The 121,896-nt window shown below is 44.3% G+C and overlaps 2 protein-coding genes and 1 long non-coding RNA gene across 20 annotated transcripts; 1 reads left to right on the top strand and 2 right to left on the bottom strand.

Moving 5' to 3' along the window:
- Nucleotides 1–3,604: 3,604 nt before the first annotated feature.
- Nucleotides 3,605–11,279, bottom strand: LOC118152113 (uncharacterized). 2 transcript variants are annotated; one of them, XR_004740465.3, is made up of 3 exons: nucleotides 10,840–11,279; nucleotides 9,542–10,382; nucleotides 3,605–4,250 (listed from the first exon to the last, which is right to left on the bottom strand). It is a non-coding gene; the product is annotated as an uncharacterized LOC118152113 (long non-coding RNA). The 2 variants fall into 2 exon arrangements; XR_013533211.1 differs by lacking the exon at nucleotides 3,605–4,250 and having other exon boundaries at nucleotides 8,849–10,382.
- A 12,279-nt stretch (nucleotides 11,280–23,558) lies between these two features.
- On the bottom strand, nucleotides 23,559–29,600 carry LOC103792132 (uncharacterized). Of its 2 annotated transcripts, none has more exons than XM_054252669.2 (2): nucleotides 27,362–29,600; nucleotides 23,559–24,113 (listed from the first exon to the last, which is right to left on the bottom strand). In XM_054252669.2, exon 1 carries the CDS (start codon nucleotides 29,597–29,599, stop codon nucleotides 28,583–28,585), a length of 1,017 nt encoding a protein of 338 aa, XP_054108644.2. In that variant the 5' UTR covers nucleotide 29,600; the 3' UTR covers nucleotides 23,559–24,113; nucleotides 27,362–28,582. The 2 variants fall into 2 exon arrangements, with proteins under 2 accessions (XP_054108644.2, XP_078223697.1); XM_078367571.1 differs by lacking the exon at nucleotides 23,559–24,113 and having other exon boundaries at nucleotides 27,362–27,518; nucleotides 27,615–29,600.
- Nucleotides 28,807–119,710, top strand: KIAA0232 (KIAA0232 ortholog). 16 transcript variants are annotated; one of them, XM_035294128.3, is made up of 11 exons: nucleotides 28,807–28,921; nucleotides 41,477–41,583; nucleotides 64,166–64,664; nucleotides 80,279–80,416; nucleotides 95,947–96,013; nucleotides 97,144–97,225; nucleotides 99,592–102,874; nucleotides 104,546–104,617; nucleotides 110,070–110,178; nucleotides 115,093–115,190; nucleotides 118,609–119,710. In XM_035294128.3, the coding sequence occupies exons 3-11, from the start codon at nucleotides 64,434–64,436 to the stop codon at nucleotides 118,786–118,788; spliced, it is 4,260 nt and encodes a 1,419-aa protein (XP_035150019.1). In that variant the 5' UTR covers nucleotides 28,807–28,921; nucleotides 41,477–41,583; nucleotides 64,166–64,433; the 3' UTR covers nucleotides 118,789–119,710. The 16 variants fall into 16 exon arrangements, with proteins under 16 accessions (XP_035150019.1, XP_078223695.1, XP_078223690.1 ...); XM_078367569.1 differs by lacking the exon at nucleotides 41,477–41,583 and adding an exon at nucleotides 87,087–87,381; XM_078367564.1 differs by lacking the exon at nucleotides 115,093–115,190.
- Nucleotides 119,711–121,896: the final 2,186 nt, after the last annotated feature.

Consider the following 121,896-nt stretch of genomic DNA (forward strand, 5'->3'; position numbering starts at 1 on the left):
AATAAATAAAATTGGGAGGAGGAGTCCCACTATGTACTCCCTTGTATATTTTTGACTCTCCAAAATTTTTCCCTGTATTTACACAGCTGCAGATAATGCAATTTCTTTTCTTTTTTTAAAGACAGGGACTTGCTGTGTCACCCAGGCTGGATTGCAATGTCACCATCATAGCTTGCTACAACCTCAAACTCCTGGGCTCAAGCAATTCTCCCACTTCAGTCTCCTGAGTAGCTGGGACTATTGGTGCACACCACTATACATGGCTAATTTTAAAAATATATTTTTTTCTATAGATGGGGTCTCACTTTGTTGCCCAGACTGGTCTTGAACTCCTAGCCTCTAGCAATCCCTCCTCCTCAGTCTTCCAAAGTGCTGGGATTGCAAGCATGAGCAATCACGCCGAGCTCTAATGTATTCTAAATGTTGACATTTTAAAACAAAGCTGTGGCCAACCGTGGTGGCTCGTGCCTGTAATCCCAGCACTTTGGGAGGCTGAGGCTGGTGGATCACCTGAGCTCAGGAGTGCGACACCACCTTGGCAACATGGTAAAACCCCATCTCTACTCAAATACAAAAAATTAGTCGGGCATGGTGGTGCGCGCCTGTAGTCCCAGCTACTTGGGAGGCTGAGGCACGAGAATCTCCTGAGCACATGAAGCAGAGGTTGCAGTGAGCTGAGATCTCACCTCTGCACCCCAGCTTGGACAACATAGTGAGACTCCATCTCAAAAAAAAAGTGTCACATTATTCTTTTAATCAGTGGAATCTATATTCTGTAGCTATTTGATACCCACTTTCTTCCACTTAAAAATTCTACAATGGGCCAGGCACAGTGGCTCATGCCTGGAATCCCAGCACTTCGGGAGACCAAGGCCAGCGGATCAGAAGGTCAGGAGATCGAGACCATCCTGGCCAACATGGTGAAACTCCCTCTCTACTAAATACAAAACATTAGCCAGGTGTGGTGGTGCGAGCCTGTAGTCCCAGCTACCCAGGAGGCTGAGACAGGGGAATTGCTTGAACCCAGGAGGTAGAGATTGCAGTGAGCCGAGATCATGCCACTCTACTCCAGCCTGGCGAAAGAGCAAGACTCTGACAAAAAATAAAAACCCCTAGAATGAGCTCTTTAACAATTGACAGGTTTGCTTTGCTTTGTCCTCTGTGCTTTTTTCTCTGTGTATATTTCCATTCCACCCTTCCCCCAGAACTTTATCCTAATCTAATAGTGTATATATTTTTATGTTTAAAAGTATTTGCTTCCCTGGGCAGCATGGCAAAACCTGGTCTCTAGAAAGAAACACAAAAATTAGCCAGGCATGGTGGTTCGGGCCTGTGGTCCCAGTACTTGGGAGGCTGAGGTGGGAGGATTGATTACGTCTGGGAGGTTGAGGCTGCAGTGAGTGATGACTGTGCCACTGAACTCCAGCCTGGGTGACAGAGTGAGACTGTCTCAAAAAAAAAAAAAAAAAAAGTATTTCACTGCTATCTAATTGCTACTTTCTCTAACAAAGATACTTATGTAAGTTGAAATTAATTTCCTGTAACTTCAAGGTTCAATGGGCTTTAAACACGTACTTTTGGATTGAGTTTTCATTACCAAAGCACTCATCAAAAATATATTACGTTGGGCCAGGCGCGGTGGCTCACACCTATAATCCCAGCACTTTGGGAGGCTGAGGGCGGGTGGATCATTTGAGGTCAAGAGTTCGAGACCAGCCTGGGCAATACAGTGAAACCCCATCTCCACTAAAAATACAAAAATTAGCTGGGCCTTATGGTGCACACCTGTAATCCCAGCTACTCGGGTGGCTGAGGCAGGAGAATTGTTTGAACCCTGGAGGTGAAGTTTGCAGTGAGCTGAGATCCTGCCACTGCACTTTAGCCTGGGTGACAGAGGAAGACAAAAGAAGGAAGGAAGGGAGGGAGGGAGGGAGGGAAAGAAGGGAGGGAGGGAAGGGAGGAAGGAAGGGAGGGAGGGAGGGGAGGGAGGGAGGGAGGAAGGAGGGAAGGAAACAAGGGAGGGAGGGAAGGGAGGGAGGGAAGGAGGGAGGGAGGGAGGAAGGAAGGAGGGACGGAAAGAAGGGAGGGAGGGAGGGAGGAAAGGGAGGGAGGGAAGGAAGGAAGAAAGGAAGGAAGGAAGGAAGGGAGGGAGGGAAGGAGGGAGGAAGGAAGGAGAGAAGGAAAGAAGGGAGGGAGGGAGGGAAGGAAGGAAGGGAGGGAGGAAGGAAGGAAGGAAAGAAGGAAGGAGGGAAGGAAAGAAGGGAGGGAGGGAAGGAAGGAAGGAAGGAAAGAAGGAAGGAGGGAAGGAAGGAAGGAAGGGAGGGCACTTAATTCTCTGAATGTCTTAGAAGACATGGCCCAAAAAGTCACATAATGATGCCCCCTCATCTAAACCAGGGAGTCCAATCTTTTGACTTTCCTGGGCCACATTGAAAGAAGAATTGTCTTGGGTTCGTCATAAAATATACTAACATTAACATTAGCTGGTGAGCTAAAAAAAAAAAAAAATCGCAAAAAAAATCGTATTTAAAGAAAGTTTGCAAATTTGTGTTGGGCTGCATTGAAAGCCATCCTGGGCTGTGTGGCCCATGAGTTGTGGCACTGGACAAGTTCGATCTCAATTATTTTTTTGATCAGTCAGTGGATAACTTGGTTAGGATTTTCTTCAATGTGTTGGAAACGCCTGGCTTATGCATGGACCTGTCGCTCAGTCTCCAGAGTCCTTCACGTTCTCAGTTTCTGGGGAAATACACATATTGCAGACACACCTGACAGCAATAGTGTAACCAAAGCACACCCTGAGAGCGACCCCAGGATGGAGAAGAATGCGTGTTCAGAGTTCCAAGCTAAAGAATCTGGGAGTGGGCCGGGCGCGGTGGCTCAAGCCTGTAATCCCAGCACTTTGAGGGCCGAGGCGGGTGGATCATGAGGTCAAGAGATCGAGACCATCCTGGTCAACATGGTGAAACCCCGTCTCTACTAAAAATACAAAAAAAATTAGCTGGGCGTGGTGGCGCATGACTGTAGTTCCAGCTACTCAGGAGGCTGAGGCAGGAGAATTGCCTGAACCCAGGAGGCGGAGGCTGCGGTGAGCCGAGATCGTGCCATTGCACTCCAGCCTGGGTAACAAGAGCGAAACTCTGTCTCAAAAAAAAAAAAAAAAGAATCTGGGAGTGGCCAGCCCAGAGACTCAGTCCTTACCTGAGGAACATCTGAGCCCCAAGCTCATCCCATGGAACTCAGGCTGTGCAGGAGATGGAGGCCCTTCGTTTTGGGTCAGATGAAGGTTGCCACGGGAGGCTGCTGGGGGGAGGTAGGGTGCCAAGGGAAAAGGCTACATAAGCTGCATCCTTTTTACAGCAGCTGTGGCTCTCCTGCCCAGCCAAGTACCACTGGACCACCCTGTCTGTAAGTCCCCTCAATCAACTCCATGCCTCATTCTCCAGCCGCTGGAACATGGTGCCGTCCCTGCTCTAGTCAACAGGGGTCCAGCATAACAGTGCACAAAAAAGAGTTTTCCAAAAGTCACCCAGGAGCTGGTGATTATACCGGTCGCTCTTGCACTTAAATAAAGGCACCTTGTTTAACCAGACATTTGCAGAAAGAATTGGAAAAATTTAATGCTGTTAATTTCAATACACCTTTCCCCCAAACTATTGTTAAAAGCTCTTGTCATATGATTCATACACACACACACACACACACACACACACACACACACACACAGAGAGAGAGAGAGAGAGAGAGAGTCTTGCTTTGTCACCCAGGCTGGAGTGCAGTGGCGCAATCTTGGCTCGCTGTAACCTCTTCCTCCTGGGTTCAGGCGATTCTCCTGCCTCAGCCTCCTGAGTAGCTGGGATTATAGGCATGTGCCATCATGCCAGGCTGGTCTTGAACTCTTGACTTCAGTTGATCCGTCCACCTCAGCCTCCCAAAGTGTTGAGATTACAGGCATGAGGCACCATGCCCGGCCATATTTTTGACAAAACTTTGGAGCTATAGACTCAATTCATCTGATTTATGGGAAATATCCACCATATAAGCAGTTGGCAAAGCCAGCCAGCCCTCATTGTTGCTCCAATAAGCCGATCAGACACCTTTTCCCCAAAAGGAAAGGGTGTCTTCATCTTTCAGTTCAAATTAAGGGCACAATATCCATCTCCTTGACCATCACCCCCACTTTTGAACTCCAGGTGAATGGCGGATGTGTGGGCAGTCGAAGAAGCCTTTGGTCTTACAAGACTCTTGCTCTGAAAACAGAAGGCAAAAGAGTTGTGTTCATTCAAAGCAAACAAAAAACAAAACAAAACAACACGTCCTCACTCCTGCCCTATTCTACAATAGATCTGAATTCAGAACATTCCAACAGGAGGCCAGATCCCTTCTCCAACACCAGGGCTGCTTCTAGTAGGAATAAAAAAGACGGGAAGACCCATCTCCGTGCCCGGATGAAATGAGCTCTGCAGTCCCTGTGGCTTGGGTTCCAATCCAGGGCGTTTCTCCTGCATAGTAGGAGAAGCAGGGCATGGATGTGGAGCCGAGGAGAAAACACTGACCTCTCACGCAACAGGGAGAGCTGAAAATCAAGTTCCCTAAACTCCCCATGCCCACGTGCCACTTGGAAAGTCTGTGCAGATGCCCGGAATACATACTGCCCCATGAAGACTGCTGCCTTGGGGCACTCTCAGAACTGGAGGGACCACCATGCCACTTGCCCAAGGAAAGCAGAGCCTACCTGAAAACATCCTCAGCTGGGGAGGAGCGGGGATGGCTGAGGCCTCCCAGGCGTCTCCCGCTGGCCCAGACCTTTCTGCTATGCCCAGAGCCTCGGTGGCTTCTCCTGGACATCTCCGTGCACCTTACACACAGCCTGGCTGGTCCCATCCTGCTCCACCTCCCGGGCTCCCCTCTCAGTGAGGGCACTGCCTTCTGCTAGAAACCTAGAAGCTGTCCCTTTTTTTTCTTTTTTTTTTGAGACGGAGTTTCGCTCTTGTTACCCAGGCTGGAGTGCAATGGCGTGATCTCGGCTCACCGCAACCTCCGCCTCCTGGGTTCAGGCAATTCTCCTGCCTCAGCCTCCTGAGTAGCTGGGATTACAGGCACGCGCCACCATGCCCAGCTAATTTTTTTTTATATTTTTAGTAGAGACGGGGTTTCACCATGTTGACCAAGATAGTCTCGATCTCTTGACCTCGTGATCCACCCGCCTCGGCCTCCCAAAGTGCTGGGATTACAGGCTTGAGCCACCGCGCCCGGCCGAAGCTGTCCCTTAATCAAGGCACCAAGGTCCCTTAACCCAAGGCACGGGGACTGGCAGAGCTCATTTCATCCGGGCACGGAGATGGGTCTTCCCGTGTTTTTCACTCCTATTGGGAGCAGCCCTGGTGTTGGAGAAGGGGTCTGGCCTCCTGTTGGAACGTTCTGAATTCAGATCTATTGTAGTGAGGACTTTGTTTTGACAAGCAATCACCAAGTGCTGACATGTCCACCTTCTGGTCATCCAGGGGTCAGTCCCCTATCACTATTGCCATACATACAGGCCTGGCTAAGACCTCATCGCAGCCCTCCTGGGCCTTGACACCTGCCTCCTAGCAGGTCCTCAGCTTATTCCTGCCGCCTCATCCCCCAGATGCCGAGGAGCCTTTCCCAAGCCTGACCTTGAGCCTCCTCTGCTCAAAGCCGTCCATGGTTCCACCCAGGCTGGGCATTCCAAGCGCGGTGCTCTCCGGTCTCCCCTGGCCCTCCAGCCCCACCTTCTGCTGGCCCCAACCCCCACCTGACATCGCACACCAGCCACACCCACACTGCATGTGAGTGGCCTCAGCTACCCTCTCTCTGCCTCTGTAGAACCGGGCGAGAGCGCATCTGTCCATCGCATGCTGGTGGTTAGAATTCGTTAAGTACCCAGGGGGCTAGTCCAGAAAAGCTACTCCATGCTCTGCATTTTCAGCCACATTCCCCTGACCCTATCACTTTCTGCTTTGGGCCTCAAACTGGTGGGCCTGCAACATGGAAGACAGTTCAAAACAGTGCAGGGTCCTGGGTGCAGGCCAGACCAACGCGTGCCAGCCTGGGCTTGTGTGTGTGACCTCGGAAGAGTTCTTTTGTCTCCTGACTTCGGCTTTCCCATCTGGAGAAGGAGAGGGCTGGACTGAAGGACGCCCAGTATCCCTACGTGCGCTTCTCCATCCACAACCCTTCCTGTCCCAGATGCCAATGGCTCTATCTTGTCTCTCAACTGTCTGTGGATGGGGATCTTATAAAGTAACCTCCACATGGCCCTTAACATCCCACCCTCCCATTCTTTCACCCCCCCACCCGCAACAGAGCAGGGAAACTGTTCCCCTCTGGCCTGCTGGCCGCTGAAGGAACTCCGAGTCACCAGTGCCAGCAGGTGGAGGACAAAGGAGCCTCTGTTCCCCAGGGCGATGGTGGTTATCTGCTGTCACTGTGCAGCCGGGACGATCACCACGTCCCTCTTCTCCCCCACCTTAGGGCGCCGAGGGTGTGCTGAGGCTGCACATTTCTGCACTGGCCGCATTTCCTGCTGCAGAAACGCACTGACTGCCTTCGCAGGCTTCCTGAGGCTGAGCTGGGGGCCTCGGCCTGGCAGCCACTGGGGAGGCAGGCAGAGGAGCCTCACAGCCCTCAGGGGCCATCTGGAACAGAGCAGCCCTGAGGCCTGATGCAGGTGGAAGTGGCCAGCAACCGGCCAGCTTCGAGGGGTGGGCCGAGCACAGGGAGGGTGGGTGCAGGGATGAAGCGGGCTCCCAAACCATGATGGCTCTGTGACCAGCCTGTCTAGTAGAGCAGGCACAGCCTCTGAGACATTTACGTGCACAGTCTCGCTTTTACGTCCATTTATGTAAATGTTAACTATAAATGTATCTTTTACATCAAGTTACCCACAGCGCCTGGCTCTGAGTAAGCACTCAATGCATGTCAGGTATTTTTTCACTGCTCTGATGTGCTCCAGTGGTTTTAAAGCATGGCCCTGAATCCTCCATACTTGTTGCCGTGAGATGTGGGTTCTGGGTCCCTGCCTCTGGACCAGGCGGGCTTGTGACTGCTTCAACTGAAAAATGCCGGGGCAGCTTGCCTCGTGTGGGCTGGGGGAAGCTGCATAGCCTCTTGCTATGGTGTGGATGTGTGTGTTCCCCAAAATTCTTTTGTTGGAATCTTAACTCCCAAGATGATGGTGTTAGGAGGTGGGGTCTTTGGGAGGTCATTTGGTCATAAGAGGCGAAGCCTCATGAATGGGATTGGTGCCGTCATAAAACAGATACCAAAACATTCCCTTGCGCCTTCTCCCGGATGAGGAGGACCCAACAGGAAGGCCCCTCTGTGAACCAGGACTTGGGGCCTCAGTAGACACCAAAATTGCCAGCACCTTGATTTTGGACTTCCAGGGTCCAGAATTCTGAGGCATAAACTTCTGCTGTCTGAGTCTGTGGTCTTCTGTTAACAGCCTGAATGGACTGAAACACCTCTCTAGTTTCTCTAAGAGGAGATGATGGAGGTCCCTTCCTCCCAAGGTACCCATACAAGATAGTGAGGGCACGTGCAGGCAGAGCAAGTGACTAGGGCCAGGCGCCATCTCCCCAACCTGGGTCTCAGCCCCTGACCATCCCAGGCCAGCTGCACGTGGCTGCCCTTGTTCCTTTGTGTCCCTTGGCCTACACCCTTCACCACAGTCCCTTTTCCTCTCTCCCACAAGCACAACGCTTGCTCAGATATCCATACGCACTTCTCCCCAAATCCTGTGCTTAACAGATCTCTCCTGAGCACACAGGAGCACTGGGGCAAGTGACGCCTGGGTATGTGAAGCGAACGTCACACCAGGCCTGGCCCTGGGAGCCGGCCTGCGGTGGGGACGCAGGTGTTGAAGACATAACCACATGAACAGTGATTTCATCACAGTCGCGCTGAAGGCTGTGAAGGAAAGTTCCAGGGAAGGAAGCGCACAGCCTGTGGGCCCGGGAAGGCTTTGCAGAGAGAAAGTGTGTCAGTGACCTGCACAGAGGTAGGAGGCAGGGCTGGTGAGCCAGAGTGCCACGAGGACAGGGGACACGGCACAGAAATGCTGTCCTATAGCCAGGAGACCTGCCTAGCCCACTGCCTCTATGCGCCTCTGTTCTCCACCCATTTTGTAGTTAAACAAACAAAAAAAAGAGCCAGCCTGAATCCACATATATGTTCAGAACCAGGCCTGGTGCGGTGGCTCACGCCTGTAATCTCAGCACTTTGGAGGCTGAGGTGCACGAGTCACTTGAGTTCAGGGGTTTGAGACTACCCTGGCCAACATGACGAAACCCCATCTCTACTAAAAATACAAAGATTAGTCAGGCCTGGCAGCAGGCACCTGTAATCCCAGCTACACAGGAGGCTGAGGCAGGAGAATCTCTTGAACCCTGGAGGCAAAAGTTGCAGTGAGCCGAGATCAAGCCATTGCATTCCAGTCTGGGCAACAGAGTGAGACTCTGTCTCAAAACAAACAAACAAACAGCAAAAACCCAGAAACGGCCAAAAACAAATCCGTGAGGTTAGGAATCCAAACAGGACCTCCGCTTTCGGAGGGTCGGCTGCGACGCGGTGTGAGGGAGCGCTCTGGGCGTGGGAATGCTCTATGTCTAGATTGGAGTGGTGGTCACAAGAGTGAACACATTTGATTCAACTGCATTTTACACCATGTAATTAGAGAGAGAGAGAGAGAGAGAGAGAGAGAGAGAGGGAGAGGAGAGAGGAGAGAGGTGGTGGGGGTGGGAAGAGGAAGGAAGGACACGTGGACAAAAATAAGAGGCAATGAGACAATAGGAAATGAAGTGTTGGAAAAAAGAGGAGTCAGCCCTGTGGTCTCACACAGGTTTAATTTTTTTTCTGAGCCTCAGTTTCTCCATTCATAAAATGGAATAATCACCTAACCTCCTAGAGCTCCATGGGCCTAGAAGCCTCTGCTCACAGTGTCCGGTAGACAGGGGCACTTGGTCATCAGTCCCCTCCCTCTGATTCTCTCTGGACTGCATCATCCCCACCCATGAAATGGGGATGAGGGCCTGAGGACAGCTAAGCAAGCCCCAGCTGGCTCCCCAGGGCTCTCTGCCTGTGCCCGACCTCCCTGTTCCTATGGCCTGCCTTGGTTATATCAACCTTCACAACATTCCTTTTCGGCCAGGTGTGGTGGCTAACATCTGCAATCCCAGCACTTTAGGAGGCTGAGGCTGGAGGATCGCTTGAGCCCAGGAGTTCAAGATGAGCCCGGGCAACAAAGTGAGACCCCATTTCTTAAATAAAGAAACACATCAACAAATAAGTTAGACATGGTGGCATGCACCTGTGGTCCCAGTTACTTGGGAGGCTGAGGTGGGAGAATTGCCTGAGCCCAGGAAGTGGAGGCTGCAGTGAGCCAACACCCTACCCAGCCTGAGCAAAACAGTGAGACCCTGTCTCAAAATAAATAAAAACAAAACAAACAAACAAAAAAACCTCAACACATTCCTTTTCATTTGCTTCCTAGGACTATCTGCCACCAACATGTACTCACTCCGTTCTCTGACCCGGGACCGTGCAGCCAGCAGCTCCTCCCTGCCAGGGATCGTGGCTTAGCGAGGCCTGCCACAACCACTCGGCGCTGCCTGGCTCTGCAGGAGGAGGCCCTTGGTGGCAACTGCACTGCAATGAACAAAACTGGTTTCTAAGTGTTGCTAGTAACTCCCAGGATCACGCACGGCTCTGGAAAGCACCACAGCAACTATTCCTTCCGAACGTCTTGGCAGAGGAGACGCGGAGTGACTCTATGCGGCTTTCACCCAGGGGGAATCATGTCTGGGCTGAATACAAGCATAAAGGAGAGGGAAGCCTGGGGGATGTTGGCTCGGGCAGTGGAGGTCAGAGCCAAGGGCCTGAAGGTCATATCAAGGACTCTGAATTTCGTTGTATACAACACAGAGGGGTGTGGGAGATTGGGAAGTGGAGAAGAGAACAGTAAGAGACGCTGTACCAGAGACTGCGGCCGCCATGCTGTTTCTCCCTCCTTCCCTTCCAGTGAAACCTTGCTTTTATTCTGGGCAAAAGTGTGTCTGGCCGAAGACTCTATTTCCCAGTCTCCCCTGCAGCCAGATGTGGCATGTGACTGTGTTCTAATCAATGAGACATGGGAGACATTGATGAGGGTGCCTTGTGAAAAGCTCAATGAGGACACGACTGATGAAAGCTCTTTTTACCCATTTCTTCTTTCTCCTGCATTCCACCTGGGATGAAGATATGATGGTTGGTGCTCCAGCAGTTATCTTGGGCTATGAGGTGATCTCCATGTTAGAGGCCAGAGGAAAGAGGTAGGTTAGTTGTTCCTGATCCTAATCCAGTGATCAGTAGCTCAAGGATGTCTGGTAGAGACAAGCAGAAGTGCATTTAGACTTTCATATCCCATTCAGAGCTATCCTCTGACACCTATCCCCCAGCTTCCTCCCCATCTGTCAATATGCTTCAATTTCTTATACCAGAAACATGGGTGTCATCCTCCACTGCCCTCTTCCTCATCTGCAAACCCCACGAGTTTTACCTCTAATTCACCCACTTCTGTTCACTCCTGTCACCGGCAGTCTGGCCCAGGACACCCTCTCCTCCCACCTGGGACACTGTACCCACGTCTTAGCTGCCATCGTGCTGCCACTCCCCTCACAGCAGCCTGATGTTATAGAATAGTAATCCACTCCTGTCTTTGCCTTCCAGCTTCCTCCTGAACTTAGAAAAGAATCTGCACTCCCTACCTTGACCTTCCAGGACTCCCTTCCCTTCCTTCCCTTCTCCTACTCTCTCCACTTTCCAGATAAGAAAACTCACCTGTGATGAGCCCGAGGTCACAGAGCTCACAGAGTGACTGTGCTGGGCACAGCAGACACAGAGATCCCCTCCACGAGCCCCCAGCCAGATGCTGCACTCAGCAGACAGAAAGATACTGTCCCCCTCCATGAGGCCCCAGTTGGGTGCTGGGCACAGCAGACAGAGATGAACAAGACACATGTTCCCCTTCAAGAGCCCCTGATTGGATGAGAAACCCAGACAAGTGAGATGGTGGCAAAACAACAGGGCCCCTTTTCTCCTTTGGGCCTCCCCACACGCTGTTCTCTCTGCCTGGCTGCCTTTCCCTTTTCTCCCCATCTACCTAAGGCCTGGTTATTCTGTGCTTTTTCTTGAGGCAGGGTCTCACTCTGTCACCTAGGCTGGAGTACAGTGGCCCAATCACGGCCCACTGCAGCCTGGCACTCCTGGGCTCAAGCAATCCTCCCACCTCAGCCTCCCGAGTAGCTGGGACTACAAATACAATTCACCACACCCAGCTAACGTTTATTTTTGTTTTTTAAATAGAGACCTCTCGCTGTTTCCCAAGCTGGTCTTGAACTCCTGGCCTTATGCAATTCCCTCACCTTGTCTTCCCAAAATGCTGGGATTACAGGCATGAGCCACTGTGCCTGGTCCCGGTTAGCCTTTGGGCCTCACTCAGAAGCCCTTCTCTGGCTCCCCCAGTCTGAGTAGATTCCTTGCTATATTCTCATAGCCAATGGTGTGCTGCCATTGTGGGGCGAAGCACTGATTTGCTGTTTGCCAATTTCCATGGTGTAACTACTCCCACCACAGCTGATTTCAAGCTGCCGATAGGACATCATTGAACGTGGAGTCAGGAAGAACAGTTCATGATCGGCTCCCATGAATCAGTGTACTATAATCCAAGTTATAGTACACCACGAATGCATGAATCCCCATTTACAGGCAGATTTTCAACACCAGTGTTTCCCACAGCTCTGCAAGGTGTCTGTGACAGTCCTAGGGTCGAGCACAGAGTCTGGGACAACACAGGCTCCAGGTCAGCACCCAGAGAAGGAATGCATGCGAGAGGTATGGACGTCTGCTTCTTCCTGGTGTCAGCAGGGTCCTATCAGAAGAACAGATTAATTTCAAGGAATTGGCTCACACAATTGTGGGGTCTGGCTGGGTAGGTATGAAATCTGCAGGGGCGAGGGGTGGCCTGCAAGCTGGAAACGCTAGGGCAGGAGCTGTTGCTTCACCGTCGGCAGAATTTCTTTTCTTTTTCAAAGAAACCTCAGTTTTGCTCTGAAGGCCTTCAGCTGCCTGGCTCAGGCTCACCCACATCAAGGGTAATTCCTTCCCTTAAAGTCAGCTGATGGTAGATGTTAACCACAGCTACAAAACACCGTCACAGCAAGACACCTGGGTTAGAGTTTGATTGCCTAAATGGGGCTGGAGCCTGGCCAAGTCGATAGACAAAATCATCAGGCACATTACTCTCAGGTGAGATTCTTTCCCTGTCTCTTTGAGGTCCCTGCTGGATAATTCTCCCCAGAGCTAAGCACACTGTCTTTGGAATGACAGTTAGAGGGTGGCCAGCCCTTCTGCCGCCTGCCCAGGCCAGGAAGCTTGCCAACGGGTGATGGGTGCATCCCTATTCCCTTCCCCCTCATGAGCCTGGGTGGTACCCAGAGCTGGGGGGGGCGGGCAACTCATCCGGTCAGTCATGGCACTGGAATCCCCTGAGAGGTCCAGATGGGCTCAGCTTCATGGCACCAGAGCAGGGGGCTCGTGAGAGGCCCCAGGGGACTGCAGGTCACTGGCAAGTGTTTGGCTGTGGAGCACTTCTCAGGGCCCAACTGGCATTCTGACCTCCTGTGCCTGCCGGGGACCTGGACGGGGGCCCCCTCCTTTCCTCCTTAGCCAGCCAGCTGCCCTGTCCTCCCGGGAGTCCCTGCCCCCATTACCGCACCAGCTCCCCTTCCCCCTCCCATAAGGACAACCACCCTGTTTATTCTAAAGGGACACAGGCACAGCTAACAAGGAACAAATATGAGCAGAGTCCTCAGTTCAGGGTTTTAAGGGACTGTTCCTGCCCCTGGCCTCCTCTCTGAGATGACCCTGGGCCCATCAGAGGCTTCCAGCTTCTCCTTTTAAGACCCTGAGCTTGTCAGTCTCCCCATCCTCATGCCCCCGCCCTTGGAGAGACCCAGCCTGCCTTCTACAAGACCCTCTGTTGAGGGAGAAGGAGCTAGCTGGGGCAGGGATGCAGGCTCAGGCTATGGTGCCCAAGTTCACCCTCAGCTCACACACTCAAGACATTGTCCTGGTGCTCAGCCTGCCACCCAGGGGGCCCCTCCAGAGCTCTGCCACTACCCAGGTGCTCAGCCTGCCACCCAGGGGGCCTCTCCAGAGCCTCCCATTCATGAGGGACCTTAAGGTGTCAAGGGCTTCCATCCTCAGTGGTCCAGTGGCCCTGGTACCCAGAGCTGGGTGGGAAAGGGCCCCCTGTCCTCTGGGATGGGAGGAAAATGCTGGGTCCTCTGTCAAGCTGGTCGCAGACTCCGATGAACTTTTCCAGGGCCATGAGTCACACTGTTTTCCAAAAGAGGAAGCAGGCTCAGGGAGAATAAGTCTTGCCCAACGTCACATAGTGGAGTCAGCACTTGAATTTAGCTCTGACTCCCAGGGCACCTGTTGAGTGCCTGACCTGCTCCCTCCATCCTCCATGGCCTGCCTGCTCCACGGTGCAAAGATCACTTCAGCTGTCACAGCTTTAGTGACAGGGAGGGTCACACAGAACCCGGTACCTGCTGGATGCTGAAGCCATGCCAAAACAGGACAGACCTACTCATCTGGCAAAGCTCCAGTGACGCTTTAGCTTCCCAGGAAATCGCTCTCGTCTTGCTGCTGAGCACCAGTAGCAAGTGACGGCCAGCGGGCCCCCACTTCAAGCCTGACACTAGAAGAAGTGCTCCCAGCCCACACACAGATGCCTGAAGAATTACTGATCTGCTGCCCATTCTTTCAGGGAAGAGAATTTTCTGGGAGGAAGGGCTTTGCATGCTCTATCTCACTTAGCACAGATATGAGGAGGAACTGTTATTATGCCCATTTGACAGATGAGGAGACTGAGGTGGTTATTGGTCCAAGGGCACACAAACAGTAAGTGATAGAGGCAGGTGCATCTGGATCAAAATCCTCATTCTTTGAACCGTATGACAGAAACCCCTTGCAGAAGTTTGCTCCAAGCCTTCAAAAGTGATCGTAATTTCAGAGGGGCTCAGAAACCCGTTCCCAAACTCTTAACCAGAATTGGATTCTGTCCTGGGGAAGGCTGACTGTGGACGTCACTATTCTTCTCTGCTGAACGGATTCATGGCTTGGTGTAAACCAACAACCCCTGGCATCTAGAACTGGTCATGAGGTTCTAGATGATTTTAGGCAAGGGACTTGGCCATCCAGAGCAGGGTATTGGGGGGGGCCCTCTTGGAGGCTGAACCTCTAACAGGATGGGGCCCATACCTGGGTGCAGCTGCGGTCGTGGGGATGCCCTCCTGAGCAGCCGCTGCCTCGCTGTGTGCTCCCCTTCCTCTCCCCACCCCCACTCTCTTCCCAGGCCTCCCTCTGCTTGCTACCCAGCATGGGCAAAAGCAGCTGCAGCCAGTACGGACCAGTAGGAGCACACCCCTTTTGAGGCACTGACTGTGGTGCTGATAACAGATCCCCAGGCCTGGCCTGGCTCAGGGATGGGAACCCCAACATGCCAGCTGTCTTGGGAGCCCATGCTCGGCCTGGCTCAGGAATGGGAACCCCAACATGCCAGCTGTCTCGGGAGCCCATGCTCAGCCTGGCTCACTCTCCGCAGATGGCTGGTCTCAAACCACAGCTGGTGGGTTTATGTGTGACGGTGGACGAAGTGTGGAGTTCAGCAGCGTCACTGTGGCTGAGCCGCTTCTCTCTGGATCTGTCTCTTCTTAGCGTTATGATGTCGCTGACAGCTGACAGGTCCTGCACTTCACTAATCACTTTACATGGAGAGGCTCATTTCATTCTCGTCACAACCCCATGACGTAGCTCATATCATCACCTCCGTTTTACAGGTAAGGAAACTGAGGACCAGAGCGTTCAACGGATGTGCCTTAGGTCACACAGCTAGCGAGTGACTGAGCCAGGCCTTGAACCCAGGTGGTCTGGCTTCAGAACAAGCCTGCACAATATCTGTACAGAAAAGGTCCTGGTGTGTTTTAGGGTTGCTGTGATTTCATCCTTACCTGCAGCTGCTTTTACCTCTGAGTTCATGCATCCTACGACCTGTACGGGAGGTTTTATTCCTTCAGTTGTATCACCTTCGCCCTCCTCCAGGAAAGAATCAGCTTACAGATGAGGTAACAGGCTCAGAGAGCTTAAGCAACTTGTCTGGTGTCCCACAGCTGGTACGTGTGACAACCCGAATTCAAAGAAGCCTGATTCTCACTGCGGAGCCTCCCATTCATGAGGGACCTCAAGGTGTCACAGAACTTAGACACACTGAACATCCTTATTTTATGAGTCCAGATTCAATGCTCTGATAACCCACTGTCAGAGGAGCTGAAGAATTCCTTCACATATTTGTCCAACCTTGTTCCAGACCTCGCCCTAGGATCCTGGGGTTGCAGTGGTGGGGATGGAATCATAGAGATGAACAAGCTGTAGATGTGGGAGCTGGAATCGCTGCAATGCTTTGGGGTTCTCTGACAACATACAGACAGGCCACCTTTCTTGTATGGCAGGGCAGGGCAGGGCAGGGCAGGGCAGGGCAGGGCAGGGAAGGGCTGACATGCGTTCTGGTTCTGGCTGTGTCACTCCCATGCTGTGTGACTTAGGACCAGGCTCCACCCTCTGTGTACATTGGGTCACCAGGCAGGGATGAGCTGCCTGGTATGATGACTCCAGGTGGCTCCAGGAGGAAGGTGGGGTCCCTTGCAGGTGAGTAGTCACATTCCTCCCTATGGCTTGTCCAAAAAATAAGGGGCCCTCATGAGACAGCTCTGTACGACCGTCATGCTGCAGGCTGGGGAGGGTGCCTGGGCGGGGCTATGGGGCAAGGCTGCAGCTTCCTCAGGGTTGGGTCATCACAGGGGCCACGGTCACGAAGCTGACTGGCTCTGAGCACGGGCTGTGGTGTCCAAAGACCCAGGGTTACTCCTGGCTCTGCCACCAGCCAGCTATGTGACCTTGGCCAAGTTACTTAGCCTCTCTGAGCCTCAACTGCCTCATTCATAAAATGGCGAACGTAGCACAGTGCCTGGAAGCTGCTCATTTACTGCAGGCACAGTCACTGAAGCTTAGAATTATGAAGCTGATGACGACAGAGTCCAGCATAGAAAAGGCCACCTATAAGCACCTATTATGTGCCAAGATAAGGAGACAAGAAGGTGATGTGATTTACTTCCAGGCATACAGCAAGAACATGGCAAAGCTGGGACCTGAGCATTGGGATGCGTTGGCACCTGCAGTGCCTGGTGGCTCTGAGCCTGTCGCTGGCTCCCTGGCTGAGTCTGGGGCTGTGCCCTAGAGGTTGAGCCCTTACGGGCACTCCTGCTGGCCTCTGGCTGGGGCAGCACCAGCAAATGTCTTCAGTCCATCTGGCAGGTCTCACTTGCTTGGTCTGAGAACCTGCCCCACAGGCCTGAGCTCCGCAGGGAAAGGAAATAAAAATAGCTGGGTCTGAGAGGGCAGTGGCTGGGCCGCGGGCAGCAGTGCATGCCTTTCCCATGACTCCGGCTCTGCAGACGAGTCCTTCCCTGAGCCACCCTGTGTGCCAGGCCCTGGGCTGGGCGCCTGGGAAGCAGAGTCATGGCAGGCACAGCTGCTCCCCAGAGGAGCCCGTAGCTTGCAGGGTAGCACAGATTTGTCCAGCACAGCACCTTGGGGTGGGGGCCCAAGAGGGCTAGCTGTGGAGCATGAAAAGAGGACTCTCACTCACCTGGGGGACCCCAAGGTACACTACCAGAAAGAGGACAGACACCCTGGAGCAAACAGTCATGAAGCAGAGTGGCAGGGGCATTCTGGGCAGTGGGACCAGCATTTCCAAAAGCAGAGAGGTGTGACAAGCATGGTCCTTTGAGAGAAGTGTAAGTGGTACATCCAGGGGCTCGGCTGCCTATAGGGTCAGGATGCAAGGGCAGGCTGGGAAAGCAGTGAGCCTGGGACTGCAGGGACAATGGGGAGCCAAGGGAGGTTATAAAGCAGGGGTGACATGCTCTCTCCATCTCACGATCCATAGCCTTAATCCCATCAGCAGAGTCCCTTTTCCAGGTAAGGTAACATCGTCACTGGTCCCAGGGATTAGGAGGTACACACCTTTGGGGGTCATATTCTGCAGACCCCACCTCTGTAATAAACTGTTTGCACTGAATCCTCATCCAAAGGCGTCTAGGGACCCCAAACTAGGACATCCCCAACCTTCATTCTGTCCCTGGGCTCCGCGTCATGGACGCCAGCTCCAGATCCTTGGCTCAGCCCCTCCAAAATTCTTGGCAGGTCATTCTCTAAACAGACAGAGCTGGGTTCAAATCCTGCCTCTGCTGCTTACTTGCTCTGTGACCTTGGGCAACTCACGGGTCTCTTTCAAAGCCTCGGTTTCCTCATCTGACCAAAGGGATGAGGGGCCCAAGAGATTACTAAGCAGGTTAGAGAGTCAGTAAGTGCCTGGCACATAGTAGGTGCTCCAGAAACAAGAGTTGCCGTCGGTTACCAGGTAGTTGTAGCCCTTTGTTCCCTTCCCCCGTGCAGAAAATAATCACCATAATTACCCGCTCTTGTCACCCTGACCTGCCAACCCTCTTAGGGGCAAAGAAGTTTGTTTTGTTTATTTGTTTCCTGGATGCAAAGAATCTGTTGATTTCTCCAAGCTTGGCGCTGGCTGAAATGATCCCAGCCAGCACTGACGCTGCCTGTAAGGTGGCTGCAGTTTTGGGGTGGCACAGGAAAGGACTTTGTTTTGTTTTGAGATGGAGTTTCGCTCTTGATGCCCAGGCTAGAGTGCAATGGTGAGATCTCAGCTCACTGCAACCTCGGCTTCCTGGGTTCAAGCGATTCTTCTGCCTCAGCCTCCCAAGTAGCTGGGATTGCAGGTGTGCGCCACCACGCCCAGCTAATTCTGTATTTTTAGTAGAGACAGGGTTTCTCCATGTTGGTCAGGCTGGTCTCCAACTCCTGACCTCAGGCTATCGCCCGCCTCGGCCTCCCAAAGTGCTGGAATTATAGGTGTGAGCTGCCGCGCCCAGCCAAGGAAAGGGCTCTTTTAAGGAGCCACCAGCACCTTTGCCTCAAAACCAAGAACAATACCAGGCCCTGTGCCAGCCACAGGAGTAATTAGGCCAGATGGTTTCAAGGCAGAAATTCCAATAGTCCCTGAAATGCTATAAATCGAACCACAGACAGGAGGTGTGGTGACCTGACAGCAATTTCTCCCTTCAGGCAAGGCCTCCGCGGCCTTCCCTCCGTTTGACTACGGAAAGAAATGAATGATGGATGGCACTGTTTCTTGGTGTTGAATCAAATGGATTCCCTGTGGATACCGTTGGATATTCTTCCTGATCACGTCAACTAGACAAGACGTGTTTTTCGCAGAGGACGTGTGAAATAGGCGTTCTCGCATCATTCCCGACCAGGTTTTGGTGGTGTTGGTTTGTTTCCAGGAACTACTGCTCTCCCTCATCTTCTCCCCAGGGCAGCCGGAACTCGCCCCGGGGGTGGCCCACTCTCCCGCACTGGGAGCGGTGGAGACAGCCAGCAGCACAGGTGCGGGGTGTGGGCTGGGAGAACGCTCCCCTGTGAACTCACAAGGACACACTAGGTCCTTCGGATACGAGAGGCCCTGTCATATGGAGAGTATGTGGTTCGGTGGCCAGGCCTTGGAGCCAGTGGCCTGACTTGCTGTCCCAGCTCTACCACTTCCTGGCTTTGTGACCTGAGGCAAGGCTGGTATTTCTCTCTGCTTCCATAAGATGGGATAATAATGGCACCCGCGTCACAGGGTAGTGAGGGTTTGATGCACAAATAGGTGCAGTCTGCAGAAGCTCACCTGGCACGCAGTGGGCACCCAGCAAACACTAGTCATTTTACTCTGTGGACAAAGCCCCTTGTTAAGTAGATAACAGAAAAAGTGAATCACGTATATACCTGAGGACAGAAACACCATTTTGCAAGTGAGGAATAAGGCTTAAGAAGAAAAGAACCAGGCTGGGCATGGTGGCTCACGCCTGCAATCCCAGCAGTGTGGGAGGCTGAGGTGGGAGGATTGCTTGAGCCCAGGAATTGGAGACGGGCCTGGGCAACACAGTGAGACCCCATAAAAAATAGAAAAAATAGAAAAAAAGTCGATAAAAAATAGAAAAAAAGTAGCTGGGCAAGGTGGTGTGTGCCTGTTGTCTCAGCCACTCCCAAGGCTGAGTGAAGAGGATTGCCTAAGCTCAGATTGTCCAGGCTGCAGTGAGCTGGGATTGCACCACTGCATGCCAGCCTGGGCGATGAACAAGACTCTGTGCCCCCACCCCTCAAAAAAGAAAAAAGAAAAGAGGAGAGGAGAGGAGGGGAGAGGACGGGAGAGGGGAGAGAGAAGGGGAGTGAAGAGGGGAGGGGAGAGGAGGGGAGGGGAGGGGAGGGGAGGGGAGGGGAGGGGAGGGGATGGGAGGGGAAGAGAGGGAAGGGGAGGGGAGGGGAGAGGAGGGAAGGAGAGGGAAGGAGAGAGGTGGGGAGAGGAGGGAAGGAGAGGGAAGGGGAGGGGAGAGGAGGAGAGAGGATGGGAGAGGGGAGAGAGAAGGGCAGTGAAGAGGGGAGAGGAGAGGAGGGGAGAGGAGGGAAAGAGAGGGAAGAGGAGGGAAGGGGAGGGGAAGGGAGGGGAGAGGAGGGGAGGGGAGGGGAGGGGAGGGGAAGGGAAGGAAGGGGAGAGGAGGGGAGGGGAGGGGAGACGAACCATAGCAACAATATGCCTAATAGTCAAAAGGCAGAAGCAATTGGTGTCCATTGACGGGTGAATGTATAAACAAAACTCGGTCTGTCCTGAAATGGAATATTATTCAGCTTTGAAAAGGAAGGAAAGTCTGGCACATGCTGCAACATGGATGATCTCTGAGGACATTGTGCTAAGTGACACAAGTCCGTCACAATAGGACAAAGACTGCGTGATTCCGCTTATACAAGGTCCTTAGAGGAGTCAAATTCATAGAAACAGAAAGTAGAACAGTGGTTGCCAGGGACTGGGGGGAGGGCACAGGGAGTTAATGTTTGACAGGGACAGAGTTTCAGTTTTGCAAGATGAAAGCCCTGGAGATGGACGGCGGTGATGGCCCCACAACGACGTGACTGTCCTTGACACCGGACTGTACACTTAGAAATGGCTGAGATGGTAAATGTTATGTTATGTGTATTTCACCACAATTAACAATTTAAAAGAAATGAACCAACTTGGCCGGGCACAGTGGCACATGCCTGTAATCCCAGTACTTTGGGAGGCCGAGGTGGCTGGATCATTTCCGGTCATGAGTTTAAGAACAGCCTGTCAAACGTGGTGAATCCCCGTGTCTACAAAAAATACAAAAATTAGCCAGGTGTGGTGGGACGTGCTTGTGATTCCAGCTACTTGGGAGGCTGAGGCAGGAGAATTGCTTGAACCTGGGTAGCAGAGGTTGCAGTGAGCCAAGATCTGACTCTATTTCAAAAACAAAAAGAAAAGCAATGAACCAACGTGCCCAGGTCCCCCTCTGGGAGGTATGAGAAGCAGAATTTAGACCCAAGTTTGAGTGACTACCTGACATGAAACCGCTTGCCTTCTATCTATTGGATAGGTAAAGTTTAGCAGAAGAGAATGGCTTCAGAAAAGAAAATACTTTACCAAGGGAAGACAAAAGGAGACAGAAAAAGATGAGAGATCTGTAGGCATGAAGCCAGGAGAATGGGTGTCAGGCTGCTTCTGCTGTGTGACTTTGGCACGCCACTCACCCTCTCTGGGCTTTGGGTCTCCACTCTTCTATGAAGGTCAGGTTGGGAGGGCATCCAGGGCATTTCAGCTCTAAGGTCTAGGGTGGGGTGAGATGGGATGCCCAAGCATGTTGTGAGAGCTCCAGTAGGCATGAGTACTCACCCCACCCCAGGATCTCTGGAGAGCCCACAGTCGAACGGTAGGGATAAGTCACAGACAAACAGCAATTGGCGAATCTACCACGTACCAAGCTCTGTCCCAGCTAGGCTCCTGCTCTGGGGCTGCCATCCTGTTGCGGAGGAAAGGCGATAGACAAGCAAGCAAACAAATAGATCGCAAATAGAAAAACAAAGATGGGTAATGGGGTGCAGGTGCTCAGGGGTGGGACAACGAGAGCTCCTAGTGGAGGAGAAGGCTGCACCCTGGTTAGGGGCCCCCAGAAAGCACCCTGGAAGAGGTGGCATCTGGTTCCCCAAGGCTTTACTGAGCACAGGTGCTGGAGATAGAGAATTCATCATTGTGGGAAGACAGACAGGGCAGCAAACACCATCACCACCCAGGACTCGCCACCACAGGAGTCTGCGTAAGCTATGGGGCAGGAGAGATGGAGACAGCGCAGCATCTCATGGGAGATTTTCCTGTTGAAAAGAACATGAGTGGGGTTTTGGAGGATGAGTAGGTTTCTCAGAGCTGGGAAGTGTGCTCCAGGCTTGGGGAACAGCGAGTGTGAAGGCACGAGCCGTAGAGCTTGGTGCGCCAGGGCTCTGGAGCTGGCTGACAGGTGTCTATGCTAGCTGACTCGGGATGAAGTGGTTAGCCTCTCTGAAGGTCAGTTTCCCATTTTCTCAATGAAGGAGAGTAATAATGCCACCTGGTGAAAGGAGTTATTTTTTGTGAGTACTTTTGAGTGTTAAGTGGTGTAAGGACTCTTTCTTTTTCTGAGACGGAGTCTTGCTCTGTCGCCCAGGCTGGAGTTCAGTGGCATGATCTTGGCTTACTGCAACCTCCGCCTCCCAGGTTCAAGTGATTCTCCTGCCTCAGCCTCCTGAGTAGCTGGGATTACAGGCGCCCACCACCACAACCAGCTAATTTTTTTGTATTTTAGTAGAGACAGGTTTTCAGCGTGTTAGCCAGGATGGTCTCGACCTTCTGACCTCGTGATCTGCCCACCTGGGCCTCACAAAGTGCTGGGATTATAGGCATGAACCACCATGCCCAGACTGGTATAGGGACCCTTGTTCCTCCCCAGTTCTGCATTGCTGGAAACAGGGGTGGGACGTGAAGGGGAACGGGCTCCATCATGTTCTGGGGATGGCCCTCCGCTGTACATCGGCCACCCACCGCTCTTAGTAGAGAATCCCCCTCTGGGACCTCAGTACTCCACAGGCAGCCCACCAGTCCCAAACCTCCAACCATCTCAACCCAATCCATCAAAAGCGCCCCATCCTGAATGTCATATTTTAGGGGACTTTCCATTTGTGAATTTGGTGGCCAAGGATGAGTGAAATTCCTACCCAGGGCTAGGGACCTTGAAGGGCTGCTGTGTTACAGAGATCCCAAACCCTGTTGGTGGTGAAGCTGCCTCTCTCCAGGAGAGGTGAGGCAGGTACACATTCCTGACACCAGGGTCTCCCAGTGTGAGCTAAAGGGGCCTCAGTGATCTGCCAGCCCGTCCAACTTTTCCATGCGAGAAATGGAGGCTCTGAGAAGCAAACTGCCTGCCTTTCACCTGGTGTTTGCTCTAGGCAGGTTCCATGCCAGGAGCCTTCCCTGAGGGGTCTTCTCATAGTCACTTCTTTCTGGAAGACGCCACCTTCCTGCCATTGTCATCAGACCATGAAATAATTATGGCATGACAACATAAACATATATCCATTTTAATAGCTCTCATTTATATCCATTTCCCCTAGAAACACTGCAGCATCATCAGCTTTTCTAGCAATCCTGTATTTTAGGGATGACCCAAATGGGGCTGTAAATCTTCAGCTCTGTCTGATCTTTACTTATTCATTCAGTATACATGAATTTTGGGTGCCTGTGTGGGAGGCCCTTTTCTAGGGACTGAGGCAGCAGTGAACAAGCAGACACAGCCCTGCCTGTCCTCCTCGAACTTACAGTTAGAAGGGGGAGAAACGCCAGAGGAAAATAAATATACAACCAAGCGCGCGATGATCAGTGCTAAGAAGAAAAAAATCAGGCGGGCATGGGGTGCATACCAGCAATTCCAGCGCTTTGGGAGGCCAAAGTGGAAGGACTGCTTGAACCAGGAGTTCAAGAGCACCCTGGGCAACAGAGTCTCCAAGACCACACTCCCGGCACCTCCAACCCCCCACCCTCTTCTCTAAAAGGATTTTTAAAAATTAGCTGGGTGTGGTGGCACACTTCGAGTCCCAGCTATTCTGGAGGCTGAGGCAAGAAGATTACTTGAACCCAGGAATATAAGGCTATGATTGTGAGCTATGATTGTACCACTGCACTCCAACCTGGGCAACAGAGTGAGACCCTGCCAAAGAAAAAGAGAGAGAGAGAGAGAGAGACACTAAGGAAAAAAAGCATGAAGGAAGGAAAAAAGGAAAAGAGGGGGGAGGGGGAGGAAGGGGAAGGGAGGGAAGGGGGAGGGGGAGGAAGGGGAATAGAGGGGGAAGGGAGGGGGGAGGGAGGGAGGGAGGAAGGAGGGAGGGAGGGAAAGGGAGGGAAGAAAAGGGACAGAGAGAGGGAGGGAGGAGGAGGGAGAAATGGGAAGGGAGGGAGGGAAAAAGGAAGGAAAAAAAAGGTGACACAGAGAGGGTGGGTGTTGTGCTATTTTACTACCACAGAAGAGTTTTAAGTATTGTCAGTTGAATGTTGGCCGCCAAAACATACGTCCATATATTAATTTTAAAAATCACTCCCAGCTGGGTACAGTGGCTCACACCTATAAATAAATCATCATTCCCAACTCCTTCACATGCTAATTGTCCAGATGCAGGGTCCTTCTGGGCAATGCAGAGGAAGCCTCGTGAATGGGTTGTGTGGTTATAGTGATGACAGTAAGTCAGAGGCCGGGAGCGAGGTCCGGTCCGGGTCTGGCCTTCAGGCTCAGTGGAGGGAAGCGTTCCTTGCTTGGGTGAATCCCACAAGGGATGGGGATTCACCAAACACAGGAAGGGGCTTCATCCATGGGCAGATGGATCGACAAATGAGCGTTCACTGCTGGAGGGTGCTCCCGTTGTGTGTGTTTTAGAGACACTGGAGCCAGCTCGGAGACAGGAAGTAACTTGTTCAAGGCTTCGCCGTGCCACGTGGCTCTGCTGGACTCACACTTCAGTCTGTCTGAGCTTAGAGTCTGACTGCAAGGCCGTTTCTGAAACCAATTCACCAGGTCAGTGCAGGACTCTACCTCAGGCAGCCAGGGAGAGGGTGGTGTTGGGAAACAGGGCAATGAGGGAAAGGGCACCTGTGCTGGAAGGCAGTGAGTCAGCCATGAACATGTTGGGGGAGGTGGGGGTGCTGGGGCGGGTCCCATCAGCAAGGTAGACAAGCCCAGGAGGCAGTTCTGGCCTTGGAGAAAGGGCTGGGGAGAAAGATTAGGTGTCCTTCCATTTTCATACTACTTAATGGCTGCTGGAGTGGGAGAAACTGCCCTAGTAATATGCAGAGTGATAAGGAGAGATAGGAAGAAATGGGAAGGACAGAGGAAGAGGAGATCTGAGATGAGGCAGTCAGAGCTAAGTGGGGGGCTTCAAGGAGGGATGGTCACAGGTGCTGGTGTTTATTGAGTGTTAACTGTGTGCCAGGTACCCTCAGCGTGAGGCAGACACTGTTATTACTATGCCCACTTTACAGATGAGGAAACTGAGAGGCTAAGGAATTTACCCACGTCAGTGAGCCAAGACGTGGTAGATCCTGGGTTCCAGCCAGTGGCCCAGCCAGTGTGCTTAATCTCCATGCTACCCTACTTCTGGGATGGAAGGTTGCTGGTGACACTGTCGACTTCACCCATGGCTTGGGTGGAGGGAAAGAAGCGAGGAACAAGTTTGGTACAAGAACAACGACGAGGCTTGACATCTAATGGCATCGTAGTCTGCAGGAGACAACCACACCTGTGACCCGGTCTGCCCTGCAACGGGTGGGCGAGCAGTCATCTCTCTGTCCTCTAATGTACTAGGAAGCCGAAGCCCTCGGAAGGTCAGGGAATTGCTTGAGGTCACACCACGAGGCTGTGCCGGAGGCTTGAACTCAACTCTTTAGGCCTGGAATGGTGTTTACTACCCCTAAGAGGAATGGAGAGCCCATCTAGATGCGGGTGCTGGCCTGGGGTGATTCAGAGAGGCGGCCATGACGTGGGCCACCCTGACTGATAGCATCTGAGCTGTGATGCCCAGTTAGCATCCCAAGTGAGGGTCTTGGTCCCATGGGGAGGCAATGGGGAGCTTATCTGGTCATGGTTTTATCTTGGCCTCACTCATTTAAAAGTCATCTCATGATGGACGTTCATGATACTGTGGGGCCCAGGAGCAAGCACAGGGATGGAATGAAATCCTGGCACTGCCTCTTGGTAGCAGGTGGCCTGGGCGAGCCACCTAATGTCTCCAGAGAAGATTTGGCTTCTCTGACTGCAAACTGGGGATCGTCTCTCCCCTGCCTGGTACTGTGGGAGCTGAGAACAATGTGAGTAAAGCACTTGGTACGCACCTGGGGGTCAGAAAACAGGAGCTGGCATTGTTCGTGTCAGGTGACAGGTGAGGGTTTGTACATCTTCTATCAAAGTGTAGCTTCGTTGAAATTTTGTTTCTAAATCTCTCTCTCACACACACATGCACGCACGCACGCATGCACTCACAGAACAGAGGAGACTTCTGGAATCTTCCTGCCCAAGTACCTTGTGCGGATGGCAAAACTGAGGCCCAGAGACGGAAATTATATACCCAAGATCACAGAGTCAAAGGGGCCTGGTCCCTGCCTGCCGTCAGTCCGAGTATTGCATGACATCACAAAGCGTCATGCTGTTCACTAAGCATGCACTTTACACAATCACTGCCCCACATGGCAGCCACCCAGCCTCATCCCTGCTGTTCACTAAGCATGCACTTTACACAATCACTGCCCCACACGGCAGCCACCAGAATCCTTGCTGGCATCAAACATCCAAGTCAGAGGCACTCGGAGTCGTCAGCTTCCTCTGGCATTGTCTCACCTGGGTGTAGGGGTTAAAAAGCCATGGCAGGTGCTCCAGAGACTGGAGAAATAAACGATCTCAGACTTACACAGGAGACCACAATGGGTCCCTCCTGGAAAATGCTGAAGGGGGAGCCCACTACCTCCACGTCAACCCTCCTTAACACAGGGGTCCTCTGGCCTCATTTGCATTCCCTAGGGATCTTAGCCCACAAGAGGGAGAAAGCTACTGTTCTCCTGAGTTTAAGTTGGCTGATCTCTGCCCGAGAGATTTAAGGAAGGTCGTGGGGAGCATGGCACACTGCAGGGGGTGAGGGGCTCATGCAGAAGAGCCCTGTTCCTGATTGCTTTAGGGAAGGTGGGATTGTTTTCTCCCCGACGTCACTCTGACTACATCACAGATGATCGTTCAGTCCTTCCCTACAACCTGGCAGGCCTCGTGCTGGGCTCTGGGCATATGAAAATAAACACCACAGGCAAGATGCCTACTCTTGTGAGACACAGGTCTGAGTGAGGAGGCTGAGATGAAAGAGGACACAAACATACAAACAAGATCATCTCAGCTACTGACCAGAGCTGTGAATAAAGAAACGAAACAGAGCAGTGGCATCACGACTGGGAAGGCTGGCTACTCCACACTGGCATCCAGAAGATGTCTCTGGGCAGGTGACATTGCAGCTGGGCCTTTAACAAGAAGGCACCAGCCACGTGGAGGTCTGGGGAGGGAGTTCCTCAAAGAAATCAGCAGATGCAAAGGCCCTAAGGCTGGAATCAGCTGAGACTTCTAGGACTTTTATTAAAAGAATTTGGAGGACAGGGGGCTATTTTGTTAAGTAAACAAGACCCTTTCTTTCCCTAACTTGTCACCTTTCCCCACCCGCCTCCAAATCCTATTAATCCTAGATAATTCCCACTTAATTTAAACACCTCTTCTAAGAAGCCTTCGGATTCTACTAGTTCATGGTAGAACTAGTATAGAAACTGGTCTGCGGTAAAATAATAAAAATAAAAAAGGTCAATAAACTCTGTGTGTGTGTGTGTGTGTGTGTGTGTGTGTGTGTGTCAGTCACTATGCAGGTGCCAACTGTGTTTCCTTTCTTCCAAGACAGATATATTGTTACCACTTTTCAAAAAAATTTTACTGTTAATACTTTTGTAAAGTATGATGTAGATGACAGATATGTCACAAATGTAGCAGAAATCAAAAGCTGACCCTGCTCTGCAAATCCCGAATACTTTGGTCTGTGAAGTCCCAGACGCTGCGGGCACCTGTGAACTAGGCTCTGAAGCTCTATTACCCTCCCCTCCTTTACTCTCAGATGGCCCTAGATTTCCCATACCCTTTCCATTCTGGTACTGAGCCAGGCCCACAGCAAGCACTCAGAAGATGCTGACTGAACCAACGCATTGTGATTTATGATGAGATACACTCACCTGAGAGAATGCTGAAAATAAAATAAAAAAAAAAAGAATGCTTGTGCTTCTCCCACAAGCCTGTGAGCTGGTGCAGCAAACCGGTAAAGGCGGGCAGCAGTGGAAAGGAAACGAGCCTGTATGTCAGAGCCAGGAGCCGGGGTTCACATCGTGTCTCCTGCAAGAGGTGGGGTAGCCGGGTCAGAAGGCCCTGCCCACTCTCTAGCCGCCAGACTTGGGTGAAACCACTTTCTCTGAGCCTCGGCTTCCTTACCAGTTAAATGGGGATGGCAAAGCTTTGTCCCACGCTTCTTATAAAGAACAAAAGAAATGTTTGCAGAAAAACACTGTGCAGGTAGTATGTAAGTGGCACGTCTTCAGTCTGATCTTCCAGCCCCTCCTGCATGGAGCATCCAGCCGATTCAGCAGATGACCTCTTTCCAGTTTCAGCGTCTGCTTCTCCCACAAGCCTGTGAGCTGGTGCAGGAAATTCTCCTACAGGTTCCGAACAGAAACGCATAGTGCCTGGCACCTAACGGGTGCTCCATAAATGAACAAATGACCCCAGGTAAGGCACTCCTCCTACCGGACCTATTTCCTCTAAGTACTCTCCCTTCCTTTTCCAGATCCATGATACTTATTTGCTTTTTTAGAACAGGTCTAGGAGTCACATTTAAGGAAGGCGGGTGGGTGTGAAGAGACTTTGATTAAAAGGTTAAGCACATTTTTGGTTTCCACTTTCGAATCTTCCAGAATTTAGTTTTGCCTACTTAATAAAAAAAAAAGAGCCATGTCACATTTCTTTAGCGTGTCTTCTGGGTTCCTTAACAACAACAACAAAACATTAAAATCTTTATTTTAAACCGCCTACTCCAGCCATCCCAGGACGCGGCGAGGAGGGGGCGCGGACAGGTGGCGCGCGTGCCCGGGAAGGCGGGGGCTGCACCGCGCCGCGGGCGGGGCCGTGCACGCCGAGCCCCACTTCCCCAGCCCCACTTCCCCATCGCGCGCCGGGGGCGGGGCGCGGCGGCGGAGGTCGGGGGCTTCTGCCGAGGGCAGTCCCACGTGCCCCTCCGAGGGAGGCGTCTCTTCTCCGATGCTCACCACACTGGTGGGCTCCCGCTTCCTCTCTGCCCTCTCACCTCGCAGCGGCTTCCGCCGCCCCCGCCTGGCTGCACTGCGCGCCCAGGGCCCTAGACCCCCGCCCCCCAGGCCCCAGCGCCGGCCTGTCCCCCGGCGCCCTCAGCCTGTGGCCCACAGCCCGCGCGCGCCCGCGGCTCCGCCGGAGGGAGGGGCAGGGGCGGGGCCCGGCCGGCGCTGATGTAATCCCGGCACCCGGGCGGAAGGATATGGAGCGCGCCCCTGGTTGGCGGGGCGCTGAGGCCAGTTGCCGGGTAACGGAGCGGAGCGGCTCCCGGCGCGCCGCCTCCCGCCCTCCGCCGAGTGGCGCTGGGGCCGCCGCCGCCGCTTTACGTAAGGCGCAGGCCAGGGCCGCCCGGCGCTCGGCAGCCGCCCGCAGCCCCTCGGAGCCAGAGGAGAGGCGCCCCCGCCGGCCGCCGCGCCGCCCGGCAGCCTCGGCAGGTACCGCGGGCAGGCGGCGGGGAGGGAGGGCGCGGGGCGGCCCCTCGGCTGGGTGGGCGCGGGTCTGGGCAGGCCGGCCTCTGGCCGCCGTGGAGCTCCCGGGCCAGCCTGCGGGAGGCCGGGCCGCCGCCGATGGCTTCGGGGCCAGCCTGAGGGAGACCGGACCGGCGCCGTGGGGCTCCGGGGCCAGACCGAGGGAGGCCGGGCGGCCGCCGGGGGCTCCGGGGCCAGCTTAAGGGAGGCCGGGCCGCCGCCGATGGCTCCGGGTCCAGCCTGAGGGAGACCGGGCCGCCGCCGGGGGCTCTGGAGCCAGACCGAGGGAGGCCCGGCCGCCTCAGACCCTGGTGGTGCCCGGGCGTGCGGGTGAGCTGCGGGCCCTGGGACCCCCGCCCAGACCCCGGGACGCCGGGACCCCGGCTTGCGGCTCGTGCGCCCGGGTGGGCAGCGGACGATGAGTCCGCACAATGGGTTGCCGTCAGCAGCCTCCTGCCTGGGGCAGGTGTCGCCGCGCCGGGGAGGCTCTTTTGGGGGACGTGGGGCGGGGGCGCGGAGCCCCGAAAGCGGGCGCGGGAGGAAGGCTTCTACCGGCGGGAGGCGCCGGACGTCCCCGGCAGCGGGGTCAGGCCGGCAGGCTGGGCCGCTCTCTCGCGTCCCCTCCGTTCCCCTCCCCTCCAGCATTGTCCTTTTGGGGCCCGGGGAAGGGAAAACCGCGGGGCGGGGGAGGAGAGCGGCCGGCGGGCGGGGCCGGGAGGCCGGCTGAGTGACGGACGCGCCGGCCTATGGCGCGGAGCGCGGCGCGAGGGGCGGGCCTGGAGGGCGGGGCCGGTGTGGCGCAAGGTTTGGCGAAGGTTACAGCTGGAGCTGGAAGTGACAGGCCCACAGTCACCCTCGCGCCGCCGGGCAGACCCCGGTGCATGGGGCGCCCCGAGATGCTGCAGAGCCTCTTCCTGCTCCTTTCCAAGAATACGCGTCTCCAGCAGGCATTTCTAGAACTCCCTGCTTCTTCCCGCTGGAGAAACCATGTGTGTCTTGTTGGAAATGCTTCGTGTTGCCCTAGAATTCCATTTGCCTCTTGTGCGCAGATGACAGGAACTGCTGAGCTCTTGGTATAGACCCCTAAATCATGCAGAACTGTTTTGATTTCTTTTTTGCCACCTTTCTGTTTTTGTCCTCTATAGGAAAGCTATAAAGACTTAACCCAGTTGAAAACAAAGGTTTTGGAGAGGAGGCATGCGATTCTTGGAAAAATTTATATTAATGGAGTTCTTGCTCATTATTACCTGAGTTGGATACTTTGACTTATTGCCCAAGTTTCTAAGAAGGGGTTTTACATTTCTGGGTCTTGTTTTTAAAACTGTTAGAAAGCTCGTGAGGGGGTAGGGACAAGCAGTTTTGATAATAGGCGATGCTGTGGGTAAAACTGTATGGGAATCCCCAAGATAGATGCCTCCTGTGCAAAATAAGACCCATTCCAGAACACTTTGACCATTTCGTGGACTTCGAATTTAAAGGGGGGGGCGGGGGAGTGGAATATATCATCCTGCGTTCTCAAGGTCATGTATTCTTCCATCAGTTATTTTGGATTGAACCATTTTTAAATAGGTCTCAGAGTCTCTCTGTCGTTTCCTTATGACAGAACCTGTTTCCAAGACTGTGCCTTTGCATACCTGTAGAAGCTCCTTTCAATTAATCCATCTTACAACTCAGATCCAATTGCTGTGCTTGCTAAATAATGAATTTTTAATCATTCAAAAGGTAGTTTACTGCTTCCATTTTGGGTATAATGGTTTTTATGTAAGCCCGTTACATGAGTGAAATGCCAGTTTTAAACACTGAAGGGAGGGGAGAATATTCTTACTTAATTCCATAGGAAGTAGAATTCAGAGTGCAGATGCTTTTTTGTTTGCTGTGGAGAAAAAATATAGGTCTTTGACATGACGTTAACATAAGTCAAATTTAACTGTTTTAAAGATAATTAGCTTGTTACACAAGTTGCAAACATTTAAGAAGATAGATCAATTTTTAACACTGCCAGTGGTAATACAGGGTAATGTAGCTAGCTCACCCTGTGCTTTATTGTATAGTAGCACTCTTCAAAAGAAATTTAATTTTTCTTTATTTTTCATTGTGTGGAAAAGTACTGAGCCTGGGCTTTGTCCCTGTTTTCATAGCCTTTGACTTGGCAGTTAATGGCTTGTTAGCTAGTTTCCTCATCTGTAAAATGGGAAGAATGATGACACCTGTTTCACAGAGTGTTTGGGATGATCATGTGAGGGACGATGTGCAATAATTTCATCAACACTCAAACCCTTTTAAAATACTCCACTAGTGTAATTGTTAAAACCTCATATTGCTTGCTTGGCTTAAAGCTTTTAGCTTTGTCTTCAGGCTCTTTCTTCCCCACCCCTTTTTATCCATACTTTGCCTGGCTGCCAGAGTCCTCTTTCCTGAACACAGATCTTACCAGCCTCTGGCTCAGCAAGCTTCTAAGACTGCCTGTGGTTTGGAGTTTAGAATTCAGAGATACCAGCATCACAATGCAGGCCCCTTGCAGTCTGGGCCCCAGTAATCTCTGTACTTTATCTTGTCTTCTTTGTCCCCTCTCCACACTGTCCATCTAAACAAGACTGCTCTTGGTTCTCTGAACATCCCAAGCTATTTCAGACCGTTTTTGCTTATATTCTTTGATTGGATTGTCCTGTCTCAGTCCCATTCCCTCCAGTTCTTAAAAGTTCATATGAAATATTCTGTTCCCTTTGGAGTACTTTGGAAGTCTTTTTAAGGTGAATTATTCCTTTCTGCAATCATAGTTCTCTACTTTTCCTTCATCATTATATCATATTGTATTATAAATTGTTCATAGTAAACTCTGACTGTGGTGTCTGTGTCATCATTTTGTCCCAATACCTTGCTCAGGCGTTTAAACATAAAGTGCTTCAATGTTGGTTAGATAAAGTCAAAGTCTGTAATCCACCTTCTAGAATATGTTAATGTTATAAAGTATATTTGTTTATTTTTTTCTGACCCTGGCTTTAAGTCTCCAAATAATTTTTTTTTTTTTTTTTTAAGACAGGGTCTTGCTCTGTCACCCAGGCTAGAGTGCAGTGGTGCTATCACAGCTACCTCCCAGGCTCAAGTGATCCTCCCACCTCAGCCTCCTCAGTAGCTGGGGCCACAGGCATGCACCACCATGCCCAGCTACTTAAAACAATTTGTTTTTTTTTTTTTTGGTAGAAACAGGGGTCTCCCCATGTTGCCCGGGCTGATCTTGAACTCCTGGGCTCAGGCAGTCCTTCCACCTCAGCTTCCCAAAGTGCTGGGTTTACAAGTGTGAGCCACCACACAAGACCCAGATGAAGTATTTTTAATAAACATCATTGCCAACCACAACATTAGAAATGCAATTTTACTATGTTGAATATAGTTACTATTTAGAATATTTCTTTACAGTTACTTTTGCCCTTTTACATGATCACATAGTAAGTGGTATTTTATACAAAGTAAAAACTGTCCTCTTTCCCATCTGTAGCTAAACTTTTAGGGTCTAATGAAATAGCTCCCGCACCTGCATTGCTTACTGTAAATCGTTGACCTGTTTTTTTGCGTAGAGGGAACCAGAGCACAAGTTTAAAAATATTCCTTATATTTGAAGTATAATTTAATTCCCGAGAGATTACATGATTTTTCTTTAAGAGTTTTCTTTTTTGGAGATTTATTATATGCATCAAAAGCAATTGTTTTTGAGGGGGCTTCTTAAAAGAATGATAGAACTGAATTTTGAAAGACTCAGGTTTGCTTCTTGTCCGTGGACAAGTTTGTTAAATCTCTCTTGGAAGTCAGTATTTGTCGACGGAGAACAATTACTCTTTTTGCTTTGTACTACATTTAAATTGGCTATACTTTGTATACTGCACATCCGGGCCCACATATAAGGTAATAAGATGTTTTGCTTTATAGCATTTTTGCCCTGCTCACTACCCAGCCTGGAAACCCTTAGAGACCTCCTTTGTTGACCAGATTTTTACCAGGTTTGCCTCCATGAGTCTTTTCCATCAGTCTTTTCCTCTTTTCTTTCATGTTTCCTTTGCCCCTCCTCTCCCTGAAGCTGTTACGCCTTATGAAGATAGTTGCTGTAGTCCTCCAACTGGCCTCTCTTTTCTGGTCTCTCGTCCTTCTCTGTTCTGTTGCTAGGATTATTTAATATGCAGATCAAATGCTATCATGACCCCTCTCCCAAGTATGCATCAGAGGTTCTCCACTGTCATATCCCTGTTCCATCACACCTGAGGGATATGACAGTTCTGTTGGTAAGATCATGGGCTTTCTCCTCTGAAGATTTTTACCTTGGAAGTGCTACCACCCTCCTCCCCTGGTTGAGAATTTGTGTTAAAGAGTTAGGAAATCACTCTAAGATCTTTGCTGTCTGGCCTAGTTCTTACTTTTAGCTTGATCTTTTACTGGATCTCTTCTTTTTTGTTTTTGTTTCTGTATTTTTGAGACAGGGCCTTGCTCTGTCACTCGGGCGGGAGTGCAGTGGTGTGGCCTCGGCTCACTGGAACTTCCACCTCCCCTCCTCCTCCTGCCTTGGCCTCCTAAGTCGCTAGGGCTACAGACATGTACCACCATGCCTGGGTAATGTTTGTATTTTTTGTAGAGATGGAGTTTTGCTATGTTGCCTAGACTGGCCTCAAACTCCTGGGCTCAAGCAATCTGTCCTGCTTGGCCTCCCAAAGTGTGGAGATTACAGGCATGAGCCACCTTGCCCAGCCTGCATCTCTTCTTGTCACCTTATATTTCAACACAAGACCTCTGGCCACTTCCATTATTGGCAGACGGCTTTGAAATATCCTTTCCACCTTTTTCTCCCTTTCAGAATCTTGGAGACTTATCTTAAGTGCTGCTACCTCTACTTCTGTAACCTGATTTTCAGAATTAAGTCTGCATTATTTTTCTCCCGCACAGTGCTAGCCTGATGTCTCCACTCATCTGTTTTTTCCTTATGACCTTTTAGTTTATATCCATGGAGAGCTTTCCTGGATTATAAGCTCCTTGAGAGAGATAGAGGAAAATCTTAATCATTGCTAATTTCCTCTAGTGTTTGATATAGTCTTTTACAAATAGTACTTGTTTGTTAAATGTTTGACTGAATTAGCTCAGAATATATAGTTTCTGATTTCAGGAGAAGGGAGATAGAGTTGGAATGACTTTGTATGAGAACATTGTATATCCACGTGACTCAAAACAGGGCCCAGCATATCGTAAGTGGTCAGTAAGTGGTAGCTTTTTAGCTGTTAAGTTGAACAGGTGGAGAGAACACTAGTGGTTAGGTAACTTGGTTGATTGTGTATGCTAGTTTATTTTGACAGTGTCCACATATTTATTTCTGGTGTGTGTGTAAAGGAAAAAAATCATCTCATTTTCTTTCTTTCTTTCTTTCTTTCTTTCTTTCTTTCTTTCTTTCTTTCTTTCTCTTTCTTTCTTTCTCTTTCTTTCTTTCTTTTTTTTTTTTTTTTTAACAGAGTCTTACTCTGTTGCCCAGCCTGGAGTGCAGTGGCATGATCTCAGTTCACTGCAGCCTCTGTGAGTTCAAGCAATTCTCCTTCCTCAGCCACCCCAGTAGCTGGGATTGCAGACATGTACCACCATACTTGGCTAATTTTTTTTTTTTTTTTTTTTTGAGACGGAGTTTCGCTCTTGTTACCCAGGCTGGAGTGCAATGGTGCGATCTCAGCTCACCGCGACCTCCGCCTCCTGGGTTCAGGCGATTCTCCTGCCTCAGCCTCCTGAGTAGCTAGGACTACAGGCACGTGCCACCATGCCCAGCTAATTTTTTTTGTATTTTTAGTAGAGACGGGGTTTCACCATGTTGACCAAGGATGGTCTCGATCTCTTGACCTCGTGATACACCGCCTCGGCCTCCCAAAGTGCTGGGATTACAGGTGTGAGCCACCGCGCCTGGCAATTTTTGTATTTTTTAGTAGACGGGGTTTCAACATGTTGGCCAGGCTGGTCTTGAACTCCTCACCTCATGATCTGCCTGCCTTGGCTTCCCAAAGTGCTGGGATTATAGGTGTGAGCCACTGCGCCCAGCCACTCATCTCATTTTCACTTGTACCTACGTGCTTTCATTATTTTTGCAAGTAATTTGGAGAGGGCTTTTGCATAAACAGATTGATGGCGGTGGTCCTAAATTGTTCTGAAGAGAGGCAAAGCTGTCTGTAGATGAGCAGGTTTTTTGCATATGGTTTAAGAAAGTCTGGAAAATTGGCCGGGCACACTGGCTTACGCCTGTAATTCCAGCACTTTGGGAAGCTGAGGTGGGAGTATTGCTTGAGCCCAGGAGTTCGAGGAGTGCCTGGGCAAATGGTGAATCCTGTTTCTACAAAAAATTTTTGAACATTAGCCAGGTGTGGTGACACATGTCTGTAGTCCCAGCTACTTAGGAGGCTGAGGCTCAGGATCTCTTGAGCCTAGGAGATCGAGGCTGCAATGAGTCATGCTTGTACCACTGTATTCTAGCCTGGGTGACTGAGTGAGACCCTGTCTCCCAAAAAAAAAAAAAAAAAAAAAGTGTGTGTGTGTGTGTATATTATATATTTTATATATTTCTCATATATATTATATATAAATAATATATATGAGGAATAGAAATGGTCAAATTTTACACTATGCAGTATGTTATTTTCAGGAAAATGAATCTTTTCACTTTAATCTTACATCTTGCCACTAGTATACATTAAGCAGGAGAAACCACATGCTTGGTATTTGGAATGACTGCTGAAATTCTGTTTCTGTCTTCCCCAAGTGCTTCCCTGTTGCTAGGCTTTCTCCATATCTCTCTGTCTCTTCCGCAGTGTTGCCCCTGGTTGAATGGGGAGAAGATAAGGAAAACCAGTTATAATTATTTCAAAATTGTTTGCCCAGTTTGGAGATTTTTTTTTCAAGCCTTTTCTTTTTTTTAACTTAAATTTTTTTTGTAATTAAAAATGATTTTTTTTTTAAATTTTTGAGACAGGATCTCACTCTGTCACCCAGGCTGGAGTGCAGTGGCATGATTATAGCTTACTGCAGCCAGGACTTCCTGTGCTCAAGTGATCCTCCTGCCTCAGCCTTCTGAGCAGCTGGGATTGCAGACTCATGCCACCACTGCTGGCTAATTTTTGTGGTTTTTTTTTGTAGAGACAGGGTTTTTCCATGTTGTCCAGGCTGATCTCAAACTCCTGGCCTCAAGCAATATTCCCACCTTGGCCACTCAAGGTGCTGGGACTATGGGTATAAGCAAACATGCCCAGCCAAGCTCTTTATTTTATTAGATGTCTGATCAGTATGTTGCTTTTTGCTAGCATTTTCCCTGAATATTTTAATGGAGAGAAAGTTGAAACAGAGTAGACACATTTTAAATTATTTCTTTGGTGGTTTTCCTTGGCACTGCTTTTTTTCTCAGTAGATAATGGAGTCCTGATTGTATTTTTGTTAATCTTTTGCCAGTATCTGTCTGAAGGAGTTTCTTGTTTTTATATACCTTTTTTTTTTTTTTTTTAAGGCAGTCTTGCTCTGTCGCCCAGGCTGGAGTCTAGTGGCATAATCTTGGCTCACTGCAACCTCTGCCTCCTGGGTTCAAGCAATTCTCATGCCTCAGCCTCCTGAATACCTAGGACTGTAGACGTGCATCACCATGCCCGAATATTTACTCTCTTGATTTTTAATAGAGAAGGGGTTTCGTCATGTCACCCAGGCTGGTCTAGAACTCCTGAGCTCAGGCAGTCCCACCTTTGCCTTACAAAGTGTTAGGATTACAGGTGTGAGCCACTGTGCCTGGCCTGTTTTTTATATACTTTAAAGTTTAAATTAAATTTGTTAAAGTATATTTTGTATGATTTGCCAAAACGTTGTTTGGAATATAAACAATAGCTGTTATAAAGCCTTTTTTTTTGAGACAGGGTCTCATTCTGTTGCCCAGGCTGGAGTGTAGTGGCACAGTTACTGCTCACTGTAGCCTTGACCTTCCAGGCTCAATTGATCCTCCCACCTCGGCCTCCTGAGTAACTGGGACTAGAGTTTTGTGCCACCACGCCCAGCTAATTTTTAAAGTTTTTGTCGAGATGCGATTTTACCACATTACCCAGGCTGTTCTGGAACTCCTAAGCTCAAGTGATGCTCCTGCCTCTGCCTCCCCAAAATGCTGGGATTACAGGCATAAACAAGTGTAATCAAACCTGGAGTCAAGCTGATTTTTTTATTATACTTTAGGTTTTGGGGTACATGTGCAGAACTTGCAGGTTTGTTACATAGGTATACATGTGCCGTGGTGGTTTGCTGCATCCATCACCACCCTGTCATCTACATGAGGTATTTCTCCTAATGCTATCCCTCCCCTAGCCCCCCACCCCACCTGTCTGGCCCTGGTGTGTGATATTCCCCTTTCTATGTCCATGTGTTCTCATTGTTCAACAGTGAGAACATGTGGTGTTGCCATTTTCTTTTTTCTTTTTTTTTTTTTTTTTTTGAGACGGAGTTTTGCTCTTGTTACCCAGGCTGGAGTGCAATGGCACGATCTCGGCTCACTGCAACCTCCGCTTCCTGGGTTCAGGCAATTCTCCTGCCTCAGCCTCCCGAGTAGCTGGAATTACAGGCACGCACCACCATGCCTAGCTAATTTTTTGTGTTTTTAGTAGAGACGGGGTTTCACCATGTTGACCAGGATGGTCTCGATCTCTTGACCTCGTGATCCACCCACCTTGGCCTCCCGAAGTGCTGGGATTACAGGCATGAGCCACCACACCCAGCCCGTGTTGCCATTTTCTGTTCTTGTGTCAGTTTGCTGAAAATGATGGTCTCCAGCTTCATCCATGTCCCTGCAAAGGACACTAACTCATCCTTTTTTATGGCTGCATAGTATTCCATGGTGTATATGTGCCAATTTCTTGAAGTCTCTTTCTTCATCTCCCTTCCCACCCTGTACTCATCTTCCCTTAAAAACCAGAGATAAATTCTTAGATATCATAGGAAAAAATGATACCTATACATTAAAAAAAAATGGAATCATGGTAAAGAGTGTTTCTATATTATTATTTAAACAAACACTGAACTTGGTATCTTGGAATGCTTTCTGTATCAGACATGCAGATTGATATGGTATGGCTCTATCCCCACCGAGTTCTCATTTTGAATTCTCACATGTTGTGGGAGGCACCCGGTGGGAGGTAATTGAATCACGGGGGCAGGTCTGTCCTGTGCCGTTCTTGTGGTAGTGAGTAAGCCTCACAAGATTTGATGGTTTTGTGAAGGGGAGTTTCCTTGCATAAGCTCTCCTCTTTTGACTGCACCATCCTTGTAAGCTGTGACTTTGCTCCTCCTTGCCTTCTGCCATGATTGTGAGGCCTCCCCAGCCTTGTGGAACTGTGTCAATTAAACCTCTTTCTTTTCTAAATTACCCAGTCTTGGATATGTCTTTATCAGCAGTGTGAAAATGAACTAGTACACAGTTCTACTTTAGGTACACATTTGCTTTACCATGTTCTTTTTTAAATGTGCCTCTTGTGAAGGTGCCAGATTTGATTTAACTAGTTGATAGGAAGAGTTTCCAGGTTTTTGTTATGTATAACACAGTGCTACAGTAAACATTTTTGTACATATGTCTTAGTGAACTTTTATGAGGAACCGCCTTATTCTCTGCAGCCTTAAAAAAAATGAATGACTTTCGAACCACTCTGAATAATGATTTATCATGTTAAAAATTGTCTTGGTTGCTATATTAGTTTTAATACTTTCATTAAGGCTGGATGTTTTCTATTCTGATGTAGTCCTGTGATGTAATTTCATACAATTAAGTACAGATTTTTGATATTGCACATAGAATATTAGGCTCATAAAGTTTATAAAGGCAAAGGTTTGGCTTTATAAGCCTGTAATGTATAGTCCCATTGGGGCCCTTGCTTGGTTCAATCATCTGCTGTTGTAGTCTTGATATCTTAATTATTTTGGGACTCAGAACCCACATTATCATTCTGCACTGGGTGTCACAAATTATGTAGCCAGTCCTATAAAGACTTTGTAAAAATTCATAGTAAGAACCCCTCATCCTCTCACCTCCTAACCCCATTCCCTGTGACTACCATCGATAGTTTATCCACTTGGGGACTTTTTAGAATGTGTATATAAACAACATTGCATATTATGGTTGAGCTGTTAAAAAAAAAAAACCACTGTTTATTTGAAATCCACACAGAGTCAATGTGTATTTTCTTGAAAAAGTTTGTAATGGATCAGGAATGCTACAGACGTTAAGAAAATAGACGGTCTAAAAAACTTAGCCTTAAGAAGCTGGTACTGAACTGTAGTTTTAGATTTTGTATTTTTTTTTGTTTTTGTTTTTGAAAAAGTATGCTTAACTCGAAGCTTTAGTGAAACAGCCTAAGTTTCGTTGTTAAGATAGCTATCTCTGTGATTTCACCTTCTAAAATGAAAGCTCATCATAGGTGGTCAGAAATGAAAAAGTTTATTCAGCTATCAGGTTCAATTGAATAAGGGATTCACTAGGATTATTTGGTACTTTCTTTACTTAAAAAGTGGTCAGAATTCTTGGTGAAGTAGAAGGGCTAAGGATTCTTAGAAGTAGCTACAGAAAATGGGTAAGGGGAGAGTGAGCTGACACTGGTTAACAGTTCTAATCTGTTTGGGCACTGTGTTCGGAACCTTAGGTAAACCAGTTCGTTTAAGCCTCATAACTCTGAGAGAGATGGGTCGATTGTCCTTTACAAATGAGGAAGCTACAACTCAGAGACCCCAAAAAACTTGCCTGTGGTCACAGGTGATACATGGCAAAGCAGGAGCCCAGACTTCCATCCTTACAACCTAAAGGTCATGTTCTTTCCACTGCCCTACTCTACCTAGAGATTTATTCATTCTCAAAACATTTGTTGACTGCCTCCAGTGGGCTAGGTACAGATGCCAGGAAGGATTAGACATGCAGGAAGTTCATTGAGGGAATAAGCATAAAGAGAGAGGAGGCAGGAGTAGTGTATAGGAAAAGCCTTTTTACCTCCACTCGGTCTGATTCCTGTGAAAGGGGAGAAGAGAAGAAGGGTGGGTAGGAACAGCCTTAGATCACTGTGCAGTTCTGAGAAAGTCTTGACCAAGCTGGTAGGGAATTCCCATGCTGAAGCTGTGCATCCTGTATTGGCAGAAAGACCTGAGTCTGTTACCCCTTTCCAGTTAAACCATTAGTTGGGGGCAGCCTGATGAAAGCATGGCTTGGTGTCAGTGCTGTTGCGGCTCTGAACATGCAGCAACTTGAGGCTCTCAGCTTGACTTCCCATAGCAGCTTCTCTTGAAGGGTGATCTGAGCAGGGCACCCTCACAGTGGCTGCACACTGTCCTGTCCTGGTGGGGGTGGGTAGAAAGACCAATAATACAAATAAGCAAGTAGATGCATATGTGAAGTGAAAATTAGTGCTAACGGGAAAACACAGCGGAAGATGGGGCATTGCACTGCATGTGGTGGACAGGGAAAGGTTCTGTTGACACTTGAGCCAGAGACCTGAAGAGTAAGAGAGAAAGATGGGGAGATAGCTGAGGAGCAAGGCATTTTGAGGGGTAGGGGAGAGCAAGTGAAAGACTCTGGTTCTGCATCCATGATGAAGGTAGACCGAGGAGGGTTTGCTGATGGACTGGATGTGGGATGTGAGAGGAGGAGCCATAATGGTGTGGCGTTGCCCTTGACTGACACAGGGAAGGTCATGGCAAGGGTAATGGTGGTGAGAATTCAGGGTTGTGTTGTTTTGCTTTAGACATGTTTTAAATTTGAGTTGCCAGTTAGAAGCTTCATTGTCTAGTAGCTTGGTAGCATTAGAATTATGGGATTAAGGAGGAAGAAGCAGGGCAGAGGGAAGAAAGTGTGGAGCAGTCTCTGCGTAGGTAGTACTTATAGTCATGGGACTAGAAGAGGGAAGCCGCAGTTCTGCTGTAATAAGGCAGCCGCAAGCCACATGTGGCTTTTGAACTTTGCATGTGGCTAATCTGAATTGAGATGTGCTGTGTGAAATACATGCCGGATGTCAAAGACTTAATGTGAAAAATTTAAATGTAAAATATTATCATTAATAATCTTTTACCTTCATTATATTTGGAGTGATATTGTTTTGGGTATATTGGGTTAAATCAAACATATTACTAAGTTAATTTCACCTCTTTCTTTTTTAATATGGCTGCTAGAAAAGTTATTTATTTTTGAGCTAGGGTATCACTCTGTCACCTAAGCTGGAGTGCAGTGGTGCATTCACAGTTTATTGCAGCCTTGATCTCTGGGCTTAAGTAGTCCTCCCACTTCAGCCTCCTGAGTAGCTAGGACTATAGGTGCACTGCTGCATCCGGCTGATTTACCTTTTTTGTAAAGACTGGTTCTGACTGTGTTGCCCTGGCTGAGCTCAAACTCCTGGTCTCATGCAGTCCGCCTGCCTCGGCCTCCCCGAGTGCTGGGATTACAGGAATGAGCCACTGCACTTGGCCTAGAAAATTTTGATGACATATGTGACTGGTGTTATTTTGCTCTTGGAGGCACTGATGGAGGAAGTGAATGGAAATAGAGAAGTCCAAGAACTGAGCCTGGAAAGCTGGGAAGAGGAGGAAGAGCCAGCAGAGGAGCCAGAGAGGGTGCGGACTAGGTGAGGAGAGGGTGGTGAGAGCTGTGGTTTTTGTTCAAGTGAGCTTCACTAAAATTTCTTTAGAACTTGAGTAAAAGGATAGTATCAGAAACTAGATTGAATAAATAATATGTAACATGTGGAATTGGTTATTTGTAGAAGGGAGCTAGTCCTGAGATGGTCTGTAGGATCGGAATCTTTCTCTATATTGTTCTTGTTCTTTTTTTTTTTGAGACAGAGTCTTGCTCTGTCACCCAGGCTGGAGTGCAGTGGCATGGTTTTAGCTCAATGTAGCTTCTGCTCCTGGGTTCAAGAGATTCTTATTTCTCAGTCCCCTGAGTCACTGGGACTATAGGTGTTTACTACCACCCCTGGCTAGTTTTTGTGTTTTTAGTAGAGACAGGATTTTGCCATGTTGTCCAGCTTGGTCTCAAACTCCTAACCTCAGGTGATCTGCCTGCCTCGGCCTCCCAAAGTGCTGGGATTACAGATGTGAGCCACCACACCATACCCAGACATAGTGTTCTTTTTTTTTTTTTTTTTTTTTGAGACGGAGTTTCGCTCTTGTTACCCAGGCTGGAGTGCAATGGCGCGATCTTGGCTCACCGCAACCTCCGCCCCCTGGGTTCAGGCAATTCTCCTGTCTCAGCCTCCTGAGTAGCTGGGATTATAGGCAGGCACCACCACGCCCAGCTAATTTTTTGTATTTTTAGTAGAGACAGAGTTTCACCACATTGGTCAGGCTGGTCTTGCACTCCTGACCTCATGATCCACCCACTTCTGCCTCCCAGAGTGCTGGGATTACAGGCATGAGCCACTGTACATGGCCTGTTCATTTTTTTTAAACAGAGTCTTGTTCTGTCATCCAGGCTGGAGTGCAGTGGTGTGATCTCCGCTCACTGCAACCTCTGCCTCCCGGGTTTAAGCAATTCTCCTGCCTCAGCCTCCTGAGTAGCTGGGATTATAGGCCCACACCACCATGCACAGCTAATTTTTGTATTTTTAGTAGAAACGGGGTTTCACCATCTTTGTCAGGCCGGTCTCAAACTTTTGACCTTGTGATTCGCCTGCCTTGGCCTCCTAAATCTCGTGCCTGAGATACAGGCATGATCCACTGCACCTGGCCCATATTGTTCATTTTAAGTGAGTTTCATGCGACCTGTTTAAAGAAAGCTCTAATATGACCTATCTGAGGAATTAATTATGATAGTAGAAAAGAAACCACACATTTATAAGATTTGACACAGTTAATGCAAGAAGGTAATTCTTACGGCCCTTAAAACTTTCTTTCATCTTGTAATGTTCGCTTAGTAAAACTACCGTAAGAATATCTTACCTTCCTTTTGCTATTTCTAAGCTCTTTAGGGTACCTTTGAGCGTGTTCAGGTAGGCTCCTTGAGTGGACTTAGCTACCATGACTGGAGGGCTTTGTTTCTATTCTTGGTTTTCTGGTTTACATGTTGGTCAACTTGTTATGTTAGTCGTCATCCTTTGGCACTGCCTTCTGTCCTAATGGTCTCATAGGGTTGAGAAACAGACTGTGGGACATGAACTATCAGCAGTCAGTTGGAGAGCCATCCTCATGCAGCGTCTAGGCTTCTTTTTAATATGTTGGTAGCTATATCAGTGTAGTATCCGCAGATAGTTTTTCTCTTTAGACATTGTACTTTTTTCCTCCGTATTTTATTATTCCATTTCCCAAAGAACACACTTGTACATTTAAGAGCAGTGTTTTTAACAGTTTTTTCCCAAGCCATGTAACTGTAATGGAAACTGAAACTCCTCTGGGAGTGGAACTTGCTTGGGCCTTGTCAGGGTGGGCAGAAGATGATGTCAAAAAGGATCAGGTGGCATCTGGCATTTTGCCATTGACTAAAGTGGGGTCAGAGCTGGTTGCCATTTTCTGTCTTGAGCTTCACGCCTGTCATCTTCCCAAAATACCTCCAGGCCTGTATGGACAGTGAACAGTAATGACCAAACTAAAAACTTTAAGAAGGATATGATAAACTGGGGAATGCAGGGAAAAAAGGTGGCTCACATCTGTAATTCCAGCACTTTGGGAGGCCAAGGCAGGAGGATCACTTGCAACCAGGAGTTTGAGACCAGCTTGGGCAACAAAGCAAGATCTCATCTCTTAAAAAAAAAAAAAACAAACTTAGCTGGGCATAGTGGTGTATGCCTGTAGTCCCAGCTTACCTGGGAGGCTGAGGTGGGAGGATTGCTTGAGCCCAGAAATTCTAGGCTACAGTGAGCCGTGATTGTGCCACTGTGCTCCAGCTAGCCTGGGTGACAAGAGCCAGACTGTGTCTCTACAAAAAAAAATAGAAAGAAAAAGAAAAATGCATGAAGGAAAGGCTACAATGTTAGATGAGGAGTGAATAGTATGATAGAAAGGGCACCAGCTTTGTAGGTAGGGCACATACATGGTGGCCATGGTTTTGACTCTTTGTGGGAGCCTAAATACGTGTCTAAATTTCTTAATCCATGAAATGGGAGGTTTGGCTTAGCTCATGCTTTTTCATGTTGTGAAAGCACTGTTTGATGCTGAGTAGGTACGCAGATGTTGATTAAATGAGCAAGGAATAAAATAATTATAGAGAGCCTAGGTAATTAAGGCATGAGCCAGGGGTCAAGGTGAAGGGAAGATGGGAATTGGCCATCCCCTACTTCTCACCTGTCCCACCTTCATCTGTGTAGCATAGTATTGGCTTCTACTACTTTGAGAAGTATTTGAACAACACTAGGTTAGATGATCCTTCTCTGAGCTTAAATATGTCACGCGTCTGATGCTGACACCAACCCATTTCTTTCTTCTCACGTGCTTTGTTTTTGAGACAGGGTCTTGATGTTGCCCAGACTGGAGTGTGGGGACATGATCACAGCTCACTGCACCCTTGACCATCAGGGCTCAAATGAGCCTCCCACCTTAACCTCCTGAGTCTCTAGGACTACAAGCATGTGACATTATGCCCGGTTAATTTTTTATTTTTTGTAGAGATGGAGTCCCTGTATATTGTCCAGGCTGGTCTCGGACTCCTGGGCTCAAGCCGTCCTCCTGCCCCAGCCTCCCAAAGTGCTGGGATTACAGGTGTGAGCCACCATTCCTAGCTGCTGTATACTTTTTACTAAAATGAAAGTTGCACAGGAATAAATGCAGTTTCGTCAGATGTAGGGGAGGAAGTCAGAGGTGCTGTGTTTGTTTCCTAGGGATGCTATAACAAAGTACCACAAACTTTGATGGATGGTTTATAACAACAGAAAGTTCTAGAGGTCAGAAGTACAAAATCCAAGTGTTAGCAGGGCTAGTTCCTTCTGGAGGTTCTGACGGAGAACTTGGTCTATGCCCCTCTCTCAGCTTCTGGTGGTTATTGGCAATACTTGGTATTTTGGCTTGCAGGTCCATTACTGCAGTCTCTGCATCTGTCTTCACATGGCATTCTCTCCTGCATTTTTCTGTCCAAATTTCTCTCTTATAAGGACATCAGATCATTGAATTACAGTCTCTAATCCATTTTAGATGGCTCCTAATCTAATACGACCTCATTTTAACTTGATTACATTTTCACAGACCCTATTTTCAAATAAGGTAATGTTCACAGGTAATGGAGTAAGGAACATATCCTTTTTGGGGGACAGTTCAGTCCACAGCAGGTATTAAAGTTGGGGGTAAGCAGTTTCTTTAAAATTGTGATTCATTTCCCAGAGTTCATCTCTTTTCATTAGAGTTAGGTCTGTGAGAGGAATTGGGATATAACAAACAAAAAATTCATATCTGCTAGAATGTATCCACTTGGCCTCAAGTCAAAATGGCATAGCCTTAGACTATATAACTATTTTAGGAAGACTCTTATAGAGACTAAGAATTCTGTTTTTTACACATATGGTTTTTGCTTTGAGATTAGTTTTTTGGCCTTTTTTAAAATTTTTTATTCTGATGGAGCTTTTAGTTCCTTTATGAATGTCACGAGCTGGGTTCTCTGAGAAAGTGGATGCTTTGGGAAGCAGATACAGACACTTCAGCATGCAGAATGTTGATTAGGGCTTGCCCAAAGGGTCCAGACTCAAGGGATGGAGAAGTTGAGCTACCTTGCAGGCCCAGTTGTAGCATAGTCTTGGCCAACCCCATTGGAGTAGCCCTTTGGAGTCATCCTGGGTTGGGCTGGATAACCAGGCCTGTACGTCCTCAGTTGGTCAGGATGACTTGCCGGGAAAAGGGCAGGATGTTGGTGAGGCAGTTTTCTGTGGCCACAGCAGGACTCGAAGGGCAGGCAGATCATTCCCAGCAGCTGGGGCTGCATGCCCTTCAGTTGAGGCTCTGGGTTGTACATCACAGTGTGCCACAGCTGGACAATATTTTTCTTAGAAAATTTTTTTACTTCATTTGACTCATCGGTTGGCCTTCTGGAGAAATATGGGGTAAGTCTCATCTTTCTCTGTGACTCTTGTCACCCCACTCCTCACCCACTCCCCTTACTGAATAATCATGTGTGTGATATGTGTGTATGTCTATGTACAAAGAGAGTTACAGTGCACAATTAACCTTTTCTTCTTGTGGAAGCTGACGCCAACCAGAATGCTTCATCTTCACCTCTTCCCAAAGGACATAAAGACAGAAAGGGGATTTTGCTATAACAGAATACAGAGTAGTGATTCAGGTATAGAGCACGTTGTGGTAGGTTGGTGGTGTAAGGAGCACAGAATAATGAAATTAATTAGTATGAGGTTCTCTTCAGGAAGGAAAGAATGACAGACGGTTGAAAGAAGGGTAATAATAAAAAATGAGTGCCTAGATCTGGGAGCAGTGGCTCATGCTTATAATCCCAACACTTTAGATGGCTGAGATGGGAGGATCACTTGAGGCCAAGAGTTCAAGGCCAGCCTGGGCAACATGCTGAGACTCCCATCTCTACCAAAAAAAAAAAAAAAAATTAGCCAGGTGTGGTGGGTGCATTCCTGTAGTCCCAGCTACTGTGGAGAATGAGGTAGGAGGATCATTTGAGCCTAGGAGTTCTAGGCTGTAGTTTCCTATGATTGTACCACTGCACCTCCAGCCTGGATGACAGAAGAAGATCTTATCTCTTGAAAAAAAATAAAAATGACTTTCTTACATAAATTGAAGCCCAGCTCCCTTAAGTTCAAATGGAAATATTCCATGAGCAGTTGGAAATATAGACTGAGAAGACAAGGAAGGAGAACAATTTATAGGGGATGACTTTTGTATCGGTTACACAAATCTTTGAGATTGTCCAACATGAATGCCAGACACGGAAACATGAATGTTCAAGGGTTTGTAACACAGCTGTCAAGTTATATAGTTACTGGTAGTAAGGTAATAGTTGGGAGATTCTAGTAGTTATATAGTTACTGGTAGTTAGAAAATGCTTGATTCATTTGGATAAGATTACCCTGATTAAAATTTCAAGTATAATAACTTCTTTCTTTCTAGAGTTGTCTAATTTCATATTCACTTAAAGAGAATACTTCTTACTAACCTCAAAATCAAGAATTTCACGCTAGAGAACTTGACCAGAATTTATAAAAAAGGAATAACCAATTTTATATTTAACATGAGTCATTTGGAAGTTGATTTTTATGTTTAATGTTTGGATTGTTAGCTATTTTTCTGCCATGTTTGTTTTTGCTTTTTAGAGCCATACAGTGTATATTTTTACTGCCTATTTTCTTCCTTTACATTTACCTTGTAACGTAATATTTGTGACGTGAACATATCTGAAATTTTAAGGAGATATCCTTATCGGGCTCTACAGATAGTCGTTTTTGAGGGGAAAGGTTTTAATTAACATAAAATTCGAGTCCAAGATGTTTCCCCATTGTTAACTATGATACTTTGCTGAGTATTTAAAATGTATTTTTGAGAATGTTACTGTCTTTAAAGCATTTGTATTTGAGGTTTTGAGAAATATATCTAGTGCTTGCTTCGGCAGCCCATATACTAAAATTGAAATGAGAAATGTATCTATTTTATTAATTTAGGGAGAGTTCCATAAGATAGATAAACATCAATGCTAGCTTTGGCGTAAAAGCTAGTAGGAATTCTCAGTGTGTTTCCCAGATTCAAGGATGCCTCAAAGTACAATTAAGTTTGGTAGCATTTCTAACATTTTTAGCAACTGTGCCCAAAATTTAGCAGATGTTTGTTAAATACAGGTATTCCTGCTCTAGCTGGCCTTCCTCCACCAGCTCCGGGAGTGCTCCCTCTTGTTCTGGTCCATGAATCCTAGTGTGCTATACACTGCCGTCCGCAGTTTTAGAGCCACTGACCAGTTGAGTTCATTGCCTAGCAGAAGCTCTGCCATTAACATCCCATTCTCAGATGACTGTCTTTTGGTCCACTAAAAACTGATTGCTTTGTGAAGTGTAAAGAAACCTAAGATCATCTTAATGATGGTAAGTACATCTTTGATATTAAATTGGCTGTGTAGGTAGTGTACACTGGTGTAGGCAGGGCACGGTGGACTCTGCCTTTGTAATCGTTCCAGAGAATGCACTGAGAATGAAGACAACCAGTAAGTCCCTAAGTATAGTGGGAAATGGGAGAATGTGGAAGTTTCTGATACCATATCAAAGGGAATACTAATTGATTTACTGTATAGAATAGTACAATTTATACAAGTTATTTAAAGGAAAGAAAAGTAGAGGGATATAATTAATTATCTTATTCCTAAATTACATCTTCAGTTTAATTTTTTAATCCTGGGAATTCAGGATATAAAGACCTTAGGTCAAGTGATCTATGCCTTTATTTTAATAACTTGGACCTTGGGGAAAATTCTTCCTGATTAGAACGTCTCCTATATCCCAAGCTGTGTTCCAGGGAAGCAAAAGGGGTCAATGAATGAATGAATGAATGAATGCTGTCTACTACTTTGTTTCCTTCTTGGAGGTTCCAGATGCATATTAGCATATTAAAAGTTTCAAGATGTCCTGAAATAAACAAACCTGCCCTTGTTTCAGCTTTGGTATTTCCCTAATTTATGCAGAATGAAGAACTGTATAGCAAAGGAATATATTTTTATATCACCTAGAATATACTTTGGAGAAACTGTTTAGCAGGTTATCCTTTAAATGATGATACTGTTTATTTAAATACCTTCCTCAGGTCAGAAGAATTACTATAGTTATCTTAAGAACCATATCTAGGGCTAGGCCTGTACAGTGGTTCACAACCTGTAATCCCAGCACTTTAGGAGAGGCGGGTGGATCATGAGGTCAAGAGATTGAGACCATCCTGGCTAACATGCTGAAATGCTGTCTTTACTAAAAATACAAAAATCAGCTGGGCCTGGTGGTGTGCGCCTGTAGTCTCTGCTATTTGGGAGGCTGAGGCAGAAGAATTGCTTGAACCCACGAGGTGGAGGTTGTAGTGAGCCGAGATCACACCACTGCACTCCAGCCTGGTGGGAGAGTGAGACTGTCTCAAAAACAAAACAAAACAAACAAAAAGAATCATATCTAAAGGCTTGATTTAATGTTGGAGGCATATAATTAATGGATGAGAAATGAACACATATACTACTTTGATCCTATTCTGAGTTCTCCAGTATATACCTTTTTGCATAATCAAACAGAAAATTTTATTTGGACTCTTTAAAATTTTTAAGCATTGGGATATGAATCAGATAATCCATATAAAATTTTCATATAGAATTAGATATATAGAATTGCATATAGAATTGAAAGATGTAAACCCATTATTGAAGTATTGCTTGTTACCTAAGTCCATTTTGGAGAAATGTGATTTGTATTACTTGGCTATGGCTTTTGTAGTAATTTTAAAAAGTAACTCACTGTCTTACCAGTGAGTTACAGAATTTCATGTTACCTTTCCCCCACTCATTGAAACTCAGACTATAGATCACTTTGTGGTTTTGAGTTGAGTAGTTGAAAGCTGTAGAATTTATATGCCCAGACATTTTTAAGAAGCAACAGTATCACTTTAAAAAATTGTTTTGGTATACTATGATCTAGTATTTTATATGATAAAATGTTTCAGTGTTGACTTCAGTGGGTTTCATCATGTTGGAGCTTTTTTACATTTTCAGAAAGCATAAAAATTATTTTAATTTTTTTTCTAAGTAAACTTAGGGTTTTGAAATTTGCATTTCTTAATGTGTAGATGTTTCAGTTTCTCTAATTGAAATTTTTAAATTTAAAAAATTTAGTTGTTTCATCCCTTTTCCAATAATTTTTCTAAAGCATTCAGAATTTCATAATAATTATTTTGTTTTATCTTGTTTTTGTATTTTGTTTGGTAGCTATTTTGTTATCTTTTGCAAGGAAGGAGGAGTATTTGTTTCAGTTGTAAATGTATACATTTCCCCCTTCTCTTTGGGCCCAAATGTTTTATGCTTTCTGTCTTGTAAACTATCTGAGGTGAGCTTTATCCCTGCTAGGTAAAAAAGGCATTTTGAAGTCAAATTATATCCCTGTTTGCCAATGATATGCTCTTATAGTTAGAAAAACCTAAAGATGCCACCAAAAGATCTTCTAGATTTAATAAATAAATTTAATAAAGTTGCAGGATACAAAATCAGTGTTCAAAATCAGTAATGTTTCTGTATAGCAGTAAAGATCTAGCTGAGAAAGAAGTCAAGAAGTCAGTCCCATTTATAATAGCTATAAAAAAAAAAATAAGGTACCTAGGAATACATTTAACCAAGGAAGTGAAAATCTCTACAAGGAAGACTATAAAACACTGAAGAAAGAAACTGTAGATGGCAAATAAATGGAAAAACATCTTATGGTCATGGATTGGAAGAATTAATATTAAAGTGACCATACTACCCAAAGCAATCTGCAGATTCAATGTAACCCCTATCAAAATACCAATGTCATGTTTTACAGAATTTTAAAAAATCCTAAAATTCTTATGAAATCAAACAAGAGCCCTAATAGCCAAAGCAATCCTGAGCAAAAAGAACAAAGCTGGGGGTATCACATTACCTGACTTCGAATTATATTACAAGGATACAGTAACCAAAACAGCATGGTACTTGTGTAAAAATGGATGTATAGACCAATGGAACAGGATAGAGAACCCAGAAATTAAGCTACATATTTACAGCAAACTGATTTTTGACAAAGCCAATAGCAGTGTACACCAGAGAGAGGACACTCTTAAATAAATGGTGCTGGAAAAATTTGATTGCCCTATGCATGGGAATGAAATTGGACCCCAGTCTTTCACCATATAGAAAAAAATCAGCTCAAGATGGATTAAAGACTAAACGTTAGACCCAAAACTATAAATATACTAGAAGAAAACCTAGGGAAAACTCTTCTGGACATTGATATAGGCAAAGAATCTGTGACTAAGACCTCAAAAACACGGACCACTAAAACAGAAATAGACAAATGGGACTTAATGAAACTGAAAAGCTTCTGCAGAGCAAAAGAAATAATCAGCAGATTGAAGAGACATCCTGTAGAATGAGAGAAAATATTTGCAAGCTATTTATCCAATAGGGAACTAATATCCAGAATATACAAGAAATTCAAGCACTTTAACAACAAAAACAACAAGTTCCCATTAAAAAGTGGTCAAAGGACATGTCTCCTTTTTTAAAAGGAAGATATACACATGGCCTACACATATGTGAAGAAAAGCTCAGTATGAGAAATGCAAACCAAAACCAGAATGAGATATCATCTTATCCCAGTCAGAATGGCTGTATTAAAAAAACAAAACAAAACAAAAAAACCCAAAAATAGATATTTGCACAGATGTGAAGAAAAGGGAACTCTTAAACATTTTTGGTGGGAATATAAATTAGTATAACTTCTATGGAAGAGTATGGAGATTTCTCAAAGAACTAACAGTAGAATGACCATTTAATTCATCAGTCCCACTGTTGGGTAACTATCCAAAGTAGATACGCAAATGAAAAGGACATGTCAGAAAGATACCTGTACTCATATGTTTGTTGCAACACTGTTCACAGTAGCAAAGATATAGAATCATCCTGAGTGTCCATCAGTGAATAACTGGGTAAAGAAAATGCAGTATATACACTCAATAGAATGCTATTCAGACATTTAAAAAAAAAGAGTGAAGTCATGTCTTTTGCAGCAATGTTGATGGAACTAGAAATCATTATCTGAAGTTATAAGGCACAAGCCAGACATAGAGAGCCAGATATTGCATAAACCCTGACTTGCTCTGCAGTCTGTGCAGGTAACAAGATTGCACATGTACCCTGTAAATTTTTCTTTTTCTTTCTGAGACAGGGTCTTGCTCTGTCACCCAGGCTGGAGTGCTTTGGCATGATCTCAGCTCACTGCAACCTCTGCCTCTCGGGCTTCATTGATTCTCCCGCCTCAGCCTCCCAAGTAGTTGGGACTAATTTTTTATTTTTTGGTAGAGATGGGATTTCACCATGTTCCCAGGCTGGTCTTGAACACCTGAGTTCAAGCAGTCTGCCTGCCTCAGCCACCCACAGTGCTGTGATTATACGAGTGAGGCACCACACCTGGCCTATTTCTTTTTTTTTTTTTTAAGATATAAACCTTTGTGTTAGGCTACTGCAATTTGGGAGTTGTTTCTGCAGCATGCCCTATTTTAACTAACCTTTTCTTTCACTTTGTTCTTGACCCTTTGTCCTAATTCTCAGTTCTCTCTTTGTTTTGTCAATAAGCTTTAGATTTCTCGTTATTCCACACAGTCTGACTTTGTCATTGAACCTTCCACGATTATATTGAAATAAATCTGAGACCTATCAAACATAAAGTAGGTGTTTTCCAGTTCTCTCAAACAGTTCCTTCTGGGTAGATTGTATTACTTCAATGTAGCTATGATTAGTAGCCTGTCTTTTGGATAGTGTCTTGGACAATCTACTAGAACATTGGGAGGGGCCTATGAACTCTATTGAAAGAGTTAATGAGTTTGTTAAGCTCAACATAGTCATTTGTTAGAGAGGAGAAATTCAAAACCAGTGGTGTCTAGTAGAACTGTGACTATGGAAATGTCCTGTACTTGCACACTAGCTACTAGTGGTTATTGAGCATTTGAACTGTAGCTAGTGTGACTGAGGAACTGACTTTTAGTTTAAAATAGCCACATGTGACTAGTGGCTACCATATTGGACAGTGCAGTAAAGGTCTTAGAACACCATGGGGATGACATACTGCTAGGTGATAAAAAAATACAAAATTATATTTATGGTATTATTTAATATGTAGAAATAATAAATTTGCCAGGCACGGTGGCTCACACCTGTAATCTCAGCACTTTGGGAGGCTGGGGTGGGTGATAACCTGAGGTCAGGAGTTCAAGACCAACCTGACCAACATGAAGAAACCCTGTCTCTACTAAAAATACAAAATTAGCTGGGCATGATGGCACATGCCTCTAATCCCAGCTACTCGGGAGGTTGAGGCAGGAGAATTGCTTGAACCTGGGAGGTGAAGGTTGCGGTGAGCCGAGATCGCGACATTGCACTCCAGCCTGGGAAACAAGCGAAGCTTCATCTCAAATAATAATCATAATAGAGAGAGATCCAAGATGGCTGTCTAGCAGCAGCTCAGGGTTGCAGCTCCCAGTGAAGGCGCAGGGAGTGAGTGGACGCCAGACTTCCAGACGAATTTTTGTCGCCTACGGACCAGGAGATTCTCAATGGAGGAGCCCCCCGGGTTGCCAGCGTGACTCTCTTGGCCGGCGCGGTGCTTCTCAGTGCAGAGTATGCGGGACTGGGTGTCCTTTTAGTTGGCGTTTGGAGCTCCAAGAAGGCAGAGTCACCCATTCGCTGATTGAGAGGGGTACTGAAGCCGGGAGCCAGACCAGGAGATTCCTGGGCAGAAAAGCGCCATGAATCTCAGCACCGCTGTTTACCGGCAGTCACTGCATGGGAAATTGCATAGATCCCAGCGCCTTTTCAGCTGGTGATTGGGGCACCTGGGAGAGAATCGACCGTTCAATTAGGAAAAGAAAAAAAGGGGACTCGAGGCAGGGAGCCAGGTGATCGAGCTCGGCTGGTCCCTTACCCCACAAAAAAACAATTGGAAATGCTGACGGTTGAGAGTTTCACAGCAAGCACAGCTGAACCCGGGAAGGTCCAGCTCTGTGGAGGAGGGGCATCTGTCGAAGGAAAACAAAGAAACAGAAGTAATATCACCACCAACAAGCCGATGTCTGCTCAGAGACCCAGTCTGAAAGTCAGCAATTACAAAGATGACAGGTGGATAAATCCACAAGGATGGGAAGAAACCAGCGCAAAAAGGCTGAAAACATCCAAAATCAGAATGTCTCTCCTCCTCCAGGGGATCGCAGCTCCTCATCAGCAAGGGAACAAGGCCTGATGGAGAATGAGTGTGCTGAATTGTCAGAATCAGGCTTCAGAAGGTGGATAATAAGAAACTTCTGTGAGCTAAAAGAACATGTTCTAACCCAATGCAAAAAGCCTAAGAACCTTGAAAAAAGGTTGGACCAAATGCTAACAAGAATAGACAGGGATGAATATAAGTGAATTAATGGAGTTGAAAGACACAACACAAGAACTTTGCGAAGTATGCACAAGTTTTAACAGTCGAATTAAGCAGAAGAAAGGATATCAGAGGTCAAAGACCAACTCAATGAAATAAAACAAGAAGATAAGATTAGAGAAAAAAGGATAAAAAGGAATGAACAGAGTCTCCAAGAAATATGGGACTATGTGAAAAGACCTAATCTATGTTTCATTACCTGAATGTGACAAAGAGAATGAATCCAAGCTGGAAAATATTCTTCAGGAAAACTTTACCACCTAGCAAGGCAGGACAATATTCAACCCCAGGTAATACAGAGAACACCACAAAGATATTCCTCAAGAAGAGCAACTCCAAGGCACATAATCGTCAGATTCACCAGGGTTGAAATGAAGGAGAAAATGCTAAGGGCAGCCAGAGAGAAAGGTCAGGTTACCTATAAAGGGAAGCCTATCAGACTCACAGCAGATCTCTCAGCAGAAACCCTACAAGCCAGAAGAGAGTGGGGGCCAATTTTCAACATCCTTAAAGAAAAGAACTTTCAACCCAGAATTTCATGCCCAGCCAAACTAAGCTTCATAAGCGAAGGAAAGATAAAATCTTTTGTGAACAAGCAAGTACTCAGAGATTTCATCACCACCAGGCCTGCTTTACAAGAGCTCCTGAAAGAAGCACTACACATAGAAAGGAACAACCAATATCAGCCTTTCCAAAAATATACCAAAAGGTAAAGAGCATCAACATAATGAAGAATTTATATCAACTAATGGGCAAAACAGCTAGCTAGCATCAAATGGCAGTATAAACTCACATATATTATTATTAATCCTAAATTTAAATTGACTAAATCCCCCAATCAGAAGACACAGACAGGCAAATTGGATAAAAAGTCAAAACCCACTGGTATGCTGCATCCAGACCCATCTCACATGCAAGGATACACAAAGACTCAAAGGGATGGAGGAAGATTTACCAACCAAATGGAGAGCAAAAATAAATAAATAAATAAATAAATAAAAAGCAGGAGTTGCAATTCTCGCCTCTGATAAAATAGACTTTAAAGCAACAAAGATCAAAAGAGGCAAAGAAGGACATTACATAGTGGTAAAAGGATTGACGCAACAAAAAGAGCTAACGATCCTAAATATACACACACCCAATACAGGGGCACCCAGATATATAAGACAAGTTCTTCATGACTTATAAAGAGATTTAGACTCCCATTAATAGTGGGAGACTTTAACATCACATTGTCAATATTAGACAGATCAATGAGACAGAAAATTAACAAGGCTATCCAGGACTTGAACTCAGACCCAGAACAAGTAAACTTAATAAACATTTATAGAACTCTCCACCCCAAATACACAAACATACATTCTTATCAGTACCACATCGCACCTACTTTGAGAGTGACTACGTAACTGGAAGTAAATCACTCCTCAGCTATTGTATAGCATTTCACAGGTTTAAATGAAATATTGGTTGGCTGCTTGTTATTTTCCTCCCTTATTCCTTCCTGTCTCCATTGCTAAGCACAATTATTGGCATAAAATAGGTTTTCAATACCCATTTTTAGACTGCATTCTAGCCTGGGCAATAAAGCAAGACTCCGGTTCTCTCTCCCTCTTCCTCTTCCTCTTTCTTTCTCTCTTTCTTTCTTTCTTTTTCTTTTTTTCTCTCTCAAAAAATAATAATCATAATAAAGTCCTATGCAAAGGAAAAAGCACTAGTAATAAGCACGCCAAAATACAGCAATATTAGATGCTGAAATTATGTGTGAGTGTGTACTTCTATTTTTATATTTTAAAAATACTTTAAAACTTTGATAGTGAAGGTATACACGATAAACAAGAGAAGAAAGAAGTAAGTGCTATGGTGCTGATAACGACCCATTTCAGCAAGGGAATATGTCAGTTGAATAGAGCTGCCTAGATTTTTCTCCACAAAGGCCACATTTTACATTTTGCCCAGAGAAGCCCAATTTGTGACTGTTTACTATCTGGTGTTCTTTTTGATGAGTTGTGCTGTAACAAAAGTAATTTGAGAGAACAGTCCACAAATAGTGTTTATGCAGCCATGTCAGAAAGAATATACTTTTTGAAAAAATTTTCACGTTATAATCACACCTAAAATTATTTACAGCGTATTACAGAAAAGGGAAATAACAATATTTAAATTAACTTGGCCACATGTCTGCTGTACCGGAACACTAAAGAAACTGAACTATAGATAGTATGTCTCTTAGTTTATGAGAAATGCTGTTAATATACTCTAAATAACTAGGAACACTAATGGGAGTTATAATTTGAATTATTTTTAGTAATATGTGTCATAAAGAGTATAAAGAGATGGTACCATGTTTCTCACAACACTGTTACATATGGATGAGATTTTGGGAAGATTTGTGAACTTCAAAACAACTCCTCACTGCTCCTAAAAACCCTTCATTATTAAATCACTTGTGTGAAGTGTGGCATTATGTTTTGTCTACTTGTTGGAAAGGTATTATATAATAATTTAAGTGCTTAGATCTGTTGGTATTTTTCCCCTTTAATGGACAAACCATTTGGGGTTTACTATATCACCCTGAAAATGATAGACTAGATAAAGAATTAAATGCTTTCATTTCAAAAATTTGGTTTAGTTTCTGGGCTGGTTATAAACTCCCATGCCTGGAGCTCTGACTCCTGGAGACCCAGAGTGGCGTGTATATAAACTTAGTACAGGGTTTCTGGAGGCTGCCGAAGGAGTGAGCCTGGCTTAACAGCTGTTCTTGCATCACTCCACCATGTTGTCACTGTCGTGCAGAACAAAGCAATGTTAATATTGACCCCAAAGCGTGCATAGACTTTTTCTAGCCTTTGGGGGATAATTTTCATTGGACCAGGGCTATTTTTAATCCTAAGGTCCTTAAAATGGCTTACAGTTGTATACTAGGCATACAACTGCAGGAATATGTATGTACTGAGTCTATCTCTGGACTGCTTGGGGATAATGTAGTTTAAATGTATGGAGACTGCTCTACAGATGTCTGTGTTCTAAAACAAGCAGAAAACTGGACAGCAAAGAGAGGTCTTTGTATTTCCATATTCCTCCTCCTCTGCACCTTAACCACCTTGGGTTCTTTGCACGGTTGCCAGGCTGGAGTGCAGTGGCACAATTTTGTATCACTGCAACCTCAGCCTCCTGAGTAGCTGGGACTACAGGTGTGTGCCGCCATGCCCAGCTAATTTTTGTATTTTTAGTAGAGAGTGGGCTTTACCATGTTGGCCAGGTTGGTCTCAATCTCTTGACCTGGTGATCTGTCCGCCTCAGCCTCCCAAATTGCTGGGATTACAGGCATGAGCCACTGTGCTCAGCCCTATCCTTTTACTTTTAACCTATTTGTGTCTTTATATTGAAAGTGGAAGTGGATTTTATACACACATAGTGTTCAGACCAAGAACCAAATCAAGAATACACTCCCTGGACTGACACTAGCTCAGTGGTTTCTTCAGAGAATACTCCCATTTGTAACACACACACACACACACCCCCCCTAGGAATGCATCTAACCAAGGAGGTGAAAGATCTCTGCAAGAAGAACTATAAAATCATAGATAACGAGGCTGGGTACTGTGGCTTATGCCTGTAATCCCAGCACTTTGGGAGGCCGAGGTGGGCAGATCATCTGAGATCAGGAGTTCGAGACCAGCCTGACCAACATGGAGAAACCCCGTCTCTACTAAAAATAGAAAATTATCCAGGCGTGGTGGCACATGTCTGTAATCCCAGCTACTTGGGAGGCTGAGGCAGGAGAATTGCTTGAACCTGGGAGGCAGAGGTTGCAGTGAGCCAAGATTGCACCACTGCACTCCAGCCTGGGCAGCAGGGGCAAAACTCTGTCTCAAAAAAAAAAAAAAAAAAAAAAATTGTAGATAGCACAAACAAATGATAAAATATTTCATGCTCATGGATTGGAAGAATTGATATTTTTACAATGGCCATATAGCCCAAAGCAGTCTACAGATTCAAGACTATTCCTATCAAACTACTAATGTCATTTTTCACAGAATTGGGAAAAAAAAAAACCTATTCTAAAATTCATATGGAACCAAAAAACAGCCTGAAAACCAAAGCAATGCTAAGCAAAAAAAAAAAAAAAAAAAAAAAAAAAACACCACCAAAACCAGAGGTTTCACGTGACCTGAATTCAAACTATATATAAGGCTACAATAACAGAAACAGCATGGTACTGGTACAAAAATAGATACATAGACCAATGGAACAGAATAGAGAACCCAGAAATAAAGGCCTTCCTACACCCGTGGCCACTGAATCTTCAACAAAGTTGACAAAAATAAGCAATGCTGAAAGGACTCCCTATTCCATAAATGGTGCTGGAATAGCTGACTAGCCATATACAAAAGAATGAAAATAGACCTCTGCCTTTCAGCATATATAAAAATTGACCCAAGATGGATTATAGATGTTTAAATGTAAGACCTAAAAACCCTAGGAAAAAACCTTGGGAACACCATTCTGGACATGGGCCTTGGGAAAGAATTTGTGATTAAGTCCTCAAGGCAATTGCAACAAAAACAAACATTGACAGATGATATCTAATTAAACTGAAGCAGTTACGTACAGCAAAGAAATGATCCACAGAGTCAACAGTGTACGGTATTAATAGATATGCCATTTCATATACAGACCACCTACAGAATAGGAGAAAATCCTTGCAAACTATGCATCTGACACAGGTCTAATATCCAGAATCTATAGGAAACGTAAATAATACAACAAGAAAAAAACAACCCCACTAAAAAGTGGGCAAAAGACATGAACAGACACTTATCAAAAGATAATATACAGCGGCCAAAAACGTATGAAAAAAATGTTCTGTATCACTGATTTTCAGAGAAATGCGAATCAAAACCATAATGAGTTACCATCTCACATCAGTCAGAATGGCTGCTATTAGATGTTAAATAACAGATGCTGGTGAGGAAGCAGAGAAAAGGGAACCCTATGTACTGTTGGTAGGAATGTAAATTAGTTCAGCCACTGTGGAAAGCAGTTTGGAGATTTCTCAAAGAACTTCAAACAGAACTACCATTTGACTCAGCAATCCCATTATTGGGTGCATCTCAAAAAGAAAAGAAATTGTTTTACCAAAAAGACACATGTACTCATATGTTCATCACGGCGCTATTCACACTAACAAAAATATGGAATCAATCTAGGTGCCCATCAACAGTGGATTGCATAAATAAAACATAGTACATATATGCCATGGAATACTATGCAGCCATAAAAAATGAATGAAATCATGTCCTTTGCAGCAACATGGATGCAGCTGGAAGATAATATCCTAAGTGAATTAATGTAGGAACAGAAAATCAAATACTGAATGTTCTCACAAGTGGGAATTAGGAATTAAACATCAGGTATGCATGGATGTAAAGATGACAACAGTAGACACTGAAGACTGCTATACTGATGAGGGAGGGAGGCGGTAGGTGTTGAAAAACTAACTGTTGGGTATTGTACTTAGTACCTGGGCAGTGGAGTAATTCATACTTCAAACCTCAGCATCATGCAACCATACCCAGGAAACAAACTTGCACATGTACTCCCTGAATCTTAAATAAAAGTTAAAAAGAAAAAAAAAAAAAAGCCATGTCTTACTTGGTAGAGCAGATAGAGAAATTTGGGGAAAAGCTTGCACATTTAGGCTACAGCTACCAGATTGACATTTAGGAAAATAAATTTGAATTCTGTGGAAAAAATTAGGTGGAAGGTTTTTTAATAGGCAGAATATAATTATGTCTTGCTGTTTTAAAATTCAGTCTATCTTTGCCTTTTAATTGATGTGTTTAGGTCATTTACATTCATTATTATTAACAGCTATGTTATCAGAGTTTGTCTTCAAGTGATAGTAGATAAACCATTTCATACAAGAACCTTATAATAGTATTCTTAACATTTCTCCACTCCTGGCCTTTATGCTGTTGTTAGGTTTACGTTTTACTTATGTTATTAAATACAAGTTCCATAATGTTTTATATTATTTCTGTTTAAACAGTCAATTATCTTTTAAAGATATTTAAATAATAAGACAGATGTTGTTATTTTTGGTGCTCTTTGTTCCCTTGAATCCATATTTTGTTCTTAGTCTGTTTTCTGTTGCTATATGAGAAATGACACAGATTATGTGTTTATAAAGAATAGAAATTTATTGGGCTCACAGTTCTGGAGGCTGGGAAGTCCGAAAGCGTGGCACTGGCATCTAGTTAGGGTCATGCCATGGCAGGAAGCATCACATGATGAGCAGGGTAAGAGTAGGTGAGAGCGGTTGAGACAGAGAAATGGGGCTGAACTTAGGCTTTTAGCGGGAACCCAGCACTGTGATATGAGGTTGGATCCCTTGTAACCCAGTCACCTCTTAAAGGTCTTACCTGTTAATACCACCACTATTGCAGTTAAATTCCAACATGAGACTTGGAGGGATATTTAAATGATAGCATTTGCTGGTGATACATACCTTCAGGTTTTGCATATCAGAAAAAGTATTTGTTTCACTTTTATTTTTGAAAGTTTTAAAAAAATTTTTTGCTTTTTATTTTTATTTTTTATTTCCATAGGTTTTGTGGGGGAACAGGTTGTGTTTGGTTAAATGAATATGTTCCTTAGTGGTGATTTCTGAGATTTTGGTGCACCCATCACCTCATCAGTATATACTCTACCCAGATCGTAGTGTTTTATCCCTTACCCCTCTCCCACCCTTTCCTCCGAGTCCCTAAAGTCCACTGGTATCACTCTTATGCCTTTGGATCCTCATAGCTTAGCTCCCACTTGGGAGTGAAAACATACGATATAAACATAATATAAACACACTTGGTTATATTACTTCACTTACAATAATGGTCTCTGGTTCTATCCCAGTCACTGCAAATGCCATTATTTTGTTCCTTTTGTGGATGAGTAGTAGTCCATGGTGTATATATACATATCCCACAATTTCTTTATCCCCTTATTGATTGATGGGCATTGGGGCTGGTTCCATATTTTTGCAGTAGCAAATTGTGCTGCTATAAATATGCATGTGCAAGTATCTTTTTGAAAGACATTTTTAATGAGTGTAGAATTCTAAGTTAACAGTTTTTTTCTTTTAGTAAAGTTTTTGCTCGATTATCTGCTCACTTGCATTGTTTACAAGAAATCTGATGTCATACTTACCTTTCGTTTGTTATATTTAATGTTTCTTTTTTCTCTGAGTGCTTTAAAATGTTTCTGTTGATCACAAGTTTGAGTACTTTTATTACAGTGTTCTAGGAGTCATTTTCTTCATATTTCTTACACTTGGAGTTCATTAAGCTTCTTGGTTCTGTAGGTTTTAGTTTGATCAATTTTGGAATTTTTTTCAGCTGTCATTGCTTCACATTTTTTTTTTTCTTTCTCCTCTCAGGCATTGATTACATGTATATTAAGTTTCTTAAAGTTGTCACAGCTCACTGGTGTGCCATTCATTTTTTAACAGTTCGTCTATTTCATTTATATAGTTTATTTTGTAGTTTAAATTTTAGTAATTTTTTCTTCCAAAATGTCTAATTTGCCATCAGTTTCATGCTATATATTGTTTTATCTCAAACATTATAGTTTTCATCTCTAGATACTATCTAGAGATGATAGGTTTTATCTTTCATATTCTACTTAGCTTTTCAAACAGATGGAATATTATTGTAATATTCTAACTCTAACTGTAATGTTCAACTCTAACTTCAGTGTCAACTCTGGGTCTATTTCAGTTAATTTATTTTTCTTCAAATTTCTACTACCTTTCTGTTTTGCTTCTTTTCATGCCTGCTAATTTTTGAATCAATGTCAGACATTGTAAATTTTACCTTCTCAGGTGTTACTCTAAATACCCTTGAGTTGCCGGGTGCGGTGGCTCATGCCTGTAATCCCAGCACTTTGGGAGGCTGAGGTAGGCGGATCACAAGGTCAGGAGTTCGAGATCAGCCTGGCCAACATAGTGAAACCCTGTCTTTACTAAAAATAGAAAAATTGATAGTCTCAGCTGCTTGGGAGGCTGAGGTGGGAGAATCGCTTGAACCTAGGAAGCGGAGGTTGCAGTGAGCCGAGACCACGCCATTGCATTGCAGCCTGGGTGACACAGTGAGATTCTGTCTCTAAATAAATAAATAAATATCCTTGAGCTTTGTTCTGGGACTACAGGGAAATTAGTTTGAAACAATTTGGTTTTTTGGGGTCTTGATTTTAAGATTTCTTGGGCAGGACCAGAGCAGTGTTTAGTGTAGAGCTATTTATTCCTCCTCTTAACTAAGACAAGACCTTTCTGACTACCCAGTGTCCTCTGAATTGTGAGGTTTTCCAGCCTGGCTGGTGGGAAATAGGCACTTTTTCTAGCCCTTTTGAGCATCAGGTGCTCTTTGCTCCTATTCTTTTGGGTGATCCTTTTCTGTATCTTGGCTAGTTCCGCACATGCACCAGTTTCTACTCTGCTGAATGCTTGAGGGCAACCCTTTGCAAATCTCTGGTGTTTTTTTTCTCTTCAGCTCTCTCACATTTTTTTCCTGTTAATTCAGGCTGCCTTGGATTCTTACTTGGTTCCTTCAAGTCTTCACACCGTCTTGTTTAATCTTCACTGAGTGATAACCAACTTGTCCATTTGCTTCATGTGACATCTCCAGAATTGAGTGTATTATTTGATAGTCTCTCTGCTGTTCTAAGATCCGAATGTTAAATGACTTATGGAAAATGTTTTGAAAGTCAGCTGGAAAAATTCAGCTGGTGATAAGTTACAGAAAATCTTTTCTTTAATTTATCTAGTTTTCATAATTCAGAAAAGATAGTAGAGAGGATTTTTTTAAAGTAGCAAAATATGTATTAATGACCCATTGATATAGTAACTTAGTCCTGTGGTGAACTGAAAACTGCTGTCTTTATATTTAATGTGTGTATGATATAGTAACTTAGTCCTGTGGTGAACTGAAAACTGTTGTCTTTATATTTAATGTGTGTAAAATTTACTACATAGTGATAAATAAAATGCAAGAAACTCAGTCTTAAATCTTTGGATAATAGCATTTGTCGTTCTGACTTGATGCTTTTACTAACATTTATTAACAATACTTTGAAAGTAATTTTTGGTAGCCCTTTTATTGTCTGTTAAAATTCATGTAACAGTTTCATTTTCTAGTGGTTTGTAAATTAGCCAGAACTCTAATATAAAGAATATTGTGATTTAATAAAGCCATTGTTAGATTACTTTCACATATTGAAGGTATGTTAATTTAAGGAGGAAAGCTGTTAAACTGAAAGTGTGTCATCTATGGTAAAAACTAAGAAATTCAGCGTACATATATAAGAAGAAAAGTTTCCACAGATGTAACAGTATAGCCTGGTTGTAAAACAAATTGGTGCTCCACCTTAATTTGTATGAAATCAGAGATGACCAGTCCTAAAGTTTGGAGCCTTACAAAGTAATTGATTACCTGTTTAAAACTTAAAGAACTATTTTTTACCCCAATGTTTCAAAGAAATTATTCTTTATCTACTTATTTCTATTATACTTAGATATGAGCTAGTAATTTGCTAGTTGATAAGTTCTTTCAGCATTACAGAAACAAAATTTTACTAGTCCAATCTCGAGATAACAAAAAAATGGGTGAAATTGAGCAGAAGCAGAGGATCAACTTCTGAATTTTCATTTATTTTAAATGATACTAAGCTTTTAAAAGTTCACAATGTTGTTTTAAGTTTTTAAAAAATTAATTTATAGAGACAAGGTCTCGATAAATTGCCCACACTGGAGTGCAGGGGTATTCACAGGCATAATCATGGTGCAGGACAGCCTGGAACTCCTGTGTTCAAGCATTCTTCCTGTTTCAACCTTCTGAGTTGCCTGGTATACAGGGAGGTACCACAGTGCCTGGCTTCATTTTAGAAGTATAAAATGTCAAAGATTATAGGGGGAAAAAAATCAGTGTTCCAAGATACCAAAAATACTTTAATAAAGAAGGAGAGTTCATTTGATTTTTTTCCCTCAAAAGGTCAATAATTTATTGTTATCTATATATAATGCATACTTTTTTCTCCTCTCTCATTTTTGTAGGTTCTGCCGGAGACTTCCATTTGGCCTCAATGTGAAATTAAAGTCGAAAATCCATCTACATGTCTGTTGCTATCAGGATGTTGATTGATTGGTCATGCCTGAAGAGGAAAAGTCTGTTTTAGGTGGCTGACTACCAGCAAAAATAAATGCTTCTCCTACATGTCAAGCATCTCTCCTTTTTACTGGAGTGAAAATCCCCTCCAGATACCAACAGAATATCAACTGCAGAAAATGCTTCACATTTTAAGGATGTCGGCAACCTAACTTCATGTACCCTATCTGTACAGTTGTTGTGGATGGTTTGTCATCTGAAAGCTCCTCAAGTTCTTATCCAGGCCCTGTGTCTGTTTCTGAAATGTCTCTGCTTCATGCTTTGGGTCCAGTGCAGACCTGGCTGGGACAAGAGCTCGAGAAATGTGGCATTGATGCCATGATTTACACTCGGTATGTCCTCAGTCTTCTGCTGCATGACAGCTATGACTACGATCTGCAGGAACAGGTATTTACAGATTTTCAGTGTTTTGTGAAAACCGATGATATCTGTATACATTCCTCTTAAATGAGCTCTTTCATACTTTATAACTGGGCTATTCATGTGTTGTGTGCAAACTTTTCACCTGTCAGTGACAAGATAGTAAGATTGCCTTGGAATGTAAATCAGCCTGCGTCACTAAGCACCCTGTTTAGTGCAGTTATTTTTTTCATAGGTACACTTTCTCAGTGTTGATGACATTTTGGCCTAGACTCCAGATCTTGTCATGGGATGGTCATAGTTTGATGACCTGCTACTTTTGAGTAGCAGTGCTCTATAATGTTGATTCCTACCATTTAGAAAACTCACACATTATCAGTAGATATTTAAACATTGTATCTATTATACTTACCATTGCAAATTTAGTATTTTATCTGTGAGAATGATGACAAATCAATAGACTTAAAGTTCAGTAAAACATACAATTTTGCCATAAGTCACTGTGTGTCACTTTGTAAGTCAGTCATTACACATTTTATTTGACTTTGCTGCTGAGTTTATAGTGAGAAATTTGCCTGGGTGTGGTGGTTCACACCTGTACTCCCAACACTTTGGGAGGCTGAGGCAGGAGGATCTCTTTAAGCCAGGAGTTTGAGACTAGCCTTGGCAACATAGAACCCAATCTTTACAAAAAATTAGCCAGGTGTGGCATGTGCCTGCAGTCCCTAGCTGCTCAGGAGGCTGAGGTGGGAGCATCACTTGAGCCCAGGAAGTCAAGGCTTCAGTGAGCCGTGATTGCGCCACTGCCCTCTAGCCTTGGGAACAGAGCAAGACCCTGTCTCTCTCTCACATGCACACACACACACGCATACATGAGAGAGAGAAACTAACCAAATGTAGATTTTTGAAAAAAAATCTTCACCTCAGTCTCATTCTTAAGAGGAGCTACTGAAAGTGAGGCGTGTCTGAGGGAAGCACAGTCATCAGTAGTGAATAAATGGGCTCTGGGTAACTTCTGTGTACACATTTCACATAAACCGTAAACAGAAGGAGGTGTTTTGTGGGCGGTTTTTATTGCTGTTTTAAACCATTGTTGCTCACATTGAAAGCAGGAACAGTTTCATTGACAGAAGAAATTGGTTTTGCCCCTCCAAACCATACCAAAAAACCCTCAAAGTCCTAGAAATAATACATACAGAGGATTTCACCAAGATGGGTTTTTGTTCGTTTGTTTGTTTTGAGACAGGGTCACTCTGTCACCCAGGCTGGAGCGCAGTGATGTGATCATAGCTCACTGACGCCTTGAACTCCTGGGCTCAAGCAGTCCTCCCACCGCAGCCTCCCAAAGTGCTGGCATTACAGATGGGAGCTACTCTTTTTAGCCAGCTTAATGTTTTTTATACCTCAATTATACAGAGCATGTTTGATGAGAGGGGTTTCTCATGTCTAGATGGACACAGCTGCATTCTTCTTGCTTTCAGGTTGCTTGCTGCCCTCCTTGGCTGGCATTAGGTCAGGTAAGGTTTTGAAGGGATTGACTTATACCCTAATGATCAGCGAATGTATAATTTCCTTACCAAAGCTCTGTTATTTGCCATCATCTTTCTGGTAAATGTCAAATATACTCCTTTAAAGGCAAGTAAGATGTTAAATTTACAAACATGGAAGAGCTTTCACTTCCAGAAATGAGGAAAATATTTCTTATCATTCAAAAATTACATACTTCATTGTAAACATATATTCATAGGGAACTTCTGTGTGTGTGTGTGTGTGTGTGTGTGTGTGTGTGTGTGTGTGTGAGAGAGAGAGAGAGAGAGAGAGAGAAAGAGAGAGAGAGAGGGAGAGAGAGACAGGGTCTTGCTTTGTTTCCCAGGCTAGAGTACAGTGGCATGATTATAATTCACTGCAGTCTTGATCTCCTGGGCTCAAGTAGTCTTCCTGCCTCTGTCTCCTGGCACCCAGCTAATTAAAAAATATCTATACATGTCTGTCTCTGTTGACTAGGTTGGAATGGATAGTTTTTTATTAGGACTCTAACTTCCCATTTCTTTCTCTCTTTCTTTATTTTTTTGAGAACAGGATCTCGCTCTATTGCTCAGACAGGTCTCGAGGTATCAAGGTATCCTCCCGCCTCTGCGTCCCTAAGAGCTGGGATTACAGGCATGAACCACAGCGCCTGGCTTAACCTCCCATTTCTTAGAGTTGTGTGTCAGTATCAGCCTAGAATATTTAATCAACGCAAATAAATTTACTAGCACAAAGTATGTGCTAGGTGTTATAGGACATATAGGATAAAACAGGCCAGATGTTAATAAGATTACAGTCAGTCACATGTCCAATCAGACTTGTTTCTTTACTAGCTCTAGGGGGTTGTGGTCAGAGGTAAGATGAACTATCAGTATCTGCAGCTGTGTTTGATCCTCCCTCCAGAGTGCTGATTCATTCCTCAGGACACAGGACAGATAAAAGTTAGGGAAAGGATAACATGTCTGGAGTTACAAGGAGAATCCATAGGAAAATAAAAGGCCCTAAAATACTTTTCTACTTGGTCCAAAGTAACAGCAGCGTGTGCCAAGTCCCATGCTGATGAAGATGATCAAATTAAAAATGATACCTATTTTAATAAGACATGACTTGAGGATCCTTTATCCCCTACATTACTTTTCCCTGAAGGTATAGCCTCTCATTAAATGTGGCAAAAGCCGGAGGTCTGACTCAAGGGGAGGATGTGCTTACTGTCTCCCAGCCAGAGAGGATCCAGAGCCAAGGATGGTTCTCTTCCAGCAAGAGTAAGGAGAACGGAAGGGGCCTTAGCTTCTGTCATTGAGAGCTCCAGCTAACAGCAAGGCTGACACACCTGGGTGAAGATGTATGCTACCTTTCCTGATCTCTGGTTCATGCTTGTGGTAACGCAGCCCCCCAGGTGGAGGCCAAGCCACTCTACTGCTGGGTGTTCATTTCCTCACTTCTTTGCTCACCCCTTAGTCCTTGAGTTAAGTCAAGCCCTGAACGGCCAGTTTTAAGACCCACCATTTTTCCTGGTTTTGGCTAAAACACACACACAGTGCTCTTGAGTCTGAAACAGATTTTATGCATCAGTTTGGTCTCAGCTATACAAGATGTTAAGGTAGGAAGTAAAGCTGATCAGATCCTAGTCTTGTTTGAAGATGAATCAACTATAAACCTCTAATTTGGGCAGGGTTATAAACAGTTAGGGTGGTAGGCTGGTGACAGTGTAGTTCCAGAGAACAACTGCCTTCTAATATGGAGATAGCATCACTGTACCAATAGTTTTAGTTTTATTTCCACAAATATTTTTCTTTCCCTCCCTCCCGCCCTCCCTCCCTATCTCTCTTTCCCTCCCTCCCTTCCTCCCTCCCTCCCTCCCTCCCTCCCTCCCTCCCTCCCTCCCTCCCTCCCTCCCTCCCTCCCTCCCTTCCTTCCTTCCTTCCTTCCTTCCTTCCTTCCTTCCTTCCTTTTGTCATGATTACTCTGGGAAGTATATTCTCAGATAATCAGGAAATTACTCTGTATCAGTTTTATATGATATAAAGTGCATTTCTTCCCCATCTTTCAAAGCCCAGATCACCTCTGTCTCTGAAACTTTGATAATCCCTAATGAAAGCAGTGTCTTCTACCAAACGTGGTAATATTTTGCTGTGAAGCTTTTCATTATATTTACGGGAATGTTTTCTGTTTCTCAGATCGTAACATCCTTATGGGCAGAGATCATATATTAATCTTTCTTAAAATTTAACCAGCCTGGGCAACAAGGTGAGACCCCATCTCAGAAAAAATTAGCTGGACGTTGTGGGGTTTACCTGTAGTCCTGGCAACCTGGGAGGCTGAGGTGGGAGGATCACCTTGGCAGGTGGTGGTTGCAGTGAGCAGTGATCATTTGCTGCACTCCAGCCTGGGCAACAGAACGAGACCCTGTCTCTTAAAAAGTAAATAAATTTAACTTTTTTAAATGAAGTAATTTCTGACCTCAGAAGAGCAGCTTGGGTAGTACAGAGAACTTATGTTCTCATCAGTCCCTGGTTCGCATTTTCACACTTTTTATTCATATACAATAGTTGTACGTATTTGTGGGGAATTGTGATATTTTGATACATGTTTATAAGATGTTATGACCAAATCAGGGTATTTGAGTTATCTATCTCCTTAAACATTTATCTTTTCTTTGTGTTGGAAATATTCGAATTGTTTTCTAGCTATTTTGAAATGTACAGTAAATCTTGTTAGCTATGGAGTCCCTACCACACTGTTGAATATTAGAGCTAACTTCTTCTGTTGAACTGTATGTTTGTACCCTTAACCCATTTCTCTTCGTCTTCCACTTTTGCTTTATTTCTGTCTTCTCTTCATGCTGACTTCTCTGAGTAAATTAGTACTTGTTAAGATCAAAGACTTTCCCTTAGTCATATTACAGTCACAAATTCAGGAAAATGAGCATTGATGAAGTTTTACTGTCAGATATACAGTCAGTATTCAGTTTTTGTCACTTATCCCAATGTTGTTTCTCACTGCAGTTTTTTCCCCTCATCTAATTTGAGATTATCCATTGACTTTACTGGTCACATTTCTCCTTAATCTCCTTTTATCTCGAGTCATTCCTTGTTATGCCTTTGCGTCTCATGACGTCGACACTTTTGGAGAGTCCAGGCCAGTTTTGCAAAACATCCCTTAATTTGTTTTTTTTCAGATATTTCCTTGTGTTTAGAGTTGGCTTGTGCGTTTATGGTAGTAGCATTCTCTTATTCTTGGAGACGCAGACTTGGTTCAGATGGTGTCCGCCAGGTTTCTCCTTGTGATGAATAAGCGATCTGTGCAGGGAGACTTTGGCACTTTTACCGTCCATTCATGTTCCTTGCCTGAATCCGTTATTAGCTGGGTAGTTGAAAAATGGTGATTTTTCTACCTCAGTTATTCCCTCCACATTTAGTAGTTGCCATTCTACTACGGGCTTTTAAAAATCAGTAGCCTCGTCACACGAGGAACATTACAGCAGGTAAGATGCAGCCCCAGCCACTTCATTTGTAAGGATCGCCTTATTCAGTCTGCAAGCCGAACCTCGAAAGTAAAAATTAAGCTCCTACAGTCTGAAAGTGAACGGCATGGCAAGGTGTGTTGACTGGTGACCTGGAGCGCTAAGCCTAGTTTCTGTACGTCTTACAACACATTTGTCACATTAGTTTAGAACATTTTACAGTCTTGCTCAGGAATGACTAAAAGAACTTCAGTAACATTATAACTTAAAGTGGGAGTTAACTTTTCCTGCTTAGAGTTTGTGCTAGACTGATAGTCAACAGCAGATCTCCCCATGACCTGTCATAGGTAGGAAGGGATAGACTAGCAGATGAGGCTGCCTTTAGTATTTAGAAAGCATTCTTTCTTTTCCTTTGTAGCTAAACTACCAATTGAGAGTTTATTAAAACTTTCTTGTATTGTTATACATTGATGTTCTCGACTTAAATACATTCTTTATTCTTCTTCTTTTTTTTTTGAGACAGTGTTTCCCTCTTGTTGCCCAGGCTGGAGTGCAGTGGCGTGATCTTGGCTCACTGCAGCTTCTGCTTCCTGGGTTCAAGTGATTCTCCTGCCTCAGCCTCCCAAGTAGCTGGGATTACAGGCATGCGCCACCACGCCCAGCTAATTTTTTGTATTTTTAGTAGAGATGGGGTATCTCCGTGTTGGTCAGGCTGGTCTCAAACTCCCGACCTCAGGTGATCTGCCTGTCTTCGCCTACCAACGTATATTATTCTTAGTAGGAGTCTTTGATGGTAACAGAAAACGCGGCTCAATGTGGCTTAAACAGAAGTAATAGTAAAAGCAAACACATGTATATAATGTGCTGTGTGACAGCCACTGCTGCAAGCACTCGCTTCCCATTCACAGTAACTCAATCCTCCTTACACCATCCTGTTATTATTCATATTTCATAGGTGGAGATACTTACTGACAGTGGTTAAATAGCTTGCTCAAGGTCACACAGCCAGTACATTTTGGAGCATTAACTGGTTTACAAAACTTGAAATATCTGGGAATTAGGGCTGACCCCAGTGGCAACTTGATCCAGGGCCTGCAGTAAAATCAGTGCCGTGTCTTTAAGCTTGCCTTCTCTATTGTCTTCTAAGATGGAGCGCTCACTCTGTTGCCCAGGCTGGAGTGCACTGGGGCAATCTTGGCTCACTGCATCACTGCAGCCTCTGCCTCCTAGGTTCAAGTGATTCTCTTTTTAGAGAATCAGTCTCAGGCTTCTGAGTAACTGGGTTATAGGCATGCATTACCGCACCCGGCTAATTTTTGTATTTTTAGTAGAGACGGGATTACCATGTTGGCCAGGCTGAGCTTGAACTCCTGGCCTCATGTGATCCACCTGCCTTGGCCTCCCAAAATTTTGGAATTACAGGGCATGAGCCACCATGCCCAGCCTGTTTTCTTTATTCTTAAGCTTCATCCCTACTCTGCTCACTGTAAGCTCAGACTCACACCCGTGTGTGTGTGTGTATGTGTGTGTGTGTGTGTGTGTGTGTGTGTGTCCAGCAGAAAGAGCGGGCTTCTCATCCTAATAGGTCAGCTTTGTTATGAATCTCTTCCTGACCTGACGACTGCAGTGACAATACTTGGGTGGCTGGAGTACAAGCACCTGGAATGGCAAGGACTAAGAATTGGAGAGGATGATTCTCCAAAGGAAATATGGAATGAGTAGGGTGCTGAACCACCCAAAAAAGTCCTGTCTAAATACTTTGTACAAAGTAGTGCTTTGTTTCTCTCTCTCTCTCTGTCTCTCCCTCTCTCTTTTTAAAAGACAGGGTCTCAGTTTGTTGCCCAGGCTGGAGTGCAGTGGCATAATCATAGCTCACCACAGCCTCAGATTCCAGGGCTCAAGCCTCCTGAGTAGCTGGGAATACAGGTGTGCACCCCATGCCCAGCTAGTTTATTTATTTTTTTTTGTAGAGATGAGGTCTTGCTTTGCTGCCCAGGTTAGTAGTGCTTTCTTTTTCTAATCTATTACCAGTTTGTAAGTTTTAGGATGTATTTTCTGATTGTACTACATTCTAAGATAAGGTCTTCAAATAAATAAACTATTTGCTAGTGTTAGCCATTCTAATGATTTTGTTCTCTTTCTCTAGGAGTTTTATCTTTGCACACCTCCTCCAGAATTATCCTTTCCTGATAGTCCCTCAATCTGTGTGATAGCTTTAAGTGTTGTTGGACTGTTAGATTTCTTTTTTAGATCTTAGGACTCGCAGAACTTTATTAACTGTTCCAGATACAGGTTCTGCAACAATGGATTCTGTATAATAATAAGAGGTTTTTTCCCTAAACTTTTTCTTGAGGCATAAAATGCATACAGAAAAAATGTACAGCTTGATGAATTTCCACAAAGGTCATATTCCTGTAACTAACACACAGAAGTAGATTACTGGCAACCCAGAAGCCCCGCCTCATGTACCACACAGCTTCAGAGTTCTTCAGATGTTCAGAGGGGAGTCCCACAGAGTGGCCTCTGCTTCCGACCCCTTCCTCTTCCTTGGTTCCTGGCCTCTGTATCCCAAGTGTTCTCCCTCTGGCCCTGAGAGTTCACTCCAAGCTCTGCTGCTTTCTTTGCCTCTTTAAAGGGCCGCCTTTTTCTTAGCCTCTTGCCCTGGACCTAGGTCAGCACATTTCCCCAGGAAGGAATCAGCTCTAGATGTCAGTGCCCTGTGCCCATACCTATCCTTCCCTTGGCATTCACTGTCTTCTCAAGGCCTGGCACCTCAGCACAGCTCTGATGCCCTAGAGTAGGTGATGTGGGTTTGGTGTGGTTTTGTGTTGTGGCTGGGTTTTCTAGTTAATCTGGGCAAGAGAGTTGTGCTGTTACCAGTTACTTTTTAAAAGAGAGTATTTATTTGTTTAATGGCATAATTTGGTTTTGATATCTATTTTGTCTTATCCTCAGTCTTCCCCTGACCCCCTGTATTTAAAATAGAAGCCTCCCATTCTCAGTCCTCTTACCTGCTTTATTTTTCTTCATAATAGTTGTTATTACCTGAAATTATATGATAACTTGTGATTTCATTGTGTCTCCCCTACTGGCATATGTAATTCATGAAGTTGGACACTTTTTTTTTTTTTTTTTTTTTTTTTTTTTAGGGAGGGAGTCTTGCTTTGTTGCCCAGGCCGGAGTGTAGTGGCATGATCTCAGCTCACTGCAACTTCCATCTCCCGGGTTCAAGTGATTCTCCTGCTTCAGCCTCCCGAGTAGCTGGCATTGCAGGCGCCCACCACCATGCCTGGCTAATTTTTGTATTTTTAGTAGAGAATGGAGTTTCACCCTGTTGGCCAGTCAGATCTCGAACTCCTGACCTCAAGTGATCCGCCTGCCTTGGCTTCCCAAAGTGCTGGGATTACAGAAGTGAGCCACCGTGCCCAGCCAAAGTTGGGGACCTTTTCTCCCATGTTTTTTGTTGGGTTTGCAGCCCTTAAAAAGAGTTCCTGGAATATAGAAGAGGCTCAGATATGTATAGACAAATGGACAGACACATGCTTCTTTCTCAGGCCTGTGACTTGTGTGTAGGAGGGAAGCATGCTAGGAGTGGTTGTAGACCCAATAATTACATACTGGGGCCTACCCTGCAGAGAAGTTACTGTTGTTTATTTTAAATCCCCTAGTCAAATTGTGTCTTCTAGTTCAAAGTCTGTCCTTCTAGAAATGTAGCTTATTACATAATCTGTATTTGCCCACATGTTATATAATAATAATCCCAGTCCTGATTGCTAGGTGAGACTCATCACTTCTGCATTCAACAAACCTCATTTCCTCTTTCAGCCTATTTGTGATACACTACTGTAGCATGTCCTGTTCAGCATTTTGCTTCTTGGAAAGCTAGCACTTGTGGTGTTTCCTGTTACTGTTTATTAGAATCTTTAACAATAGGAACTATAAAAATCTGACCATAAAATGTTCCTTATGTGTGTCCCTGCATACACTGTATCACAACAAACATTTATTCAACAGACATTAATTAAATACTTTCTATGTCACAAGCATTGTTATTTGCATTTAAACAACACTTCCTATTTTTATTCTCTTATTTAAAATCAGCATTTCAGAGCTCCAGGAAGGAAGCCAGGAGTGTCTTTCTAGAACCTTCCCTATCCCTGAAACCTTCCTAAAATTATTCCATGCTATTGCTTGAGCCCAGAAGTTTGAAACCAGCCTGGGCAACATAGAGAAACTGTCTCTACAAATAATACAAAAATTAACCAGGCATGGTAGTGTGTGCCTGTAGTCCCAGCTACTCAGGAGCCTGAGGTGGAAGGATCACCTGAACCCAGGGAGGTCAAGGCTGCAGGCTACAGTGAGCCATAATTGTGCCACTGTACTCCAGCCTAGGTAACAGAGTGACACCCCATCTCAAAGAAAAAAAAAAAAAAAAAAAGAATGTGTCCATGCTACTGATGGAAGAATGTATACATACCAGTATTCACTTTGACTACCATAGTGACAAAAACCATTCTGGGTAGTGGGTATGAAATAGCATATCCATCACTAGATTATTTGTGAAGAATTAAGCAGGATATAGGCCGAGCACGATGGCTCATGCCTGTAATCCTAGCACTTTGAGAGGCCGAGGCAGGTGGATTGCCTGAACTCAGGAGTTCAAGACCAGCCTGGGGAACATGGTGAAACCCTGTCTCTACTAAAAATACAAAAAATCAGCCGGGGTGGTGGCTGCGCCTGTAATCCCAGCTACTTGGGAGGCTGAGACAGGAAAATCACTTGAACCTGAGAGGCGGAGGTTGCAGTGAGCCGAGATTGCATCATTGCACTCCAGCCTGGGTGACAGAGTAAGACTCTGTCTAAAAAAAAAAAAAAAAAAGTGAAGCAGGAGGTATCAGAAGGGTTTTAGGATGAAACAACTTGTACCACTGACCAAAATTTCCTTTAATGGCACCTTGACTTTTATCCCAAGTGACTGTCAGACCCCCAGCCTCCTATCCTTTCTTTCCCTGTTGAGATTTTCCCCCTTCTTACTGTAAGTCAGTATCACATTATTAAGAGCATAGGCCATGCAGTCTGAAGACCTGGGTTCTAACCCCACCTTCTTTACTTTCCAGCTTAGACCACTGCCTTGAACAAGTTAACATCTCTGTGCCTGACCCTCCATTTCTTTATTATTTCATTTTATTTTTTCACCCAGACTGGAGTGCAGTGTCTCTCAGAGCTCACTGCCCCCTGGAACTCTTGGGTTCAAGGGTCCACCTGTCTCAGCCTTCCAAGTAGCTGATACTAGAGCTGTCTCTTCATTTATCAATTATACAAATTATGTGCACATCTGATATCATGACTGAGGATTAAAGGAGATTCATTTATTAACCATATAGATGCCAGGCATCATTTAGGTACTGATATTATAGTTAGAGCAATGCCAGACACAAAGTAAAAATTGGCTCAGTAAACATTGACAGCTATTGCTATTATTATTGCTATTCATAATATTTATACAAACCTTTCCTACAAATAGTTATTTCCCTGTTAACTACTACTTTTCTAGCAGGTAGACTAATGCAATTATTAGAGACCAAGATAAGCTGCTGATAACAGTATTTCCAACATTTACCATAACAGTATCAATTTGAAATATTTGGCCCTGCTATATATCCTAATTATGCATTCAGCAAATATGGGCACTATAATATTTCTGGATATAATTACCACCTTTGACACAGCTGGGTCTCTTGAAAAGGAGTTTTTTAAGACTGGCAAATTCCAGTGGCAATTACTATTATCTTTTGTGACATGATGATGAGATTAAGAAAATACTCAATTTTAGGAGACCAAAGTAAAAATCTTTTGGTGGTACATAGAGACAGAGTGAACCTGGATTTGTCACTGTAAAAAGTATAATGGGAGGGGTGGTTCTCGAGTTTAAAAGAGAGTTGTTTAGTACAAAAGAAATACTTTTATTTGTGGTAAGAGTGTTGTTGCCTAAGAAACTACCCAAAATAGTAGCATTTAAAAAAAAAACACTATTATATGACAGCTTCTGTAAGTAAGGAATTTGGGCAGGGCTCAATTGGGTGATTCACCCAAAGTCACTCATTGGTACTCAGCTGGCAGATGGGCTGAGCTGGAGAGCCTCAGATAGCTTTACTGACATGTCTGTCACCTTGGCAGGTGTGCGGCGAGGCTGGACTGAGCTGGGATTGTTGACCACAGCCTCTTCATATGGGTCAGAAGGTAGCCAGGTTTATGTGCTTGGCTGGGTCCCTCAAAGCAAGCAGCCCAAGAAATCAGGTAGAAGCTCAAGGCCTTTTACCACCCAGCCTTGAAAGTCACATAGATCACTTCCACTATACTCTGTTAGTTGAGCTGACTGGAGCCCACACAGTTTCAAGGGAAAGAAACATCATTCTCTTGATGGTAGAACCACCACTCTGGTCAAGTGCTTGGTTTTGAAATTTTAGACCACCAAGGACAAAGAAGCAGCTAAGATTTTCCAAAGAAGAAACAAACCTTACCCAAAGAATTGGGATTTCTAACTTACAGTGTTGCATTTGAGAGTATATGGAGCAATACCCTTCATATTCTGAGAAAAATTATCTCCATTCTAAAAGATCGTAACCAAACTTATATGTATGAAAGTATGAGGATAACAAAGATAGCTTTTTTTTTTTTTTTTTTTTCCTGAGACAGGGTCTTAATCTGTCACCCAGACTGGAGTGCAGTAGTATGATCTCTGCTCACTGAAGCCTTCACCTTCCAGGCTCAAGAAGTCCTCCCACCTCAGCCTCCCAAATAGCTGGGACTATTTTTTGTGGAAACAGGGTTTTGCTGTGTTGGCCAGGCTAGTCTCAAACTCCTGGGCTCAAGTGATCTGCCTGCCACTGCCTCCCGGATTGCCAGGATTATAGGCATGAGCCACCGTGCCCAGACTAAAGATAGTTTTTGACAGATGAGGCTTCTGAGGTTACTGGGAGTATTCTAGGTCTGACTGTTACCTGATAGATATATTATTATTCTTAAAACTGTACGTTTACATTGTATATACTCTGGTATGTTGGATAAATTCCACATTTGAAAGAAATCTGGTAAGATAGATGCCATCTGTTGATAGTAGTTACCTCAGGGGATTGATGTTGTGGTGGAACTGACTTGTACTTTCAAAAGCAGCTTTTTACAAAGGTTGCTTGAAGCTAATACATGTTTTTGATAGTTTATGAATTGATATATTTAAAATAAATAAAGCAGGTCAGACGAGATGGCTCACACCTGTAATCCCAGCACTTTGGGAGGCCAAGGCAGGTGGATCAGTTGAGGCCAGTAGATTGAGACCAGCTTGGCCAACATGGCAAAAACTCTACTAAAAATACAGAAACTAGCCAGGTGTGGTGGCGCACGCCTGCAATCCCAGCTACTCAAGCTGAGGCATGAGAATCTCTTGAAGCTAGGGGACAGAGGCTGGAATTAGCCCAAGATCACGCCACTGCATTCTAGTCTGAGTTACAGAGCAAGACTCTGTCTCAAAAATAAAACCAAATAAGTAAAGCTAGGGATTTTCCTTCTCAAGCTTCAGGAATGACCTTGACTAATGAGGTTAATTTTAGTTCTTATGATTAAATCTTTTCCATCACCATCAGGTTTAGATTTTTTGTTAGCACTTATATTAGGCAGAAGAAAATACATAAAATTTTACACATAAGCAATATGAAAATAATGTCAGAGTGAGAGTTAGTGATGACGATAGGTATACAAATTCATACACTTCTCAAGGTACTGTTAACATTTTTTGTATGTGTAAAATGTTTTCATGGAATAGAGAAGTTTTGAATATAAATATTCCATGTTTTAAAACTGACATTTCTGCTTTTATGTTCAATGTGACTACATCAATACAGAGAGAACTAGGGATAGGCCCTGAGTGACAACTGCCAGTTTAGGAATCATCTTGAAGGAAGAATAAAGGAATAGTGTGTACAGAGACAGAAATAGGAGGTGCCTAATGTTGTAAGGTCAGAAAAGAATATGGTGAGGAGAAAGTAGTCAGAGATCAGAGTGGGGCAGGCCGGCAGAAAACAGACCCTGAAGAGACTGATGTGCTGTGCTAGGGCATTTATATGTATTTATATTCTAGAGACAAAAGACCTATAGATGTATTTAGCTAGCAGGACTTAATGGCATGGCAGTGGGTAGACGGGCTTGGGCCACTGAAGGCAGGGAGGTCAGTGAGGATGTCACCACTGTGGGCTGAAGACCTAGTAGGAAAAACAGGAATATAGTTAACCTGAAATTATGCTTGTTTGATTGGAGCGGCTCATTTCTTAGGGACAAATAGGGGTTCTTTTGAGCAGTAGATCAGTGGGTTTATTACTGAATGCTGTTCTCAGATTCTGACTGTATCTCATTCACAAGCAACCAAAAGTTTGGCCTATTTTGGCTTGAGGGGGAAAAGGTCCAGAAGTTGGGCTGGCCCCTGCTAGGTGTGATTTGGAGCCTCACGGTGTCATTCAGGCTGCTTCTCTGCTGGCCTCTTTTTGTCAGCTTGGTTTTGAAGCTAGCCTCTTACAGGGTAGAGGGACTGACAGTGAGCATGCTTCTGGGATCATATTCTCACACACTGTTCAGAGGTCATGTTCCCTCCCTACATTCCCAGCGAGAACCATGAAATCTGCATTTCTGATTGGTCTCACTCCTCTCTCTGAGCCAATCTTTGTGGCCAAATAGATGATGGGGGTGGCATTAATCCCATGCAGACACATTGTGGGTTCTGGCAATTCAGGCACTGTTAACAAGAAGGCGTGGATGGCAGGGGCATGTGCTCAGCGGCTCACAGAGCCTGCAGTGACTCCTGATGTATTTCCAAGTGGCGTGTGCTTCTTTTTCCCCCAGTTTCCAGTCTCCCTTTTGATAAAGGAAGCACGGGAAAGTCAGCCACACCTCTAGCCTTACGTGACCTCACCGTAGTGTCTAGAAAAGTACCTGATAATAGACTGTCATACTGGGGAGTTCCTTAGTTCTATCTGCTTTTGGTGCTTGATAAATATGTTCTTTCTTTAAGATTGGGACTTTCTGAGTAACTATTTGACACATGTCTAATATTTTATGTTTGTGTATAAGTAGACTTTCAATAGTACAGGATAGGAGACCAAAAGGATGACAATAAGTGAAATAGAAATATCTTGGCTCTTTGTATACTCATTTCTTTAAAATGTGATAAACACTTTAATGGTGTTAAAGTTTGGTTAAGTTATGATATATTAACACAATACATTAAGTCATAAAAAAATAGCATGAGGGACCTCCCAAATATAAATAAAATGAACAGAATGCAAACAAATGTGTGTAGTATACTATTGTTTATGTAGCTTTTACTATAGATTTGATGTTTCTTTTTTTGAGACGGAGTCTTGCTCTGTCACCAGGCTGGAGTACAATGGTGCAGTCTTGGCTCACTGCAACCTCTGCCTCCTGGGTTCAAGCGATTCTTCTGTCTCAGCTTTCCGAGTAGCTTGGACCACAGGCGTGTGCCACCACGTCTAGCTAATTTTTGTATTTTTAGTAGAGACAGAGTTTCACCATGTTGGCCAGGATGGTCTCGATCTCTTGACCTCGTGATCTGCCCACCTCAGAGGTTTGATGTTTCTTAATGAATTCAACCTAAAATTACAAGGCAAAACAGAACTTGTATACAAAATTTATAATGTGATAAAGTCACTCTAACAACATTGTTGAATCATAAATAATGTCTAACTGATTTGTACATTTTTGATTCTGTCAAAAGTTAAAACAAGAAGTGAAATCTCCATCCCCACAAATTTACCGTGAATAAGTTGTCTGGGCTCAAACTGCTGTTCCAGCAGCATTTTTCATACCTTGATACACAGTACAAAGGCAATACCGTTCTCTCAAAATCTGTTTGTGTACTCAGGTTAGTGAGGAGCTTTCAGTACCTGACTCCTTAGTATTCATCTGCAGTATACTGATGTGCTAGAAGGCAAGTATCAAGATACAAATCCAACAGACTTCTATAAATGCCTTCCAACCGAATAGCATGTTCGGTTAAACTCATGATTAATACCAGCATTTGGCAGTTTCCATTTGTATGAAGACATTTTCAAAGATGAAATACGTTGGCTTTTATTATAAATCAGCATTAACAGGGAATTAGGTAAGAAAAAGAAAAGATGTCTAGATGGGAAAGGAAGAAGTAAGACCATCTCTAGTCACCAATGACGTGATCTCGTGTAGAATATAGAGAAAATCCAAGGAATGAAATGAAGAAAACAACTCCATTTGCAGTAGTATCAAAAAGAATGTAATGCTTAAGAAAAAATTTGACAAAAGTGCAAGACTTGTGCATCAAAAACTATAAAGCATCATTGAAAGAAATCAAAGAAGACCTAAATAAATAGAAAACATCCCATGTTTGTGGTCAGACTATTAAGATGGCAGTGCACTCCAAGTTGTTTCACAGAATCAATACAGTTCCTATTGGAATCCCAGCTGTCTTCATCACAGATATAGACAAGCTGATCCTAAAATGTGTATGGAAATGCAAGGGGCCTTTTTGTGACTGAATATATGGGGTAGGTGGAGCACAGTAGTGTCCAAGTTAGCCTTGGTTGTTTAAGTTGGTGCAATTTTATTTCAGGAGAATGACATCTTCCTGGGCTGGGAAAAAGGAGCTTATAAGAAATGGGGAAAGAGTAAGAAAAAATGTTCAGATCTAACTCTAGAAGAAATGAAAAAACAGGCTGCTGTCCAGTGTCTTCGATCTGCTTCTGATGAAGTAAGTTTACATTTTATTTTTAACACTTAAGAGAAAATTAAGTGTTTTAAAATTAAGAAAATTAAGATGTTTAAAATTAAGAAAATTAAGAAAATTAAAATGTAAGAAAATTAAGGTGTTTTAACTTTACAAATATGACAACCGGACCTCCAAAAATTGGGAAAACAAACTACTTATTTATCTTACCAAGTAACATGAACTGTATCACTTTTCCTTTATGGTATTTTTCCATATTTTCTGAAGTTTTATAAGCTTTTATATATGTGCTACTCTTAAGAATATACACAAAAATTAATATCCTTTTTTCAGTTTGACTATTTCATCCTGTTATTACATTGTCTTCTTTTTAATGGCTAAGTTACATCTCATCAAATAATATTTCAACAGCAGCATAATATTATAATCTTTATTACTGGATGTTTACTTGCTCTTGATTTTTTTTTTAAAAAAAGACAGTGTCACTGTTGCCCAGGCTGGAGTGCAGTGGTGCAATCTTAGCTCACTGCAACTTCCACTTTCCAGGCTCAAGCAATTCTCATGCCTCAGCCTCCCGAGTAGCCAGAATTACAGTTCCATGCCACCGCGCCTGGCTAATGTTTTTGTATTTTTTAGAAAAGACGAGGTTTCACCATGTTGGCCAGGCTGGTCTCAAACTCCTGATCTCAGGTGATCTGCCCACCTTGGCCTCCCAAAGTGCTGAGATTACAAGCATGAGCCACCTGGCCCAGCCCACTCTTGATTTTTTTGTTACGCTGTCTAGAATATTTTATGTGTGGTTTTTCCAGGGTATTACTACATTTGAATATGTTCCTAGAAGGAAATAGCAGTTCAAACACTTCAAAAGCACTATATTGGCATATGATTTATATATTTTTGTTTTTCGAAAAATTATAAGATTATTTTATTCTTTTAGCATTTCATGTGTTGTTCATGTCTTTCAGTTTCCTGAAATTAAAAATAATTTTACAATATCATCTCTTGCAGTTAATATTATGAATTCTTATTTTATTTTTCACTATAAGATGTAATCTTTGAGATCAGAACTACTTAAAGAATTATTTTGCTTCGACTCTACTGTTTGAGACAGTATGGTTTAAGTACCTTTATGATGCAAGGCCAAACTGAGGGAATTCTGGCCTTCAGCAGCTAATCTCCTGAACTAATTGTTGAATGGTCTAGTGTAGGGATGATTGGCTTTCTTATCTTTGACAGTATGCAGAAGTTTATTCTGTCTGGTGCCACTGATGCAAATGGTTTTTAATGTTTATTTGTTTAGTGTCTCCCACAATTATCTCTGAGGCCAAGAACGGTGGCTCACGCCTGTGATCCCAACACTTTGGAAGGCCAAGGAGGGCGGATCACCTGAGGTCAGGTGTTCAAGACCAGCCTGGTCTAACGTAGTAAAACCCTATCTTTACTAAAAATACAAAATTTAGCTGGGCAAGAGGCTGAGGTAGGAAAATCGCTTGAACCTGGGAGGTGGAGGTTGCAGTGAGCCAGGATTGTGCCATTGCACTCCAGCCTGGGTGACAGAGCCACCCCCCATCAAGGAAAAAAAAAAAAAATTATCTCTGACAGCCTGACTCCCCTGGCCATGTACTCATGATACATTGTGTATACCTCAAATAACATGTCCCTCATATCCTAAGTTGCAGTCATTCATTTGACTGTGCTCACTGGGCACAAGAACTGTGAGTTGCCCATCTTTTTTATCTTCTATTACATAGCACAGTGAGTGCTTATCATATAAAAGGTACTGATTTTTTTTTTTTTTAATGAATCTAACAATCATTTTTTAAAAGGCCTACCCTTTCATCCAGTTCTTTTTTTCTCTTCCCAGCTGGTTTCTTCTCCCTCACCTGATTTTTTAACTTCTTAATTTCTCTTTTTTTTTTGAGATGGAGTCTCACTGTCACCCAGGCTGGAGTGCAGTGGCACAATCTCAGCTCACTGCACCTTCCGCCTCCCAGGATCAAGCGATTTTCCTGCCTCCGCCTCCTGAGTAGCTGGAATTACAGGTGCCTGCCACCATGCCCAGCTAATTTTTAAATTTTTAGTAGAGATGGGATTTCACCATGTTGGCCAGGCTGGTCTCAAACTCTTGACCTCAGGTGATCCCTCTGCTTTAAAAGTGTTGAGATTATACGTGTGAGCCACTGCGCCCCGGCAACTTCTTAATTTCTGAAGCTGCTGCTTCATACAGCATGGGATAGGAGTTTGGAAGTTACCCCTTATGTATACAGCTATCTTAGGCACCATTTCATTATAATTAGGAACATAATTTACCTAGTTTAAGAAAAAATAGAAATATATGTAAAGGATACAGGGATATCTCACTGAAGCCAAGGGCTAGAAATATAGCAGTCTCAAGAGAGAGCTGAACTGGGAATTATGTGATAGACAAAGTCACTTTCTGTAATAACCAATGTACAATCTTTCATTTGCTTCTGCACCTGAGTCGGGTCATTCCCTCTCTGTCTGAATTCTGCCTTTCTCTGCTTTAGCACATGGTAAATAGTGGCCATTCTAGCCTCCAGCCCAGCATGACTATGGAACTGTACTGCCCAACACCATTCATCTAGAGAGAGAATCTGATTGGCTGGGCTTGAGCCAGGTGTCCACCCATGATTTGATAAGCCGTGGTGAGGAAGCAGGGCTGCCTGCAGGTTCATCACTTCAGCAGGGGCTGTGAGTGATATGCCCAGAGAAAACTGTGTGGTTAGAATGGTGGGTTTTTTGGTTTTTTGTTTTAATTTAAAAAAATAGGGACAGGGTCTTCCTATGTTGCCCAGGCTGGTCTTGAAGTCCTTGGCCCAAGCCACCCTCCCGCCTCAGCCTCTCAAACTGCAGGGATTACAGACCTGAACCACCATGCCTGGCCAAAATGGTGTATTCTTTATGACACTGAAGGGATTAAATTGGTAATGTAATCTGTAGATCGATAAAGTAATTTAGAGCTTTTAAAGGAATTCAGAATGAATTTTTTTTTTTTTAACAAATGAGAAGTTAATTCAGGTCAGTTATTTGAGCAAAATCCAAAGAAGCTGCTGAGTTATGGTCAGAAAGAAAATATGGGTAGTACATTTCAAACTAGGAAAGGATCTTATTTCTTTTTTGGACCAAAGTTGCTGAGAAATGAGCCTAGCCTTTGACTCATGGTTAAGCTGAGGAAATGACAGGGCAGCTGAAGTCAACTGTGAAAAAAATGAAGAGTATATGAGTAATGCAAGACCCTTCTCCTGTAGCTTGTTAATTTGGGTGTAATTCATACTAGCTGAGTGTGTTGTGTAATGTGAAGAACTTAGTATTCGGTAGAAACAGTAAGGGAATGCCTGTGGCTTAAAAAGATCTTTGATTCTTTAGGTTATTGCTTTGGAAAAATGCTTCCCTTTGCGTGGCTGTCATAGGCGGGATTTTTATTTTCAACTTCAGTAAAACATATTTGTACTTTCTTGCCCTTTCCTTCTCATTTTATTAAAAAAAAAATGTTGGATTGCTTTTTCTGAACAATGATTTTTAAAATTTTAACAAATTAAAATTAGTTGAGGAAGTGAATGTGCCAGGCGTGACCAGATGCTCAGTCATTACTTATGGAATGAATGAAGAGAGCCTTCAAGTCTCAGTCCCTGCTCCAGAGCCACGTGCTGTTGTTTGTGCATCAATCTATAGATCTCAAATCAGGTGTCCCCAAGCCCCTGGCCATGGACAGGTACAGGTCCGTGGCCTGTTAGGAACTGGGCTGCACAACAGGAGATGAGCAGTGAGCAAGCATTCCTGCCTGAGCTCCGCCTCTTGTCAGATCCGCGGTGACATTAGATTCTCAAAAGAGCACGAACCCTATTGTGGACTGAGGATGTGATGGATCTAGGGTGATCCTTATGAGACTCTAATGCCTGAGGTAGAAGTTTCATCCCAAACCCCATGCCTGCCTACTGGGTCTGTGGAAGAATTATCTTCCATGAAACCAGTCCCTGGTGTCCAAAAGGTTGGGGACCACTGCCTTCGACCAGCTCACTGGCCTCTTGGGGAGTCAATGAAAAGAACCCTCTTTAATTATTGCCTGCTGCAATAGAAAGAATCAATGTGTGGTAGTTTATGAATGGTAGGCCATCTGTGTGTCCCCTGGGTTTCTTTTTATAATCTGTCTATTGGCTTCAATGGAAAGAAAGGAGCAAAGAGGACCTACATCGAAAATTATAATGAAAAATTTTATTTTATGTTTTTGTCATGAATATTTGCATATAAGTATGCTCATTTCCTGAGGATTGTCATGTTGGTGGTACTGTGTGTCTGTGTTTTCCCATCTAGTCCAAAAGCCCTCTTAAAAGCGCTTCTCAGTACAGCTCTTTAGACAGTCACTACCAATTGGTCACAATTAAAAACCCTAACAATTCAACTTTATAATCTAGTAGGTTTATAATCCACTAGATTAAAATGCTAATGGCAATTACAAGACAATAATATAGGTTATATTATTATATTAGATAAAAGTGTAGGTAGGAAGTAGTGGTGTTACTCATTACATGTGAGATGAATTTGTTTCTCATTATGTCCATGTGTGTGTGCAACTGTTAACAATGTGAATTGTTTCTATAAAAGCATCTGTAGTTACCAGACTATTCACTGGTGTCATGGTATGAGGAGAACGGCTTCTTCTCTGACTTCACTTAGGTACTTGTGATACTCCATGGTGCCTCCACTTTATCCTTTAGCAATTTGTACCCCACATCATAGCACACCTCTTGGCCTGCTCAGCTCATTATTTTATCTGAGCAACATTGCCAAAACAGAAGGGCAATTCACTTGCGTCAGAATTTAATTTTATACCTTGATTAAAGTTTGGCTGTCCCCATGCAAAAGTTGGCTGAGCAGTCGGTGAATATTTCTCCAAGGAATCATGACCTTTGATGGGCTTTATTGGTTGTTAGGTGCCAGCTGAAAACTGCCTTGACTAATTCCCTTTCATTTACATATGCAAACAATATGCAAGTCTCTGGATGTTCATTTTTGATAAAATATTTTGCATTTGCTCTGATTGCAGTTAGTAATGGGGTCTGCAGAGAGGAATGGTATTATGAATCAGTCATAGGCAATTCAGCCCTCCCCCAGATGCATTTTAGGTGATTATTACCAGAAGCTGTCCGTTTCATTCCTGTTATCAGTGGACATGGCATATACCTGATATTTGTTAAATAATATGCAAACCACTCTTCCTTTCGCCCCCTAAAGAAATATGAAAGAGGGCTGGGTGCAGTGGCTCACGCCTGTAATCCCAGCACTTTGGGAAGCCAAGGCGGGTGGATTACCTGAGGTTAGGAGTTCAAGAGCAGCCTGGCCAACATGGTGAAACCCCATCTCTCCAAAAAAAATACAAAAATTAGGTGGGTGTGATGGCGCATGCCTGTAATCCTAGTTACTCAGAAGGCCGACCAGAAGAATCACTTGAACCCAGGAGGCAGAAGTTGCAGTGAGCCAAGATCACACCGCTGCACTCCAGCCTGGGCAACAGAGCTAGACTCTATCTCAGAATATATTTATATTTCTATATATAACTATATATACACACACACACACACACACACACACACACACACACACATACATGAAAGAGAATTTTGAACCATGCCCCAACTATTGTTTTCTTGGATCCTCAAGTTTATACTTGGTTCTTTTTTCACCATCTCCAAAGTAAAGACTTTTTTATATTGTTTCTAATAATTATATTTGTTTTATTTTTATTGAGCCATGTAAAACTGAATCAAAGCTAGTACTTTATCTCCCACTTTGAGAGTGGTTAGAAGATCGGTAACTTAATGAGGCCCTGTTTGGGGAGTAAAGTTAAAATGCAATGATAACTCTTCCGTAATACCATCCTTTGGAAGTTATTAGTTTTGAAAGTAACAGCACTGCAGCTTACCTGGGTGACTGACCAGACCTACTGTTATTTACAGAGCCTTAGGGAGGACTTACATCCTAATTAGAGTGGAGTCTTAAATTCACTTGCTTATATTCTCACATTCAGCTAAGCCTACCAGTAAAATTCTTTTTGCCAAAGTACAGAGTACATCTTAGTATTTTGTATATGCATTATTTATATGCTGTACAGGGATATATGTAAAAAACATGTAAAGTATTTCCTGGCAGTGTTTACCTTCAAGGTTAATTTGGAACATATACAGTTGGCCCTTCATACCCATGAGTTTTATATCTGTGGATTTAACCAACAGCGTATCAAAAATATTTGGAAAAAAATGTATGGTTGTGTCTGTGCTGAACATGTATAGACTTTTTCCTGTCACTGTTCTCTAAAAAATACAGTATAACAATGCATACATGGCCCTTACATTGTATTAGGTATCACATGTGATGTAGAAATAATTTAAAATATACAGTAGGATATGTGTAGGTTATATGCAAATACTATGCCATTTTATATGAGGAACTTGAACATCCACAGATTTTGGTATCCTCAGGGGGTCCTGGAACCAATCCAATATAGGGATGAGTAAATACTGTGTCTTGACACTTGGACTATTGAACCTAACCTTTTCTGGGTAATACTAAGAGCATCAGTACAATGATAACATTTACTGAGCGCTTAAAATGTGTGAGGTGCCTATCTGAATGCATTATGTGCATTGCAAGAAGTGATGCTGTGCTCTCTCTACAGGCCAGAACCCCCTGAGAAGAAGCCAGTGGTTACTAAAGCTGAGAATGCTCACAGTTGTTCTGTTATCACAGCCAGTCCTGCCTGAGGAAGCCTAGGTCCTATCTCTATGGGTATACAGATGGCGCTGGAGCTGGAGCATTTGAGGAAACTTACCGGCCATACTAGGAACTTGGGCTTTTCCCCTGAGCAGCGGTGAAGTGTTAGGGTTTGGAGAGGATTAATGCAACCTGGCTTAAGTGCCAAACAGATGCTGATCAGACCACACTGGTTGCTGCACTGAGACTAACTAAACAGGGTGAGTGAGCTGTGCTGGAGGGAGGGCAGACTCCAAGCACCCAGCCAAGATGCAGTTAGTTGCGGGGGGTCGAGAGGGCAGATGGCTGGGTATTCTGCATCTGTTTTTGAAGGCGGAGCTGACAGGATTGGATATGGGGTAGAGATAAGGGGAGGAGACAAAGAAGACAGCCAAGGGTCTTGATCTGAGCAACTGCAAGAATGTAATTCCCAACCTGGTGTGGTGGCCCATGCCTATAGTTCCAGCACTTTGGGAGGTGGGCCTCAAGATCACTTGAGGTCAGGAGTTTGAGACCAGCCTGGCCAACATGGCAAAACCCTGTCTCCAGTAAAAATACAAAAATTAGCTGGACATGGTGGCCCACGCCTGTAATCCCAGCTACTCGGGAGGCTAAGACAGGAGAATCGCTTGAACCCAAGAGGCAGAGATTGCAACTGAGCTGAGATGGAGTCATGGCACTCCAGCCTGGGCAACAGAGCAAGACTCTGTCTCAAAACAAAGAAACAAAAAATTAGCTGGGTGTGGTGGTGCATGCTTATAGTCTTAGCTGCTTGGGAGGCTGAGGTGGGAGAATCGCTTGAACCCGGGAGATGGAGCTAAGATCATGTCACTGTACTCCAGCCCAGGTGACCGAGTGAGACTCTGTCTCCAAAAAAAAAAAAAAAAAGTAATTTTCATTTACTAAGGAAAAAGAACCTAGGGAAGGAACATTTTTGTGTTACGAATAAAGATTAACATATGAGATGCTCCCTAGGGAAAGCTAAGTGAAGATTTTTGAACAGGCAGCTGAATAAACTGAATATGCATATCTAGGGTTGGTGAGGCAGAGTGGTTTGTGAGGAGTGGGCAAGAAATAGACGATTTTATTTTTGTTTATCTAGCCCAGATCTTCTGATCTCTTTTTAGAAAAGGTAGAAAATTGGAAGTTTTTTTTACAGGAAATTTTCTGATCTTTCAAATGTTGAAAAGTGAGAATATGAGAACAGACACAGAAGTGGAAGGGGCTGCTCTAAACATTTGAGAGTGAGGCGCTATAAAATAGGTACGAGTGGTGTCAGGGGCCAGGGTACGAAAACATGAGAGTTTGAGGAGCAGAAAGGACTAAAGAATGGCACAGTGAATCCCCATGTGTCGGCTGAAGCTGAGGAAGCCAGGTGTTTGGAGCACAGCTGGAGACCCATGTTCCCTTTCCTCCTGACTTTCCTTGTCGTCCCTGTCAGGTTACCACTATACCCAGCTTGGTGTTTGTCTTGCCCATGCTTATTTTCATATATTTACTAAATATTGTTTGAAGGTATATACAATACCCCTAGCATGATTTTTCATGTTCTTAAACTTTCTATAAATTTTACCATACTGTGTATTTTTTTTTTTTGACACGGAGTTTCGCTCTGGTTACCCAGGCTGGAGTGCAATGGCGCAATCTCGGCTCACCACAACCTCCGCCTCCTGGGCTCAGGCAATTCTCCTGCCTCAGCCTCCTGAGTAGCTGGGATTACAGGCACGCGCCACCATGCCCAGCTAATTTTTTGTATTTCTGGTAGAGACAGGATTTCACCATGTTGACCTGGATGGTCTCAATCTCTTGACCTTGTGATCCACCCGCCTCGTAAATCCCAAAGTGCTGGGATTACAGGCGTGAGCCACCGCGCCCGGCCCACTGTGTATATTTTTATAACTTTTCAGTTAAAAGTTTTAAATTTTTATCTATATTGATAACATGATTTATAATGTCTTCATTCCTAAACAGTTGTCCATTGTGAACTATATAACTCTTTATTATTCTTCTGGTAATGGACCTTTCAGTTGCTTCCCATTTTGGGCTGTTATAAAGAATGTAGAAAGGAGGCCAGGCGCAGTGGCTCACGCTTGTAATCCCAGCACTTTGGGAAGCCAAGGCAGATAGATCATGAAGTCAGGAGTTCAAGACCAGCCTGGGCCAACATGGTGAAACCCTGTCTCTACTAAAAATAAAACAAATTAGCCGGGTGTGGTGGTGGGCACCTGTAATCCCAGTTACTTGGGAGGCTGAGGCAGGAGAATTGCTTGAAACTGGGAGGCGAAGTTGCAGTGAAATTGCGCCATTGCACTCCAGTCTGGGCAATAAGACTGAAACTCCGTCTCAGAAAAAAAGAATGTAGAAAGGAATATTCTTATACACGTATCCTTGTGCTTTTCTTGCATATATGCTTAGGCATCACATTACTAGATCAAAGTCTTTTTTTTTTTTTAACTGTTACAGCTTTACAGACTGGAGTATTTGGTGAAAGCTATGGACCTTAACCAGATGCTCGACTTAAACTTTTCTTGTATGAATTACTTTGTTACATGCTCATTAGTGGCCTCCTTAAGAGTTCATGCCTCCTAGATTAAAAATCACTGGTCTAAGTTCTGACTGTTCTTCTTAACTGAACCATGAGGCAAAACAAACAGTATCCAGACATTCAACTAATAGCTTTCTGAGCTTCTGTACCCAAATCTTCAGAAAGTTTATTTGTTAGCTATCCAAAGGGAAAAGAAACTACCATTTCCATATGAAAGTAAGAAATAGGACTTTTTTTTTTTTTTTTTGCAATAATAAAAAATAGTCTTTGCCTGGGCACGATGGCTCATGCCTGTAATTCCAGCAGCACTTTGAGGGCCTGAGGCAGGTGGATTGCTTGAGCCTGGGAGTTTGAGACCAGTTTGAGATGGGGTTTTGCAGAAACCGTATCTCTATTGGGGGAAAAAAAAGAAAGGAAGAAAAAAGGAAAGAAAGAAAGAAGAAAAGAAAAGGTATGGTGGCACATGCCTGAATCCCAGCTACTTGGGAGGCTGAGAAGGTGGGAGCATCACATGAGCCCAGGAGGTCAAGGATGTGGTGAGCTGTGATTGCATCCTGCACTCCAACCTGGGTGACAGAGCAAAATCCTATCTCAAAAATTAAAAAAAAGGCAGGGAGGAGTGTGCCTAAATCAGCAAGATGCTATAATGAACTGGGAAAATTGAAAGACTTAATTCAAGTTGAAGTATTTTCCTTTTTTGAAATAGAGACTCAGAGAAGTTAAATAACTTGTCCAGCTTCACACAGTGCAGCAGGTCTCATGAGTCCAGATCATGTTCCCTTTATGATACATCCTGCTAAAGAGTCGGTTTACCTTTTTCTAAGCCTTGATTGATCATGTCATTCAATCATTATTTATAACAGGTTGTATTCTTTTTGTTGCAGATTTTAACTTCCTTTTCTCTAGCATTCTGAAGAATACATACTGTGCCCTAGATCATGTTTGAAGATATTTGTCCATAGGATACTTCTCTCCTACTCTGTATCATTTTCTAGAGAGCATATGTGCTTGAGAGCTAGAGGCAGACCAATTTTTGTAGACTCTTCAGTGTTCAGGCATGGGAATTACAGCTCACATACAAGGGCCTTGGCAGAAACAACTTTTTCTTTGGGGGAGTTGCCTTTTTTTTTAACTTTGTATTACTTCTGTGGCTATTGAAGGCATGAGTCTGTGAACCCTGGTATATATCTTCAGTCATCTTACTTGGTACTCTTGTTTATTTGCTTAACATTAACTTCGTTCTAAATTTTAAAAGGGTTTTTAAAACTTTAGTTATTAAAGTGTGGAATTGATCCGTTGCTTTCCAGTAACACTGATTACTATGATGGCCAGTAGTCATTCTATCAGTATCTAGTTGGGTTTCTTATCACTTTCTTCCAACTCTGCTTTAAAACTAAAGACTAAGATCTAAAAACTGAAAAAGAGCTCTGTGTGCAGGGTTGGGCTGAAAATAGGAGTGTTTGAAAGCCTTTGCTTCAGTTACTGCTGCATGACTAAGTACCCCGAAACTTAGTGGCTTGCAACAACTATTTTATTTACTCACAATTCTGTGACTTAGGTAGGGCTCAACTGGGAGGTTCTTCTGCTGTTCTTGCTTGGAGTCTGTACAGCTGCAATCAGATAGCAGGTGGAATTGAAACATCCAGGATTGCTCTTCTCATGTGACTGGTGCTTCAGCAAGCATGGCTGGGAGCTGTGACCTCTCCCTACATGGCAGATGGAGAACACCCAGAAGGTAGCATTCCAAGAGAGCATCTGTCACACTCGGCAACATCTTATTGTGAAAGCCAGTCACTGTGGGAGGGGCCAAACCTAGGAGCAAGTGCTGGGATGCACAATTCATTGAGGGTACCAGAGTAACAGCCTTTCCTCTGACAGTTACTTTCTGGAGAGATTAAGTATACAGGTTCTGGACTTTGGGATACCAGACACCCCTGCAGGAGAGTATGAGACACCATAATGAAAACTGGGGACTGATTCCCCCTTCTCTTTCTGCTGCCTGGCTGACAAATAGGTTTATATTCCAAAGATAGAAGTTGGAGGAGTGGCCGGGTGCTGTGGCTCACACTTGTAATCCCCGCACTTTGGGAGGCTGAAGCAGATGGATTACGAGGTCAGGAGTTCAAGACCAGCCTGGTCAACGTAGTGAAACCCCATCTCTCCTACAAATACAAAAATTAGCTGGGTGTGGTGGTGGGTGCCTGTAATCCCAGCTGCTTGGGGGGCTGAGGCAGGAGAATCACTTGAACCCGGGAGGTGGATGTTGCAGGGAGCTGAGATCGCACCCCTGCACTCGAACCTGGGTGACAGAGCTAGACTCTGTCTCAAAATAAAAATGTGGGGAGGATTTCTTGATGAGGAAGAAGTTGCTGTAAAGAAGAAATATTTGAGGGACGAGATGATATCTTAAAAATTATAACCATGATAATAGAAATAAAAAACTCAGTAGACCGTTTGGAAGACGGAAATCTTCCAGAAAGTATAACAAAAGATGAATAAACAGGAGACAGAAGAAATTAGGGGACCAGTACAGGAATCCAGTAGGTAGCTCTTAGGATATGTGTCTATAATACTAGCACCCGTTTCTAGATGTTGAAACTGAGGCTTTGATAGGTAAATGATTTTCGTAGGGTCATGTGGTTAACCCTCGGGTGAAATTTAGAACCAGACCTTTTTGACTCCATTGAGCTATGTGCAAATGGAACAGGCAGTTAAGTGACACTGAGTATCATGTAGGTTAGTAATCACACTATGGCAGCACCTGTTTGGCATTTAGGGAATATCCAGTCTAAATGAATTCTCCATAAAAGATAAGCCTGCAAGATGATTAATATGGCACGGAAACCTCTGAGTATGGAAAGGAGAGATGAGGCAGATTCAGTCAGATTGCCCTTGTTTACTTTATACTTAATAGCGAAGGTCCAAATTTAAAAGGATGGGAAGTATGGAGAAGATGGAGAAATACTGGAAATGTCATAGGGATGGGAAGTGATTGGAATTTGTCAGGGAATACATAAGACTCTCGTGAAGTGAAGTAATGGGACGCCAGTTGCTCTGTTTGACCGGGACTCAGTCTCCGTCATCGTGTAACTCTTCAGCGCCACCCCACAGCCAGGAGCAGAGAGTGTAGCAGTGGCAAGGACCTAGTGTTGGTCAGAGTGAGAAGGAGCAGGCTGTGAAGTCCAGGGAGAATCCAGAAGGGTTCTGGTGGTATGCATCAGCTTATCTTTTTACTCCTGCAACCTCAAAATCAAGTCAGAGCAAAAATTAAAGCCATTTTTGAAGTGATGAATCAAAAAACGAGATTGTAGAAAATTAAAGACTTACAAAATCTAGAAGTGACACCAATATTTAAGTGAGTAAAGTGACAGGGACTCTGGGTGCCTCACATGTGTCATGTTTATCTTGCTGAATCTTGGGAAGGAAGTGGTGGCGTTCCTGGGTTTGGAGAGAGGAAGTGGCACATGTGCCCTTTGCTGTCCAGTGAATGTAACAGGGCAAGAATTGCAGGCCCGCACAACTGCAAACCCAAATACATTCCACTCAGTCCTCTTCTCAGAGAAATTAGAGTGATTATCATGTAAATCTCGGGAGGGCAGGGGTCCTTATAACCATTTGTTCACTGGGTGAGTGAAGGAGCAAGTTAGTGGTAAACTAGTGGATGGCCGGCCGTGTATTCTGAAGGTTGCTCACTGAGCGTGTCCTGAAACTTGCCAGTGTCTGTGTGTGGCTCACCCCTTTGCAGATTTGGAGTACATAATTTGGATTTCAGAGTGCTCTTAGGTTTGCAGTGTTTTTACATGTGTTGGATACTGGAAGGTAGGTGTGTATTATGCATTTTACAGTTAGGAAAAGCAATTTGTGAGTTCAGTGGTGGAGTGGTAGCATTTTTTTTCACTTATAGCTTGTGTTCCCTTAGAGTTGTTAATAAGATGTAACTTAATCTTGCTTTGTTTTTAAAGATACTATAGGCTCTCAAAATATTAATGAATGGCCTTATAGATATGATATACTACTGAAATCTGATTATTAATATTTTCTGATGGTTTATATAATAATTAGGAAAGTGAATAGAAATTTCTCATTAAAGCTGTAAATTGACACTTTGGAACACCTGCCAGGAGACAACAAAGGGTGATGACAGCTGCTGCTGTGCCTCTGTGCTTCCCACCGTGCTGTGATGGTGACCCAGGGTTCTCATGATCTTTTTTCTTTTAAAGATGGAATCTTGCTCTGTCCCCCAGGCTGGAGTGCCGTGGCGTGACCTCAGGTCATTGCAACCTTTGCTTCCTGGGTTCAAGCAATTATCCTGCCTCAGCCTCCCAAGTAGCTGGGATTACAGGTGCCTGCCACCACACCCAGCTAGTTTTTTGTATTTTTAGTTGAGATGGGGTTTTACTATGTTTGCCAGGCTAGTCCTTAATTCCTGACCTCAAGTGATCGGCCTGCCTTGACCTCCCAAAGTGCTGGGATTACAGGCATGAGCCACTGCACCTGGACAATTTTTAAAAAATATATAAGATGCTACAGATAGTTAAGAAAGTAACACAAAAATGTGGTTGATAGAGCTTGCTTTTACACACAGAGTAAGGAGTAGGATCTTAGTTTATTTTGCTGTTTACACGTGAAAGCAAAAAAACGTATGTTTATATATGACAGCAAATATATATATCACATATATAGTATGCATATTTACTCATATATTAATAAATATATGTGTATATATGTAAATAATTTCTAAGACAAAGCATGAAAAAATACGTAGTCACTAGGTTGTAATGACCATTCTGATTAAATAGGACCCCATGTTAGAGTATTGGAAGATGTTTAATAAGTGATCCCTAGAGGTTCAGTGTTCTTCTGCATTAGAGACTAGCCCTAAGTTTCAAAACCTAGTGACATAGGCTTGCTGTACAGAACAGTATGCAGTGTGTCAGCTGACACTGGTGTTGGTTTCACGACGTGAAGGAAATGGAATATAATTGCCGTCCTTGTCACACCTTGAGCATTATGGTAAGCAGATGCTTTCTGGTGGAACTGTGTGGTTGAGCGGTGTTTATGACTGATATCTGCCATGCTTTCCAAGAGTGTTTTTAAAGGAAAGAGCAGCTCTTGTCTGGCATATTTTTCTGTCTTCCTTTTAAAAGCTGTGGTATGATGTGGACAGAATGTAACTCTGGATGTTTGTAATTAACCGTTTTCATCGTAATCTGTTTCTTACTACTCAAACTGTGTTACTGGGGGATTTCTTATTTAGGATATCTTTAATATTTGTGCTGAGTCATTTTGAGTTAAGTGAATGGGGTAAAGTTCTATTTTTAGCCCTTAAAGGCCTAGTGAGGACACTGGCTTAGCAGAACTCTGTCGTGTGCATCAGTTTGGGTTATGTCCACCAAAAAAGACTTGATTCCAGTTTAAATAGGACTTTGGTCACTGGGTAAATCAGTGAGAAATGCGTTCACTTTTTTGTCCATTGTAAAAGAAAAAAATTTATTCCTATGACAAATTGAGAATCTTAAAGTCTACATGGGAGATTATTTGCTTGTGCCTGTTTTCAACACTGATTTTTCTTTAAAGGTTAACTCTTATTTTTACCCTCTCAATTCTAGACTCTTCTATGCACTCTCCTTAAATTTTGAATTCCCAGGCTTTGTATAGAAGTTGATAATCGGTCCAGATGCTGAAAGGAAGACAAAGCTTTCACACTCGCAACATTGGCTTAGTTTTCTGGACTTTTGTTGTTCTTGCAATCATGTGTTCATGTTTCTTTAAAATAGAAAAAAAAATCATCTTGTTTTTTTCAGAGTTTGAGCTCCTAGAGAACTAAGATGAAGTTTTGTGATTTTCATTTAAGTCTCGTACAAGACCTTGCTCATATAAATATTTAATATTATTTTTGATGGGACTGACTTTTGGTCATATGATGGACATTTAGGCCCTTAAATATGCCTCGTGAACAAGATGACACACCTTTGGAAAACAAGCTATTCTGGGAATCACATGAATATATTCACATTTTATTACTGAGTTTTATTTAATATGCTTTATTAGTAACAAGCATATATGCTAATTTGTATCTCCAAACCTAATAATTTTTAAACTCTAGCATACATTTAAATATTGGTAATATATTTTGGAACATGGGTGATTTGTAAAAGCTGTGTATTTAAACAAAAATATACAAATAACCTGCTTTTTACATACCTGACTGTAACCTAATGTGTCTTTTGTTGTCATGCAGAGCTCTGGTATCGAGACTTTAGTGGAGGAGCTTTGCTCCAGACTGAAAGACCTTCAGAGTAAGCAAGGTGAGGTCAAAAGCACTGTGTACACACATGCCAGGATTAGGTCCCTGAGGAATCTGGATTGGGGAGAATCTTAGAATTGATCTGAAGAGAAAACAACAAGAACAAAGTGTTTGTGTTTAGTATGTGTCACTAGGCCAGCATCATGCTCCATCTGCAGCTCTGTTAGTGGCTTGTGTGAGTCCCAGCAGTCACACAGATTCCTGCGACCAAGGGAGGGACTTAGTCCACAGGGGCTCTCAGAGAGAGGAAACACTTCGTGGGTTTTTGTTCTTTTTCTTTTTTTTTTTTTTTTTGTCTTCAAGTTGAAGCTCAGAGATCAGGAACAATATTTTCTCTTTCCTTGCCTATTAATGTTAAGACCGCTAAAGACGTTGACACGAATTACTTCAGGTTTGGAAGGGACTTAGTTTTGACTCAACTTTTTTGGAAACACAGACTTGGCAAGCTTATTTAGTCATTTTGATATATGAACCCTCCTCATACTTTTTCTACAGTCCCTAAGAATGAGGCCTTCATATTAAGAATAAGGATCTTTGTTTCCTTGCCCTCTTCGTGGTCCTTTCGCTGCACACGAAGCCTTGAGCCTCCCTCTTAAAGGGCACAGTTTATTTGTAAACGAAGGCAGTATCGTAGGCTCACCTAAAGGGATAGCCCTTTTTCCTATTTTAGTTGAAATAGCTCTTGCTCACCTGCATGTTAAGTAATAGAGCAAATTGTAATAAAGAATATTCTTTGTGGATTAGTTTTAGTCAAGATGAGTCAGTGTAAAGTCTATGAGTATAGAATTTTGTGGGAAAATATTTTTGGAATCTAAACAGATGTTCTGTCCTTCTGGTCTAATTAATAAGTTCACAGGGGACTTCAGTCTCTTAATTAAGTGCCTCTAGAGCACTGCATCAGTGATGAGATGAACAACTCTCACCTCTTGGCCTAATGCTAATGTGGTTTAATCAGAGAATTCCCTCTGACACACTGAAAAAATAGATTTTTATAAAAAAGACAGATTGGTATAGAGCCTGCATTTTAAGCATGAGTATTCTTATTAAAATTAGTTGAGAAACTTTGAAAAAACATGGGCATTTATTAACTAGATATAAGACGAATTTCTCTGACTTTTTGTTTCATAACAGAAGAGAAGATTCACAAAAAGTTAGAGGGGTCTCCCTCTCCAGAGGCAGAATTATCCCCTCCAGCAAAGGATCAAGTGGAAATGTATGTAAGATTGTATTCAGTAATAAAGTGTGCATTTGTTAAAATCAAATGAATAACTGCTACATGGTTTCCATTTTTTTGTTTGTCATCTTGTTTAGTTTCATTGTGTATAATTTAAGAAACATTTATCCAGCACTTATTTGCTTGACACTGAGAATTCAAAAGAGAGTAAGATGGTTCTGTCCTTGGTGTGCATATTCAGTAAATATTTGTGAAATGAATGAGTAAAACAAAGAAGGTTATTGTTTGCTAAGTCTATGCATGTACAGCCCTTTGAGACAGCTGTAAGAAATTATGATTATCGGCCTGGTGCAGTGGTTCATGCCTGTAATCCCAACACTTTGGGAGGTCAGGGCGGGTGGATCACCTGAGGTCAGGAGTTTGAGATCAGCCTGGTCAACATGGTGAAACCCTGTCTCAAAAATACAAAATTAGCCAAGTGTGGTGGTGCGTGCCTGTAATCCCAGCTACTCAGGAGGCTGAGGCAGGAGAATTGCTGGAACCCGGGAGGCAGAGGTTTCAGTGAGCTAAGATTGTGCCATTGCACTCCAGCATGGGTGACAGAGCGAGACTGTCTTACTTAAAAAAAAAAAAGAGAGAAAAGAAATAAAGAAATGATTATCCATGTTTGCAAGCAAGAACACTGAGTTCCCACTTTTTACTGCAAAGGGAACATAGGCAAACCCTTGACCTGCCAAACCTGCTCTTCAAATAATCTGCATTACAAGCAGGCTTCCTTATTATACATTTTATTTTAATTTTCTGAACCTCTGAAACCTAAGAAAAAACAACATTTCATTGGTTTGCATAAACCTGTATCGTCCAGCACAGTAGCTGCAAGCCACGTATGACTACTGAGCACTTGAAATGTGGCTGGCTCAAACTGTGATGTGCCGTCAGTGTAAATTCTCATTGGATTTCAAAGGCTTAATATAAAAAAGAATGTAAAGGATTAAACATGTTAAAATATTGATTACATGTTGAAATGACAATATCAGGAGTTAAATAAAATATATTACTGAAGTGGATGTCACCCATTCTTACGTTTTTAATGTGACTGCTAGAACACTTAAAATTATGTATGAAGCTCAAAATATATTTCTGTTGGTCAACTCTGACATAGACTGAGCAAGAGAATCAAGTTCAGGCCCTTGGAAAAGATGGCCTTTTACCACTTCATTTGTGACCTTGAACACTGTCCCCTCCTCCACAGCCAGTGTTGAGTTTAAATTCTTCCTTTTGCAGTCTGTTCTGCTCTGAAATCATCAGTGGCTCCCAGTTTCCTAGAAAATCAAAACCACTTTCTCGTTTTCAAGCCCACTGAAACCAGCCTCCCTGGTTTTCCTACCCCGCATTTCTAGTAATCTCTGCTCTAATTAGTTTTACATTCCATGAGCATAATGTGTGTCTTCATGTCCTCACACAGGGTCTCAGGCCTCACAAGTAGTACTCACCAAACTTGTGGAATTTCACTAAATTTGTGAAATAAATCTGGAATTTCAAGGCTCAGTTGTGGCCCATTTTGTCTAATTGTTCTAGGCCTCACCAGCATCCCCTTTTTGAATACTTGAATGTGGTTATTCCTGCCATTTGTGAGGGCCTGCTTAAATGCCAGGCAGTATGCTAGCGGTTCCTTAAGAAGGTGCTGTTCTGACTCATTTTGCACATTAATTCCTTTACTCCTCACAACTCTGTGAGGTAAATATTACTAGCTCTATCTTGTAGGTGAGGACACTGAGCTCTGGAGAGGTTAAGTAACATGCCTAAGGTGACACAGCTAGGAAGTAGGCAGAGCCAGGATTTGACCTCAGAGAACATGGCTTTAGAGCTCATACTGTTGACTGATTTGCTGTCAAGCTTTTCATCTGCATATATTTTCAGTGCTCACAGCAACTTTGGGAAGTAAGTCATATGATCACCATTTTGCAGTTGAGGAAACAGTCCAGAGCAGCCAATAATGAGCTTAAAGTTGCAAGCAGGAGTGACTTAGCTGAGACTTCAGTTCAGTCTCTGCTGACTGAAGAGACTACATTCCTTCTACTACACTTTGCCCTTTTTCACTTCTTAATTACGATGCAAACTTTGAAGATAAAAGCTGGCATCTTACATATTTTCTTAGTATTCTTACAGTGCTTATCACAGTGCTGAGCAAAATGGTGCTTGATGCATGGGACTAATGGGACTAGTTTTGTACTTGACTGTATAAAAATATATGCTTTGTAATTATTGTAATGTGAATGATTCTTGGATGATGTGACTGTTGACACTACTAAAATGAAGTATCCCATTCATCCGGTTGGTAATGTTGTTTTACTGTATCTAAAAAATCTGCATAGTCATTTTTTGAACTCTTTACTCTTTTTCAGGTACTATGAAGCATTTCCACCACTTTCTGAGAAACCAGTTTGCCTGCAAGAAATCATGACTGTGTGGAACAAGTCTAAAGTCTGTTCTTACTCTAGCTCTTCATCATCATCCACAGCCCCACCAGCTAGCACAGATACTTCCTCTCCTAAGGACTGCAACAGTGAAAGTGAAGTCACCAAGGAAAGAAGCAGTGAAGTACCCACCACTGTGCATGAGAAAACCCAGAGCAAAAGCAAAAATGAGAAAGAAAACAAATTTAGTAATGGCACAATTGAAGAAAAGCCTGCCTTGTACAAAAAGCAGATCCGGCATAAACCTGAAGGAAAGATTCGCCCTCGCTCGTGGTCTTCTGGCTCCAGTGAAGCAGGCTCAAGTTCCAGTGGGAATCAGGGAGAATTAAAAGCATCCATGAAGTATGTTAAAGTAAGACACAAGGCACGAGAGATTCGAAACAAAAAAGGGCGGAATGGGCAAAGCAGGCTTTCACTGAGGCATGGTGAAAAGGCTGAAAGAAACGTTCATACTGGAAGCAGTAGCAGTAGCAGCAGTGGTTCTGTCAAACAGCTGTGCAAGCGGGGTAAGAGACCTTTAAAAGAAGTAGGGAGAAAAGATCCTGGGAGCACTGAAGGGAAAGACCTACACATGGAGAACAGAAACGACACAGAATACAAAGAGGAACCCTTGTGGTACACCGAGCCCATTGCTGAATATTTTGTTCCTCTGAGCAGAAAAAGTAAACTAGAGACCACATACCGAAACAGACAAGATACAAGTGATCTGACATCAGAGGCAGTGGAAGAATTGTCTGAATCAGTACATGGTCTTTGTATCAGCAACAATAATCTTCATAAAACATACCTCGCAGCAGGTACTTTCATTGATGGTCATTTTGTAGAAATGCCTGCAGTTATAAATGAGGATATTGACCTCACTGGGACCTCATTATGTTCTCTACCAGAGGACAATAAATACCTGGATGATATTCATCTATCAGAATTAACGCACTTCTATGAAGTGGATATTGATCAATCCATGTTGGATCCTGGTGCCTCAGAAACAATGCAAGGAGAAAGTCGGATTTTGAATATGATTCGACAAAAAAGCAAAGAGAACACAGATTTTGAGGCAGAATGTTGCATAGTGTTAGATGGTATGGAGTTGCAAGGGGAACGTGCAATATGGACAGATTCTACCAGCTCCGTGGGTGCTGAGGGCTTATTCCTGCAGGACCTTGGCAATCTGGCTCAGTTTTGGGAGTGCTGTTCATCCAGTTCCGGTGATGCTGATGGGGAGAGTTTTGGAGGAGACTCTCCAGTTAGACTCTCTCCCATCTTAGACAGCACAGTGCTTAATTCACACCTGCTTGCTGGCAATCAAGAGCTCTTTTCAGATATTAATGAAGGATCTGGTATAAACTCTTGTTTTTCAGTGTTTGAAGTGCAATGCAGTAATTCTGTTTTACCATTTTCTTTTGAAACACTCAACTTGGGAAATGAAAATACAGATTCTAGTGCTAATATGCTTGGGAAAACACAGTCTAGATTGCTAATATGGACCAAAAATAGTGCCTTTGAAGAAAATGAACACTGTTCTAATCTTTCAACAAGAACTTGTAGTCCATGGTCCCATTCAGAAGAAACACGTTCAGACAATGAAACATTAAATATTCAGTTTGAAGAATCCACACAGTTTAATGCCGAAGATATTAATTATGTAGTTCCTAGAGTCTCGTCAAATTACGTAGATGAAGAACTTCTAGATTTTTTGCAAGATGAAACTTGCCAGCAAAACAATAGAACTTTAGGTGAGATTCCTACATTAGTCTTCAAAAAAACATCTAAACTAGAATCTGTCTGTGGTATTCAGCTAGAACAAAAAACAGAAAACAAAAACTTTGAAACTACGCAAGTACATAATGAAAATCCACATGGAGATGGCTACAGCTCAGGGGTTATTAAAGACATTTGGACAAAGATGGCAGACACAAATTCTGTGGCTACAGTAGAAATAGAAAGAACTGATGCCGAGTTGTTTTCGGCTGATGTAAATAACTACTGCTGCTGTCTAGATGCTGAAGCTGAACTGGAGACCCTCCAGGAGCCTGATAAGGCTGTGCGAAGGTCAGAGTACCATCTGTGGGAGGGACAGAAAGAGAGCCTGGAGAAAAGGGCATTTGCTTCTAGTGAGCTATCAAACGTCGATGGTGGTGATTATACAACACCCTCTAAACCCTGGGATGTAGCCCAAGATAAAGAGAACACATTCATTCTTGGAGGAGTTTACGGAGAACTCAAAACCTTTAACAGTGATGGGGAATGGGCAGTCGTACCACCTAGTCACACAAGAGGAAGCCTGTTGCAGTGTGCAGCTTCTGATGTAGTGACAATAGCTGGCACCGATGTCTTCATGACCCCAGGAAACAGCTTTGCCCCTGGGCACAGGCAGTTATGGAAACCCTTTGTGTCATTTGAACAGAATGATCAGCCAAAAAGTGGGGAAAATGGATTAAATAAGGGATTTTCTTTTATCTTCCATGAAGACTTCCTAGGAGCTTGTGGCAACTTTCAAGTCGAAGATCCTGGGCTTGAATACTCATTTTCTTCCTTTGACGTAAGCAATCCATTTTCACAAGTTCTTCATGTAGAATGCTCATTTGAACCTGAAGGGATTGCGTCTTTCAGCCCCAGTTTTAAACCGAAATCAATTCTCTGTTCTGATTCAGACAGTGAAGTGCTTCACCCCAGGATATGCGGTGTTGACAGAACACAATACAGGGCTATTCGGATCTCTCCTAGGACTCACTTTCGCCCAATTTCTGCATCCGAACTGTCCCCAGGAGGAGGAAGCGAGTCAGAATTTGAATCTGAGAAAGATGAAGCAAATATTCCCATTCCTTCTCAAGTTGATATATTTGAAGATCCGCAGGCAGATCTCAAACCTCTGGAGGAAGATGCAGAGAAAGAAGGCCATTACTATGGAAAATCAGAGCTTGAGTCTGGAAAATTCCTTCCCAGGTTAAAAAAATCTGGGATGGAAAAGAGTGCTCAGACATCACTAGATTCCCAGGAAGAATCAACTGGGATTCTGTCAGTAGGAAAGCAAAATCAGTGTTTGGAATGTAGCATGAATGAGTCCCTGGAAATAGATTTAGAAAGCTCAGAAGCAAATTGTAAAATAATGGCACAATGCGAGGAAGAAATTAATAATTTTTGTGGTTGCAAAGCAGGTTGTCAGTTTCCTGCTTATGAAGATAATCCAGTTTCTTCGGGACAGCTGGAAGAGGTATGTGTCTACATGTTGGTATTTGACAGAAGGATTTGATCAGAGTTTAACCCAAGAAGAGCCACGTCAGGCAATGAAAGAGTTAAATTATTGGGAAATTAGCTTAAATGTCTTAAAACTTAAATTGTTCTAATTTTACATGTAAGGACTTGTTATTTATAAGTTTAAACTAGGCAGTTGGCTTTTTCTGCAGAGAAAAAGCTTTGTAAAAATCACAGGATGTAAGATTCCCAGGTGTTGTCTTAATATGCATGTGTTATGCTTAAAGCATAACCCTAACATGCAAGTATTCCGGCATTCACAGTTGGTGAACCAGGAGGTGGCTGCCATTAAAGTGTAGCGAGCCTGTCTAAGTGACTCTTAGACGTCGGTCACTCCATCAAAACTTGTGTTTTACATAGAAAACAAATTCTATCTGTGTGGAGTTCTCAAAAATCCATTGTGGTACATGTAGAAATTCACCCACAGCCCAAATGCAACACAGTTGCTTCTACAGAACCTATATAGATGGATCTTGCTTTATGCAAACTATATATTCCAGAAGCTGTGTGGATTATATGCTAAGGCTATGGAATGAGGAGAATACGAAGTTTTGTTAATGAGAGTCATTGTACCCCTCCACTGTTATTGCCAAGAAGTGGCTTGAGGTTAAATGGATTGTACAAGAACTAACACTTAAGACATAACCTGTTGCACAAAAGAAGCACAGCAGTCTGCCTGCTTTTCAGTCGTTTTTGAAATATAAGTGCCTGGCCTTTCTCCAGAAGCAGCTTATTTAATTTTTTGTTTGTTTGGTTTTGTTTTTGTTTTGTTTTGGGGACGGATTCTCCCTCTGTCGCCCAGGTTGTAGCGCAGTGGCGTGGTCTCAGCTCACGGCAACCTCCACCTCCTGGGTTCAAGTGATTCTCCTCCCTCAGCCTCCCGAGTGGCTGGGATTAAAGGCACACACCACCAGGCCCAGCTAATTATTTGTATTGTTAGGACAGGCAGGGTTTCACCGTGTTGGCCAGGCTGGGCTTGAACTCCTGACTTCATGTGATCTACCTGCCTTGGCCTCCCAAAGTGTTGGGATTAAAGTCCTTAGCTACCACGCCCAGCCCAGCTTATTTTAAAAAAAAAGAGTTGCAGGTGTTTAGAAGTCATGTCACCTGTGGCCAGAGAGCGATGAGTATTTCCCTTCCTCCCAATTGTCCTGTATACCCTACCCACCATTGCACATATAAATCCTACCCATACCGTGAGACTTATTTCCTATGCCACCTCCTTCACTGACACTTTCCCTAATTCCCTCTCTCCCCGGCTCCAGCCCCACTCTGCATCAGAATTAATCTCTTCCCCTCTCTTAATTTTCATGTACTTTATGCCTCTTTTTGATCGCATTTTCCATTTCTCATGAGTTATTTATATTCTGGACGATAAGCTCCTTGTGGCCGTGGACCATGCCTTACTCTGTCGCATCAGAGTGCCTGTGATTATAGGAAGCCCCCAAGTGACTTGAGAGTCATTGCTCTAATCAGCTGGCCTAGAGATCCATAGAGGACAAAGTTAATCCCACTGAAACACTGCTAAGAAGAAACCCAATAATGTTGTTAGCCTTTCTCTGTTTGTTTATTGCCCCATTTTTCATCCTTAAATATTCCTTTATGTACTTTATATTTCACCTGGTTCCAGATTGGGAAGAAAGAAAAAGAGGAAAGAAGCAAGATTCTACACCATACCACTACCATATTCCTTCGCTTTCTAGTATGTTGATGTATTTATGTGTTATCAGAAATCTGGGTTTCCTTGAAACGTCTGAGCTGCCCAAAAAATTCCCAGAGGACATTTTGGGATTGTCTGATAGTCTAGGTGTTGTCGGCGCTGCTCTCTGGGCAGCATTCTGGGTGGTGTTGTTATAGTTTAGAAGCTGGGTTCAAGCTTACTTCATTGGTTAGATCTGAGATACGGAGGACACTGAGAGAGTGACCTGAAGGGACAGTTTGGGGCCAGCCTGGTACTAGAACTTGCATCTTTCTGTTCTGTCGCATTGCTTGGTCAAGGTCATAAGATGCTTTTAAAAGGGTGTTCTTCCAACCCTTTTCCTGAGTCAGTGCAGTCTTTTCAGAAAGCAGTCTGGGAGGCCTGTTTAAAGATCAGTAGAACCCCATCTATTCGAGACCAAGATGATGAAAATGTAGGATTTTTAATAGAACTGGTTCTAAGAGTAGGAAAAGAATTTGATTATTTTTAAAAGTTTGGTTCAGTTCAGCATTTATTGAATGCCTGTTTGCATGCCTATTGCTAAAGTAGGTGTCTTGGGTGAGTAAGACTTTGTCCTTTCCCACACAGAATTCAGTATAATGAAGACGACCAACTTGTAGCATGTTACTCATTTCAATTGAAATAAGTAGTTTATTCATATGGTTCAAATCCAGAAGTTGCAAGTGTATACCTACATACACAGTGAAAGGCTCCCTCCCCAGCAGCAGCCACTAGTGTGAGTCTTGATGTATTCTCCAAGGACATTTTTTGCATATGTGAACAAATAAATATTCACATGTATTTCTTCCTATTTTGTCTTTTTACTGAAATGATAGTTTATTGTAATCACCCTTCCTTTTTTTATTTTCTGCATACCATTCCATTGATTGGATATACCGTAATCTACCTAGTTAATTCTTTATCTTTTAGGCCACTTGACCAATGCAGTTTTAGGTGATGTAGGTAGAATGGTGGAGGGGAGCACAGAGGGCTGTGGGAAACTGCAGGAGAACCCTCCCAGCCTGTGAAGGTTGAAGAAGGCTTCTTGAGCATACCTGAGTGTCGGGGATAGAAGGGAGGAGGCAGGGCAATCCAGGCAGCAGGAACAGCAGAAGCAAGGGTAAAGAGATTTGAAAACTGCTGATGTATGCAGGGTGGCTGTAACAGTTATCTCGCCGTCTGTGGAGTATACACTGTAAGGTTGAGACCAGCACAGCTGAAGCACAGTGGGCCTTGGTGTCTGTACATATATTTGTGGTGAAAATGTTCTTGTCGTTTCCTTGGTTACCAACTTAGTACCAAGCGGCTTGAGGCACAGAAAATAAGCAGAAGGCGTACTTGCTGTCTTCAAGGAATTTCAGTCCACTCAGGAGAGGAGGTCACTGTGCTGTGGAGGTCGGCAGGTCTGGAGGGACAGGAAGGCTGAGATGAGTAGAGAAGGAGTGGGGTCCGGGGTCATCCTGGTGATGTGGCACCTGGCCCATCTATGTCGGGACTTTTGTCACTACTGTCCTACTGGATGTCCATGAAAACCTCATGCAGTATGTCTTTTTCCCCACTTCTGAAGACATATATGCTCTAAGAGGTGACACAGCTGCCCCAGATCCCAGTGTGAGGGGCAGGCAAAGCATTTTCCACCAGTCCGCACCTCTGTGAACAAAGGAATACTTAAACCAGCAGTTCTGTGTCTCTTGTTTGTCTCTTTTGCATTCAGTATCTCTTCATTGATGGTTCATTTCTTCCATTCCAAAGAACAAGATACGTAGAAGGCTTGCTTTTCCTGGCGTGGCCCAAATGAGAGCTGACTCTGGCAGAGGGGCAGGCACCTTTCTCTTTACCCAAAGTAGGAGCGTTTTGTGAGAATTTACAGTTGTGAAGCTTTCGTTTTCTTCCCCTAACTTCCGTCTTCTACAGAATTTATGAGTTTTACATCTGTTGCTAAAAACATTTCCGGTTAGGCTTTTTGGATTAAGTTTATGTCTTCTTTTCACTGTTTCATTCATTCATCAAAGGCATGACTCTTGGTGCTGGGTATAAGTAACAAAGCTCTCGGCTTGGTGCTTGGAGAGCTGACAATGAACAGGTTAAGTTATGCAGTTACAGTATCAGTGCTGTTGGAAAGGAGGCGAGCTAGACAAGGGGAGTTGGGGTTGGGAGTGATTGCAGGAGTTTGCTGGGTTATGGATGGTGTGAGAGCAGGCTTCCTTGCCAAGGTGCAATTTGAGGAAATACTTAAGAGTAAGAGAGTGAGCCAAGAGGATGCCTGGCAGGAGAGGGAGGGAGTGCAGTGCTGAGGCAGCTGCTGCACCTGCCCATCCATGACAGTGACACTCTGATCTGCTTTCAGTTTCCTCCATTCTCTCTTCATTCTTTTCATTCCCAGCTAAACCAGAGGTTGAATTAATACATTAGATGATGTATTAGATGATGATAGCATGATCCAGCCTAGAAGTTCCAAATGACTGAGTGGAGAGATGTCGTAACAGGATGCACATTCCTTAAATGTGTTTACTATAGCATAACACAGACAAATAAGTCCCTGCCATAGGAATTGACATTCAACTGGAGGGTGAAGAAAAAGACTCCTAAAGTTATGGTAGAAACTGGTGTGCTCTTCACAGTGGTTTCAGCGAGAGACAGAGAAGTAATGATGCATGAAGATAGTCAGAGACTGTCGGCCTGGTGGAAACTTTTCTTCAGGTCAGCAGACACTGAGTGTCTACTTTGTGTGGGGCCCTGTACTTGGAGATGCAAAGGTAAAGAAGACGTGGTCCCGCCCCTTAGGAAGCTTCCATTCTGGTTCCGCTGGGATCTAAACTCCTCTTGGTTCATGCTGCACCTGCTCCCCAGGTTCCTGGCCCCTCCATCCTGCTTTCCCTGACCTTTCCCACCCCCCACCATGAACTCACTCACTTTCTTGATTTTAATCCTCAAGAAAGGATGAAAAGATAAGCAGTGTATTTAAACCGATCATTCCGGCAGAGCATTTTCCCTCTCAAATAAGAACCTGTTAACCTCTAAATCCATATCTCTTCAACAGCACCTTAAGGAGGTGATGGAGAGAGTTCTGGCTGGGACACCTTCCCTGCTCCCCCTGAGTAGCACTAAGTAATCTCACAGGCCAGGCAAGGCTTTTCTAAAGAGGTCTTAGAGTGCAGGACTTGCATGCCACATGCCGTTCGCCACCTTGGAAGGACCACAGACCTCGCATGGTGCTGCTTTGTTTGCAGGAAGCCCAGCCCTTTTGGTTCCTCTGGCCCTAGCATCTGTTTATCTAACAGCGGTACCAGTTTATACTATTAGGATAAGTGATAGGAGAAAATAGCAAAGGTTAACTGACAGTACAATTCTCCTTCCGTTTCTAACTTAGGAGTATTTCTGAAAAGTTATGTGAAGTGAAAACAAAAGTTTGAAGAAGTGTTTCCTTTTGAGTTACATAATAAACACATATTGCTGAATTGAACAGTTTTAGACCCATAAATAATTAAGTTGAAAGCATAACGAAATCCTATTAGGAAATTGATGATCAATTTGTTTCTAAAACACTTCAGATTTTAAACTTGAACACATAATGAAATGTCTTTTAAACCAACGAAGATGCATGCAGTTTCCACAGGCCTCTCCACTGAACAGATGTCTAATGAGAACACAGAATTAGGGGGTGTGGGAGATAGAAAGATGCACTGGCCAAGCCACACCCTGGGTGAGCTGGTGGCAGGCTCACCCTCTCAGGCATAGTGAGGAAGGTACACAGAAGGGGGTTGACCTGACTGCCAGACTGCCAGGTATACATAGTGACTGAAGCTGTCACAAGTGTTCTGTTGACCACAATATAATGACTCTCCTTGGTCACTGATGACAGCTGATACCTGTCTACCTTGGCCACACTGTCCAGTCCTCACTGGCCAAGCAGGTGGTGGGGCCCAGCCAGGACTTGAGAATCTCACGGAGAAAGGATGGAGCCTGAGTTCAGGCTGGGTCCCTCTTCTGGGCCTGGGCAACTTCCAGATGCGAAGGATGTGAGTGAGTCTCTCCTGCTGTCAGGAATCATTCTCTCATCTCATTTGGATGGCTACTTCCTATTTTAAATCTGAATCACGGAATTTGAATTTGTAATTTGATTTTAACCTTCAATTCCTTGTGGTTCACACCTAAGGAAGATAATAAGAATAATTAAATTCTTCCTATAAGAATTTCTTTTGGGCCAGGCACAGTGGCTCACGCCTGTAATCCCAGCACTTTAGGAGGCTGACCTGGGCAGATCACCTGAAGTCACAAGTTCAAGACCAGCCTGGCCAACATGGCAAAACCCTGTCTCTACTAAAAATATAAAAATTAGCTAGGGGTGGTGGTGCATGCCTGTAATCCCAGTTACTTGGGAGCTAAGGCATGAGAATCATTTGAACATGGGAGGCCGAAGTTGCAGTGAGCCGAGATCATGCCACCGCACTCCAGCCTGGGTGATAGAGTAAGACTCTGTTTCAAAAAAAAAAAAGGAAGTTTCTTTGATTCAATTTCTTCTTTTACTTACTTCTGCCTGAGTATATGAGGGAGAATTGGGTTCCCCCTCTTCTCCTTACAGCACCTTATGCCCGTAGAGGCACAGGGCTGCCCCGTTACCTCTCTGCGCTTGTGAAATCTAGAAGTTTGCCTTACCTGGGAGCATTTTTTATTAACGTTAAATTTTGGGCTCGTAAGAGTTTTTTTGGTTAAGCCTTTCATGTCGCTTCCCATATAAGTGCTGCTTTTTTTTCCTCTCTTTTTGAGACGGAGTCTTGCTCAGTTGCCCAGGCTGGAGTGCAGTGGCACAATCTTGGCTTACTGCAAACTCTGCCTCCCAGTTTCAAGTGATTCTCCTGCCTCAGCCTCCTCAGTAGCTGGGACTACAGGCACATACCACCAAGCCCAGCTAATTTTTGTATTTTTTTAGTAGAGACAGCGTTTCACCATAAGTGCTTCTTAAGAAACACTTGCTTTATACACTATGAACACACTGGCTTTTAAAATGCACCTTTTTCAGAAGAGTATAAAAACTCACCAGTTGGCTGGGTGGGCTCATGCCTGTAATCCCAGCACTTTGGGAGGCCAAGCTGGGCAGATTGCTTGAGCTCTGGAGTTCAAGACCAGCCTGGCCAACATGGTGAAACCCCATTTCTACAAAAGAGTACAAACAATTAGCCGGGCATGGGGGTGCACGCCTCTAGTCCCAGCTACTCACAAGGCTGAGGTAGGAGCATTGCTTGAGCCCTGGAGGTGGAGGTTGCAGTGAGCCGCGATTGTGCCACTACACTTCAGCCTGGGTGACAGAGTCAGACCCTATCTCAAAAAGAAAAAACGAAAAACCTCACCAATTTAAAAATCCTGGGTTTAAAATCCATAGTTAATAATGCTTGAATTTTTTTCCTCTAACCTGAAAGTTTATAAACTTTTTCTATATTTGGTTTAATCTAAACAGTTCCCTGTATTGAACACTGATATACAAGGAATGAATAGAAGCCAAGAAAAACAGACCTGGTGGGAAAAAGCCTTGTACTCTCCTCTTTTTCCTGCATCAGAGTGTGAAGGTAAGGAGACCTCTCTTAGTTCATTTATTCATTCCAGTTCCTAATTTATTAATACTTTTCTTTTTCTATGAGTATCAGTCCAAGAAACATTTACTAAGAGGTTTCTTTGTGGGTAGCATTTTGTCATGCACTGGGGGACACAGAGAGGAATGAGAATTGGACCTCACTCTGCAACAGCCACAGCCTGATGGAGGGAAAGGCATGGAAACACGTAAAAGTACCACTGACCTTGGGCGAGATATGGATAAGCCACCACTGAGTAACAGAGGAGGAAGGATCAGCTGCCCCTATGAAAAGAGCTGCCTGCTCCTGGGTCACAGCCAGGGGAAAGCACAGGGCCTCATGGCTCAGCTGGGTCATAGCTGAGGCCAGAGAGACAGACAAGGAAGGAGCTTGTCAGAAGGTTTGAGGGCTTGGCTAAGTTAGGTAGTGTTGAACACACAGGACAGGAATGCCATTCACAGGATCTCAAGTTGGAAGTTGTCAGGGTGAGATGTTGTTTAGAACAATTCTAGTAACAGAATGGAAATGAAATTGAAAAACTGAAGGGCACTGGCCAGGGTTTTAGGCTCTGGCAGTAATTTGGGAGCCATAAACTAAAGGCCTGGACTAAGGCAGTAATAGCAGGGACAGAAAAGGAAACAGGACTGAGAGATTTTGTAGAGGAGGAGTTGAATTACTTTCTGTGAGTAGTTCTGGGAGTCTGGGTAGAGAGGGAGACAGGAGTGAGCGCTGATATGGTGAGGAAGATTTTAGTTTGGGGTATTTTTTGAATGAGCAGTCTGTGAGCCTTCCAGGTAGACACCCAGAAGCTGTTAAAAAGTCCTGACTTGAAATTTCGGGAGAAGTAGGAACTAAGGATGCAGCCGGAATGCATTCGCTCAGGAAGTTGAGCTTGTCCAGATCGCGGTCTCCTGGGTTTCTGTCGGCTACCACATTTATGTGACAAGAGTACCCTGTCAGAGCCCTGAAAGGGTTATGCAGATCTCTTGTTGGTATTTACAGGTTCACGTGTTTGTCACGTCCCCTCAGCTAATTCATCGTTAGTGTGGAGCCAAGTGACTTCTCTCACCAGCCTCAGTGCCCTGCACCCACCTGTGTGGCCTTCCCTGGCAGCATGGGCTGTGGCTGATGAGATGGAAGGCCAGGTTGGCCAGCTTGACTCTTTAGGAGTGGAGCCTTTGCTTTTCTGGTCTGTAGTCACAGACAGCTTGCCAAGACCCTGCCTTCCTCCTTCCTAGAGCTTCCACTGGGTCATAAGGAGCGTGCAAGGCTGAGTCTTCACTGTTAGTATCTTTGTTTATTAAAAGCCTGCTGCTGCATTAGCTCATACCTGGACACCCTTGATGACTTGCAAGGTACTCTCAAGCTTTTCTTTTATGTAATCCCCACAAGAACCTTATGAGTTGTCCCCCTGAGTTTTCAGATGTGGAAGCTGAGTCTCAAGTTTAGTACTACAATTTGCCTGAAATGCAGTTAACTATTAAGCGTGGGCTAGAATCCAGGTTGGGACTCTTGTGGTCCAGAATTTTTGCCCTCTACAGCAGCTGCCTACACTTGGTACCAAGGTAGATGCCAGGGCAGTGGAAGCACAGACCTGCCTTCATGTGTGTCCAGTCTGGTAAACCAGGCAAGTGGAAGACACAGACAGTTAATGGAATGCAGGTGGGGCCACCAGAGCTGTGCCGAAGAGGACCTCTCAGGAAAAGCTAGAAGGGAGAGGAGGATGCCACCTTGTGGCAAAGAACCAATTCCTTGCAGTGGCATAGGATGATTTTCAAACACACTGAGTTCATGTTTCTTTAGTAAAGGGCAATCTTGGCACCCTTAGTCCAGTTTTCTGCCATTAGTTAGTAAAGAATCCAGTTCCAACTCTTAACTGGTTCCTGGTTATCTGTACAGTCTCTTGGTAGATACTGGTGTTTGTACATAATGCTTTTCTTTTTACTGTGAAGTGGTATATGGAGAAACTCTCAGTGGATAAACACTGGTAATTCTTTCTTTTGAATGACCTTTAACTCACACTGTGAGTGAAATCCTTGCATATTTGCCTTGTAGCATCATGAAGCGTCCTTCTGTAGCTTATGTGGGTTGGGGCATGTAGTCTCAGGAGGTTAGCCAAGAAAACAGATAGTCACTTACCTGCTCAGCAGAAGTGGCTGGGGACTCCTGATGCTTCTAATGTTACAAATGGTTAGTCACAAGCAGGTGCTGCTCTGAGCCAGGGGCCAACGCGGGAGCTCACAGCATCTCTGGAAAGGAAGAGCAGCATTGTCCACTTTCAGTAAGGCAAGGAGACAGGCTCAGAAGAGAGGCAGCTTGTTCAGGCACCCATGTGATAAAAGAGCCCAAGCTTTTTGCAGTCTGCCACCTGCTGGCCTTGCTGTGCATTCCTCTGCATCCATTCAGCACTTGTGTACCTACTTTGTGTTGGGCACTGTTCTAGGCTCCAGGAATGCATAGGCAAACAGATCGTGTCCCTGTCCTCCTCCTGATCAGGTGCCTTCTCAACAGGGACTTGAGGAAATATGGCACAGACCATGTGATGTGACAGCTGGGGCTGCCTGCAGGGAGAGGTACCAGGTAGCAGTGGCTTGTGCAGGGGCGGGAATGCATTTGGTATGCCCCAGCATGACTGGCAAAGAGAGGATGGCATGGGAGTGTGGCAGGGATGAGGCCAGCCAGGCAGCAGGGAACCAGACCACAGAGGGCCTTGTAGACTATGTATATCGGGGGTGCTGTCCCAAACAGCAGTCTCCACAGCTCTCACCCCTGGATTTTCAGTGCTTTCAAGACTCAAGTAATGTAAGCGTCTGGATAAGTTTAGCCCTAAAGACAGAGAGTCCTGTAGGGAAGCAGTATAAACAGGCAGTGAAGGGCTCAGGATTGAGAGACAAAACCGTATTGGAATCCAGGGCCTCTGTCCCAGCTATTAGGCTTTGGGTGGTGACTGAACCTTTCTGTGCCTCTGTAGTCTGTATGTATAAAAGGAGGCTAAAGGAATGCCTTCATTGTAGGGTAAAGCGCTAGAACAGTGCCTGAAACAGAGTAGCCGTCAACTGGAGCATCATAAAAACTATCAATAGCAGGTCAGCATCACCTTTTCCAAATGCCCTGTGGCACAACAAAATTCCCTTTTACATACAGAATTCCCAAAACCGGAAGAGGAAATGAGGGAGTGGGGTGTGGAGATGGACCTGCCTGCCTCTGAGCATATCCTCGTCAAGGAAACCATTCCCCCTCCCCACTGCATGCCCCTCAGCCAGTCTTAAGTGGTGACCAAACGGAGTGGGCCATGGAGTGAGTGGGAGCTTGGTGAGGTCAGCCAAGGAAAAGACGCCTCCTTAGGAGGAATGAAGCAAGAATTTCTCCCAGCCTCGGCAGAGGGCACATGGCATCCCTCCCACTGCCCTAGGATGACCATACCTCTAAGCCTATGGCTTTGGTCAGCAGCGGTCACAGGTGCAATGTGTGTGCCAGGCACTGTGCTTGTGACTTCTTCTCTTTGAATTTGCACAGAAATGCAGGAGGGAAAATGGTGGTGTTCTCATTTTAGAGATGAAGGAACTAGGGCTCAAAGATGTTTAATAGTTTATCCAAAGTTACATCACAGGTACACAGCATAAGCTGGAACTGAGCAAAGTCTGTGTAATTCCAGAGCTGGGGTTATTCTCATGAACGTCAACTACACTTGGAGTTCTTGAAGCCGTCAGAGAGAGCAGAAGGTTGTGGAGAGTCTTCCATGTGGCCAGTGCAGCTGTAGGAAGCAGCCCAGCAGGGCCCAGATGGCCTTACCCTTGGCACAACCCCACCACCCTGTGCCAAGGTGAAGGGTACAGCAGCCACTTGTGCCTGCCTTGTCCTTTGGGGTTTTGTGCCAGGGGTAGGCACATCATCTCGTCGAACTACCTTGTGGTAACTCTATGGCAAGGGATCGGGGAGGTGACCTGGTTTTGAGGAAGTAGACGCTCAAGGGTGGCTTAATGCACTGTGACTGTCAGAGCCGGAGTCCAGAACCCTGACCAGGTTCCTCCTCCTCCACACTGCGCCTCTGCCCCAGCTTCATTCCTCATGGAGTTAAGGGGAAGAAGAGGCTGTTCTGGATGAAGACCAGCAGTTCTCAGTGCATTAGAATTGCTTGGGAGCCATTCTGCTGTTCAGAAAGTGCCCAGCCCTTGCCCAGGATAGTTCATCTGGAATCTCTGGCAGGAGTCTAAGCCTCTCTAAAGCCCTCTGTTCCCCTGCCCCAGTTTCAGATGATAAGCATATGCAGCCAGGGTTGAGAACCACTGGGATCATTGGATTTATTTGATTTCTTCTCGTCCCAATTTCCTTCCCGTTTTGTGGGCCATTTGCCTAATGGAATCACTAGCGCCATTTCTTTTCCCTGTTCCATAGACATGATACACAGCTGAGTATGTTGTTGAGCTGAGGAAGAACACACAAGGACGTGCCCTGTGTTGTTTCTCCATTGCATTTCCTGCTGTCTGAACCTCCTCTGTCCTCTGTTCTGTGAGCATGTTGCAATGCACCATCTGTCTCCTCCACTCGTTTGTTGTGGACAGCAGGGGCCTTGTTGGTCTCTCCTGTGTTCCCATGGCCAGTCACATTCTAGGTGTGAATATAAGCTTCTCCGCTGAATGTCTCATGGTAGAATAACAATGTCTGGTTATACTGGCCTATTTCTTTTTTAACTCACTAAACTAAGAATTTTTTGTCAGCATAGCATTTTTTTTCTCTTATGCACCTGCCTGGCTGTGCTTTTAGTGACAACTTGAAATCTCCAAAGGGTTGGGAGACATAACTGATCGAACTTTTTAGTGAAAAGTGAAACAAGAATGTATGTTTCATAACTGTGTCTTAATGGAATTTCCCCCTTTCCCTCTTTTCCCTTCTCCATTCAAAATGATTAAGAATGTTATACAAATGCCAAGGGAGAGAATGGTATAGAAGAATATCCAGATGTTAAAGAAATACCCAGTAATGAAGAACGTCTGTTAGATTTTAATAGGGTAAGTGGACTGTCCTCCTCCTCATTATTAACTTAAAAATGGCCACTACCTCCACTTGTCACTCTAGTCAAAAACCTGGGAGTCAGGTGAGTGGACCCACCTCTCCCAGGAACCAGCCAGGTCTGTGGGTGCAGACTTCCTCTTCTCTGGCCTTTGGTTTGGGTCTGCACCAGCCCCCCTAACCTTCTTGACTGTTGACCGACAGCGCTTCCTGAAGAATCCCCAGCCCCCTCCCCAGTCCTGGCTCCACTCTCCTGCTGGAGGGCATTCTGTTATAAATGCAGAGCTGACCCTGTTGCTCCTCGGGTGGGCCCTCTTCATTTTTTTGTGTGTTTACCTATTAAGTGAGAAACCTAACCTTTTCATCTTTCAAAGTACACCACGAGTGCTTTTTGCCGCTGTCCTGGCTTCTGCAGGACGACCCCTCCCCTCCCGTGTCCTCGCTGCACTCTGTGTACAGCTCTTCTTGTTGCAGCCAGAGCCTTGAGCTGCGTTGGATTTCTGCATGTCTGCCTCTTCCACAAGCCTGTGGGCACTGTGAAGGCTGGTGCAGGGCTTGTGCCTGGTTTACTCTAGTCTCAGACTCTCACCAGTTAAGCAGGTCGGCAGGCAAATGAACCTAAGGAAAATTCTTTTTCTTTAGTATGGATTGTCAGTGTATTAGAGTTCTGCAGAGGGACAGAACTAATAGGATGGATGGATGGATGGATAGATAGATAGATAGATAGATAGATAGATAGATAGATAGATAGATAGATAAAGGGGAGCTTATTAAGTATTAACTCACACAATCGCAAGGTCCCACAATAGGCCATCTGCAAGCTGGGGAGTGAGGAGAGCCAGTCTGAGTCCCAAAACTGAAGAACTTGGAGTTCAGTGTTCGAGGGTAGGTACCATCCAGCATGGGAGAAAGATGGAGGCTGCGAGGCTAGGCCCGTCTCGCCTTTTCACGTTCTCTGCCTGCTTTTTCTAGCCGAGCTGGCAGCTGATTAGATTGTACCCACCCAGCTTAAGGGAGGGTCTGCCTTTACCAGCCACTGACTCAATTGTTAATCTCCTTGGGCAACACCCTCCCACACACCCAGGATCAGTACGTTGCATCCTTCAACCCAGTCAAGCTGACACTCAATATTAACCATCACAAGTCCGCCCTTTGTCAACCTGAACCCATACACATCTCCTGAGAATATACATAATCTTCAAATAAAGACAATAATGTCATAATTATACCTAACATAATACAACTGTCCTTCATTATTGAAACAAATCAATCCCCAACCCAAATACTATTACATAAAGTTAACAGTACTTAAATGCTGATATGAAGTCAATAAATCTTATGTCAGCTGGCCGCAGTGACTCATGCCTATAATCTCAATACTTTGGGAGGCTGAGATGGGCAGATTACCTGAGGTCAGGGGTTCGAGACCAGCCTGGCCAACATGATGAAACCCTGTCTCTACTAAAAATACAAAAATTAGCCTGGCATGGTGTTGCACACCTGTAATGCCAGCTACTCAGGAGGCTGAGGCAGGAGAATCACTTGAACCTGGGAGACAGAGGTTGCAGTGAGCTGAGATTGCACCACTGCACTCCAGCCTGGGCGACAGAGCAAGCAAGACTTCATCTTAAATAAATAAATAAATCTTATGTCACATGATAAAAGAAAAAAAATAAAATGAGATTTTCTTAGTATAAGTGTATACATGCACAAACATGTTGTTAACAAAAGAAGGAGGAAATGCTCATGACGATTACAGTCCTTATTTCTACAGTTGATCATGTGGTCGTAGCTGGTATTGATGATGACCTTCTTCTCCCACGCATTCTGTTTTCCCTTTGCCTTCAGCAAGTACCTCAGCAGGTTGTGTTTCCCGCCCCGCCACTCAGTGGAGTGACCCAAACTTTCATTCCTGAAGGGTCTGGGCCACTTGTAGTCCTGCCTGGATTGGGCCGTCATGGTTTCTTATTGACGTTAATCACAGGGCATGTGATGAAGTTGACACCCAGTGTTAACTGTCACAATTAGTGTTCATTCGAATCCTGTGAGAACTGTCTTAAGTACCCTGTAGCATCATTGTCCACGTCCTGCTGCCCAGGGACCTGTCCTGCTCCACACATTGAGGCAGATGTTTGAGGCCCCCCCCAGCTCTCTCCTCAGTGAATAGTTCACATCATCCTCCCAGCCTCGAACCCCAAACTGAGAAGTTCCTCAGTCCCCCTCTCATCTTCCACACACAGTCCGCCTGCGAGTCCTGTTCCGCCTCCCAGCCACTTCACATCCTCACACTTCTCTTCCTCCATCATTCCCACTGTTCAAACCACTGTCCCTGCTCCTGAATAGCTGCCATGGTCTTTTCATTTTCCTTCCTGCTTCTGCCACCCTTCTCCAGCCTTCTCTCCATGCAGCAGACAGAATGACCTCACCAGCAGTCTCTTGTTTAGTCCCCACAACTACCCTGTGAGCTAGGTGCTGTTGTCATGCCTATTTTGCAGAATAGGGAACTAAAGCACAAAAAGATCAAGCATGTTAAGTGTGGACCTGAACTCTGAACCACAGCAGTCTGGCTCTAGGGTCCACACTCCTGACCATGGTGTTGCTTTGCTATTTGCATTTGAGACAGATTCAGACCCCCTGCCATGCCTCTATGGCCCTGTAATTTTGGCCCTATCTGCCTTTGACCTCATCTGCCTCTGCTCTCCCCTTACCAACTATGTGGCTTTTCTGTGCTCCTGCCTCAGGGGTTCTCAACCAGGGACGATGCTGCCATTTGGAAATAGGGTGGGAGTGCCGCTAGTTACTATGCCAGGGGCAAGGCGAGCTTTGGTAATGACTGTGACTGGGGAAGAGCTACCACTGCATCTAGTGTCCTGGGGTCCAGAGTTGCTGACCATGTGGTGTAGGGGCACAGTCCCACACAGCAATGTTGGCACCTCTGTATGGCTGTCTTCTCAGCTGAGCAGGTCTCTTCTCAAAAGAACCACCTTCCCAACCACGCCTGTCTGCAGTGCACCCTCCCCATCTGTGCTGTATCACTACAACCCAGAGCGTGTTGGTTTGCTCACTCCTCTCCCCGGTGGGCACAGCCTGGCCCTTCCACTGCTGGAGTGCCTGTGCCCAGTTCCTGGTGTGTAGCAGGTGCTCAGAGACTTCGGAAAATGAAAGAGTTTTTTCTCCTACCCTAACATAACTAACATTTTGTCCAAGTGGCTGAACATGTAGAATTAGGATTTTGGATCCTTAATGGATCAGAGAGGAAAGGCCGTTTTGCTCTCAAACAGTGGAACGCTGCATTTCTGTAACTCTACAGGAAAACACCAATAATTTATTTCTTCTCTGCATATAAATAAAGAATATCTAAGCCTTTTCAAAAAACAAAAGATCTTTTTGATCTGTTCAAAATTGTTTTAATCGTAGGTGTCTTCTGTTTATGAAGCAAGATGTACAGGAGAGAGCAACTCTGGAGCAAAGTCAGACGGCTTCCGCAGAAAGATGTGCTCCAGCGCCAGCGCCGCCTCAGAAGAGACAGGCTCAGAAGGCGGAGGCGAGTGGGTGGGCCCTAGCGAAGAGGAGCTCTTTTCTCGAACTCATCTCTAAACCTGCAAAGTAGTACAAATTACTGTTTAAAAATGATATGTGATGGAAAATTACTCTTCTGTGAGACCTTTTAATCTAAAACAACTTAGGTTTCCTCTTCAATTAACTGATTCAGATCGGTAATCATTATCTTTCTCTTCTTGCTTATTTTAGAGTTGAGGACAGCTATCCTGTTAAAGATTTTTTTTTTCCCAGCTGTTAAATTCTTGGCTATTTGAAATAGACTAGATTGTGTTGTCAAATCAAGAATGGGTGTGCATGTGCTTGTCTTAGAAGTATCACTGCTTTTTGCATCTTAACTGCAGTTAATTTCCTTCCTACTGCAGTTACATCACTATGACCTTATTAGCATTGCAGTGTCAACAACCACTTCTGCTCTTCAGAGACTTCAGCTTTGGAGCATTTAGGCTTTGTTCTCTAAGAACTGGGATATCCATTCTTACCCTGCAGTGGCTCAGTGCCTTTCTGAAGGCGAGAGGGAAGCATGGGTGACTCAGCTGTGGTCTCCATTCAGTCAAATCTCATGTACATTTGAAGTAGGAACCACAAGGGTGTGCTTTTAGAGACTTACAAAATACTGTGTTTTCTATCTTAGGATTTTTTTTCCCTAAAGTATCATGGAAGATACTATGGCTTGTGACTTTCTTGCTAACTGAAGAAGCCAAGGATTTGGGGTGTGGGATCGTATGTGAGGCACAGTGGGGTAAGGGTGTACACTCTTACCTGTATGACTGTTCTCATACTGCAGTTTCATTTCCACCAAAGTCCCATGCAGGCTTCTTTGTGGTGAGTGTTACATATGCGGTAAGGACTTTAGTTGCATATTGTTATTTTCTGGTGACCTGTGTTGAATTGAAGCCCCCAAAACTTGAAATTGTGAATATTTGACATGCAATAAAGGCCACCTCGTCACCCAGAGAAATCGTGGGCTGCTGCAGCTAGCTGCTCCTTGGCTGTGATGTAGTATAGCTTCTATCTCATTTTGTGTTTGAGAGAATGTTCTGGGCAAGTTCTGTGTGTGGTGGGTTGGGGTGGGTAGAGTCATGAGTTTTCCACATCCCTGTGTGGTTGATGTGCTGATTGTCCTCCATGGGACTGGCTTCCAGCTCTCCTCGGTGAGCCGGGGAGCCGGGGAGCCGGTGCATCTTGAGTCGTGTCTGGGCACGATGATCCGCTCCTCTAGCTCTCATGGCATTGTGCAGCAGGCTGAAGCCAGGAGGAGCAATATTTGAAAAACCTAAACAGTTTAAATTGTTTTTCTTTTTTAACCAACTCATTATTTGAAAAACAAAAGCAAAACACCACCACCACCAACAACAACAACAACAACACCTAATCTGTGAAATCAATGTATTAAGTCTGGAACATGAGGAATGGCAGGAAAGTCTGATACGGTCTGGACAGCTTCACCAGTGATTTTGGCAGACAGTAAACACACATATGTTTTATTAGCTGGGAGCTGAACTGGCTGTGGAATCTATGATTTGCTTTGAACATTTGGGTTTTGTTGCCTTTTTCTTAATCAATAACACAGAACGTATCATCAAAGACTGTGGAGTGGCTGAGGTTCTGTGGGTCCTCACTGAGAGAGACCTGGGGTGCCCGCCAGGTTGATCTTACCACATTAGGGTTTATTTTTATACAAAGCTTTTGACACTTTAAGGTGGGATTGTGTGTGTGTGTGTGTGTGTGTGTGTGTGTGCATGTGTAAGGTTTTATGTTGCTGTTATTTATTTACGAACTTCAGATACGTTTTTATGTATTTTTCATTCTTCTGGAGCTTCCTAAAAATTGATAAGCATCAGCACTGAAATTTAACAGCAAAGGTAAAAAAGGATTGAAAGTTGCAAATTCCTCACATCACTACAGTGAGGATTATTCTAGAAATCGTTGCTTATGTAGCAAAGACCAAAAAATAGATTTCAGACACCACCTTGAGCACAGTTGATTTTGGACAGCTGCTGTTGATTAGGAAAGGGCTCCAGGTGGCACAGGTGCAGACCTCCTCAGACACGGGTGAGGAGACACAGCACCTTCCACAGGGGAATGGGATGGATTCGAAGTGAGCAAAGGGATTCACAAATTGTGTATTTATTTGTTTTCATAGTTAAGTAGCTGAAGCTCAGAAGCTTTCAGCAACAAAGATGAAAGTGTGGTTTTTTTTTTTTAGTTTTGTGAATGGATGATCACAAAGAAAAAGCATCTTTAAAAAGTTGGCAAACGCTGAAACGCACTGTGGTATGAAGCGCGTTGCATATCCATAGCACTGAAGCATCAGCTTCCATTCCTGGGCTGAGATTTTTTCCCCGTGGTTGTATTGTTCTGATTTCACGTACACCAGAGTAACTGATTTTTTTTTTTTGTTTTCTTGTGGAGTTAACACCGAATAAAAATTTTAAAAAAGAGTTTGTTGTTTTTATTTCTCATAGCAAAGATTCCTTTGTAAAGAACTCGGGCTTCCTTTTTCTCATGCGCATCAGTGGAGGAGCAAGTGCCCGGGTTACTACGTTTCATTTGTTCCACATGGAGGTCCGTTAGCTCCCCCTGCAGGCACTGCTGAAAACGTGCAGCTACGGTAATGAAAAAAGTGGGTGGGGCCTCCCCATCTCCCTAGCACACATGGCGCCACCACCTGAGTCTGCAGAACACATAGCATTTTTGTCCATAGATGGTGGACAAAGCTCAATCGTTTTGTTTCCTTCTGGGGAAAAAATTAAATCTTTATATATGTTAATATGATTGATATTCATTGTGGGGGAAAAAAATCTGTGTGTTTTTAAAGAAGTATAAGGGAAAAGGAAAACTCCTGTACTTATGTCACTGAGACATTGACTGCTAACATTTGTGCACAGCCCTTTCCAGGCATCTGAATGTACGGCATATATGAATGCATACATAGAGAAGTTGACATTAGAGTGCACTCTACTTGTTCTTCTGTAACATCAGAAATAGGTTTCTACTCAGGTGTCTTTTCATAGCAGTAACTATAGAACTACATAATTATTTTTACAGCTGTATTATGTAGATTTAACAGGTTCCTCATTGATAAAACAATTATTTTTGGTTGTTTATTCAGCATCTGAATAACGTTTCTGTGGACATCTGTAA

Source organism: Callithrix jacchus, chromosome 3 (assembly GCF_049354715.1).
Source record: "Callithrix jacchus isolate 240 chromosome 3, calJac240_pri, whole genome shotgun sequence".
NCBI classification, from domain to species: domain Eukaryota; kingdom Metazoa; phylum Chordata; class Mammalia; order Primates; family Cebidae; genus Callithrix; species Callithrix jacchus.

Coding starts and splice junctions, on each gene's coding strand:
- LOC103792132 (XM_054252669.2), bottom strand. CDS start 29,599: ATGCTGGAGGGGAGGGGAACGGAGGGGACGCGAGAGAGCGGCCCAGCC.
- KIAA0232 (XM_035294128.3), top strand. CDS start 64,434: ATGTACCCTATCTGTACAGTTGTTGTGGATGGTTTGTCATCTGAAAGC. Junction 102,875..104,545: donor CTTCGGGACAGCTGGAAGAG/GTATGTGTCTAC, acceptor ACCTGGTTCCAG/ATTGGGAAGAAAGAAAAAGA. Junction 104,618..110,069: donor CCATATTCCTTCGCTTTCTA/GTATGTTGATGT, acceptor TAATCTAAACAG/TTCCCTGTATTGAACACTGA.